Here is a 144,179-nt window from a genome sequence, read left to right on the forward strand (position 1 = left end):
CCCAACTTAGGAATTTTGCCTCATCTCTCTAGTAGTATCAAGGAGGGAACATGTGCGAAGATGAATTATTGCACAAAGGGTAAGGTTTCATAATTTGCTAGCCAAGAAAAAGGTCAAAAGGCTCAAACAGGGAAACTGGGGATATTTTAATTTTTGGTAAGGCTTATTTAGGCAAAGTGACTATTTACACAAAGAAAGCCTAAGATCATCTCACAACCAACTATCCTTCGGATTTAAACACGACCAACCGGGCAAGTTCTAGATTATACATGCATAAATAGAACAAACTAATAATCTCACACACATTGGCATAAGGACAATTATTTATACTTGTGTCTTCCTAAGTAGTCATTTATCACACAAAATACCCTAATAATAACAATAATGTCATACAAAGATTCAAATCATGTCAATCGATAGCTGTTTCAAAGTATGCTTTTTTTTTTCAAATTTCGAGGGTCCAAATTTTTCACCAAACCACAACATCATGCCAAGAGTTACATAACAAAACCAAGAAAGTCAAGACTACTCTATTCAACCTAAGCAAAAAAAAGCCTAAACATGCCAGTTTCAAGAAAATGACACCCCTCGGGAAAAGAACTCTGGCAAAGAAAAAACTGAAAAGGTTCCTAAACAAATATCTACACTATAAGAATGCTAGAAATCCCTACCCCCAACTGAAAAGGTTCCTAAACAAATATCTACACTATAAGAATGCTAGAAATCCCTACCCCCAACTGAAAATCATGCAATGTCCCCAATGCATCAACTGTAACTACTCTAAAGGTAAGGAATACCTGGCAGCACTAGGTGTTATACTTAGTCGGAAGCATTTGTCCCCCTGATGTCTGGACTGGGGCTACTTCCGACACATCCCTCGTAGTTCGACTAGAGGATGCGCCAGTAATGTTGCTCGTCGGTGCTGGAGGGCGATTGTCAAACATCGATCTCTCCGTGGAAATCTGAATATACTCCTCCTCCTCCTCTGGTGTCTGCGCCAACATCTCAAATTCGTTCGCCCGAGGAACTGCATCTTCCACTATCTGTCTCTCTCTATCAGCAGGTGGTGCAGTATCCTCCTCGGGCATCAAATTCACAACATTTATTAACGATGAGAGATCCACCTTGCTCGGCTGAGGTGGCTCCTCAGCCACACTCTGGTCACATTTCTTTAAGGACAGCATATCGGACTTTAGCTGGTCTAGCTCAGCTCTCATACCCATCACATCACCACCCGGATCTGCATGATCCAAAGCAGCCAACCGTGCCTCAAACTTGTCAAGTCTCGCCTGATATAACTCCTGGGCCTGGTTAGCAGCGGTTGTCACTGGTGCTAAGGCAATGTCTATCTGCTTCTTCACATACTTCTCTATCTGCCTAGCTAAAATCCTCGACTACTCGTCAGCTTGTGCAGCCTAAATTACCACTCATCGAAAATTCTCCTTGTTGAATGCGACTGGATTTTGGGGAGACTAATCGGTGGTTGAAGGACTAGTATGGGCTCTCTGCCCTTCCGACGGATGCAAGGGCACTGTGCTAGTGACCTGATGCTGTGGAAGGCGCCTCCATGGCAGGTGCCTCAGTGGTATCAGCTCCTGTTGCCCCAAAATCTGCCTGAGTGTAATCCCCAACTTGCCCCTCGGGTACTGCTGCCGCTGGACCCTCAAGTAATACTCTTGATTTCTTTTCTTTGTTCTCCTCCACTTTCGATTTGTGGATGTCATACATGTAACTGGCTTTTACAAAATAGTCTATCAGAGGTAGTGGTTCCACATTTTCCTATCGACATAAAGTAGTAATAAGACATGGGTATATCATCGAAGTGGCTTCATGCAGTGCCCTATCTCGAATCTCCCGTGCAATCATCAACCCTATGTTAAGTCGGTAGCGGGTCATGAGAGCAGCCACTGCCACAGCTCGGTCGAGGGGGAGGAAATTGTCGTTTATTGTAGGAATTATATGATACCGCACTACACTCCACCAAAACTTTGCCTCTAGCGACAGTGTGTTCTTGAATATCTTCGACTATGTACTCAACCACCGTGGGCTACCCTTGGCTATAACTGAAGCCATCCACTCTATGACCGATTCGTTCATCCTCCTCTGAACCTTATCATCGTACTCAACTGTGCTAAGAGGTGGGACAAAATCATCCCCAAAATAGTACATGTTGATGGCAGCAGGTGATATATCTACGCTCACTTTTCGAACAACAACCTCGTCGGCCAGTGGGACATCCTGCTTCAGCATTCTTGACTTCACAATGGTGCTCAAGTGTGCCCTATAATTGGCATAGAATTCCCGCATGAGCATTGGGCAATATTCGCCCGGTTCATCATTGAAGACCTTTGCTTGTAGTGAGTCAGCAGTGCCCAGATTTGTGGGTGATCTTTCAAGTCCCGGAATCCTATTCGCCTTTCTTCCCAAATACTTCGCCTAGGACTACCCCTTTTGTTAACCAAGATTTCCAGGCCCCTGTCAAACCGCTCACGGGAGCCTTTTATCAAAAATCGAAGAGCCTCTTCTCCAACAGCCTTTCTCCGGAGCTCCTCCTCTCTTCGATAGCCTTCCCCTTCCTGGGGGTGACAGGGGTTACCTCTGGAATCCAAGCTATTTATGATCCTAGAGATTGTTCCGGCTCGAACCCTTTCTCACTTAAGCTATAGGAGTCCTCTTCTTCAGACTGGGAGGACACCTGAACTGGTTAGCTCGCCCTTTCATTGAAGTCATGATTTGTTTCAAGGGCCTGGTGTTCTCATCAGACAATTCATGGTCCGAGGGAAGATCCTTAAGCCGCGTGGTAACCCTGCCCCTCTTTCTTTGTGTAACACCTCCACCTCTGTTTTTAGGCGGCATATCTGTGAAGGAAAACATTACGTGTGTCAGATAATTGATACAGAAACCACGAAAGAAGTGGCAAGCTCTTTGCTTGCAAATTAAGTGTTTCAGCCATGTAAGTCGTGCATTCCAAAGTATAGCTCGTATTTTGAAGTATGGGCACAAGGTACGCGACGTACATTGAAGTACGGGACGTACTTTGTGCATGTACTTAGGAATGTGCAGTTTTTAGTAGGTTCTGTGACATTCAATTGAAGTACATGACCAAGATACATGACGTACAATAAAGTACGAGACACATTTTGATCACGTACTTTCAAGTAGATAATGTTGCCTTTTCTGTAAACTTCTACCGAGGTACGTGATTAATGTACGCGACGTACATTAAAGTATGGCCCGTACATGTATCACGTACTCTTAAGAACTGCCATGGCCCCTTCTTTTGATTGTTTTCGATGACTTACACAACATCACCAACACATAATTTACTTCTTTCGTGCTTCAATTACGGGGTTTTGGGGTGCGGGTTACTCAGACTTCCCCCGTTTTACAATATTTCTCTTTGAGGCTATTTACCGAGCAGTTGGCGGGCATAACAACTTTGGGCTTGAAAACCAAAACCAATCTTTGGAATGCCCTCCAACCCAGTGTGGATATGAAATATTTGTCCCCATGAGTTCTATAAATGACAGCATACCAATCCCCGCCCCGAATTACACCCACAAATGCTCCCACAATCAGATTCTACTTATGTGTACTACCTTACAATCCACAAAGTGAATACTCAATGAAAGAACCAAATCACATACCTATGAGAAATATTATGTGTAGAATAATACACGCAACGCAAAAGATCCCTACAAGTTCCTTTCCTCCACTACTTTTTCGGGCACAAAATGTGAAATTGGGTGTTTTAGTGGTTGGGGGGACTATGGTGAGATTATATGGTGGATTGTGACTAATGGATTGTAGTAATGGTGGGTTTTGATGGGGTGGTAATGGGGTGGAATCGTAGGTGAGGAATGAGGAATCGTGGGCGAGTTGGAAAGGAGAAGAAAATGTTCGTTTTTGTGCTTCAACTTCCCGTTTTTTTATTTTATTGTATTTTTTTATTTTTATTTTTTATTTGAAAACAAACTTGTTATATCCGAAAAAGGTACGTCCCATATAATGAAGTACGGGACGTACATATAGCACGTACCTTTCCTCCCTGTTCCAGTGAGTGTGTTCGACGTACCTGATAAAGTACGCGGAGAAAGTACGGGACGTTCAATGAAGTATGGCCCGTTCTTTCATCACGTACTTCCCACAAAATTCTAGTGAATTTTCACTCTTCGCTCTACAAGTACAGGCATGAAGTACGGCCCGTACAATAAAGTACGGGACATTCTTCTCAGCCCGTACTTCGATCGTCGAACTCCACCTCCTTTTCTCGTGCTTCTTACAAAATGAACAAACGTTACACTATTCTAAGAAAGCTGTAAAACATGGGTTGCCTCCCATGAAGCGCTTGATTTAACGTCGCGGCACGACGGTGTTGATAATTTACTCTTGGTCAGGACTTGCCGAGTCCTCCTTCATTCCCAGGTGCTTCAACCGATATCGGTCAACAATTCTATCCCCCGAAATCATTCCATGGTAGTGCTTCACCTTCTGTCCATTCACCTTAAATGTCCGAGTTGCATCGTCGGACTTCAATTCAATAGCTCTATGAGGTGAGACACTTACCACTTCAAAGGGACCTGACCACTGTGATTTTAATTTGCCTGGAAGAAGCTTCAATCTAGAATTAAACAGCAAGACGGGGTCACCCTTGTAGAAGTCCCGCTTTAGGATTTTCTTGTCATGATACTGCTTCATCCTCTCTTTGTATAGCGTTGCACTTTCATATGCCTGATAGCGGAACTCATCCATCTCGTTGAGCTGAAACAACCTGAGTTTGGTCGCCTCTTCCCAATTTATGTTCAATTTCTTCAAGGCCCACATGGCCTTATGTTCAAGTTCAACTAGCAAGTGGCATGCTTTACCAAAAACTAGCTTGAAATGCGAAGTCCCAATCGGAGTTTTGAAGGCAGTCCGGTAGGCCATAGAGCATCATCGAGCTTGCGGGCCCAATCAGTTCTGTTTGCATTCACCGTTTTTGCTAAAATACTCTTTATCTCCCGATTAGAGACTTCAACTTACCCACTTGTCTGAGAATGATACGGGGTTGCCGCCCTATGCTTGACTCCATACTTCTCCATCAATCCCGCAAAGGCTTTATTGCAAAAGTGAGAACCACCATCACTGATTATCGCCCTTGGGGTACCAAAACGAGTAAATATGTTCTTTTTCAAGAATCCCATAACACTTTTGGCTTCATTATTCGGTAAAGCCACCGCTTCTACCCATTTGGAGACATAATCAACAGCCACCAAGATGTATTTCATACCAAAAGAGCTTACAAAGGGACCTATAAAATCAATTCCCCAAACATCGAACACTTCAACTTCCATTACAAAGTTCATAGGCATCTCTTGCCTCCTACCAATATTCCCTTACCGTTGGCACTGGTCACAAGAGCACACCATCAGGTTAGCATCATGAAATAGAGTAGGCCAATAATAACCACATTCGAGAACCTTGGCAGCAGTCCTCGTACCACTATGATGTCCCTCAATTGGAGAGTCGTGACAAGCCCTTAAATCTCCAATACCTCACACTCTGGGACACAACACCGAATAATATTATCAGCACAAGTTCTAAATAAATAAGGTTCATCCTAATAGTACTGACGAACATCCCACAAAAACTTCTTTTTCTAATACGATTTTATCTCGTCGGGAATGATACCAGACACCAAGATGATACCAGTAACCAAGTAGTTAGCAAAATTGGCAAACCAAGGTACTACCTGCATAGACACCACAAAACTTGCTCATCCGGAAATGCATCTTCAATATCTAGTTCATCTGCTGGCACCCCAGTTTCCTCAAGCCTAGAGAGATGATCTGCGACTTGATTTTCGGACCCCTTTCGATCTTTTACCTCAAAATCAAATTCTTGTAACAAACGGACCCAACTAATCAGTCGCGACTTAGCTTCCTTCTTTGCCATCAAATAACTTAACGCAGCATGGTTAGTGTACACCACAACCTTGGACCCCAGCAAATAGGATCGAAACTTCTCAAAAGCATATACCATTGCGAGCAACTCTTGCTCAGTCACCGTGTAGTTCATCTGTGCCGCATTAAGTGTCCTACTGGCATAATAAATCAGGGTGCATAATTTTATTGTGCCTCTGGCCAAGCGCAACACCTATCGCGAAACCACTAGCATCACACACCAACTCAAAGGGTAAGGACCAATCCGGAGTAACAATCACAGGAGCAGTAGTGAGACACTTCTTTAATTCATCAAACGCCTTTCGGCGCTTGTTATCAAACATAAACTTATCCTTTTTTTCAAGAAGCTTGCACATCGAGTTAGCAATCTTGGAGAAATCCTTGATGAAGCGTCTGTCGAACCCAGCATGTCCTAAGAAACTTCGGACACCTTTGACTGATATTGGTGGAGGAAGTTTTGCAATCACATCTATTTTCTCTTGATCGACCTCAATTCCCTTTTTAGAGATTTTGTGACCGAGGACGACCCCTTCTTTCACCATAAAGTGGCACTTCTCCCAATTTAGCATGAGATTTGTCTCATCGCATCTTTTCAGCACTTGACCCAGATGGTCAAGACAATCACCAAGAATAGAGAAATCATCCATAAATACCTCCAAGAAGTCCTCTACCATATCAGAAAAGATCGATATCATGCAACTCTGAAAAGTGGGTGGTGCATTACACAACCCAAAGGGCATTCGGCTAAACGCAAACGTCCCATAGGAACAAGTAAAAGTCATCTTCGCTTAGTCTTTTAGGGCGATATTGATCTGATTATAGCCCGAGTATCCATCTAAAAAGCAATAGTAAGACCTCCCAGCCAGCCTATCCAGCATCTGATCAATGAAAGGCATGGGAAAATGGTCTTTACAAGTGGAAGTATTCAACTTCCTATAGTCCATGCAGACACGCCATCTAGTGACTGTACGAGTGGAAATTAGCTCATTCTTTACATTAGGCACCACAGTGGTGCCTCATTTCTTTGGTACACATTGAACAGGACTTACCCACTTGCTGTCTGCAGTCGGATACACTACTCCAGCGTCTAACCACTTTATGATCTCCTTTTTCACGACCTCTTGCATGTTCTGCTTCAATCTCCGCTGATGCTCAACACTCGGCTTGCTGTCCTCCTCTAGTTGAATTTTATGCTCACAGATACCAGAAGGAATACCCAGAATGTCTGCTATGGTCCATCCAATAGCATGTCTGTACTCGCGCAAAATCTCCACTAAACACTCAATCTATTCCTCAGTCAATAATGCTGAAATGATCACTGGCAATGTCTTGTTCGGACCAAGGAACTCATATCTCAAGTGTGCTGGGAGCTGCTTAAGCTCAAGTTTTGGAGGCTCAACAATAGAAGGCTTAGCTGGTGGAGTAGTTCTATTTGCAAGATCAAGATCAAGCTTTCTTGGGTGATAATTGTAGGAACCTAGACCCTCAAGCGCGTTTATAGTTTCCACGTAGCCCCCCATATCATAAGCAACCAAGACCCTCAAGCGCGTTTATAGTTTCCACGTAACCCTCCATATCACAAGCATCAAAATTTATTAGAACTACAGCAAGGGCTTCTCCCGGACTTTCTTCTTCCATTTTATGTTCGACAGCATCGTCAATCCCATCAAACAAATCAATAACCAAGATACTCTCATAAGCGTTTGGCAATTTCATCCCCCTTCTTGCTTGGAAAGTCATTTTTTCATCATTCACTCGGAACTTAATTTCATTCTTTTCAGATTCCATAAGCGCTCTTCCCGTAGCAAGGAACGGTCTTCCCAAGATGATGGGAATATCTCTATCCACCGCACAATCCAGAATCACGAAATCAGCGGGCAACATGAACTTACCCACTTGCACCAACACGTCTTCTATAACCCCAATTGGCTTTTTGATAGATCTGTCTGCCATCTGTAATCGCATAGAAGTCGTTCTAGGAGTCCCCAATCCAGATTGTTTGAAAATTGTAAGGGGCCTCAAGTTGATACTCACCCCATTATCACATAGAGCACAGGCGAATGCATGAAGTCCAATATTGCATGGAATGGTAAACGCCCCTGGATCTCCCTTCTTTTGAATTGTGGTGGACGCAATAATTGAACTCACACGATGAGTTAAATTCACTGTCTCATGTTGAACAGACCTTTTCTTCGTAAGCAGGTCTTTCACAAACTTAGCAAATCCGGGAATCTCTTTGACAGCATCTAAGAATGGAAAATTCACTGTTAACTGCTTCAACGGATCATAGAACATTTGACACTTAGCATTATCATTCTTTTGTGCCAACCTCTGAGGAAAGGGAGGCTTTGCTTTGTACATCTAAGTCAAAGGGCGAAGAGCACCTTTTATCGAGTGTTTCCCTGTATCAGTAGCAACTTCTGGAATATCAGCAACTTTTCCTTCACGATGGACTTCCTCATCAATAATAGTCGGGCAGTTTATATATATGATATGATATGCATACATGAGATGATGATAAGCTTAAAAGTAAGTCAGCATGCATTACTTTTCATATAAGTCCCAGCCAGGTACAGTTGCTCCATACTTGATGCCTCCCTTACTTCCTTGATATATTATTATTGTTCATGCCTCTCATACTCAGTACAATATTCGTATTGACGTCCGTTTTCTTTGGACGATGTGTTCATGCCCACAGGTAGACAGGGAGGTGAGCTCGATCCATATTCTTAGTAGCTGCCAGCCAATTGCGAGCACTTCATTGTCCGGAGGTGCTCATGATTATTCTCTTGGTATATGTATATTTTGGGCATGGTGGAGTCTTGTTCCACCTATATGTATAGTATGTCAGTAGAGGCTCGTAGATGTGTAGTGTGGGTTAGATGGTCTCACAAGATTACTACAGTATATTTGTATATTATTTTGATAGCCTAAAGAGGCGTATGCATAAAAAAAACAATTGTACTTTCAAACAGAAAATGATTGTTCTACGATTATGAATGATAAGGAAACGTAAAATGGTTATGACGAGTGAGGAAATAAGTGGTGCTCGGTGGTTAGCCCCGGGTACCCGTCGCGGCCCCTAGACGGGTCGTGACACATGTACCATGTTTGAAATATATATTCGTTATTGTAGTCCTAATCTTCCATTTTGGTTATTTGGAATCCGTCCGTAATCCATGAAAACCCATGCAAGATATTAAATAATATGCTTACTTTCATGAATATCCTACATGTCTACACGTTTTCATGCAAATAAATTATATAATCTTTATCCATGTTATGATACAAGATATCCATGTTATAATACAAGTCACGTTTTTATAAAATTCATGGGCTTCTCAGCCAACTATATCATGTTCATATTTTTTTGGAGTTGTACAGAGTACCGAGAAGGTTTTATGCCTGAAACTACATATGCCAACGTAGGATAAGGATCGTTCTGCTCAGTAGGCTGATTCCTTCCTATATTCCACATTCAGGGATTTGGATCCATTCATGTCATGTTCATGTCTTGTACCCTGGCAAGGTATAAGATGGCTTAGCTGATCGGGCAGAGATCAGACGCCACGTACTAACGTGGTGGTTTCATATCGGTTACACTAATGCTCTCCCACAGATATTTTTACTCATGTTATATATATATATATATATATATATATATATATATATATATATATATATATATATAAATGTATTTATGTTTGTCACGACCCAACCAGAGGGCCATGACGGACACCCGGAGCTAACCCACCGGGCACCTCTCATAGTACATTCAAATTCACATTCATATTTCGGTGAGCCACATGGCCTATAAACAATCCTACACCTCAATAATGCCATTTCCAACAACTAAAACACTTTTGTATATATCAACGTCAACAACTATGCCCATATACATATACACAAGCCGACGAGGCTAACAAAATAAAATGCCAAAATATGAGCCGACAAGGCAAAAGACATCTACTCTACAAGACTGTTTAAGAGCCTCTAGGAAGAGTATGAAACATCATCATAAGGACGGGACAGGACCCCGCCATGCCCATATATATGCACACAAGAATAGAGTTATACTATCATTAGAAAATCAATAACTTAGCATACATGACTAAAGCTAGAGAAAATTGGACAACATCTCCTTTATTTATTCGACTTTCTCCGTATCATACATCAACTCCCAAACATCAATAATAACATTCACAACATCATAACAATAGTCTTTATTTACCTACATTATCCTCACTTTTCAATTCACTTCCAATCATCCATATCCATGGTCATAGCACACTATTGCCTTTGCTCATATACAATGTTTGTCCCATGTTCTCAATATCATTTATAACATGATTATAATCATAACATATCAAGAATCATTACTCACCCCAAACTATTACACAAAAATGACACTATTCCCACATTCATGACCCATTTCCTATCTCTTTCTACAATCCAAGTGTTTCAACTTCTCAATACCTTAAATAACATGGAAAGATCATAAAATTTACCTTAGATGTTGTAGGAATAAGCTTTGGGTGGAAATACTTCACTTGAACCAAACCCTAGTACATCTCCAATGGAATTTCTTGTAGTCCTCTAACCCTTGGAAGCTTTCTAACACATAAACACTTGATTCTAGTCTTTGATCTTTGTGTTCTTTTGAACTTGAGTGGAATATGATTAGAGAAGGTTTTTTAGCTCTCAACACTTGTGGAAGATGAAAAATGAAGTAAAAGAACCCAAGGCATCTATTTATGCAAACACTAAAAATCAGCCCGTCGGGACTTCCACGGACACTTATACGGTCCGTATCACATTGTACGGCCCGTATAAGTGGTCGTGGTTCACCAACCAGAAAATCATCTCCCTGCTGGGAGTTATACGGACCCTTTATATGGACCGTATAAAGTTATACGAACCGTATAAGTGGTCGTATAACTCCACTTCTCTGAAATGGATTCCGTCGTTTCGTTCGATCTCCAATCCTTATGGAACCAAGTCTGGCCCTATCAATTTAGTCTCTCCTAGCTCGAACCACCCAATTGGGGATCTACACTTTTGCCTATATAAAGCCTCATACGGTGCCATTTGAATGTTAGAATGATAACTATTGTTATAAGCAAATTCAATGAGTGGTAAGTGATCATCCCAATTACCTCCAAAATCTATCATACATGCCCGTAACATATCCTCAAGAGTCTGAATGGTACGTTTAGCTTGTCCATCAGTCTGCGAGTGAAATGCCGTGCTAAGGCTCACTTGAGTCCCCAAACTCTCTTGGAAGGACTTCCAAAAATTAGCTGTAAACTGAGTCCCTCTATCGGAGATAATAGATACCAGAACACCGTGAAGCCGCACTATCTCTTTAACGTAAAGTTTTGCATAATCTTCTACCACATATGTCGTTCTGACTGGTAAGAAATGAGCTGACTTCGTGAGTCTATCCACAATCACCCATATAGAGTCATACTTACGTCGAGAGCGGGGTAAGCCTGTAATGAAGTCCATGTTAATTACTTCCCACTTTCAAGTTGGAATTTCTATAGCTTGCAACAATCCGCCCGGCTTTTGGTGCTTGATTTTCACTTGTTGACAATTGGGACATTGAGCTACGAATTCCGTTATATCTTTCTTCATCCCATTCCACCAATATATAGATTTAAGATCATGGTACATTTTCGTTGCTCCGGGGTAGACAGAATAACGGGAACAATGAGCTTCTCTCAATATTTGGTGGCATAAACCTGCCACATCAGGAACACATAATCTGCTTTGGCATCGAAGAACTTCGTCTCCTGCAATATCATTGTCTCTCTTTCACTTCCACTACTAGCGACGAGACTGTTGAATTCTGAATGGTAGTTCCCCTGCTACCTGAGTCCACTACTCGAACTCCTAGGCTAGCTAACTGCTGGAGCTCACGAGCCATTTCTCTTTTCTCTGGTCGTACATCACACAAACTTCCCATGGATCTACGGCTAAGAGCATCAGCCTTGCCTTTCCGGGATGATATAGGATATCGACATCATAATCTTTTAGCAATTCCAACCACCGTCGTTGCCGCAGATTCAACTCTTTTTGCTTGAAGATATATTGAAGGCTCTTATGATCTGTATAAATATCCACATGGACACCATATAAATAATGTCTCCACATCTTTAATGCATGAATCACTACAGCCAATTCTAAATCATGGGTTGGATAATTTTTCTCATGTTTCCGTAATTGCCTTGAAGCATACGCAATCACCTTACCATGTTGCATCAACACACAGCCTAGCCCAATGCCTGAAGCATCGCAATAAATAACTAACCTTCCAATCCCTCTGGAAGTGTCAGGACTGGGGCAGAAGTCAATCTTTCTTTTAGCTCTTGGAAACTACGTTCATAAGCATCTGTCCATTGAAACTTAGCTGATTTCTGGGTCAGCTTTGTGAGTGGTGCAGAAATAGAAGAAAAATCTTCAACAAATCTCCTGTAATAACCTGCTAAGCCCAGAAAGCTACGAACCTCCGTAGGAGTTGTGGACCTTGGCCAAGTCTTCATGGCCTCAATCTTTTGGCTATCTACCCGAATACAATCGGCTGAAACAATGTGCCCCAAAAATGTCACTGAGTTCAACCAAAACTCACACTTAGAAAATTTGGCAAACAGCTCTCGAGTTTGAAGAACTCTAAGGACAGTACGCAAATGATCCGCGTGTTCTGCCTCAGATCTAGAATACACCAAGATATCGTCGATGAATACAATCACAAATAAATCTAGGAAGGTCCTGAACACATTGTTCATCAAATCCATAAATACTACCAGTGCATTAGTTAGCCCAAATGACATTACGCGGAACTCAAAATGGCCATATCTTGTTCTGAAGGCTGTCTTAGGGATATCTTTCTCCCTAACTCTCACTTGATGATACCCGGACCTCAAATCTATCTTTGAAAACCATTTGGCACCTTGTAATTGATTGAACAAGTCATTTATCCTTGGAAGAGGATATTTATTCTTAATCATCACCTTATTCAATTGTCGATAGTCAATGCACATTCGCAAGGATCCATCTTTCTTTCGGACAAACAATACGGGCGCTCCCCACGGGGATGAACTAGGCCTAATAAAGACTTTCTCAAGTAAGTCTTTCAATTGCTCATTCAACTCTTTCAATTCTTCGGGAGCCATTCTATAAGGAGGAATAGATATAGGCTTGGTGTCTGGCAACACATCAATAGCAAAATCAATCTCCCGCTCTGGAGGGAGGCCTGGAAGCTCTTCCGGGAATACATTCGGAAACTCATTCACTATGGGAACTGATTGAAGAGTCGACGGTTCAGCTTCTACATCTTGAACCCGAACTAGATGATAAATGCAACCTTTTGTGATCATTTTCCTTGCCTTTAGATAGGAAATAAACCTACCTTTTGGTGACGCAGTATTCCTTTCCATTCTAAAACTAGTTCTCCCGGGAATTGGAAGCGAACCATTTTCATTCTACAATCAACATTGGCATAGCAAGAACCCAACCAATCCATGCCTATAATAACATCAAAATCTACCATTTTTAACTCATGCAAGTCAATCATAGTACGACGGTCACAAATCACAACTAGGCAGTTTCTATATACTCGGCTAGCTATTACCGATTCACCAACGGGTGTAAACACCTCAAAAGGTCTGATCGGCTCCGGTTTGACTCTAAACCGACCCGCAATAGACGAAGTAACATATGACAATGTGGAGCTCGGATCTATCAAAGCATATACATCATGAGAAAATACCGATAATATACCTGTGACAACATTAACTCAAGATCTTGGCGTCCAACCAAAGCATAAATACGGTGCTGAGGACCGCTAGAACTGGGGACTCTCCCTTTGCCTCTACCATGGCCAAATGGCGCATGTGAACTTGGCCCCATAGGGCGTATAGATAATGAAGATCCGGCTACCGACCCTGAAGGCTTGTCCTACCTCTACCACCAACTGAGGGGCAATCACGCATAATATGGCCTGGCCGACCACAAGAATAGCAAGCCTCTGAACCCAATCGACACTGACCCTAATGTAACTTCCCACACTGGGAACATCGTGGCACGGGTGGCCTCGCCTGACCCGAATCACCTCTGAACTGAGATCCCAAAAAACTCTGACTCGGCCCGGAATGAGTAGATCTATCAAATCTCTGGCCTGAAAACCGTGGAGGCGCACTTCATAGAATGGCCTGAATGCCTCGAAAATGGTTGTTTGTACCCGCCTCTAAACTCACTCATCGGACCCGAAGATCTAGCCCTCTTGCTATGTCCCCTATCATGCTCACGCTCACTCATTTGTTGTTATAGGCTTTCTTCTAAATTTTGAGTGTGGGCCTGAATGCGTGAAATATCCATATTGTCCTGAAGGGACGCAGTCAAGCACCTATCCATCAAATGTGGCCCTAGGCCTTTCACAAATCGGTGCACTCGGTCACCCATATCTGCTACCACGGCCGAAGCATACCTAGCCAAAGAATTGAAGCGGAGACTATACTCTAAAGCACTCATGCTTCCTTGCCTCAAATTCAAGAACTTATCGGCTCTAGCTCGCCGAACTTCTGGAGGCAAATAATGTCGAAGAAAAGCATCTACAAATTCTTGCCATACCGGGGGAGGCGCATTGGCTCCCCGTGAAGCCATCCAAATAGTATACCAATGAACCGCAACATCCCTCAATCTATAGGATTCTAACTCCACCGATTCGGTGTCTGAAGCATGTATCAACCGAAACGTCCTCAACATTCCATCAATAAAATTATGAGGGTCCTCATCCGGCTTTGATCCAAAGAATTCCAGGGGGTTCAAGCTAATAAAATCACGGGCCCTTGCACTAACAGCCCTATCACCTTGCCCTGAACTTTGTCGCTGAGTTTGGGCAGCAACCAATTGAGTAAGAAAATGAATGGCCTCTTTTACATCTTGGCCTGAAGCATCCGGTGGAGGAGTCGAAGGTGCTGGAGCTGGGGCTAAGGCTCTCTCACGCTCCTCAGAAATAGGCACTGAATGGGGGGACTAAGATTGAGCCGCATTCTGGGACTCACTTTCCTCTACAACTGTTGGCGGTGCTCTTTCAGCCCGCTTTTCTGCCACTGTCATGCCCTTTTGGGCTGCTGTAGCCTTCCTCTTTACAGGCATTTCTGAAATACATAACACATGGTTAAGGAAAAAGAAGTTCTTATATCATAGCTCTATCGCACGATCTTATGAAGAAAGAAGGTCATTCATTCCTAAAATGCCAGCAGCCTCTTGTTTATAAGTGTGGCGCGCAACACACCTATAACCAAGACTCCGCTGGACACTGCTCGTAGACACACCCTAGGACAGAACTGCTCTGATATCACTTTTGTCACGACCCAACCGGAGGGCCGCGACGGGCACCCTGTGCTATCCCACCCGAACACCTCTTATCGTACTTTCACATTTATATCTAGGTGAGCCACATAGCTAAATCATACTTTCCATCCATCAATCATACTAATCCCATTGGACAACAATACATTTATATCATCATTAGCAACTATGCCCATATCAATGTAAATAAGCCGACGAGGCTAACAAAATGACATCCAAAATATAGGCCGACAAGGCCAAACACATCTAACCATATACACATGTCTACGAGCCTCTAAGGAGAGTATCTCATATCATATAGGTGGGACAGGACCCCGCTATGCCCATAAATATGTACACAACAGAATAAATACCAAAAGTTGTAGCTCCGAATGAAATGGAGATCCGCTATGTAGTCCCTGAGTAATAAAGCTATGAATCAAGCTTGTCTCCCTGGCCACCTGCGGGCATGACGCAGCGTCCACAACAAAAGGACGTCAGTACGAAGAATATACTGAGTATGTAAAGCATGATCAATATCATTATGAAAGCATAATAGACAACATAAGAGATAGCATCGAATGGGAGATAGTAGTATCATCGTCAAAAGCACTTACTTGCTTCTCATAGGGACTTTCCATTTCTAACGCGTGATTGTGTACATACATCCATATCCGTATTCGTATTCATATTCGTACTCATTTACATGTCGTATCCATAGTCATATTCATATACATATTCATATTTATATTCATACCTATATTCATATACATATCATTTACATAGCATGCCCGACCACGAAGGTTCGGTGCTTCGCGTACCCGACCATGGCTAAGCTCGGTGATCATACATACCTGGCCCTACCAAGGATCAGGGTTACACATACCTGGCCCTACCAAGGCTCAGGGTTGTCCGTACCCAACTGCAGTGGTGCGCGCGCATCATATATATATTCTACCCGGCCGTATAAGCTCGGGGTTTCATAATAGCCATACATAAGCACATATACATAAAAGCTCATAAGCATCTTTAGCATCATTACTATCGTCGTTCATTACATCTATCCTTATAGGATTACTCATCATATGAGGAATTTAGTACAATCGTAACATATCGAGAATTATGAGCTTAGTAGCTTTTGAAGATAGCATCATTTGGAGGACATCATAGGCTTATAGAAGATTAGATATTTGGCCAAAGAACCATGCCTTATGAAAGAAGGGTTAGCCTTACATACCTTTCCGTTCAACTATTCTATCACTTGCATGTTCTCCTTCAATGCTCACGTTTCTACCTTCATTAGAGTTATACTGTCTTTAGAAAATCGATAACTAAGCATACGTGACTAAAGCTAGAGAAAATTGGACAGCATCTCCTTTATTTATACGACTTCCTCCGTATCATACATCAACTCCCAAACATCAATAACAACATTCACAACATCATAACAATAGTCTTTATTTACCTACATTATCCTCACTTTTCAATTCACTTCCAATCATCCATATCCATGGTCATAGCACACTATTGCCTTTGCTCATATACAATGTTTGTCCCATGTTCTCAATATCATTTATAACATGATTATAATCATAACATATCAAGAATCATTACTCACCCCAAACTATTACTCAAAAATGACACTATTCCCACATTCATGACCCATTTCCTATCTCTTTCTACAATCCAAGTGTTTCAACTTCTCAATACCTTAAATAACATGGAAAGATCATAAAACTTACCTTAGATGTTGTAGGAATAATATTTGGGTGGAATACTTCACTTGAACCAAACCCTAGTTCATCTCCAATGGAATTTCTTGTAGTCCTCTAACCCTTGGAAGCTTTCTAACACATAAACACTTGATTCTATACTTTAATCTTTGTGTTCTCTTGAACTTGAGTGGAATATGCTTAGAGAAGGGTTTTGAGCTCTCAGCACTTGTGGAAGATGAAAAATGAAGTAAAAGAACCCAAGGCATCTATTTATGCAAACACTAAAAATCAGCCCGTCGGGACTTCCACGGACACTTATACGGTCCGTATAACATTGTACGGCCCGTATAAGTGGTCGAGGTTCACCAACCAGAAAATCATCTCCCTGCTGGGAGTTATATGGACCCTTTATACGAACCGTATAAAGTTATACGGACCATATAAGTGGTCGTATAACTCCACTTCTCTGAAATGGATTTCGTTGTTTCGTTCGATCTCCAATCCTTATGGAACCTTCTTGACACTTGTTTAGCACTTCATTAACAATCTAAGGGACGTTATAAATCTTCTCCAAAACATCATTAAGTCATCGTTAACTTGGTACTCGTAAATCCTTTTCGATACATAACGCATACATTGCCTTTTCTCGGCAACTTTCTTCTCTTACCTCGAATGTCTTTGAAATCTTAATTCGGGTCATCAAATGTCACTTCTCACTTATTGCAATGCCGTATACTTCGTGCCCTTCGTTAGTCTATTCACTGTGCATCAACGGGGAATTTTTCGAGGTGTAACCTAAGGTATGCTGGGGGCCTTTCCCAGCAAGTATGTTTTACAGTTCAGATTCATGATAGAGGTTTCATAGACTAGTCAGTCAGTTATGTCAGATACGCAGAGTTGTGTAGCCACATCTGGCTCAGTTTATGATATTTCCACATTCATGTTTTATACAAGTATTTTTATTAAATATTATGATATCCCATGCTTAGACTCATCACGTTTAAGTTATATTCCGCTCATGTTATGCCTCATAATGATTCAGCTAGCCATGTGGTTCACTCGGTCACATGCAGTAAGGCACCGAGTGCTGTGTTTTGCCCAGGCCATAGTTCGGGGCGTGACATCAAGCATGTACCATCCCACCTGCCTATCATTCGTTATGAAAGAAGGATGGGTTTTTCCCCAAGTGGGCAAAGCATTAATCATATAACTAATGCGCAAGTTGCTAGACTCACAATTTAATTCCCCGCTTTCCATTACGCTCGTAAGCAAGTCATTATATGTACCATTGCGACGCACGGCAATCGACAATGTCCCCTTGCTCACAGAATTCCAATTCCAACATTTTGGTGTCTCCTCCCATTCACCTATGTAATCAGCACCTACTATAATATATTCTGCAATCGATGCCATAATAAATCTATAATAGACTACGACTTTGCTCTATGGATGGTCGATGACTTTTTGATGACTGCGGTCTATGACTAGCCGATAACTGTACCATATGCAGAACCAAAAAGAGCAGGGATAACGCTCTTACCAGTTACGAACTGAGGTATTTCAATGGAGAATTGACTCCATAAGACAATTTGTATTCCCAAAACAAACTCCAATGTCGGAATTAGGCTGGAATTTTCGCCCGAAAAGTGAGCTTTATAACAATGGTTAAAGCTCCTTCTTCACGATTTCTACCGGCTTCTACTTACAATGGCTGAACTATGGAAGCTTTCCGTCGTTGGGGACCGATTTTCTAGTGAAAAGTCAGAATTTTCGTCGGAAAACGAGATCCCTAAACTGCAAAAATTAGGAGCTTTTGAAGGGAAATTTTTTTTTTTAATTTCTATTTCTGGTAATTAAAATGTTGGCGTTGTGGGGACCAAAGTGTAATTTTCAAAACTTTGGGGCTAGGGTTTGACATAAAGGACGTCTGACATGCTGACATCATAAATGGTGGCTATTCCACCAATTTTTTGAGACTTGTGAACTTTGGGAAAAATAAGTTTTCAATATGGCCTTTTGGCCAACTGCCCCAGCTTAGTGTACACAACGACGCATACATTATCATCATAACTTTCTTTATATTAGTGATACCAAATTTGGAGTCAATATCCCTTATGCCTTTACAGTCCTGAATCTTCAAGATCTTTAGGGATATATTGACTCTTGTAAAAGTTAAACCTTTCCAACGACACGTCAACTAATATGAACTCTCGAGGAATTTAGATCTATGCCGCAGAAATCCATCCATTAGATCATATCGTCACATATGATAAATTTTCTCCCTTAATCTATTAATGAACCATTTCCTTGTCATTGTTTCTGACTCATATATTCCCAATATATAAAGTGAATGCCTCTCCAATAGTTTCAAATAAATTAAATACGTGCAAAAGATACGAATATTATATGTCCACAACAATGCAACTAGAGAACATACGACAATATTAACCATCTAATAAGACCCTAACCAAGACTTCTATGGACAAGAAAGTCCTCAACTAAGTACATGTAGGAAATTAAACTAAAACTGAAAGAGAAAAAGCAGTAGTAACACTAGTTAATTAATTTTCATTCAACAACTTTGTGCCAATTCTATAAGCAAGAAAAGCTTCCAACGATCCAAATTTAACCTTCTCATCTGATATAAACCTGCCTTAATGGTTTTGTTCTCCATGATTCCACCACTCCATATTAGCAGGATTGTTGACATCCCATTCATCACCCAAAACCTTCTTAGCCAATTTCACCATACTACAATTGTTAGCTATTTCACCAAAAGTAGCCTTTTCCCTAGCCTTATCCCTCAAGTCCACCCACTTGTTAATCTTTATATTAAAATCATTCTCTAACTTCTTGGCCACATCCTCAATCCCTAATCCAACTACTATGGTGTTACACTCCATAATAACCCGTGCTACTGTATTAAAACAAGAAAGAATGAGTTAAGAAGGTTCAAGGAAAGTTAATCGAGTTAGTAAGAATATCGTTATATATATGGTTGTCTTAAGTATCTCGAGGTGACATGGTAACCTAAAGGATTTGAAATCGTGTTATGAGTATGTATATGAGGTGATGTGAGTGACCTTTTAAAGTATTTGAGATTATTAGTAATGATATAGAAGATGGACAAAAGATAGGAATATACTTTTGCGATTGGAGTTTCGTTGAAGCTTTGTGAGTTCTCTAGTTATGTTTAAGGTTATTGTGATTCTCCGAGCCCTTTGAGACGTGTATATGGATTTTTATTGATGTATATAAGTGTGTATATATATGTGTATAAGAGGTTATATGAGTTTGGAAGAGGATTAGAAGTTAAACGAAATGAATCGGAACAATTTCAGTAAAATCTCGGACCCGAATTTTAGCCTATATTGTAGGAGGCATATCTCCTAGTATATGAGGAGTTTTAAGATGTTTCAAAAGCCTAAAATGAAGTTCATCGAGTCTAGTTTTCAATGCAACAAACCGCTCGTCAAAATGATATCGGGGTAAGGAGATATGGACAATGCAAGTTGGGATGAGTACTAAGACTTAAATGTTCACAAATTTTTCACTAGTGGTCGTGTGGCACAAACACATGACAAAATCAGAATTTTGCCCATTCTTAGTTGGGGGAACGTGTAAGGCCTTCTTGGGCAGCAAAATGGGATTAAATTAACAATGGTTAAATTATTAAGTGGTATTGGGAACAAAAATCAGCCCACTATTATAAGCCATGTTTGGCCGTGTATTATAGTGAAATGGTCAATGGTTTTTGACCCAAAAATTTGAGTGGGACACATGTCCAAATCATGGGGTAAATACATATAGTAAAAATCTGATTCATACCTCATTACACAACTCATTTCAACATTACAAAGTCAAGAAACTATAGAGCTAGAGAGAGAAGCTCTCGGCCTAGAGCTAGCCGAGAGTGAGGGGTCAAAATTGCTCAAAAATTCTAGTTTTCTCCACCAATTTTACTCCTCATCTAGTGTATAATAAGGTGTAGTAGTTGTTGAAAAGAAACAAGAAAGTGTAGCACCTAAATAGAGTTGAAGTTTCGGCCAAGGTGAAGAACAAGATTGAAAGGTAAGAATGCTTATTGTTCTTGTGTTGTATGATGATTTGAATGTATAGTTCATGCATGTTGTTGTGGGATTGTTGTTGTAGTTGAAGTAGAGAGTGAGCCGTGAGTGAGGTGAATTCATGATTGATTTCATTTTGTATGTATTGTTGATGAATTGAATATGTATCAACATAGGTAAATGAACAAAGATTGTAGAAGTTTGGTTGTGATGTTGCATGTTGGATATTGGACTGTTTCTCTTGAAATGAAAATGAGCCGTGTGTTGAAGGTTCTAATGAAGTCATGTTTTATCTTCTTGAACATGTATTGGAAATGGATTGAATGTTTTGTAGTTGGATAAACGGATAAAAATCATGAAATTGTGGGAAGGGTGTTGTAGCCGTGAAAAGGGGCTGTTTTAGGGGAGATTTAGGGACTGTTTTGTGTCACATTTGGATTGTTATTGTTATGGACATTATGGTGTATTGTATGCTTGTTGAATATGTGAATTGAGGTGTTAAAGAAATGAATTATGATGAAGTGTATAGGCAGTCCAAAACCGTGGACAATTTTGATATTAGAAGTGAATTTGTGTGTGTTGAATGTTGATTCTTGTTGCAAACGTTTAGTGAAAGTAAAGTGCATTGATTCAAGTTGAAATTGAGATGAATTGTGGGCTGTTGTAAGAATGGAAATGATGCTAAAACAGTTCCAAAAATCATGAAATTAATGTCATTAAACATGTTGTTGTCGTTGTGAGGTTTTAGTGTCGACAATGTAGCTATTTGCGTACGAATTTGGTGATATGTTTATCGTGTGACTGCTGGTCGTATTTTACTGAAATTATATGAAATGAAGACATGAAATAAGGTGTAAGAATCATATGTGGTTTGCTTGGTATGTTCGTAATCGTTTGCGAGAATTCCGGGCACCTTTATGTTGTTGGTTAGGGACTGTTTTGGGCGTGTTGATTGGTTAGGGACTGTTTTGGGCGTGTTGATTGGTTAGGAACTGTTTTGGGCGTGTTGTTGTTAGGAACTGTTTTGGACATGTTGTCTTCTTTAAATTGGAAAGACTAATGAGTTAAGAATATATATATTGCATTTACGTTGTTTGGGTTGTTGTAAAGTTGTTACACGAAAACGTTAAGGCTACGGATTATTAGGAGTAACTTGAGAATGTAGTAGCCGTATGTGAATCGTTATGGAATGTTGTGAATGTGGGACATTTGGAATGTTATGTGGGCTGTCCGGATTGGTATTGAACATATGATTATTGATGTTGGATTGGTTGTATGTAGTTGGTTTGAATGCGAACGAAACGTGGTCTAAATGTTTGAAAGGGATTGTGAGCGTCAAAATACGTATTGAATTCCCTTGTAGACTAATTGTAGCTCTTGATATCTTGATATAGGATAAGTGTATTTGGGCAGCAAGTACAAGTTAGAATACAACTAAACGCTAAAGGTATGTAAAGCCTATTCTTTCTTTCTTTTGGCATGTCCTAGACGTAAGTATGGAACGATATGAACCTTGGGGTAAATTCTACTCTCTAGTTCCATGCATGACTTATGATTCTATATTTCCTTAATGCTATTGTCACAAGCCTACTATATGATTGACTAATGAATGATGTATAGAAGTTCCTACTCTTAAAGAATTGCACAAATAGAGGCATACTTGACTTTCAAAAGCTACACCATGTTAAGTTGGTACATGTACACGAAATCTGAAACGTTTCTTGTTATAGTTTGTTATGAGACTTAAAAAGAACTGAATATGAATATTATTTTGACACTTTAGAGCTGGTTAGTGCTTCTCCATTGAGTCTCAAAGAATTAATTGCATATATGTGGTTGCTATTTATTCTGCTCGTGCTTACCGCTATATCCTTCACTGAGTCCCGGGCCAGGACACGTTCTCGTGCGCATATTTACTATATTAATCACCGAGTCCCTCACTAGAGGGCCGGGACACGTTATATATATATATATGTATATGATGATATGATGACATGATGATATGGAGATGGTGGCCAGGAGGGCATATTCCCTATTACCGAGTCCCTTATTAAAGGGCCGGGACACGTTATATATGTTATATACAGAATGATTTTGCAACTTTGATTACAAAACTCTATAACGATATTGATATGAGAATGATACAGATGAAATATGTCCAAAGGCAAGTTTTATGAATTTCTGATTGTTGCATTGGGTCCTACATACTTTGTCTCCTTATGAGTCTATTACTACATTTCATGCTTTACATGCTCAGTACATATTCCGTACTGACCCCCTTTCTTCGGTGGGCTGCGTTCATGCCCGCAGGTACAGACGCTCATTTCGGAGATCCGCCAGCTTAGGACACTTATTCAGCTATTTTTGACTGCTCCTTTGTTCCGGAGCCTAGCTTGTGGTATAACTCCCTTATGTTGAATTCATATGTGTTTATTTGGGTACGGCGGGGCCCTGTCTCGCCATATGATACGGTCATTACTCTTAGAGGTCTGTGGACATCTGTGTGGGTCTGTATATAGTTGTTGTTGCATTGTATGAACATGACTTATGTTTGGGGCGTACCCATTCGTGATGGCAGCCTTGTCGGCTTGCATATGTATGTATGTTCGGAATGTTGCATGTAGTGGCAGCCTTGACGTCTTGCGTATATATATATAGGTGTTGTTGTTGAAAAGTTTTAACTCCTCAGAAGACATGTGCTTATGACATACAGAATTGTGACAGCTTTAGAATAACGTCCTGTCTTTTCTAAACAAATGAGTTCATGATAGGCTAGCTGTAAATGACTATAGTTAATAAGTGACATGAGTGTCCAATTCGGGCACTAGTCACGGCCTACGGGGTTGGGTCGTGACATACGGTCTTGTTATTAGACAAAAGTTGCAAGAGATCCGTTGGGGTTTATAGGAGTTATAAATTTCGGTTTGATGAAAAAGACAACGATTATCAACACAAACCTGTAATAACTCAAAGGGAGTTTTTGACATGTGGTCTGGCCTATTCCATATAAAGGAGCTATTCCTATAATGTTCACTACGATCTGCCACAAGAGTGATGATTAATTTCTTTTCTTTCTTCTTTTCTTGAAGCTTTTTTATCATGGATACCCAATTGACGACAGGAGAATCATGATCAGAAAAGCGTCTTCCGTGCCATAAAGTCTCCAATATGGTGACTTTATTGTTAACTTGTACGGTTGTTGTGTACATCTTCTCGTCCACTTCATCTCTTTGTATAGTGATCTCCATCGACAGCTTTCAATGTTTTCTATGAGAGTTCAAAATAAGTGTCCACTTAATCTTTTGTATATCACTTAAAAAAATATTAATTTCTAAAAAGAAATAGCTATTTTGACTAAACTATACTTAATTGAATATACTACCTAATATAGCTTCTTAATTACATAAAAATTTACTTATCTAAATAGAGGTAAGTTTTCCGAAGAAACTAATTAATTCTTTCTAGATTATGTAAGTAGACACTTATTTTGAATCAAAATAAAAAAGGCTAAATGAACACTTATTATAAATAAATCGGAGGGAGTAATATGCAATATATTTTAAGCTTTTGATCCTTCTGAAATCCTTGTTCCTTCCCAAAATAAATAAATAAAGAAATTAGTTCGCCTAGACCTATATGTAATCGTATATCAGTCCCTTTCTTCCTACAAGTAAATTTATTTTTGGTAGCCCTTTTAACCAAATTAAAATAGGAGTAGCATAAATTATACTACTATAAATACCCCCACAAAGCTTAAATTCTCCATACAAAATCTTTCCGTGCCCTCAAAATTCAAGTACTCTAAGAGGGTTTGTGCATATTTCTTAAGACAGAGAAAAAGATGTCTTCCATGGGTGAACTTGCTTGTACTTACGCTTGTTTAATCCTTCATGATGATGACATTCCTATCAATGTACTCCAATTTCTCCTTTCTCTCATGATAGTATTCCTCTATATTTTTGTTATTCCAATCTTTATAAATATCCTATATTTCTCATAATTTTGATTTTCTCATGCGTTTTGAATCTTATATTGTTCAACCAGATTCTGGTTTTCACAACCTTTACTCTTTTATTTTTTAAATTTTGTTTTCTCTAGAAAGAATTCTTTTCTCTTGTAAATAAAAAATGGTTCAACTTAACCATGATTTTTGACAAGTTGCATAAGTATATATATGTAAATAATCATTAAAATTTTAATGGATATTAATTTCTGACCCATAATTTAAATTGAACTCATCAAATTTAATCTTGAATCTGATTTTTATTTCAATGTTGAATGATCTTTTTGTGTAGGCGGAGAGAATTGACACACTTATAAAAGCATCAAATTTAAAGGTGGAATCATACTGGCCGAGCCTCTTTGCAAAACTTTGTCAGAAGATGAACGTGGATGAACTTGTCATGAACGTTGGCTCTAGCGGAATAGCAGCGTCTATCAACGCTGTTCCACCTACTACTAGTAACGATGCCGCCACTGCACCTTCCGCCAGTGACAAGAAGAAGGTATACTTTGATCTTATATTAGTTTCTTGTGATACGTTTTTTTTCTTTATTTAAACTGTCTCCATTGATCATTGATGAGTAAAAAGGTAAACTGTCAATATCTTGTTACTAATTCTCCTAACGGTTTTTTTTTTTTTTTTGAAGTGCCCTCAGAGGAGAATTAATGCATTACATGACACCTAATTATTTGATATAGAACATAGATATATATGTCAAATATTGAATTTTGGACCATCAATATTGACACATATATAAAATTAAATTCGGTTTAGGGGGTCCATTTTTATTCATGAATTGCGTTTGCTAATAATGATCTAGCTAGTTTCCCTTTTCTCAAGCTATAGTGAAAAATTAATGCTCCATGTTAATGAGTCAATATGGATTATAGGTCCTTTTTCTTTTTTGAATTTTCAAGAACAAATTAAAGTATATTTATTACATGGCTCGTGGAAAGTGGATTGTAAGTCATGCTCATTATTTTCTTCTTTGTTTCTTCAGGAGGAAATAAAAGAAGAGAGTGATGATGAGGCGATGTTTAGCTTGTTTGATTAGAGTTGCAGAACGTGTGAATCCCCAACTTCTTGAAGAATTTAATTTTTTTGGCTCTTTAATTCAAGTTTATTTAGCATTACAGTAGAATCTAAGTATTGACTCTTAATACTGCTACATTGTCATATGAAAAGACTTATTTAATTTTGTTATAGCTTATGCCTTTTTGTTTATAAATTTTAATTTACAAAGAGATTAATGTGTTAATAACGAACTTAAATATCATTCTTTTTCTATAAGAAAGAAGACACTTAGTTATAATAACATATATTTGGGCTAATTCCTATTAGTCCATAAAGATTGATTTATTTAAAGCAAATACTTCATAGTAATTTGTTATTAATTATCTATTAGCAAGAAAGCTTAATTTAAATTTCATCTAATTAAGAGCGGTTCAATAAAGAGTATTAAATTAATTTATTTTTTTTACAAAAAAAAAACTTAAACAAAAACTACATAAATTTCATTTAACTCCTACGAATTAGACAAATAAAAACACTTCAATTATTGTAGCTAGTATATTAAAAGATGAAAATCTACATTAATAAAATACAAACTTTTTAATTAGCAGTAAAAAAGCATTAGGAAAGACAGGAGGAAGGAGAAAAGGCAACTAATGGGATTGTTAAAACTACTTTACGGTTATTAAGTCTCTACTATCATAAGTACGGGGATTCAGTATCCAGATAAATTAAAGAATAAAAGGACCTAAAATATTGTTTTTAAACAATGAACTCGAGAACCCCAACAAGAATTTTGATTCGGAGAGCTTGGAATACAAATTGAAGCTATATTAACTACATGAACGTTAAATAAATAAAGAAATTCAGCACCAAAAGCGCAGAGAAGAAAAAATTGCACATTTATTGTCTTGTGATAACCGTGGATGATAGGTGGGAAATTGCTATTTCTACTACTTTGATATTCTTTTAGGGCAATTTGCACGATTGTCCTTATTCAGGGTGGTCTTTACTTTTTTCCCTTCGCCTAAAATACTTCGAAATTCTGGGTTCGAATCCCGGCTCAGTAAAAAGAAAAAAATCAAGGCAGAATTTTGTAGCAAAATTAGGCCTATTCGGGCAAAAATTAAGACACAACTTTTGTAGAATCCCAACAAAGTTAAAAAAAAAAAAAAAAAAAAAAATCAGCCTTGCAAAATTTTCGCAAGGCAAACTTTTGCCTTAAGGCAAAGTCTACCTTACAAGTTCTGTCTTATAAGGCAGAATTTACCCTTAAGGCATAACTAAATTCTGTCTTACAAAGCAGAATTTTCGCGAAGCCTTGCCTTGTGATTTTTTTTTCACTGAGCGGGGGTTTTAAACCCAAAACCTCGGGATATTTTTGGCTACTTTTTTAAGTAAAGGGCAAAAATTAAAGACATACATTGCAACCCGGAGGCCTACATATAATTTTGTAAAGTTGTAGCCCAAAAGCAATAGGACAAGATTCAACATCCAACTCCAAATAAGTTCTCCAAATTGCTATTCATTTTGAAAAAAAAAAATAAACACCCAATCTCCGAATGAATAACTGTGACTTAAACATTAGTTCAACAAACCAAATCCATTTGGATTGTGAAAAATAGATTTTCAAGATAATCCACCATTGTTGAGCAAGCCAATTAAATGAGTGGGTTTAAGTTTCGATTTTGAGTTTGTACGAAATTTAGAGTGGATATTGTTTAGACTTGTTAGAAATGGTCTAAGGAGGTTATTTACACAAAATTCATTTAATGGAGATTTGGACTGTTTTGAACAAGAATTGCACTTTATACAAGACATGTACATTATGTATAGGTGTATAATGGTATATAAAAGTTGTTTGTACAATCATGTACGCTATTATGCAATATTATACACTATCATACAAAAAGTGACTTTATTTTCTTCCTTGTGCCTCTTCCGAAATTTAACTCAAATCTAGCTCAAATGACTTCAAATTTAAGTTTTGGACTCCTCTGATATTTCCAATTGATTGGAACAATACCCAATTTAAATAACTAACAAACTCGTAAAACTCAATTTCCGAAATGGAAGCTTCGAGCGGCCGTCAATGGTGAACATTTTCAATCAGCTCCAACTTATCTACTTCTTCTTCTGATCGCTCAATCATTATAATCTCCTTCTTCATTTCTTTGTTTAGTTCATCCATCTAGTATTTAGCATATATAGGCAAGTGCATGAAGCTCCGAGTCGGATAGTCACAAGAAAGTGGGAATTTTACTATTCTTGGTTAAGATAAACAAGTTGACAATAGATTAATTTTATACGTTCTGGTTGGCTAATAACAAGTTGTTTTCAGGTGCCCTTGCTAGTATTAATATCGTCAGAAGTTACAGAGTAATAGAAACATTAATTAAAAAAAGAAAAAAAAAAGAGCTGAGAAATTAGAACTAGGTCTTTAATATTGGGCTAAAGGATGAACAAGAAATTTCTAAGTTATATACGGTATGAGCTAGTTTTTAGCATTTTAAAATGTGGGTCAAGTTTGATAACATTAGGGTTTCAATTGTATTATCCGTAATTATTTCTTCTTTTGTTCGTATCCTGGACAACATGACTTGCTTCTGTTCACACTGGACTCTGGAGCAAAAAACAATCGAAAAATGCTACTCTTTTGTTCCAGAAATATCATATTTACAAAAAATACTACTCTTTCATTCTAAAAATACATAGGTTAAAGAGACCCTAAAATTTCATGGAAATGGGTGATAAAACAACGAGTTCCATTTTTTTCTTTGATTTTTCTCAGAAAGAGGGAAGAGTGAGTGTCGCGTGATTATTTATAACAACAAGGGATAAAATGAAATTATCTTATTTCATATTTTTTTAAAAGAGATTATTCCAATATAAGCAATCTCGAAATTACTTACCTCACAAAGTCACAATTGTGGGAGTTCGGAACCAAAATGCCCCAAAAAAAATCATTTTGAACCAAAATATCCCAACAAAAAAAATGTTACAAAAGTACCTTTAGCGCAGTAAAATACTGCGTATAGCACTTCACGGAGACGGAGTCGTTAAGTGCTATAGCGCAGTATTTTACTGCGCTATACAAATGTTTCTCTCACCTATAGCGCAGTAAAATACTGCGCTATAGGACCCAACTAAAACCCTGTCGGGTTCCACCACTGGTCCCTCCAGTGGCAAAAAAAAAAATGAAAAACGCCATTGGAGGCGATACCAAGGTGGTCCCCACATCCAAAAACGTCGTTTTCTATTAAATTTCGTCCGGAAATTTTAGATTCTCGGTATATTCAAGTCAAGGAGCAAGATTCTAAGTTTGAATTTTGGGAAAAAGCGGCGTACAACTCGATTAAAATAACTCTACAAAAAATCTTCGATTAAGGTTTTCTACTATGAACTTTTGTTATTATTTTGTTATATACATTATATTCTAAGCATGCTTAACATTTAATCCTTACTATTTTCCAAAAAAAAAAAAACAATTTTTTTTGTTCTTGTTCGGACTAGGCAGTGGCTTTTGCCACTGTTCCGATTTTTTTTTTTTTTGTTTAATTCATTATTTGTTAAATGTTTATGAATTGTTAATTTGTTAAATGTTTATGAATTGTTAATTTGTTATATGTTTATGAGTTGTTAATTTGTTAATTATTTATGAATTGTTAATGAATTATTACTTTGTTAATTGATTATTTGTTAAATATTGATTATGAATTTATTAGTTGTTAAATATTGTTTATGAATTGAAAGAAGTTGATTGGTAATGAATTATTATGTTGTTAACACTTTGTTTGGATGATTGTTATGTATTGTTTTGACATTTATCGTATTGTGTTGCATTGTATAGGACCAAATCAGTGATTACATAAAATAGGACATTTCGTCGTTACATAACAATAAAATTAAAGTAACAATCAAAGCAAACATTTTATTTAAACTAACAACATAATGTAATACAATAGGTAACAACCATCCAAACAAGTTGTAAATGATTATGAAATGTTAATCTATATAATTTTAAAAGCATGAATATATATGTTAAATAAAAAAAGATTATCTTAAAAAGAATAGTTAAAGTTCTTATTTTCATAAATACATAAGCTAACGAAAAAAATGTAAAGTTTGTAAGAAAATATGTGGTCGACGAATATACTCTTTTAGTTTAATTTTATCATAGTTGTGTTGGCTATTTGGTCAACTAAAAATATATCACATATTCAAAATAGAGTTCCAAACAAATATTACTGCTGAATTTTGATTCTCAAACTAATTAACTTAACAAGTCTTTGCCATCACATTATTCAAAAGTAATTAACTTAAAAATCTTTGCCATCACATATGTGTCCTTACTATCACATATTAAATTTACTGCATATCCCATGTTAATTATTCACAAGATATAATACTACATAATTCACATATTCCCTAGAAATTATTAATTAGTTAATATAATTTATCTTTCATTTCAAGAATAATGACTAATTTAGTTTGTACAGACCGGACTCTTTCATGGATCCGAATGTTCCCCCTGGGCCCGATGTTCCCCCGGCGCCCGATGCTCACCCGGGGCCCGCTGATAGATCAGTATTGTCTTTGCAAGACAATCATAGGTCAGAGTTATTATGGGCCGGTACTATAGGGATATCTACTAGGCTCCGTCCCCGTAGGCTGCAGAGAGCGTGGGCTCTTTTACGCGAGCACCCCCCACACTCTCGCGTGTTGGAGATATTATTTCGGGGCGGCATCTACCGTTGTGTGTCCGTTGGTCAGGTACAGCATGATTGGGCGCTCATCACGACCATGGTTGAGCGGTGGAGGCCAGAGACACATACCTTCCATCTTCGCACTGGTGAGGCCACGATTACACTTCAGGATGTGGAGGTCCTCTTTGGATTGCGGGTAGATAGAGAACTACTACACACTCGGTACGAGCCTCCTCCTGGTCAGACGTGGGTGACAGAGTTGACTAGGCTCACCCACTTTGTGCCTGATGCCGAGGGCCAGATTTCGGGACAGAGTCGAGTTAAGACTAGTGCACTCTGCACTTATTTGGAGGGTTTGGATCCGGTTGACGACGGCACCCCGCAGGACGATGTTGATCGTCATGCCCGTTTGTACCTGTTTATTATATTCGGGGGCATCTTGTTCCCGAACTCATCGGGTGCTTTTGTCAGCTTACGTTATTTGGTTTTCTTGGAGCATCTGGACCGCCTGGGAGACTACAGCTGGGGTGGTGCTGTTTTGGCGTATCTTTACAGATGCCTGTGCCGAGCGTCTGTTGGTGTTGTCAGAGATGTGTGTGGATTTTTTGCTCTTCTCCAGGTAATATTTTAGGTGTGCCTTCCTTTAATGTAGACAAACCTCTTTAAATGACGACTTAAAAATCGTATTTTCTAATATCGCTTACAGTTATGGGCGTGGGAGAGGATACTGCCTTTTCAACCCGTACCTAGGCATCACCTCGAGATTGACATGCCTTATGCGAGGAGGTGGACAGCGGGTTTTGACCGGGATGTAGATACGCACCACAGTATTCTTCCATTCCAGGACCAGCTTGATCACATGACGGACGATGCGGTAAAATTATTTAAATTTACATTAATAATTTAATTAAACGTCTTTTCTACTTGGTGATCATTGATTTGTATTTATATGTTATGCAGCTATTTATATGGACGTCGTACGCTACTATATTAGATGGTTTGCCGCCCTTCTGTCGGGCAGGTCAGGGGGTTTGGAGGTCGCGGTGTCCATTGATACACCTGGACATCGTAGAAGATCACATGCCCGAGTGTGTCTTACAACAATTTGGGCATACACAGAATATACCCCCTGATGTCCGACATGAGCTCCGACACTATCAGCGAGACGATCGAGCTACCGTTGATGATGATTTTCTTGCTTTCATGGATGTCCAGCTCCATCGTTGGGAGAACAGGTTGGGCACTTTAGCGGTGGTCGGCCATTTGACTCCCATTGAGCATTACATGCGCTGGTATCATCAGATCACACGCCGATTGATCGGCAACCCAGCTTTGCGTCCCCCTAGGGATGTAGGATACTCAGCACTCGCGAGGCAGTACGAGGCATTGGTAAGTTTATCGTATTTAGATTTATTTAATTGCATTAATTGTTATGTTTTAAAAATAAACTTTTCTTTTGTTAAAGACAAATGCAGTTGGTGGCCGTATAGCGTTTACACATCTTAGGGTTAGAGCATATGTCTTACCCTGGGCTTGCGAGGCTTGCCGCAGAGATGGTACGGATATCCGAGAATGGTATCCGGCAGGCAGGCGAGATTAGGTGCAGGGAGGAGCTTGTTCCGGAGGTTGAGTATCAGGCAGCGCCAGGAGGAGGACCGGGTGCTCCCAGAGGAGGAGGCCGTGCTGGCAAAGGACGCCGTACTGGCAAAGGACGCCGTGCTGCCGGAGGACGCCGTGCGTGTAGAGGACGCGGCGCTGCTGCTAGAGGACCTGGTGGTGGAGGACACCATCTGGTAGATGAGGCGGATGAGGCCGATCCCATTCGAGAGGGCGTTCACGGTCTAGTCCATCCACAGCCGTTCCAGGCCGGTGGCAGCTCACCTGGGGACTCACCTACGTTTACGCCGGCGCTCTTACTTGCTGAGATACCCGGGTCTTCATCACAGCCGAGCCAGAATGCATACATGGAGGAGCGTGATAACGTTGATTGGGCGGCGTTACGCGCTTCATTAGCTGATGAGCGGCCTGTGAGGAATTTAGAGGGAGCCAGGATTCTTGACTTCGATGAGTTTTTGATCCCGGTTAGTATTTAAAATACTTATTTGTTCCTTTAAAATTATTTATTTTAAATATATATATGTGTGTGTGTGTGTGTGTGTGTGTGTGTGTGTGTTACTCATTATTTAGTAATATTTTATATTTTAGGATTCGGCGCCAGCGGGTCCACCAGAGCCACCCACTCAGGCGTTTTCTCATGGGTCTGCTGAGCCAGTGGTGTCTTCCCATATGACTACCGAGCCACAGGTAAGCTTTTTATTAAAATTTGTTTTATTCAATATAAGGTCAATATTTAATATACATATTTGATTATTTAAAGTACTTATTTTAAATATGTATGTTACTTATTATTTCGTTTTTTTCATATTTTAGGATTCGACGCCAGTGGGTCCACAGGAGCTACCCATTCAGGAGCATTCTCATCAGCCTGCCGAGGCAGAGGTGTCTTCTCATGAGACTACCGAGGCACATGTAAGTTTTTTACTTAAAACTAATTTTATTCAATATAAGGTAAATATTTATTTAATTTTTATAACTTTTACTTGGACTTCGAACAGTATCTCGTCCAGGAGACTACCTCATATTCACCACCACACCCATCTCAGGAGCCCACTCAGGCGCCCGTTGACACACAGGTTTGATTAAATAAATAACGTTAATGTATTCAATATAAATAAGAAATGGTACTAATTATTATATATTTTTTAGGTTCATCCTTCGGCGCCCGCGGTGGCAACTCCTGACGAGGAAGAGGTCGAGTTTCCAGACCTAGCTCAGCCTGAGGTTCTGAGCGTGCCAGCAAGATTAGATCCCAAGAAGAAACACGTTCTAGTTAAGGGCGCAAGGGCTAGGGGAAGAGGAGTTGATCATGACTTGGAGCGCCCGGTTATTAAGAGGAAAAAGAGCGATGGAGAGGGCAGTGGGGATGGTATGAGCCTTAGGCCTAGGGATAGTCTTCAGCATACTACATATGGGACCCATCCTCGATAGTGTATATACATTAGTGTTGTACAATTTATCGTAAACATCATATATTTTTTGCATATTTATAAATATTATATTAGTCTTTATTATTGTTTATAGTTTCACATCCTAAATTGATAATAAAAAAAAAAGTGACACATTCGAAATAAAGTTAAGCATTAATTTAAAAATAAGGCGAAACCCTAAAAGATAAATAACTTAAAGCTAATGACTACAAGTCTTCAAACAAAAAAGGACTTCGAGCACTTTTCAACCACTAAAACGACAATCCAAAGTATTGCGTATTCTTGATGTGTTGAGCCTATTTTATTAATTGTACAAATATAACTAGGGTTCTATATAAAATATTGAAGTTTCAGAATCTCAAAGCATGATTAATATACGGCTAAACTACGTAAAAAAGATAAACTACGTAAAAAGGAGTGAAAATGTAATGTTTTGGAAAATGGCGGAGTCCTATAGCGCAGTATTTTACTGCGCTATGGGTGAGAGAAACATTTGTGTAGCGCAGTAAAATACTGTGCTATAGCACTTAACGGCTCCGTCTCCGTGAAGTGCTATAGTGCAGTATTTTACTGCGCTAAAGGTACTTTTGTAACTTTTTTTCTGTTGGAGTATTTTGATTCAAAATAATTTTTTGGGGGGCATTTTGATTCCGGACCCCAATTGTGGCATCTGAATGACTTTAGTCCGGAAGTAGTTGCCAATGTTGAGTGGGCTCCTATGCACTAACAATGCATTCAAGCCTATAAGCACAAGCGAGCAAAATTTGAGGATAAAATATGAGAGCATTTTAGGGAAAATTATCCTCTATGTCTACTGAGAGAAAATATTTACATCATCTAGCCCATATTTTGAATTTGTTATCCGATTTAGTTTTTCCCCCAAGTATAATGCTGTATAATATTGTATATTGGGCTAACATGGCGTAATATTTTGTGTTGGGTTGTATATTTTTGAAAATTTTCCTTTATTTTATTTTGTATTTGTTTGAAATTTTTTATTTTGATATAAGAAATTTTAAAATTATTTATAGTATCATAATTGTGATATTATTCTATATTGCACGCAAGGTAGAATAACAATTTGTAATTACTTGTGGGTCATTTGCACTTTTGTCCCTATTTTGTGTTGGTCTTTAGTTTGTGTTCTTCAAATGGATTGGTCTTTAATTTTTGCCCTTCATAATCAAATTTATGCCTATCGAGGCATAGATTATGCATCATAATATCCACAAGTTATGTTAATTTTTTTAAAAAACTTATACCCTATAGGCATAATTCGATTTTGAAGGCAAAAATAAAGACCAGCTCATTCGAAGGGCAACAAGTAAAGACAAGTCCACTTGAAGAACAAGCTGTGCAATCCTCAATTGTGACCTGGGACTTTTTTTTGCGCGGAGTGCCCTTCTTTTGGGCTGGTCTTTCTATTTTCCCTTCATTTATGCCTTCTTTAATTTTTGCCCCTGCCGCCTGTTTAATGAATATTTTTTGACGAAATTACCCTTACCCTATTAAAACTCTTTCTATTTCGTCATTTGCCCTTTTCTTTTCTTTTTTGCTTCTTCGTTCCTCATCTGTTTTGTGTTTGTCTTATCTGTTCTAAAATTTAGGTACGAATTTGGATATTTTTCTCGTTTCAATATTTGTTTTTATGTTGAATTGATATCTTTGTCTTCGTCGTTTTTTATATTTAATTGATCCTTTTTTATTTCAAATTATAGTGTTTTTGTTACAGTGTCTGTATGATTTTTTGAACTTTAGTTTCGTTCCCCATGTATATATTCTGGTTTTTTGAATGTCGTAATATGTTTTAGTTGATTTTGATATGCGTTTTGGTTTTCTCTTTGTTGAATCTTTGAAGTTTTGTCTGTGAACAGCTGTTTTATGTTGTTGCTGTTGTTTTTGTTTAATAATCTAGGTTTTGTGAAGAATGTGTTTGTCTGAGGCAACATATGCCGGGTCCGGCAGAGTTGTTGCTTTTTGAAACTGACGTTATGCCGGTTCCGGCATAAAGTTATGCCTGTTCCGGCATAACTTCATGAATTAAGTTAATTTATGTATGTCTTGGCTTTTTGGTGTTGTCTTGTTAATAATTTTGGTTTTTATGCAATCTTTATGTGTTTTGGTGTTGTTTTGTTAATAATGTTGGCCTTTTATGCAATCTTATGTGTTTTGGTTCTTTCTTCTATTATGCAGGTATTTGTGTACCAGTGTAGGGGCTGATTTTTTATCATGGTATATGTTAATTATTTTCATTCTCATTTTTGGTTTATTCTTATGTAAACTCTTGGTTTCTGTTGACATTAATTTTTCTTTTATAGGAGGAACATCCATTGGTTAAGTTTGAACATTGGGTTGAAGGAGGTGGCATGTGGAGTGGTGATTTTCATTTTCGGAGTTTGATTTTGTCCTTTTTGAGTGTCTCTCAATTGGAGTTGTTGAAAAAGGGTGTGTTTGGACAGTTTATGGATTTGGTTGATGTCCGCCTGAGTGATAGTATTTTCCATTGCTTGATCTTATCGCAACTTTCATCTAGTAATGATAGTGCGTTAAAGTTTAAGATTTTTTATCGCGTGTGTGTATTTGATTCCGAGTCTTTCCGTCTTATTACTGGGTTGGATTCTTGTGTTGGCGATTTTAGTGTTGTGTCTAGCAGACCAAATAGATTGTTGAGACTTTATTTCCAAATCAGGATAGAATAAGGTTGTGTGATCTCCGGAGTTTTTTACAGATCAAGTCAAGTAATCGTACTGGTGGTTTTTGGGAAAGATCTAGTGATCCTGTTAGACTTGCTGAGGTCTATATATTGGAGAGGGTTTTGTTGGGTCGTATCGAGAAATGTGTTGTTAAAGGTCATCTAATGAAGATAATTGACGATGACAGTCTTCGGGTGTCTTATCCTTGGGGTTCTCTTAGTTTTAATTGGTTGGTACGGTCGATTCGTGGTTGTGTGAAGACTTTCAAGAGCACGCCATCTACACGTTATATGATTAGTGGTTTCCCTTACGCTTTAAATGTCTGGCTGTGGAGGTTTTCCCTATCTTTCGAGGGTTTTCAAGTTTTCATGGTCTGAAGTCTCCTCGTATGTTGTCTTGGGGTCCTTCAAAGCAAGTTGATTATAAAGTTATTACTGATAATTTCTTCCATGCTGAAAAAGTATGTGTTCCCCTTTTGTTGATGCTTCTTTTTCTTGGTTCTTTTTCCCTCTTGTTATTTTTTGTGTTTTTGTCTAAATTGATGTGTTTATATTGTGTTATAGAGATTCAAGAAATTTATTGTCCATGCTGTTGTTGTTGGTACGGAACAAGAGATGCTGGATTATCCAGTTGCACTTAAATTTCCTGATGATTCAGGCCCTTGTTCTTCCCGTGCGGTTTTGCCATCTGAAGTTACTTCTCAGATAGTTGATGTAAGTTGTATTTTGCTTTTTGTGTTTTTGGTTGTTTAACTGAATTCTGAGTTAGAGGCCTTGTGGTATAGTATTTTAGTAGGAGACATTTTTGTAGTCTTTTCTGTTTTGGTTATGGAAATTAAAGTTTATGCCCCTTGAGCCACACTTTTTGGTTTTGCAAACGTAGAATCTGCCCCTTCCGGCATACATTTCTCCTTTCATATTTTCAATTCTGCCCCTACCGGCATACTGTTCTCATTTTGAGACTAATTTTTGTAGGTAACACATTTTGCAGTCTTCTCTGTTTTGGTTTTGGAAATGAAAGTTTATGCCTCTTGAGGCATATTTTTTGGTTTTGCAAACTTAAAATCTGCCCCTTCCGGCATACAGTTCTCCTTTCATATTTAAATTCTGGCCCTACCGGCAAACTGTTTTCATTTTCAGACTTCAGTTCTGCCGGTTCCGGCATACTTGTTCAACATTAATTTAGTGACATCAAAAGTAATGTGTTGTTTTATTGATCTGTTATACAGGGTGTTTCGTCTAGTGTGAAGAAGCAACTTGATGATGAACGATCTACAATTGTCAATCAAGTAAAGGTATGGCCTTTTATTTTTTATTTTTGAGTTTGTTAATATGATATGTATACTTTGCATGTTGCATTCGTTGTTTTTGTTTATTCTCATTTTCTTTTCTTCTTTGTTTAATTTTTTTTTTCGTTTTTTTGTAGTCTTTGGATAGCCGTTTCGAAGAATTGGATAAAAATTTTGTTGGCGCGATTAATGCTGTGGATAGCTTAGTTCGTGTACATGATGAAACAAAGTCAGGTGTAGCAGCTTCTGAAAGTGCTAAAAGAACTTGTTTAGAAAGTAGACTTGACAGTTTGAAAAGTAAATTTGATTATGTGATGCATTGTGTTGAAAGTTTAGTTCGACTGCATAGCGAAAAGAAATCTTGTAAAGCTTGTAAAGCAAGGTCTACAAAAAATGAGACGTCTCCCATGCTCGATATGCTCTGTGATGCTATTGTTTCTTCATCAAGTCAACTGTCTGATAAAACTCAAACTATTTCTCAGTTTGAAAAGGAATATGTGAAAGAAAATAAAGACCGCGCAAAAAAAAAAGCACTTAAAGAAATTGCTGCAATTAATGATGCTTTTCAACGCGGAGATATTTTGTTTTCTTCTAATGAAGCAGCACAAAATGTAAATGAAGTAGCAGCTGCTGTTGAAGATAGTAGAAAACGTCCGAGATGCGAAGATGGAAACAAAGAAGAAGATGGTAGTAGAAAACATCCGAGATGCGAAGATGGAAACAAAGAACATGATGGTTATCCTAATTGGAATTTGCTTACACCAAGCAGTACTCCAGTTGAGAAACGATTGAGTTCTGTTGCTGAAGATATATACTGTATTGCAGAAGAGTTAGGAAAGTGAATTGATTTTTTTGTTGTTATTTACGGCAAGTGTTATGTTATTGTGTTTCTCCCTTTTTCGAATGATGTATATGTAAATTGGTCTTTCATTTCTGTACATATAATGAAGTTTCACTTTTTCAAATTGTGTTCTGTAGTCTGCCTTAACGGGCATACTTTTGCCATTTTCTCAATAGATGTTCTGCCCCTTCCGGCATACTTCTAAGATGGAAGTAACTGTTTTTCCTAAAAATAAAAAAGATAATTAAAAAGTGACTCTTGTTCTAAAACATCTCCAATAAGTGCGACAATTACTTCCAATTAATGTATTAATTATTTTGTTTTTTAAAAAAAAATGGAAAGAAAAACTGAAAAATTCTTTGTATTTTTGTCAATAGTTGCGACAGTTACTTCAATTTAAATTTTAGTAACTGTTTTTGCTTTAAAAAAAAAATCAATAATTTTAATCTTGCCGCCTCCAGCATAAGTTTACCCGTTGGGAACAGAAATTATGCCCCTTCCGGCATACTTCTAAATTTGTAGTAACAGTTTTTTTTTTTCGCTAGAAATAAAAAAAAGATAATGAAAAAGTGACTCTTATTCCCAATATCTCTAATAGGTATTTCTACATTTACTTCCAATTGAAAATGTATTAATTTTTTTCTTTTAAAAAAAAAAAAAAAAAAAAACTGAAAACTCTTTGTATTTTTGTCAATAATTGCAACAGTTACCTCAATTCAAATTTCACTAACTGTTTTGGTTTTTTTTTTTTTTTTTTAGAAAAAACTGCAAAACTCCCTGTATCCTCATTCAATTGAAATCCAATCGTTTCACCAGTTATTCCAATTTAAAATGCACTAATTTGAACTTCTATATAAAGCCACACAATTATGCCTACAACGACAAACTTTTATTCCTAACACACTTATATTATGCCGCTTTCGGCATAAGTTTTGTCACGTGGTTAGCACGTGTGCAGTTTTAAAAAAAATTGTTCAATATATATTGCCCGCTCTTCCTGTATTTTACTTTTTATTTTCGTTTGTTCACTTTAAAGTTGAAAAAGGCAGTTGCTTTGTCACGTTTCCTATATCATCTTTATCATTCATTGATTTCTCTTGGTGGGGTTTCAATTTCATCTGTAAGTTATTAGTTACTATTTCATTATTTGTTGATAAGTTATTTCCTTCAATTGTTTGTGTCTGTATTTTATTTGAATAGGGTTTTTTGTTTTTTGTTTTTGTTTTTTTTCCTTTTTACGTTTTTGGTAATGTATTTTTGTTGGTAATGTTTTTTATGTGTTTTTTTTCCTTTTTTTTTCCTGATTGAATTTTATGTTTTGCTCATGTCAGTGTGCTAAATCATGAGACGACAATTTGGACAAGTTGCTGACTATTATATTCCTCCGGAAGAGTGGACGAACACACACATCAGTGCTGTATGGCGAGGGGATGAAAAGTTTGTTAAATTTGTTGAGAAATTTCTTACAAAAGAACAGTTGGTAATTTTGAAGAATCGTCCTTTTGGGAAATTTGTGGAATTACATAATATAAAAATGTCGGGTATCTTGGTGAATTTTATGTTGTTGTCGGAAGTTCAGTGTTCTGAAACCAATGAAATGCATTTTAATATACAAGATAAACTTGTGACATTTACAAAGCAATCATTTAAGAGAGTCACTGGGTTATCAATTACTGAACCTCCTAGATCTTTCTATGCTAAATATAATAAAACCAATGGCAGTCGTCTTTTGAGAAGATATTTTGGTGTTGGAGATGGTAAAAGGAATTTGGAAGTGAGGGATTTGAAGAATGTGATGAGTGCTGAAAATGTAGATTTTGAAGATGACCTTGATGCGATGATGCTAGCAGAGGTATACATTCTTGATCGTGTTTTATTGGGCGGTAGAATTGATAAAACGGTGTTGTGGCAGCATATTGTATACATAGAGGACACTGAATTGTTTGAGCAGTTTAATTGGGGGTCTTTGTGTTTTGCCGAACTCCTGAGGTGTTTCAAATCAATATATAAGCAAGGGACAAACAGACATACCATTGATTATGGTGTTGTTGGTTTTGTTTTTGGCTTTAGTGTTTGGGTTTGGTCTTGGTTCAATGACTATCGCAAACAATATGTTGATATTATTGGCAATTGTCGTGAACCTCTGATGTTGTCGTATGTCAGCAAGAAATCTCCACATTTCAATGAGGTGAAGAAATTGCTTGTATCCGAAGAGTACACGAGTGGAAAGGTAATGGTGTTTATTGCCCTTTACTTTTCGTTTAACTTTTAATGTGGTTTTTCTTTTTCTATTTTGATGTCATTATTTATTATTATTGTTGTATAGATTTTATTTCAATAGCGAGGTAAAGGGGTGGTTGATGAATCTCCGGACAATTCAAGTGCTGATGAAAGTGAATCTGAAGATGCCAATATTGCTGGCAAATCCAGTGAAAGCTCTTCTCTAGAGCGTCGCATTGAGGTATTTCTCACGGGTCCTCTCTGTTTTTCCTGTAAAAAGTTTTGTTCCTTTTTTTTTCTCTTGAGTTTAACACTTTGTTGTATTTGTTTATATTCACAGTTCCTGGAAAATGTTTGTGATGTTAAATTGGACAGGATTTTGAATAATCAACAGAAGGAGAAGGCCCGGATAGATCAGCTGATTTCTGCTTTGCAAAAAGCAGGGTTAAATTTTGAATCCCAAACTGCTTCTCATGCTGAAAATGTTCGTCGACATGTTGATTCTCCTCGTCATGTTGAAAAGGGTAGGCGCAAGAGCACAAGATCTGTTCGTAAAAGTGCTGCTGCTAAAAGGAAAACTAAACAAGTCATGCCTCGTAAAAATGTTGAGCTATCTTCCGTTGGGCAACGAAGAAGATCGGTGCAGTATGATGTTGAGGAAGATGTTGCTGATCTTGAACAGGCATTTTGGGAATCTGAAACTGCCACCGGAGACGAGGGGGGCAACGGTGTTGATTTGTCTAATGTTGAGGGTGAAAGTAATCAAGAAATTCAGATGGAAGATGTGCAAGCCGGTTCTAGTGAAAGAACCGTTGATGAGACAGAGTTGGGAGGCAAAATCCTGTTTTACAAGAAAAGAAAATTACGCAAAACATTACAAGATGCAAATGCTTCTCTAAATGTGGCATTTGAAGATGTTTTTGGAGAAAGCTAAGCAAATGTGACATGTCCCATGGAGACAGATGTTGAACAAGTTGAATCTCTAAATGCAACCGAAAATGTTGAGGCTGAATTGCCTTCGGTAATTTTACATTTATACTTTGTTGTTTTCTAAATCTAAGTTGCCTGGCACACTTTTCTGGTAGTTGACACTTTGTGTGCTCTTTTTTGTTTCCCCATATGCAAATGATAGTTTTGCCTGTCCTGGCATAATCCCCTTTTTTATTGCAACTCATGTTCTGCCTACTCCGGCATACTACCTTTTTCACAAAGTTATATTTCTGCCTACACTGGCATACTTTCACATTTTATATGCAAACTCATGTTCTGCCTCCTCCAGCATACTCATCTTTTTTGGAAAGTTATTTTCTGCCCACTCCGGCATACTTTTACTTTTTGAAACTTAAATCTTGCCCCTTCCGGCATACTTTTCCCTTTTTCAAGCATAAGGTTTGCCCCTTCCGGCATATTTTTTCAAAACTTGTTCATAAATCTTTTACCACTTTCAGAATTTGTTAATTTTTTATTTTAATATTTTTGTTTCGATGATGGATGTTGTGTTTCTTAATTTGTTACTTTATGTAGGTTGTTGTGGAGGAACAATTTGCCAGTGAACAGTTTGGTGACGCCAATCGTGAAGAATCCAACGTTTCTCCACCGAAAGAACATATGCTTGAAAATCTTGAGCAAATTCAAGATGAAGATGTGGTGGTTTCTGATCATCTCGAACGAGATTTATCTCCTGCCAGAGATGATAGGATAGAAGAGGGTGATACGTTGGTGTCGCCTCATCATGATGAATCCATTGTATCTCAAGCTGAAGGAAATGCAACTGGAAATGCAACTGGAAATGTTGAGGCTGAATTGCCTTTGGTAAATTTACATTCTATACTTTGTTGTTTTTAACACTTTGTTTGCTCTTTTCTGTTTTGCTTATGCAAATGATAGTGTTGCCCCTCCTGGCATAATCAACCCTTTTATTGCAAACTCGTTTTCTCTCTACTCCGGCATACTATCTTTTTTCGCAAAGTTATATTTCTGCCTACACTGGCATACTTTTAGTTTTTGAACTTAGCTCTTGCCCCTTCCGGCATACTTTCACATTTTATATGGAAGCTCATGTTCTGCCTTCTCCGGCATACTCATCTCTTTTGGAAAGTTATTTTCTGCCGTCTCCGGCATACTTTTACTTTTTGAAACTTAAATCTTGCCCCTTCCGGCATACTTTTTTCTTTTTCAAGCATAAGGTTTGCCCCTTCCGGCATATTTTTCGAAATTTGTTCATAAATTTTCCTTTTTGTGAACCTAATTTCTGCTTGTTTCGACATAATTTTCAATCTTTTACCACTTGCAGAATTTGTTTATTTTTTATTTTAATATTTTTGCTTTGATGACGGATGTTGTGTTTCTTAATTTGTTACTTTATGTAGGTTGTTGAGGAGGAACAATTGAGCGTTGAACAGTTTGGTGACGCCAATTGCGAAGAATCCATTGTATCTCCACCAAAAGGAGATATGGCTCAAAATCTTGAGCAAACAACACTTGAAAATCTTGAGCATATAAGACGTGAAACACCTGAAGCTCAAGTTTCTAACGAGGGTGATGAACACGATGTTGTTCCTCATATTGGGGTTATGCCCGAGCCTATTAATGCAGTTGAGCCATTGAGGAGCGAACCAGCCAATGCAGACCTGCCCGAGCCTATTAATACGGTTGAGCCATTGAGGAGCGAACCAGCCAATGCAGACCCGGTTCAAGTCAATACTCCAAGGGAGTCCGCTGTTGTTGATGGAAAGGGTGAGAACTCTCAAGGAATGGAGGACAATTTTCGATATGTGTCCTTTGAAGATATTGTAAATGTCGCTTCTTCCGCTGTCAAAGAGAGTACTGTTAGTCAAACCCCTCCTATTGCTGAAGAAGAACCTGTTGTTGAAGTGGCGGAAGTGCTATCTTCCTTGAAGACAAGGCGCCAGAGGAAAAGGAAAGTAGTGGGTGATACCCCGGCACCCGGATGGATGCTATATTCTGGACGAAACGATCTTCCTTTTGGGTCACGGAAGGACGAAAGTGACTGGGATGAACAGTACATAAGGATGTGCCCATTCCATTACTTCAAAAGCAAAATTGCCGTGACCTTTTGGAAAAAATTTATCAATCCTCAAAATCTTCCAGCAAGTAGATTTCGACCTACTGGGTAAGTTTTTAGTTATTGTGTGCTTTCTTAAAAGTTATTTTCTGCCGACTCCGGCATACTTTTACTTTTTGAAACCCAAATCTTGCCCCTTCCGGCATACTTTTCCCTTTTTCAAGCATAAGGTTTGCCTCTTCCGGCAAACCTTATTCATAAAATTTCCTTTCTGTGAACCAAACTTCTGTTTGTATTTTTGTAATTTTTGTTCCCTTTTCTTTAATTAGGGAAGAAGATGAGGTAATGTATCCTGGAAAGTTGAACCAACTGAGTGAAGTTTATAAGTTGGGTGATGTTGAGCCAAAATATAGGATGTTTTTTTTGGAGCTGTACCATGATGTCTATGCGCTTAATGATGAGGTTCGTGATTGTCTTTTACTTTTTCTTTTCTTATTTTTCTATTAGTTATTGCTTCTTGCTTTTTTTTTTCTTTATTGCTGAATCGCTAATTTTTTTTCCTTAACACAGCATATTGATGTGATGCTATATTATTTGAGAAAGAAAATGATGTATCATCCTCCAGCTGCCAATGTTGTTAAGTACACAACCGTAGATATGATGTTTGATAAGCTTGTGCAATTTGACATCAATAGATACTACCAAGACCCGGTTAATTACCACTGGTATGCTGGCGGCAGTGATGATGCATTTTTGCTGAGTAATATTGTGTATGGGCAAAGAGGAAAATGTGGTATATCGTGGGAGAATGTCGACAGGGTATTAATTCCTATTTGCCCAGGATATGATGATCCTAAAGCAATTTCTCACTATGTACTTGCTGTTTTTATGATTGATGAGCGTAAATTGGTAGTTTATAACTCACTCAATCATAATGATGATCGTTTGGTTCGCATTCTCGAGGCCTACTGTGGTATGATCCCTAAGTTGTTGGAGGTCAATGGTTTTCAATTATTCAGGCCATCATACAATAACTTCAGTAATCTGACATATACCTGGGCTGCCTGTCCAAAGCAAGGATCGTACGTTTCATTCTTATTTTTTTTTAGCTTTTTCCATTGTTTTTTGTTGATTTTTATTTTTGTTTATTGTTTTTGGTTTTCTGTTGTTCTAAAACATCTCTCTTTTATGACTTTCAGAGATTATAATTGTGGTCGTTTTTTGATCAAGTTTGCTGATATGCTGATTAGTGGTGAAAATCCTGCTGATTGGGATGGTTCTGGTTTGATGGACTACATGAAAGAGTGGTCAATCAATTTGGTTTGTCATGGGAAAGATAAGCTGAAAAAGGGTTATGACACGCCACCAGATACAGCTGGAAGTGATTATCATGAGCATAACAATATGGAGTGTGATTATGAGATGAAAAAGAGAGCAAGATCTGTGAAGAAAGCAAAAATATAGTTTGTTTTAGTTGAGCTAGATCTGTGAAGAAAGGAAAAAAATAGTTTGTTTTAGTTATTTTTGCACCATGTATTTTTTTTTCGTGCGCCCTTAGTGTTTTTTGTAAATGTTATAAGATTGTATAGTTTGTTTGTGTTATAAATTTCAACTTTAAGCCCCTTTGTAATTTGATGGTGTTCATTTTTAATCTCAACTTCTCTGTTCATAAAAGCTGTTATTTTGTTGAAAATTCCAAGTTATGCCCCTTCCATCACAACTTCATGGTGGTTGTGTAACAGAATTTTGCCGGGGTCGGCATAGTTTCTCATTTTGTAAATAGAAGTTCTGCCGATTACGGCATAATTTAAGTTAAGAAAAGTTGCCAAAACCAGCAACAAAGACAAACCCTTTGAAGTTATTAACCAGCCAAAAATGCATTTATTGGGGATTATTTGTCACGTAATGCTGTTATTTTGTTGAAAACCAAAGTTATGCCCTTTGCATCACAACTTTATGATGGTTATGTAATAGGAGTTTGCCGGGGTCGGCATACTTTGTCATTTTATGAATAGAAGTTCCGCCCATTCCGGCAGAAATTAAGTTTGTATAGTTTGTTTGTGTTATAAATTTCAACTTTAAGCCCCTTTGTAATTTGATGGTGTTCATTTTTAATCTCAACTTATTTGTTCATAAAAGCTGTTATTTTGTTGAAAATCCAAGTTATGCCCTTTCCATCACAACTTCATGGTGGTTGTGTAATAGAATTTTGCCAGGGTCGGCATAGTTTCTCATTTTGTAAATAGAAGTTCTGTCCATTACGACATAATTTAAGTTCAGAAAAGTTGCCAAAACCACCAACAAAGACAAACCCTTTAAAGTTATTGACCAGCCAAAATGCATTTATTGGGGATTATTTGTCACGTAATGCTGTTATTTTGTTGAAAACCAAAGTTATGCCCTTTGCATCACAACTTTATGATGGTTATGTAATACGAGTTTGCCGGGGTCGGCATACTTTGTCATTTTATGAATAGAAGTTCTGCCCTTTCAGGTAGAAATTAAGTTCAGAGAACTTGCCACAATCAGCTACAAAGACAAAACCTTTTAACTTTTTTGACCAGTCAGAATGCATTTTATTGGGATTAGTTGAGACGCCAACTATTTGGGCAGTCAAACGCATTTATTAACTTTAATTAAATGTATTTTGACTATACTTATGAATTTACACTATAAATTAGACCATTTTTATATTCACTCACATTTTATCTCTTTCTTATACAACTTTTGCCACATAACAATGGATGTGAATTTCGAGAAAAGGTTAAGCAGGTCCTATGTCCTTAACGATGACTTTGTATGTGTAAATGTTATCACGAAACTTTTTTGTTTTCATCTGGGTTTTTATTCCATTCATCCTTATTTTTAGTAATAATTTTGTGTGTTTATTTCGTTGCAGATCCTTCCAAATGACATCTCAGACAGTCTTCCGAACTCTGAATGCGAAGCCTATGTGCTTTATGGTCGGCATTACTACAAGATGACTTACAAAGTTGGTGCATATCGGCGCCTTTGCCAGGGGTGGAAAGAATTTGTTGATACCAATGGGCTGCAGGAAGGAGATACTCTATGCTTTTGGCTTGTTGAGTGCAATGCTGGCATAGGGATTATTGTTAAGAAGAAGGAGGAGATTGTAGTTATAGACTAGATATGCTCATTATTTTTGTTTTAGTATGAATGAATTTTTATTTTTAGTCTATGTTTTTTTTTTTTTGTTGCAAAATTTGTATGAATGAAATTTTACTATGAATGAATGAAATATTTTACTTAATGTTAATTGTGTTGTGCTGAATGTTTTTTCCAATTTTTCAGCATTTTAAAATATTTTATAAACAACAAAGCACATAAGTATGCCCCTAACAGCATACTTATTTATTTTGTAAGCGGAAGACATGCCAGTTCCGGCATAAATGTAAAACTTGAAAATAACAGAGAGAAGGAATATTGTTATGTCCCAAGGCACACATATATTAAACTTACCAGGATGTAGTCTTTGAGATACCAATTTTGTTTTGCCATTTTCCCCGGCAAAAACTATTATACCTGTCAGAGGAGGCATAAATTATAAAACTGGATAATTAAAGTTGATGATATTTTTTCTTTTTCCTCAATGTTTTATGGTAGAGAATTGTAGATTTCATGTAGGGACATTTATCTGTTGCTATTATATAGTCTTTTATTATCAGCAACAAGAAGATAACAACTTAATAAAAGAAAACAATAAAAGAAAGAATGGACAGAAGAATAAATGAGTGATAAGATGCTTGAAGTCTCAGTCTTAGTAATACCAAAGTTTTGCCATTTCTTTCAGGCAGAGTGTGCATTATGCGTCAAGAATCATAAGATAAATTCATATAAACCATGTATAAGAGTGTGATGTTAGGATGACAATTTCCTCTTCCTGTATCTTCTTGAATATGGATTGAGAGCTGGACTGTGGTTACAGGTTTCCCTAGTGTGTCCAAAGAACTTGCATCTACCACATCTGTATGTGTACTTTGTTGATTCTCTTCTTGGGCGATATCTTTTTGTTTGTTTTCTTCCAGGTCTTATTTTAACATCAGGCGACGTTATTTTAATATCCATAATGTTTTGTGGAATAATCCATGAGTCTTGATTTCCAACTGATAGTATTTCACCTTTGTATGTCTCTTGGCAGGCTTGTTTCTTGAACCAGTCCGCACAGTATGTAGATTTTGGCAAACTTCTTTTGTCTATAACTGCCATGGCATGTGTGCACGGTAACTCGTCAGTTTGGAACTCCAAGCACTCACAAGTCATATTCTTCAGGTCTACATTGTATTGATATCCTTCATCTTTCACAACAAATTTGACGGGAGTTATGTTTTCTACCTGTGGAAATTGACAATATAAATGAGTGATATTTTTTGTGGCAATTTTCAGATTATATGAGAGTTATGCCCTTTCCGGCATACTTCCTGTACATTGAAAATAAGATTCTGCCCCTTCCGGCAGAACTAAGTATAAAATAGGGTCATAGTTGTTCCTTTGTCCAGCATAACTTTTGTGTTTGGTTAATTTTAAACTATACATTGCTCATAAAACTAAGATTGAAGTGTGTTGGTAAAATCTACTTACTTTCATTGTGAGCATAAAAACAGTGTAATAGTTATGCCCTCACCGGCATAATTCCATGCTAGTTAATACAAGTGTCTGCCCCTTCCGGCAGAATGAAGTATAAAAATAGGGTGATAGTTTTTCCTTTATCCAGCATAACTTTTGTGTTTGGTTAAAATTAAACTATGAATTTCTCACCAAACTAATATTGAAGTGTGTGTTGGTAAAATGTACTTACTTTCATTGTGAAGCCTCTACTTATCTTTTCAAGCAGAATCTTTTCAGCCCAACATGTCAGGTCATGGGACGGTCCTGTTGCGTCCAATTTTCTCTGGTAAAACCAATTTTGCAGCTTGTTCTGGATGTAATCAATACATGCCATTATTGGCAACTCCCTTGCTTTCCTCAATACAGAATTCATTGTCTCGACATTGTTTGTTGTGAGCATGTTGTAACACCTGTTGGTGTGGAATGAACGTGCCCATCTTTCCGGTGGTTCTTCTTCTATGTATTCTGCAGCTTTTGAGTCGATTTGTTGTATCTGTGACATAGAGGTACGAAACTCTGCCTGTTTGTAGGTAGTTGCTGCATTGTAGAACAGTGATAGGGTCGCTTCGGATGGGAAATATTTTTGCAAGTTCTTCTCCATGTGGTAGATGCATATTCCATGCTGGGTATTTGGATACAGTTCTTTGATTGCAGTTGCAATTGACGAGTGGCGATCGGAAAGAATTGATAGGTCTTTGCGCGTGCCAAACACCTTTTTCACATGTCTGAAGAACCACCTGTAGGATTCATTATTCTCAGAGTCAGCAATACCAAATGCGAGAGGAAATATGCTGTTGTTTCCATCTTTTGCTACTGCTATCATGAGCACACCGCAGTATTTTGATTTCAAGAAGGTTGCATCCACCATCATTACTGGTCTGCAGTGTTTCCAACCCTCAATTGATGCTCCATACGCGAAAAAAGCATATTTAAACTTATTGTCAGCGGTCCATTTGATGTTAGCAACTGTTCCAGGATTTCTTAATTTCATCATGTGAAGATATTGCGGTAGAAGTGTGTAGTTATTTTCTGGGCTTCCTCTTATGACATTATAAGCGTGTTGGAGGGAACGCCATGCTTTGTGGTAACCAATGTGCAAGCCATATCTGCTTCTCATTTCTTCAATGACAAATTTGGGTGTTATCTCTTGTAGTGTATGGCGTACTAGGTCTGTAATGTATTCCGCTATGACTTTTGAAGTTGCATTCCTCATGTCAGAGGTGATGAAATTTATTGAACAACTATGTCTCTTTTCAAAGTTAACTACTTTGAAAAGTTCTGATCCTCTGAACCTTGAACTGTGGAAACGCCAAATGCAGGTTGGATCAACACATCTGATGTAATACCGTTGCGTGCATGACTTTTCTACCTTGTACTGTTGATGATGAGTAATTGCAACGTTATTCATGCACTTTTTCACGGTATCTTTGTCTTTGAATAGAATGCCAACTTCTATTTGATCAATCGATGCACTAGGTGTCAAAATTTGTGTATCATTTTGTATCCTCTTCCTTTTTAGTGTCTTTGTTTTGTTGCATGGCTGTGTTTGTGTCTCTTCAACTGTCATGCTCTGAGTAAGTGATACAACATTCATTGAAGTTGGATGCTGAGAAAGGTCATTGTTTACAACTTGCTCAATGTTTGGCAGTTGCCATTGTAGCTGCTGAGGTGTCTAGTTAGGAGTTACTATCTCGCTCTGCTCAAGTGGAATCCCAAGGTTATGTCCAATAGGGCTGTGTTGTTCGTCATCCAATCCAACTTCAGACATGTCTTCTTCATAAGCAATGCAGAGTTGTCTGCCAATTTCCTCTATGGTTTGTCCTTCTGTCATTAGGATAGATTCATTATGATGTTCTTGTAATGGGTTGTCCTCCGCATCAGCTGAATCGAACTCTAATATGAAACGGGAATTCCTGAAGTTGTCATTGTTGTTGAGCAGGTACAAGCAAGTGTGAAGATCAATGTCGTTTGTTACACGCATCCCTTTGGATGTTTTCTCACTGGTGTCAAACCATATGTTGGCCTCTTTTTGCTGAGTATCTTGTGTATGCCCCGCAAATATCTGTTGAGTGAATTGTTGAAAATTTACACCATCATTGACAAGTATTAGCTTGGTTTCATGATTAACATAATTGTAGGCGGCGTCCTATTTGCCGTTGAAGGCTACGTGGATGCATCTTGGTGTCATTTTTTTTTGTTAAACTTCCTGCATAAAGAGAGATTCACTTGAGAAAAAAACAAAATGAAATGTATTTAAGTTGTTAGTTTTGAAAATTTAAGTTCTGCCCTTCCCAGCAGGCTTTGTATGTAAAGTCATGAAGTATGCCTGAAACGGCATACTCTACCATTTTGTAAACAGAAGTTCTGCCGCTACCAGCATTCTTCAAAAACGGAGTAATTGTTTCTGCAACAGTTATTCCAATGAAATTGCAACAGTTATTTTCATGAAACTGAAAAACCTCCTCTGTCTTTATCCAATTTAAATCAAATCCATGCAACAGATATTCCAATTTAAAATGGACTAATTTATACTTCTATATAAACCAACACAACTTTGAAGAAGGAAAAAAAAACACTTTACTTCTGAAAACCAGATATAATCACATACAAAATGAACCAAAATCAACATATTGTACATGTTAATGGTGGCCACGGGCAAGCACATGAACATGCCCATCCTCATAACCAAATCCATCCTAATATTGCAAATTTGCAAATTACTCATGAAATTGCTGATATCAAAAGAGATATAGATTTTCTGAGGGCTCTTTATGGTGCTCTAAGTAGAGAAAATGATGATCTGCGAAGAGAATTACGATTTGTAAGGCAGAGGTTATTCCAGCACACTGGCCAAGTTGACGATGGGGCAATTTGGAATGGGTACACGTGAAATTAGAACTAATGATGGTAGTTTGGTACTTATGAAGTTAGGATTTTATGTTTTGTGGATATATATATATATATTTAAATGTATGTTAATGAAGTGTAAGTTTATTTAGGTTTGTAGAATTTTACTTTAATGGCTTCTAAAGAGAAGTATTGCCTTCTACGGCATACTTGTTCAGGAGTTTGTTCAGAACTTTGCCAGTAACGACATACTCTACTACTTTGTAAATTGTACTTTTGCCTTCTCCGGCATACTTGTTATTAAATTGGTTCAGAACATTGCCGTTAACGGCATACTCTACTCCTGTAAATTGAACTTTTGCCTCCTCCGACATAAGCACTTTTTGTTTTGCTGATGATAATGCAGTAATTGTTTTTGGTTAAAAAAAAAATAAAAAAATGAAAACCTCCTCTACCTTCATCCAATTTAAATCAAATGCCTGCAACAGTTATTCCAATTTAGAGGATTGACGCAATTGGACTAATTTATACTTCTACATAAACCATAACTTTTGCCTTCTCCGGCATACTTGTTATGAAATTGGTTCAAAACATTGCCGTTAACGGCATACTCTACTCTTTTGTAAATTGAACTTTTGTCTCCTCCGGCATAATCAATTTTTGTTTTGCTGATGATAATGCAGTAACTGTTTTTGGTTTAAAAAAAATAAAATGAAAACCTCCTCTACCTTCATCCAATTTAAATCAAATGCCTGCAACAGTTATTCCAATTAGAGGATTGACGCAACTGGACTAATTTATACTTCTACATAAACCAGAACTTTTGCCTTCTCCGGCATACTTGTTATGAAATTGGTTCAAAACATTGCCGTTAACGGCATACTCTACTTTTTTGTAAATTGAACTTTTGCCTCCTCCGGCATACTTGTTCTAAATTTGCACACAGTTTACCTTAATTCAAGTTTAAATCGATAAGCATTGCCTGATTTAAATTGAATTTACTATAATTACAATTTCAAGTAAATAAGCATTGTATACTAATTTAATTAAGGTATAAAGTAATTAAAATCAGAACAAAGCATTAAATCCAATTGATTCTATTTTGCTGAATAATTTTATCATGCGTAATGTCATCTGTTTCTTAATAATCAGGTCGTAGAAGATGATCTTTTTCAAATATTAACAATCTAAACTCAATAAAATCGTTAAATTGAGTTGAATTAAGATTTGTACCTTTTACTGATGTTGTAGCAGCAAAATCAATGGAGAAATCTGGCTTGAAACAACGATTTGAATAATTGAGAAATCTGGTTTGGGAACGAAGTTGGGCTGAGTTAACGATAGAAGGATTTGAGAATAACGATTTTTGTTATGTTTTATATGTAACGGTTAGGGGTAGTAATGTCTTTTTACTATGTTAATTTTGCTCGGAAGGGCAATAATTAAAGACCACCATTTTGAGGGGCAAAATCTAAAGACCAGCCCAAAAGAGGGGCATTCGCGCCAATTGCCCACCTGGGACGGCTCAAGCATAAGGCAACCGAAGTCTTTGCCATAATTAGGCCCCAAAGTTATGAAGGCCCCATTTTTTACTAATAAATAATTAATTATTCTTAAAAATTGAGTATTTTAAATGGAAAAGTACAATATTAGTATTTTCTTTTTCTAAATATCTATATTGCTTATATAAAATTGTAGAAGGAAAAATTTCAAATTGCAAAAACTAGTTTGAACCAGTTTTTGGGTGAATTTTTCTTCCACTTATAAAATTTGAACTATTTTTCAAGTAAAATGCATGTTCAAACATAACTTCAATTTTTAAAATCTATTTTTAATACAACTTCAAAAGCTTTCTTTTCAATTTCAACCAAATCTATATCCAAACGCTAGCTTAGTAATTTTTTGTTTCTCCTAAAGGCCTACATTACATATATAATAATGTTAGTAGTTTCTGTTAGAATGTCTTTGTGGAAATAATAAAAGCTTACCAAAAGATTAACATGTCTCTAGAGAGACAATTTTTCTTAGAAAGTTTTTCAAGCCTCTCATTGAAATTTGACTTTAGGCCACAAATATTATTGAGCCGCCTATGATTGTGAGTGAAATAACAATCCCGAAATTATTAATTCTGGAATAAAACAACAATGTCAATGATGTTTTTCTTCAAAGCTCTTCTTTCAAAGTCTTTAAGAAGATCAATATTAAAATTGAAAATATAAATTTATTCAATTTTTTCTAATGTAAAACCAAACACATATATATGTTATATCCTATTTTATTTTATTTTATTTATAGTTTAATAAATAATTACTTACTGGTAAAATATTATTTCCTCTGTCTTAATTTATGTGACACTTTTTGCATTTCGAGATTCAAACATTTTTTTTTAACGTAATTTTTTCATATATTCTTTTTTAAAAATATTTTAAATTGTTACTCATAATACCTTTTACATAGTTTCCAAATCTATAAGTTTTAATTTAAAGAAGTTGAAGAATTTATAATCAAAATTAAACTGTTGAACTCTCGAAATTCGAAGGCCGACACATAAATTAGACCAAAGGGAGTTATTAAATAAAATAACCCCATTATGCAAAAAATATAAAAGAGAGAAAACAAAACTGGCTACTAGTATAAAATTGGAAACACCAAAATCATTATTATTACTTTAAAATAAGACTGGGTATTGAAATCCAGAAACTCGTGTAGCTGGAAAACGTTGAACATCAGGTCAGCTTTTTATTGATGTAATTATTCTTTGATTGACCAGTATTCGAATGCATACCGGATCAATATTGATCTTTTGTTGTTGATCAATTATGTTTTCATTACCCAACACAACTCCAACTTATTCTGATCTGATTTCAACCTCTAAATTACATTTGGATCTTTGCTTGCTTCAATCTTTGAATATTTTGTGAGTATAAATTGATTGATTTCCTTTTACTTTCTTATTTTTAAAGTGATCCGTCAACTCTTACAGGGTTTTCTTCATTAATTTTTGTTTTCTTTGATTCACAATATATCAATTAATTAGTTGCTGAAATGATTTCTTTTCAAGTTTCAAATATTCCGCTTTTCTTCTTCCAAATTATAATATTGGTAATGAGTTACATGGTAAAGTCTGTTGTTTTGGGAGGTTAAGTCGTAAAACTTTACCAAATTAATGAATGCAAGGCATGTATCTTTCATACACAATTTATCAGTTAATCATGATACTTTAAATTGTACTCCCTCCGTCCCAATTCATGTGAAGGTGTTTGACCGGGCACAAAGTTTAAGAATGAAAGGAAGAATTTTGGTAGTCTAAAATAGGCCATACATACTGTAAATCATCTCATTAAGGGTAAAATGGGAAGTTTAAAGGCAAATTGTTACTAAATATAGAAATGTGTAGTTCTTTTGGAACTGACTAAAAAGGAAAGAGTGTCACATAAATTGGGACAGGTAATTGCTAGATTAAGTTCCTTTGATAGGTATAGACACCCGATGTAGATTAAGTGTTTATTGATTAGGTTCCTGTTTTGGTTAGTGAAGCTTAATTTGGACTTAGTTGTTTGGTAGGTTTTTATGACGTTTTAAAAGATCCATAAAATATACTCCATTTGTTTCAATTTGTTTGTCTGGTTTTGAGTTGTCACGAAATTTAAGAAAGTAGCTAAGACTTTTGAATCTTGTGGTCTTAAATATGCTATGTGGAAAGTTAGAATTATGGAGTTGCCAAAAAAGGAAAGAGGCATTCTTTTTGAAACAGACTAAAAAGGAAAGTAAGGCAAACAAAATGAAACAGAGGGATATTAAAGATCTTGATAAGATTAGGATTTCTGGTGGTATTGTTTGTGAATAAGCCATGTTGTTTCTGTAGTTCAATTTCATTACTGCTTTTGGGAACATATGGAATAGAACTGTCAGACTTGGGATATTTATTTTGCAGAGTTGAAAGCCGTAAGCTTATTCAGAATTTGTGCCAGAAAGGTGCATTTTTTGAGGATGTTGATGAAGTGAAGATATTGTAAATTTGGGTGAGTTAGATGAACTCTGCCTTTTATATAGCAAAGAGAATTTTTTCCTATAGGAAAGAAATGAGGCAAACATTTCTTTTTCCTCTTTGGTAATCTTCTGACATTTTTCGTTCCATGCATGTTTTCAGATTTGGAATTATAATTCTCAAAGGTCTCATGAGTACCTAAACTATTTAGTTATCACGACATGGATTCACCTGGTAAGATTTGTAAGTTATAATTCTTAAAGAAGATTCTTGTTTTTGCTTTTACTGTTGTTTTCTCTCTACATGCACATATTTTAAGTTACAGTGATGGTTAGTCTTTTCCTGGATGCAAAATTTGGTTCTGGACATTAAACTATTACTACCTGTTTCTCAGTCAGTTGCTTGGAAATTCTTTGCTAAAAAATGGTAACTCTTAAGAATTTAGCCACAGTGCGATTTTTCTAGTTATTTGTTGTGGTAAATATCGGAAATTGCATTCTTGTGTGCATTTTATGTGAGAATCCTGAATGATTGAGGAAAAGGCTACATTACTTAGTTCTGGTACGATGAATGGTGTTGTCTACTAGGAAGATATTTCTAGATCACAGCTCCTTTTTTGTATAAGATATGCTTCGTGAGTTTCCACCTGTCCCAAAAAAGCCCCTTTTCTCTTGGGAACTCACTCTTGGGAAATTAGCCAATTTTAAAAGAACACCTTTTCTGATTAGATTTGGTCCGTTTCCGGTGAGTCTCTCCTCCACGATGGAGGGGAGAACCTATTTCTCAGCCGGAGATAAGTCTTTCAAATCTTGTATCATGTACTTTTTGCATCTCCTTGATGCCTTTTATTGAGATTACTTCACTAAGAAAAGTACTTGGTTCTATTTGAGCATGCAACTTGTCTTTGTTTACCAAGCTATATGTTCATGTGAACTTTTGATTGGGATATTCAATTCCATTCATCTTGATTTTTCAATCTCATTTGCTACATAGAAGTGCCTGTTGGAGGTTAAATCCAATGGGAGCACTGAATCTGCAGGAACAAATTGTGGGGGTCCGTGTTCTTGGTTGGGTCTGTTTGTTGGACACAGCTAGTATGAGTTACCATGCTAGTGGCGCTAAAACTATTACCATGCTAGTGGCGCTAAAACTATTACCATGCTAGTGGCGCTAAAACTATCTTTTTTTTCATCTTCGCTTGCTAGAAAAGAGTTAACCTGTACTGGCTGTATAACTTATTCTCTTCGTTAAAGTTTTTTTTTTTTTAGTAGAATTGAATTTAGTGCCTTAGCCTACTTTTCTGGCATGTTCACTCATTTTGTTTTTTACTCACTTCAGCTGGACGTTTGCGGGATACATCTGTTGTTGTTGTTACTCTGGAATCTAGTGAAGTATACATTATTGTTAGTCTGTCTTCAAGGACGGATACACAGGTGATCTATGTTGATCCCACAACTGGGAATCTTCGCTATAATGCAAAGACAGGATATGATATTTTCAATTCTCAAAATGAAGCCTTAGATTACGTGACAAATGGTTCAAAATGGCTGTGCAAGAGTGTAATCTATGCCAGAGCTGTGTTAGGCTATGCTTCTCTTGGGAGCTATGGTTTACTTCTTGTTGCGACAAAGTTGTCGGCCAGTATTCCAAATTTGCCTGGGGGCGGATGTGTATATACTGTAACTGAGACCCAATGGATCAAGATTTCACTTCAAAACCCTCAGCCATTGGGCAAAGGTGAAACAAAGAATGTTCAAGAAGTGACGGAGCTTGATATTGATGGCAAGCATTATTTTTGTGAATCGCGGGACATTACTAGACCTTTTCCAAGTCGTATGCCCTTGCAGAATCCTGATGATGAATTTGTGTGGAATAAATGGTTTTCAATGCCCTTCAAAAAGATTGGACTTCCAGAGCATTGTGTTGTTCTTCTGCAGGTTTTACTTCATACTTGGTACCTTAGATATTGTACTTTTTTGTGTGGCATTTGATACTTGCAATGAGTTCCACTGGTATGTGTATGATGCAAGGAAAAAGAAGAAAGAAAAACAAAGCAAAGCCTTATGATCTGTGAAACAATAAGAACCTCATGTTTTCACTTTTTGTACTTGGTGTAAACCTTGTGATGTAAAAATTGTAGTTAACTTGGTAGATTCTCTCATCTCCTTCCACCTATGAAGGAAGCTTTTTGTTATGCACTTCTTACGTAATGTTTGCACACTTTTTTTCTTCTTCTTTTGAACTGGTAAGTAGTAGTTGTTGAAAACAGAAATCTGGCACTAAGTTGGTGCCAAGGCAAAAAAAATATTTTAGGATCATTCCGTACAGAACAAGAAAGGGTATATTCCACCTGTACAAAAGCCTACTTCTGTAGTGAGTCTATAAAGTCAAGCATACTATTTTCATCTTTAACATCCCACAGGCTACACCAAAATGCCAAAAACCATAAGCAAGTGTACTTAATCTTCTGTACAGCCTCTATTTTCCCCACAAAGCATCTTTACATATTACCCAACACATGCTGACATAGTGTTCCAAATTTTCCTCACTGATTTTCTCATCCCCCCTAATGCCCAGCTGGCTAGAAGATCCTTTACTGCATAGGGCATGGCAAAAGAGACTCTAAAAAGATTAAAAAACAGCGACCAGATCTGTCTTGCTACTGTGCAGTGCAAAAATAGATGGCTGACACATACCTGTTCTCTTAAGGTTGCCTTGAGTAAGGCATGCATCATGCGAAGCTGTCCACAAAAAACAACTGACTTCGTAAGGAGCTTTCAACTTCCATAATCGCCAGAATTTTATGGCAAGAGTTCACTGAGAAAACTCCATCTACCTTCGTAATCCATATGGAAGTATCTGGTACCCGTTCTTCTAGGAGCACCTTCTCAGGATCATCTAAAAGCAAGGCCATCCTAGGAATTTCCCAATCAAAACAGTTTCTATGAAATCAAGATACTGGTTGTGACTATTCCAGCAATCTGAAACCAAAGCACCAGGATTCGAAGTGAAATCATAATGTTTGCACTCTCGGTTCTATTATTAAGGAAAAAGGTTTTCCTCCTCCAGATCCACCTGAGCTTTAAAAAATAGGATATGCTGCAGTTGGCTCATCAGTAAGTTATAAGTTATATGCTCTGTGCCAGCCTTTCAGAAGTTGAAGACATAAAATTATGAAAATATGTGTCAAATTCATTCTTTTATGCTTGAATAGAAATATCATCTGATCCTTTCATGGATAGACTCCTCATGGCTATGATGTTGGTCCTTTGTACAATGGTCACTGTTACAAATAGAATCTGATGACTTTTTGTTTTTTGATCTTTTGTCCTGGTTGTTTTGAGTGTTTATGTGAGAAGTCTTATCAACCGCCTTCCCTCTTCTTCTGCATTTTAACTTAAAATGCTAGTAAGATGGAGACATGATCATTCCACATAATATTTTAACAAATGGTCTTCTTTTAGGACTTCCAAAACTTTCTGATAACTCTCAAAAACATAAAGAAAGAACCATTAGATTGTTGGTTAAATTGGAGGTTGAACTGCATTACTACTCTGGTTTGATAATTTTATTGGTAACTGTCTGGGATGTTTTCTAGCTCCAGTGTATTCCATGCCTTTGTTCTTCTATTCCTACCTATGCTGGCTGTATCTGAATCAGAAACTGAAGTTGTAACTATCTGTCATCTCCCGTCTGTACAACCGCCCCCCCCCCCCCCCCCCCCCCCAAAAAAAAAAAAAAAAAAAAAAAACTTGTACCTCAGGTGTAATATTCCTTTTTTTTTTTTTGATAAATAGGGTCAGAACTCTTACTGTTATGAACCATTATGTTGAATGTGATATATGAATTCTCATTGGGACGATGATAATCCATAGGGCTTTGCAGAATGCCGAAGTTTTGGAAGCTTAGGTCAGAAAGAAGGGGTTGTTGCCCTCACTGCTCGACGTAGTAGGCTCCACCCTGGGACTCGGTATCTAGCAAGGGGCTTGAATTCCTGCTATAGTACAGGTAGCATAAAATTACCCTGTACATCTTGAATTTGATTTTTTCTTTTCCTTTTGTTGGCCTTTGGGAACAGACCAAGTTATGTCACTTGTCGAAAAAGGAGGCCAGGTTATCATTGTTCTTTGTGAATTTTGTTCTTATGGATATGGTTAAGAATATTCCTTTATAATAGCTCTGCATTTGTTCATTTATTCTTCCATTACTGTTTGTTTGACATAGTTCTGCAGGATCTGCATGCTTTGGTTAGCGATAATACATATGTTTCAAACCTTATCTCTGAGGCAAAGTAGTTGTCTCTTTTCTTTCTCGAGCATTGATTGAATGGGCCAGGGATCCACTATATGCCTTTAGTGTATACTTTCTGTTCTCTGCATAGAATGGTGGTATCCGTTCTATACCTAATTTAATTTCAATTTTCCAGCACGGTATGTTCTGATATCTGTCCTGACATGTATATTTGTGTGTGTTTATATATATTCCATTGATAATTTAAATATTTTATAAAACCTAATAATGTTTAGATAGTTTAATTTTGTGTGATATGCTGGACATATGCTTTTGCAAGAAAAAGAATCTGTGAGATGTTTACTAAACGATATCTGTCAATTTGTAATCTATTGCGACTCTGTAAATGAGGCACGTTATTGTAATTATGATCCCTATATATTAATTTCGCTACTGATTGATGCACAGGCAATGAAGTTGAATGTGAACAACTTGTTTGGGTTCCCAAAAGGGCTGTTCAAAGTGTTCCTTTCAATACTTACATCTGGAGAAGAGGCACTATTCCTATGTGGTGGGGTGCGGAGTTGAAGTTAACTGCTGCAGAAGCGGAAATCTATGTCTCGAATCGTGACCCTTATAAAGGAAGTGCTCAATATTATCAAAGGTTAACTAAAAGATATGATGCACGAAACCTAGATATAGCTGCTAGTGGGAATCAGCGAAAGAGTGCTTTTGTTCCAATTATATGTGTCAACTTGCTTAGGAATGGTGAAGGCAAATCAGAATCGATTTTGGTTCAGCATTTTGAGGAATCTTTGAATTATATTAGATCAGTTGGAAAACTACCTTATACTCGGGTTCATTTAATAAACTATGATTGGCACGCCAGTGTGAAGTTGAAAGGAGAACAACAAACAATTGAAGGACTTTGGTACCTTCTAAAAGCACCCACAGTTGCTATTAGCATCACTGAAGGGGATTATCTGCCTTCTCTTCAGCGCATCAAAGATTGCAAAGGTGAAGTAATTTACAGTGATGACATTGATGGAGCATTCTGCTTAAGATCGCATCAAAATGGAGTGATACGTTTCAATTGCGCTGATTCTTTAGACAGGACCAATGCTGCTAGTTTCTTTGGTGCCCTACAGGTTTTTATGGAGCAGTGCAGACGGTTAGGTATATCACTTGACAGTGATTTGGCATATGGGTATCAGTCATATAACAACAATGGGGGATACACAGCTCCATTACCCCCTGGCTGGGAGAAACGGACTGATGCTGTAACTGGGAAAACATATTTTATTGATCACAACACAAGGACAACCACTTGGAATCATCCCTGTCCAGATAAACCCTGGAAGAGATTTGATATGACATTTGATGAGTTTAAGAGATCGACAATCTTATCACCTGTCTCTCAATTAGCAGATTTATTTTTGCTTGCTGGTGATATCCACGCAACATTGTATACTGGCTCCAAAGCTATGCACAGCCAAATTCTTAGCATATTTAATGAAGAAGCCGGCAAATTTAAACAGTTTTCTGCTGCGCAGAATATGAAAATTACCCTTCAGAGAAGATATAAGAATGCTGTTGTAGATAGTTCTCGTCAGAAGCAATTAGAGATTTTTCTTGGATTAAGGCTTTTCAAGCATTTCCCGTCAATTCCAATCCAGCCATTACATGTATGTTTTATATTTTTCTCCTACACTCTTGTTACATGTGACTCTAGTTTCTTTCATTTTCTTTTCTTTTGCTTTAACTATTGTTTTCTTGAATTATCAATTTTAGCTTCTGACTGGCATTCTTCTAAGCTTATTTATTTACACCCAGTGAGCACATCCTAGTTGACCTGATCACCATATAAGCGAGGAAGTGGCCTTTTTATTCAAATCTTTGATAATTGTTAGCAACCTGGGTCTTTCTCTATGTATACATCACAATAATGGTTTTCCTTTCCCACATTCTTCTTGATCCATAAGCATGAACCACAACTTGTTCAAATCACGTTGAACTTCTATAATTTCCTCAAAAGTGTGCTTTATTTGGATATTGTTGGGAATGGGAAATGAAGAGGAGAAGGTGAAAAGGAAGACAACTTACTCCACCTATTGCTTTGGAGAAATCTGTCTGGTTCAGTGGGAGGAGATGATCCCGTTTGATGAAACATTTATAATCCCCTGCAGTTTTTAATGGGTGAATGGAGATGAAGGAAACTTATTTCTAGTGTCAGAGGGTTTGAAATGCTGACTTGGGAAGCTGCATATCTCTTCACTTTTTTCTGCCTTTCCCATTTACTTCCGGACAGCACCCAAAAAAAAAAAAAAAAAGATCCTAACTGTTTGTAATCGATGTTGCTTCTTCACACCTTTCATCTTTTCATCCAACCTTTAGTGGAGAACGAGGTTCTAGCTACTATATTGGATATTTGGTGTTTTTAGCTTGATAAAGTGCAATCCTGGACAAGTACATGACCGAAGAGCGTTTTATTGGGTAAAATCTATGTTGCTCGGATACGAGTGCAGGTATTAGATCTGGATGCGGATCTAGAGGTCGGATTCTTCATCATATAAATTTTAGGATTCGGGGGTATGGATCCGAGTGCGGATACAGGTGCTGGGATACAGCCAAGTAATGTATATTACGACATATAGAGTGTATATTTTGATTAGTTAAAGTTATTGAACTAAAACTAATAAAACTTCATTCTTTATAAACACCAATATTTTATTCTTATCTCGTTAATAGAAAAGCATTCTCTTACTTTTTATAACTTTCTCTATATATGACATAAACCCAAAAATCAAACCAAATTCCCTATCAATTTGTAGTTCTCGGTCATAGAATGTGGTCAAAGTACCAAGGTAAATCGACCAAATCTGGTATGGATTCCACACCCATGTCATGTCAACACGGGTGCAGCAGGGATTCTGAAGAGTCTGCACAACAGAGAGTAGAATCCTTTTGTTTTGGTTTCTTATTGGTTCATAACAATTAGGATCTTTCATGGTTTGTTACTATGTTTTTTTGCGGGCAGATTATGCAGGCTTCTTTTGTTGCTTTTTTTTTTTTTTCCTTTTACTGCTCTTGATTCAATTTTTCCACTCATGCCAGGCTCTTATTCTTCATCTTGCAATGCCTTTTGTCCATGAATCATCTTTCTGGCACTATCTTGTATATAAAACTGTTTTTTCAATAATTAAAAAGATTTAATATAGATGTGGTAAGAAAGGCTTAATATTGAAACAGGCAACGGAAAGGATAACTCCCAAAATTATTGAACGATAGGTTGCATCAATCGACTCCGAAGGGATTCAAGATATTAAGTCACTATTTTCCAGATTCCTAACTTACGAGGTGTATATATGTGTGGACTCATTGCTTATGATTTGACAAAGACAAACAGGACACCACATATGGAAATGTAATAATTTACAAACTAAAATGACGTTATTATATAATAATATACTGGACTATCTAGACTTTCTGGTTTCCATACTGCCTGGATTCAAAAACATCCTGAAGGTTTTGCTGAAGTTTTTTCCTTGTAAAGAGGAAATTATTTTCCAGTTGAATTATCTTTAAGCTGAATGATAAAAGTGGCATAAGCCTAAAAATCCCCATATCCCCAAACCCCACTTGTGGGATTACGCTGGCGGTGTTGTTTTTGTAATCAGAGAAATTTTCGTCAAATTTTTTGTAGTTGAGGTTATATCTTTGGTTGAGGCTAACCTTTTATTGTGAAAGCTATTTGAAACTTATTCTGTCACCATTTCTTATCACTACATAGCGGCTATATCACAGTTTATGCTGATTTTGACAGGTCGCTTCCCGTCCCACTGGATGCTTTCTAAAGCCAATTGTGAACATGTTTCCAATTTCTGATGGTGGAGCAAGTCTTCTTAGTTTTAAAAGAAAAGCAATGACATGGGTACCTACCTTTCGGCATTTTATACTGCAAATTATTTGATAAAAAGAATTATCTACAGTATAAAATCCCCTGCTGTTTCATCTACAGTAGGTTCATCTATATCCTGCAGCATTGTGCACCTTGTCTCAGTTGTGTACACATCTTCATACAGGTTACCCCACAGGCTGCTGATGTAGTTGAACTTTTTATTCACCTTGCCGAGCCTTGTCATGTTTGTCAGCTACTTCTCACTGTTGCACATGGTCCTGATGATTCAACGTTCCCATCAACAGTTGATGTCAGGACAGGGCGTTATCTGGATGGACTTAAACTTGTTCTGGAGGTCTGTTACATTTCTATTGTGAAATTATTATGCCTGTACCTGGTTGTTACTTGCTTCTTTGTTATTCATAAAATTCAAATCTACGCGGTGCTTATGCAATTTGCTGAATAGGCATTTTCTCTCTCAACTGTGATGAGTGTTTTGTGCCTTGCCTTTTAGATTCTGATAATAGCTAAAGGTGTGTCTGTAGGATAGGCCGATATTTGCGCTTTCCATCTGTTACTGGGAAAACAACATGCATCTATATCTCCTTTTCCCTGTTGGAGGATTTTTTTTTTTTTTTTTTTTTGTATTCCTATAGGCTACGACGTATCCTACCAAATGTCCGAAAACGGAAACCTTTCACAGAAAAATAAAATAGTTAAAAAAGTTTTCACGTGCCTATATGTCGGGTTACTGTCAAAAGTTCACAATTTTTACATGAATTTATTCACAGGGAGCTTCTATACCACAGTGTGCAAACGGGACAAATATTTTGATACCATTGTCGGGACCGATTAGCGCAGAGGACATGGCTATCACCGGTGCAGGTGCACGCCTTCATGCTCAAGATACATCCACCCGTCCATTGTTATATGATTTTGAGGAACTTGAAGGAGAAGTGGATTTTCTTACTCGTGTTGTTGCACTCACATTTTATCCTGCTGCGGATGGTGGAGGCCCTATAACTCTCGGTGAGGTACAAAGAAACAAGATAATTCTACTTTTTAGGCACCCTTTCTTTGTTTTATAGACTTTTACACCCTTTAACAGTCTTGTGTGAAAGTGTTGACTACATCTCTCTGCATATGAAAAAGAAGACATGGTCCAAGTCTGATGACTAACATAAGTTTTGACAGCGGTGCATGACTAATTGAAGCCCACCAAGTGTCGTTGGATGTGTAATGTTGTTATATAGATTAAAAAAAGTTTGCGTAGTAGTGAATAGAGTGGAGTATATTAGAAACAAAGTCGTAGACACAAACCAATAAAAGAAAATGAACCACTTGATAGAAGGTATGTACGCTGCATACGAGATGCATGAAAAACAATACATAAATTTTCTGGACCGCATTCTTTTGATGCCTGTTACTTTTGTCTTTAATTTCCTAAATATAGTCAAGGGGTTGTTGATTTGCTTTTGTCTCTGTCAGTTTGATTGATTTTTGTTTGGAAAGCATCTCTAAGATCTAAAGAAGCTGCTTTTGAACGTATTCATTTTTTCTTTGGGAAGTCTAAGGTCTCTGTGACTTAAAGGGCAATCAACTAGTAATTTGATTTGATCTTATGGAGGTATTCTAGACTTACCAATAGCTGTATAAGGTGAAACTTTTCTTCACTACTTTGATCCACTATGAGCTACTCGTTGGAATTACTTAAGTACCTCTTTGGATAAGGTAGAATTACGTAAGTACCTTATAATTGCTTCTAAATAAAGGACAACATTTGTATGCTGTCCTTTCATTTTTATTGATGTACATATATATATTTGCCTTGTGGTGTGAATATTCATTTATCATCTACTATCATAAGTTTATTTCTACTTTTCCCATGTTTTATACATGTTGAAGGCAATCATGTACGGTGTGCTGTTTTACTTATTCATTGATATGGGTTCTTTTTCAATGAGAAATGCTTAAAAGGGAACTGGATATTCGTCGAAGAAAATTGGGACTTAACTCAATTCCTAAAAGCAGAATGATAACAACCAAATTCAAGGAAGCAAGGAATTCAAGTAAACATACAAGAACGACGTAGAAAATTAGGGAGAAGTGTTGGTTTTCTAAAAGACGGTGCAGCAAAAAGGTTGAAAATATTGATTGAAAGTCTCTCAATTAATTTTATTAAGCATAGGAGGACTTTACATAGCCAACTTAACAACAGAATATCTGCAGAATAAAGTAGACTCATCCTACAACTAAGCTACTTATTATTCTAGTAAATCAGCAGTAACAAAAGCAATTTTCAACAAGAAGAAATAGAATAGGGATAAATTGAAGAATGAAACGATAATCTAATAATTAAATTACATTCAATTACTAGATTAAATTAATGGGAGAAGAGAATTGAACTCATAAATGGAAATCCTTACTTCGGAGAATCCAAGACAGGTTCGAAGAAGAGATACAAGGGTTCTTCCCCAATGCTCCAAGGAGTAATCATCCAAATTCAACAATAGCTCGTGTACTAAAACCCTAATAACAACTATTTATCCTAAGGGTTACATGAGACATTAGTAATTACCACAAAAACCCTTAAACTACATCTTAATTAAAATAAGCTAAATGGGCTAAGTCTTGGGTCTTTTCCTTGTAAATAACCACTTAAGCATATTGTGGACCTTCGTCAAATCGTCTTGGATGACTCTCTTAAGATCGCTCTAGCGCGTGAAAGGTGTCGGAAAGTCTCCAAGCTCACGAGTGCTAGTGCGGGAGTTATCAGTGTACATTGTGCTATCAGTGTACATTGTGCTGTTTTACTTATTCATTGATATGTTTTCTTTTACAATGATAAATGTTTAAAAGGGAACTGGACATGCGTAGAAGAAACTTGTGTTATACCTAAATTCCTAAAAGCAGAATGATAGGCAAGTAACATTTCACCATCCCTTTATTTCAATATGAAAAACTCTGCATATCTTCTTTTGGGAAGAACTTCTGTACAAACTTTTGTTACTCACTAGTTTCTCGGCACGTGTCGAGACGTGTTGTACATGGTTTTGTGAAATAATATCAATGTTATTAGATCAAAGCTTTGAGTAAATAATCAATGTGGCATGGTAACTTATTTGTCAGGGTTAAGATGATTAGATATAGTCTAAACCTACGAAGATAAACAATCAATATTTCATTAGATACACCTGATTTTCTTGTTTCAATTTTATGAGGTACAAATATGTTATGAAGCGTATCTCACCTCACTTTTCCCTCCTTTTCTTTTTACTGTTAATATTAATATATATTACCTTTAATGTCTCTTTTTAGTTGATGTTAATTCAATGTAATATTCTTCATTTTCTCGCAAATTTGGTTGGTCTATGTGAACTTAAAATGTAGTAATTGTTCAAGTGCTAGAGTACTGATTAAAGAACGTTCAAGACCCTCTTGATACTTTCTTATAAATAACTAATGATCATAAAGACTACATTTCAAAAAGAAAATGTTTCTTTTGCAATTTTAGTTTGAATATGTACGTCTTTTGCAATTAAACTTGACTTGATAGTTTTTTTTTTGAAAACTGGTAAATTGTACTCCTCAGCATTAAGGATATGCTGGAGACCTCCAAAAAGTTATCCACAAAGAGCAGTAAGATAAATATTTACATGCTTCCTAAAAAGTCTACCAACTGTTCTGCTCCCTCTACATTTGCTTCTTTACACCAAAAAATGAAAATTTGCAATACAGTTCCACTTAATTTTCTGCAGAGTATTAAATTTATCCTCAAAACACCTCCCATTCCTCTCCTTGCAAATTGTCCACCAGATGCATGATGGAACTGCTCTCCACCATTTCTTTTGAGATTTGCTTCCTCCTCTTCTAATCCAGCAACTTAGTAAATCAGCTGTGTGTTCTGGCATGGTCCAACTGTTTCCAGTGAGACTGAAGAACTGTGACCAAGGATGGGCTGTCACTCTACAGTGCAGAAACAAATGACTGTTTGTTTCTGCAGTCTCATTGCAGAAATAGCATCTAGAGACCCATTGCATTCCCCTCTTCTGTAAGACTTCATGGGTGAGACAGGCTTTTCTGGTCACAAGCCAAGTGAAGCACTTGATTTTGGATGGTACCAAACTTTTCCACACCTTTGTCCATGGACCTGTTCTTCCTCCTGGTTGCTCCAGCACTTCCAACTTGTGTATTCTTCTGTCTGAGAAACTCCCATCACTGATGTTTCCAGTTGATTACATCTGGAGTTGGAGAAATCCCTCTAAACTTATCAACTTCCTTCAAGAGCTCAGCCACCCTGCCAATTTCCCAATCATTCAAATTTCTTCTGAAACAAATATTCCACCCTTGTGGAGTCCAGGACTCTGCCACAGTAGTATCAGGGATGCTGCAAATAGATCAGGAAAAGTGTTCATCAAAGGAGCTTGGCCAATCCAGAGTTCCTTTCAAAATAGTACCTTAGTGCCATCACCCACCTTACAAACTATATGTTCATTTAGACTTGGCCACAAGTTTCTTATAGTCCTTCAAACTGAAACACTATAAGTACTGACCACCTCATCAGTGCGCCACTGATTTGTCTGACCATACTTATTTCTGATTACATCCTTCCACAAAGCTTGATCTTCATTCACATATCTCCATAACCACTTCATCAATAAGCTATTATTGTGAAGTTTCAGATTTCTAACACCAAGACCCCCTACTTTCTTATCAAGCTGAACCTCATCCCAATTCACCAAATGAATACCCTTACTTTCCTTATTCCCATTCCAAAGAAAGTCCCTCCTGAGCTTATCTAGTTTGTCCACCACCCCCGCTGGAATAGGGAACAAAGACATCACATAAGTGGGTAATGAATCTAACACTGCATTTATCAAGGTCAGTCTACCTCCAAGGGAAAGGTATTGAGACTTCCATTTTGAGAGCTTCGTTTCTGTTTTCTCTATAATCCCATCCCAGATGCCCACCTCTTTGTGCTTGTAACCCAAGGGCATGCCTAAGTATTGTCACACCCCGAACCATGGCCTGGGAGTAACACGGCACTCGGGCCTTGCTTGCATGTGTCCGAGCGAACCTCATGGCTTGCTTGTCAACATGGGCATCCAAAACAACATAATCTATATGATGCAATTTAAATGAATCAAGAAAATGTAATTTGCGGAATAAAGTCTTGAAATTTTCTCATAGCATGAAATATCATGAAAACATAATAGTCTGCAAACATGAAAGCACAACTGACTCTGTGAACTAACATCTGTCTATGAAACCTCTAAAACATGTCTGAATACTAACTATCAGGACATGGCCCTGGACTACCATAAACTGAATACTAATGCAGACTCCATGTTGAATCCCGAGAGGAGTGGGGCTCACCAATAAGCTGATAACTGAAGTGATCCTATTGCGCAGGTGTATGCTCCTGAAAACCGGTATCTGCACCGTGAAGTGCAGGCCCCGGGCAAAGGGACATTAGTACATGGTGAATAGTACTAGTATGTAAAACCTGCTGAAACGAAGAACATGGCACAACATAGATATAGGACATGAATTGAAACTGAATGTAACTTGAACATGAGCATGAAACGTGAGTAAAATCTTAAAATAGTAAATCAATAGAAATACTTGTATGTAAAACTACTTGTAACGTGGGGAATGCTATAGTATAACCGACAACATGATTCTGGTACTTGCGTCCTACCAGCAGAACACTCACACCTTGCCAGGGGTATGAGATTTAAGTAATAATAAGCATGTAAGGATCCAAACTGCATAATGAAGGTGTTGCCTCCTTGCTGACAACCCTTATCCTACGGTGGCAACGTAGTTTCAGGCTATCTGAGCCTTCTCGGTTAACTAAGCAATTCCCAAAAACATGAACATGATATAGTTGGCTAAGAAGCCCATGATTTTCGTGAAATAACTTGTAAATAACTTGTAATCATGATTTCATGAAATAACTTGTAAACATGGTTTCATGAAATATCTTGTAATATGGTTTCATGAGATAACTTGTCATAGTTTTGCAAACATGTTCTTGATTCATGAGTAATAACAATAGTTCATAATTATATATATATAATTGACTTGAAAACATGCTTGTAACTTGCTACATAAAATCATAAAGTTTCATATAAACATAATGAGAATACATGAGGAAGAATTCATGATTCATGGATTAAGCTAGGGTTCCTAATAACCGTAATGGAAGATTAGGAATACAATAACGAATATAGATACAAAATTCATGTACATAAATACATAAATACGGGCTACCAATATGTTGGGTTTAATGCCCTAGGGTTTGAACTTCATGGATATCAAGAAACGGAGCATGGGGAAGAACGTAGAGATTCCCACATGTGGATGGAAGTTCTACATACCTTAATTGCTCCAAAACTTGAATTAAAGACTTGAGCTTTGAAGAAGATTTCCAAAATCTTGAATTCTTGAACCTTGAGATAGGTTTTCTTGAAAACCCTAGTCTTGGAATGATGATTTCTTGTTTAGATTACAAGGATAGGTATTAGAATTGATTTGGAATAATTAGAGTAGGCTTACCTTGGTGTTCTTGATGATGGAAGAGGGTAGGAAGTCGTTCTAGGGCTTGAAGGAATGAAAAATAATGATTTGAACTGATATGGATGAATATATACTGTTCTGGAAAAATTAGATTTTCGGCCCAGTTAAATACTGGCCGTATTTTGAAATACGGGCCGTATTTTGAAATACGGTCCGTGTTTTGACATATGGACTGCACTGCGTCTCTTTAGTAAAATGGCTATAACTCTTTGCACAGATGTCCGTTTGACGCCCATAATATACCGTTGGAAAGGTATTTCAAAGCTCTACAACTTTCATGAATGAAGTTTTCCCAAATTCCAAATACATTTTGAAATACGGGCCGTATTTTGAAATACGGTCCGTATTTAACCATTTGACATCAAATTGTCAAATTCCAGAATGCTCAGAAATCCTTGGTTTCAGTTTACGATTTGAAATACGGGCCGTATTGTGAAATACGGTCCGTATTTAACCATATGACATTCAACTACCAGTTTACGATTTGATTTACGGCCCGTAAACTGAAATACGGTCACTGTTCATGGGCGTAAACCACCATCTTACAGCTGAAGAGGAAATTTCCAATTCCCACATTCTTTATCTGGTTTTCTAAGTCTAGGATCATGGTCAAAACTTAGGTTAAAGGTACGGGGTGTTACAAGTATGTTGTTGGTAATTGGTCAATCTTGCAACCCAGAATCCCAGCTATTCCTTCTATTTGAGTCACTTCTTGAATAGGAAAAATGCTGCTCTTCCTCCAGTTGACCTTCAGCCCAGAAGTAGCTTCAAAAATTATAAGTATCATTCTTATAAAGCAAATTTGAGCTGCTTCTGGATCACAAAAGATGATAGTGTCATCTGCATAGAGGAGATGACAAATTTCCACATTTTCCTCCTGCCTGTTGCTTACTTGAAAACCCTTCAACCATCTCTTTTGCATAGCTAATCTTACCATACTGTTGAGTCCTTCCATGGCAATGATGAATAGGAAAGGTGAAAGAGGATCACCTTGCCTGAGTCCTCTTTCAGAAGGAAAAAAACCCACAGGTTCTCCATTCACAAGTATAGAGAACCTGACAGTTTTGATACAGAAACCCATCCACTTCAACCATCTTGCTCCAAACCCCATTTGCCTCAATATACTCAGAAGATAATCCCAATTAACATGGTCATAAGCCTTTTCAATGTCTAGCTTACACATTATGCCAGGTTCTACACTTCTCATTCTTGAGTCCACACATTCACTTGCTATGAGTGCTGCATCCATAATTTGGCTCCCTTTAATAAATGCCATCTGGTTTACTTATTGACTTGATAGTACTTATTGACTATTTCATTCATTTCTTGTCACCCACTTGTTCTACGTAATATGACATGAAAAATTAGACGTTTTAATTTTAATTTCTTTCTCCCTTTATGCTTAATCATTTTATATTCTGTACAATTGGCGGAAAAAATTGAATCATTCCTTCATAAATCAATGCTAATTCATTAGTTCATGACACCAACCGTAAAAGCTGGATTGAATAACTCTCTCTCTTATTTAATAATATTATTATAAAATAAACAAAGAGTTGCGTCCTTTCAATAAACCAACTAATCCTTTGAAAAGTTCTTTACGAACAGCCAAATAGTTTCTTTAAAAATTAGTTATTAATGAACGAACTCAATTATTTACACAATATAAATCAATATTTTGCAGGTTTTTTTATATTATATCATTATTAATACAAACATATTTTTAAAATTGTATTTTTGTCAATCAACTTTTTGGTTTTAGGGCTTCCCACATTTATAATAGTATAGATTACCGGTATAAAAAAGGAATCTTTGTTACCTGATTGAAAAAATAGCAGTGTTCATCCAATTCTCAAAAAGAAATTTGGAAACGCATTACAGAAAGAAAGCATCATTTTTTTATTATCATGCAATTACATGGTCTAAGTAAGATGGCTTTACTCAATTATGGAGCCATGCTGTTGCATGACATTATCTTCAACTCTTCAGTATCTTTTTCTCTGTTGTAAAAAAAATGCAGATTGAGATACTTGGAGTGTGTCTTCCATGGAGGTTCATACTGAAACATGAAGGCTCGGGCACTGGATTTTCTGAACAAGCAGAAACCCATCATGATGTTACTAACCCTTTTGTGACTGAGCCCAGGGAAAATCCTTTCGCTTCTGCTTTAACCACTGGTACACAAGCAAACTCGTCTGCTGACTTATGGGTAGACCTTTTAATGGGTGAAAGCAGAATTTCAGATTCTAACAGGCAGCCAGAGACTGAAACTGTCTTCCATGGCGGAGATGACTTGCTTGACTTCTTGGATGATGCTTTTGTCCAACAACCAAAAGAAACTAACGTTTTTTCCAACAGCACGTCTAAAGGGCCTACTGACAATAACACTCAACGCTATTTAGATTGTTACAAACTCCTTGTGGGACCCCAAATGGTACGTGTCTTTTTGGATTTTTATATTACTTTCTGAATTGTTACTTTTATGCTTCTGAATCTCTTCTTTAACTTTAGAAGAAGTAAATGATTTAGCTTGTAAAGAGTATAAAAGTTTAATCTGATTTTGAATTTACACATGAGAAATGCTTTATTGCAAAGGTGAAAACCTAAAACTATGAAATAAAGAAAGAACAATGATGAGATTGAAGGAGCCTGATATTTCAGGAATTAGTTAGTTAATATGAGCTCAATGCAATTACATGCTACTAATTACAAATTACAATGACTAAAGCTCCGAATTTTGTAATGTCAGTACTCATTATATAGTTAAGATAAATTAACTATTTCAAGATTGAAAGTTACAAGAGAATCAAATTATTGGGTTGAAGGTTGGATAGTGATGGGTTGAGTTTGAGCTGCTTCATGGGTAGACTTTGGCTAGCTTTTGTCATGAATTAAGATGGGTTGTGCCTAAACTTAGCCCATTTGTAATATAGCCCATGCCTAACTCATTAAAACTTGGGTGGGTTGGGCTGGTCAAATGGGTTTGGGCTGAATTTTCCACCCCTATTTAAAATGTTAGGCAGAGTACGTAGTATTACTTAGTATAGTACTCATAAGGGATTTGTTATATACTTCTCCACTTAACTGTTGCAGGGATTTGTAGTGTAGTACACCTAAGGGATTTGTGGTTGTACAAGTAGATAAATTTTTTAAAACTATATGATATTTAGTGTTTATGAAGACTTGTTTGTGGATATTTTGTTAAGAAGTTTATTGATAATCTCTAAAAGGAAATAATAAAAGTTGAGTCAAATTGGGCGGGTTGGGTTATGACCCATCATTTAGCCCATCTTAGCCCAAACAAGCTTTGCGCAGGGTTGGGCATCAACCCATCTTGACTCGCCCAACTTCAGCCCAAACGACCCATTTGCCACCCCTACTTATGATAGGCTACTGAGCTATATGTTTCTACACTCGTAATTGCTAAGAGTGCAAGAAGAAGAAATGTTTAGATGACCTAACTGCTCTAGGAATTGGCTATAAATGCAAAAACTGTGATCTTAGCCAATCTAAATCATGAAAACACCTTGTCATAGTTATAAATGCTTATTGTCACTTAGCACTTTGAATTGTGATGATATCCTTTACCTATATCGAAAAGAATGTGAAGGGAGGTGGTAGGTATCCCGTGGAATTAGTCGAGGTGCGCGCAAGCCGGACCGGACACCACAGTTAACAAAAAAAAAAAAAAAAAGTCCAAACTAACTTTCTTTCTAGCGGATAAATCATTACTTAATTGTATAGAAAAATTAATAAAATATATGAGCCAATTCTCCAAATTAAAATCTCTGAAGTTTAGGTTTCCCTTCTCCCAAATTTTCTTTTAAATGTGAGTTTTTGATGCATTTTGTCAAAAGGGTGTAACAAAAGGTTGTTTTTTATATTAGGAAGTGTGTTTTAAAGAATTGAGCTTCTAATGTGGAGTTTAGTGTACTTGAATATGTCAAAGATGTAGAGCTTAGAAGTTTCTTTGAGGAGTTGATCAAGTTGTCACGTGGAAAAGGGAAAAGGAGGGATTTCATGTTTAGTTAAATTATGATTTATTTAGTATTAGCACTTTGGACTAACAAATATATGGACAACAAAATTGAAAAGAAATACGATAAAGTGAAATATCAATTCAGGAAACACTCATTGGCAACATAAATAAATGCTTTCTTTGTTTCAATTTACATGACATAGTTTGAACGACATGTAGTTTAAGGAAGAAATGAAGACTACTGAAACTTGTGGTCTTAAATATGCCATAACATTTGAGTGGTCTTAAACATAGCATAATATTTTTGTAAAAGATGCTTGTTAACAATAATAGGGAAGTTTAATGTTAAATTGTTTCCAAATATAGAAATGTGTTAGGGTTTCAGGGTTTTGGGTTTAGGGTTTAGGGAATTCTTTTCGAAATGGACTTATAAGGATATACTAGCATATAAAATAAAACAGAGGGTGTATAAAAGAGAGCATTTAAGTGACTATTTTAATGTGAACTACTCCCTAGGCCCAAAAATGGACTTTTACCAATAATTTCGAAAATTATGAAACTCGACCCGTTTACATACACTAATTTAAATAACAACAACAAATTTTCATAACAGGACTGAAAAGAAAAACCCATAAGAAGATTAAAGTTTAACTACAGAACTTTAAATAACTAAAAGAAAATAGAAGGCCCAGACAATTCGAGAAGGGGTTGGAAGGTGGCTGCTCATATATGCTATCAAGATTATAGATTTGCATGACGAGTGTTTGATTGTCCCGCAACTACAATGTGATGAAAAGTAATAGCCATGAAGCTCTAAACAACAAAATCATTGGATTTCTAAACGTCCCAACTGGCTGTAACTCAACCTCAAAAGCTAGCTCATGAGGGGAGGATTTCCCAAGACCATATAAGGAGACCAAATACCCATCCCACAACCAATGTGGGAACTCAATATCTTTCATCATTTCCCTATCAGTGCTTCTTAAAAGATGATTCTCATGACCATCCATTTTTTGTTATTAATAATTTGTGTATGAAACTCCATTTTGTTATTAATAGTCCTTTGGGGCTGTTACACTTGTAAAAGTTTCACTTATTTTATGTGCATGTTTATTTGTAGTACTCCGACTCTGATCCAGTTGGAGAAGATTTGTGATCTATTTACACCCGTATTGTGACCATTTAACTATGCAGGAGAGAAAGATAAGTTACATGGCAGCTATGAAACTTGAAATTGAACGCTTTCGCCTGAACCTCTCTGCTGCTGAAAGGGATAGGGCGTTGTTGTCAATTGGTGTTGACCCTGCGAGTATAAGTCCAAATCTACTGCTTGACAATTCTCGTATGGGAGGATTCTGCAGGATAGCAAATGTCCTTGCTTTTCTTGGACAGGCTTCTCTTGAGGATAAAATTACTGCATCCATTGGTCTTGAGATTGCCGATGATAGCGCTATAGATTTCTGGAATATAGCAGGAATCGGCGAAAGATGTTTGGGTGGGGCATGTCAAGTTCATTATGAAAATGGGCCTGTATTGAATGTGCCTTCTGTATCATCAACTTCAGCTGCTGCAGAGACCTCTTTTGTGTGTTCTGAATGTGAGAGAAAGGTTTGTAAAGTTTGTTGTGCAGGGAAAGGAGCTCTTTTACTTGCTATGTTTAACTCTAAGGAGGTTCCTATCTACAATGGTGTGAGCAGCCAGGGGGGAGCAATCTATGCAAACGCAGTTGATTTATCCTCAAATCATTCCATGACACTTGACGGTGTCATTTGCAAAGCCTGCTGCATTGATGTTGTGCTTGAGGCTTTAATCTTGGACTACATCAGGGTTTTGGTTGGCCAGAGGAGAAAAGCACGTGCAGATAGTGCTGCTCAAAAAGCTGTAGACCATGTGATCAGATTTACTTCGAGGAATTGTCAATCCACTCCAAATGCGCATGCGGAATTATTTAATGGAGAGGAATCACTTGCTGAGTTTCCTTTTGCAAGTTTTTTGCACCCGGTAATATTTTGGATCTATCCTAATCCCAATTATACAGCATTTTTCTTCTTAGAAAACCGTTTCTTGTTTTAGTTTTTCTAAAACTTTATGCAAGAGGAGTGATTTAATCTTTTCCATGTTTTCATGAATCTGTGGAAATCAAATGCGAGTGACACAGCATCTCATGGTTGATGTAAAACTGGATTGAACGCAAAAGGCTTCTACTTAATTTGCCTAATTACTAAATGCCGTTGAAAGAATTATTTTCTCCATCTAGCATCATCTGCAGTGACGATGCAGTGACTAAGGTGAACCTTGATTTGATGGAAGCCTAGGTTTTAGCTCAAACATTGTGCCATTCTTGTCGACCGTACTTCCTAAAGTTTAAGAAGTCAGTTCTCTATCTTTGTCCTGATGAGAAAACCAGATTCTCTTGCCTGAAATTTGGTATAGGAAGAATGGAGGTCTCTAAGCTATTTTGGGCTTGTTCTGAGATGGCAACAAGAGTTGATAGTATTAGATGGATGAACGGAATTTAGGTAGCCAGTAACGGGGCTTAAGACTGCCAGGCGGATCTGGATAGGTGATAACAAGCAAAAGTGGAAGGGAGGGAAGAGACTGTTTTTGAATTCCAAATAGAAGTCTATTGGATAAGCTCCTTAATGTTAACAACTAAATCTTCAGTAGAAACTGTACAAATCACATCACGTTCTTCACGTGACTTTATAAAATGTATTGTATGCTAATAACTATGTTGTTCCTACTGGGGTCAGTGCTAAATGATATGAAAGAATAAGATTGGTCTTTAGATTTCAAAATCTAGCTTATATTTATTTAGAGATTTGTATGATGAAGGGGTTCCCTGAGAAACCATCTAGGCGGCTTTCAAGTTGGCAAAGATCAACTTAACTAACAATTTTCTGTTGATTTAGGCTGTATTTTTGTTGCAAACAATGCCAGTAAAATCCCTGATTGGACAATATTTAGCTGAAGTTGAAAAAAAGTACTTGAAAGTTGAAATCATGAGCTATAACTATTATTTCACTTGACATACTTACCAATCAAGTTTTTCTACTTCAAATTCTCCATTTCAAGTTGAAGTTGAAAAAATAGTCAAAATTATAAAACAGTGTTTTGCAAATAATGTTTTTCCAAACGTCTGCCTATCGTTTGTTTTTTAAACAATAGTATTTCATTCTTTAAACTTCAACTTGAAATATTATTTGCAAATCAATATTTGTTCTAGTATTTGATCCAGTATTTCAACTTGAATAAAAAATTTGAAGTTGAAAAACTGGTTTGAGGAATATTTCAAGTGAAATAATGATTTTCATCCACAAAACCTTAATTTCTTTCCACGGGAATGTCATGCCTAGACACAACTTCAACTTCCAGATACTCTTTTCAACTTAAATTTCAAATACTTTTTCCTTAACTTTAATCAAATATTGTCCAAATGCCGAGTTACATAATTATCATTTTTTGGCTGGTGCTTAAAGAGTAGAATATGTTTTTGTTTCCTGAGAATTAACCTCTAGAAATACAATCCTATTATGGTCCGGTTCGAGCCCCTCCGTTGATCCTTTGCCTTCCAGAGCTTTTCGTCGAAATGAGAAAGAAGATAGAATTTTAAGAGGTTAGCCACTTCGGTGCTCCATTTAAAATTTTCTTTTGAGGGCTCAAGTAGAAAGATCGTGGAAAAAGTACGCAAGTGACAAAAAAAATACTGGAATATGAAATGCTAAGGCCACAGATGACAGGTTGTGTTTTCAATAAATATTTTGATTAATTCTCTCCTGATTCTATGTTCAACTGAGCTCTCTCTTTTACTCCCTATCCTTGATCTAGTGAAATATTTTCTTTGGCATATGTTTTTTGTTTTTAAATGATAAAGAACTTGAAACATAGATCTTTACCAAATTCGACTTTAGACCTTTATCAAGCTGTTGACGAAAAACATTTGGTTCCTAAAATAAGTTTGATCTATTACAAGCAAATATAAGTTTGATCCGTCATAATTTTAAATAAGTATGATCACAATTACAAGTTCAGGAACCAAATGTGATTCATTTATGCTTAAATGAAGTATGAAGTTGAGTTTTGGGACATATCCTTCTCTTTGGTCTTAGCATATGATACTGAAAAATTTGAAGGGCTTAAAAAAAGTAGATTTGATCCTTCTCCTTGTTGTGTAGGTTGAAACAGCAGCAGGATCTGCACCATTCATGTCGTTGCTTGCTCCATTGAATTCTGGAGCACAAGATTCATTTTGGAGAGCTCCCCCAAGTGCTTCCTCTGTTGACTTTGTCATTGTCCTTGGCGATTTATCTGATGTTTGTGGTGTTGTTCTTCTAGTTAGTCCTTGTGGCTACTCGATGGCTGACGCTCCTGTTGTAAGTTCACTCCTCGCTTAACAAGATTTTTAGCTCTAGCAAGTTTTGTGTCATATTCAAATATGGAGAAGCCAAAACAGTTTGGACCTGATGAAAATGTCATGCTATTGTGCAATTTGTTAAAGTTTATTATCTTAAGTTATCTCATAGATTGACTTCCAAAAGCAATTATAATTTGTCTAACAAAAATTGCATGTGATATTTTATGACCCATTTGGTTATTCATTACATGATTTGCCTATCTTTATCATCAGAGAATGCTTTTTTCTTATGGTGAGACATAAGAATCAAACTGTTTATCCAGTCTCACCTTGCACCTCAAAGACGGAAGTGTAAAATGTTGAAATGAGAAAAAAGGCCTCAAATGTGCCGTCTTCTAGGACTATATAAATTGAACTGGAAATAATGGAAAAAAGGTTTCCTTTCTTTCGGGTGGAGAGGGACGTTCTATGGAATTTAAAGTTCTCTCTTCCAGCTTACTCCGCCCGCCCAAGGTGGCAATTACCTTTTCTCTCTGGAGGTTCCATAGATGAGGGATTACAGTAGTATGTTAGTTTGCCCTATGTTCCCATTATATTATTTGGGAGAACTGAGTTTCAGATGTGGAAATTTTGGAGTTCTCTATGAAGGACGGATTGTAATAAGATGTTTCTCATTCTGTTTTCTGTGACTTTTTTTATCCCCCCTGAAAAAAGCAATCTTAAATGTTTTGTTAAGTAGTCTACAAATTTATGCAATATGTTTAATCAATTACTCCTACTCTTAAGCTCATTGTTTAAATAACTTATAACATACCTATAAGTTTAAACGGCCCTAGATTGACCATAAAGATGAAACTTGCATATGACAGATTCCTAGCGACTTGCTTCTTGTTCATGTGATTTCTCATGTAATTGATGTGGTTTGACATTCCTCTTGTGCTGCTGAATTCATGCTTTAAATAACTTGTTATTTACCTGCAGGTTTACCAACTTGCTTATGACAGAGATTCCTAGCAATTTGTTTCTTGTTCATGCAATTTCTCTTCCATTGTATAATTGATGTGGTTTCTCATTCCTTACACCACTGTATTAATGCTTTAATAATGGAAACTTATGCTGTCTGTGCAGGTTCAGATTTGGGCAAGCAGTAAAATACACAAGGAAGAAAGATCATGTGTGGGGAAATGGGATATGAAATCTCTGATCACCTCTTCATCTGAGCTTTGTGGACAAGAAAAATCTTCTGAAGTGCCTAGACATGTAAAATTTTCTTTCCGTAATCCTGTTCGATGCCGCATTATTTGGATAACGTTGCGTCTACAAAAAGTTGGCTCGAGTTCTGTAAATTTTGGAAAAGACTTTAGTCTTTTGTCCTTAGAGGAGAACCCATTTGCGGAGCCTGTGAGGTGTGCTTCCTTTGGAGGATCAGTTGAAAGTGACCCATATCTTCATGCTAAAAGAATCTTGGTGGTTGGAAGCCCATTGAGGAAAGATGTTGGGGCACCAAGTCAAGGCTCTGACCAGATAAATACAAGCAATTTGTTGGATAAAGCTCCTCCACTAAACAGATTTAAGGTGCAGCAACAACTCTCTCTAGCAATTGTTACCATTTAAAGTTTTGTCAAACTCCTGCAATAAAAAAGAAAAATATAATTCTAACCCATTCCACATCCAGGTTCCCACTGAGGTTGAGAGGCTAACTGACAACGACCTTGTTTTAGAACAGTTTCTACCCCCAGTTTCACCGATGCTGGCAGGTTTTCGTCTTGACGGTTTTAGTGCAATAAAACCTCGAGTCACCCATTCACCACCTTCACAGGTGAATCCATGGGATGTTTCTTCTTGTATATTGGAGGACAGATTCATATGTCCAGCTGTATTGTATATTCAAGTGTCTGCTTTCCAGGTATGAGGATACTATTGATGCGATTTACATTTTATCGACTGATATATTTCTTTGTCAACAAACTGTTAGACATCCTTCTTGCGAACTGATTCCTTTTTTGATCTTTTAAAGCTACTGCTCTTCCCTGTTTCAGTACTAGACACATGCATTTTAGATGAATCTCATCACTAATGCAAAATGTCACTTTGCTAATGACCTGCAGGGGGTGATTAAATTTGATATGATTAGCATAACCTAAGAATTATTTCAAGTACCATCTTAAGTAAACTAAAACTACTCTAGTATCTCTTGCCAGCATGTAACATATATGTCAGTTTCTCCCTCAAATGGCTATTGTTCTTCCATGCCTATTTATTGTACTTACATGCTGACAAATGTGTGCACTGATGCGAAATGTTCTATATTCAAGTTAATCTTGCTCACAGATACATGCATGAATTGTATTATTAGAAAGACTCCTGTAATCACCTGACAGCCATGTTTCAAATGGTTCAGTCAGTGGCGGACCTAGGACCTAGAATTTTGCACAAGCGGGTTCAAATAAATACCACAGTAGCCAAGAATAGAAGCAGCATCAGACATAGCAAGCGAGAATTGCTTGCAACTCTGTTTTTCTTCTTTCTTATCGCGCTCTCATGATGCAATCATCATCTCTAAATCACGTTCGTTATTTTTTGACGGATATTCAAATTTATCTTTAGAATAATTTATCTATTTACTTTAACAAGACTTTCAAAAAATTTGAAGATAATTTTTTTCTTTTACCAAAGTTCTATCTAAATAGTTTTTTTTTTTTTATTATTATTCTATCTAAATAGTTTAGAGAGCTTATATGCTAAGCCAAAAAAATCAATATAGAATAAATAAACAATTTCGATATAAACCAAATCAAATTAAGCTAAAATATAATAACTAAATCCAACAAATATGCTTGCATGTTTTTCAAAAAGTTATGAAAGAGAAAATTTGAAGATTTTTTAAATTATGACCAAAGTTCTATCTAAATAGCTTAGAGAGCTTATATGCTAAGCCAAAAAATTCAATATAGAACAAATAAACAGTTTCCATATAAACCAAATCAAATTAAGCTAAAATATGGAATAATAAATAAATCCAACAATTATACTTGCATGTTGTACTAAAAGTTATGAAAAGGAAACAAAATTCACTTTGTATAAAGTGAGGCAAATTCCTAACACTTGCTTCTTGTTCATGTGATTTCTCTTTCATCATGTAATTGATGTGGTTTGCCATTCCTCTTGATTGCCATTCAATTTGTGGGTCCATCCCTGTGTTCAGTAGGCTAGTAGTGTTGGACCTTGATGAAGTAGGTAGATATATAGTGTTTGATATGCCACGCCAGCAATAAATCCTTACCATTGTGGTGTCTCCCTCTGCTTGCATAGGGATAAACAGAACGCCGTTAGAATTCATCTGCTAGTGATGGATGGTTAAGGTTGACCAGAATTTTACATCCTCTAGATCAAAGTGAGAATTTTGTGACAATGCTTCAAACAGACATGAGGATCTAATCATATATTGACATTTTTATGTTAGTCTCTTAGTTACTGAAGATCTATTACATTGAGTATAATATGTTTGTCTTCGAGTTCAACTAGAATTTGCTTCATGGAGAAGAAAAGCATCTAGACATCCTTGGTGAACATGCCAAAAAATAGAAATTCAAGCTAATGTTGTGTTGGTTTATGACCACTAAAATCACATCTTTAGCTGAGCGATAAGGACTTTCTTTCCTTCTATGTGTAGTAAGAGTTCTTGGGCTAAGTAATTCATGATAATACTAGATAGGTCACCCCAAGACAGGACGGAGACCCAAATCCCTCCTGTTTTCTTCCTTCACAAAGGGAAATGTTTTCCAATTGGCACACGAGATTGATATGGTTTTTAATGTATGAACAAGTTTGTTGAGCTGTAAAAAAACACTTGTCTGGTTATTTCTACAAACTGTTATCTGGTTTCTGTTATACCCATATGATGTGATTTTCAGCAGTTACAGTAGACAATTCACATGACAATTATCTACAGGAACCACACAATATGGTCACTGTTGCTGAATACAGGCTGCCAGAAGTGAAGGCGGGGACAGCAATGTACTTTGATTTTCCTAGACAAATTAGTACTCGTCGAATCTCATTTCGGCTTCTTGGAGATGTTGGTGCATTCACTGATGATCCATCAGAGCAGGATGATTCGGATGCTAGGGTCCGGATTGTGGCAGCAGGACTCTCTTTGGCTAATAGAATCAAGTTGTATTATTATGCTGATCCTTATGAGCTCGGAAAATGGGCTAGTCTTTCAGCTGTTTGATTATATTAGGATAATCAAACCAATTAAGTTACCGGTTACATGATTAATTTTGTATTTTAGGAGTCTTTATTCTTGTTGCTTTCAGGTGCTTCATTAAAACATTATTGATTCATTTCATGTTAATTTGTATAGGAGAGAGTTTGAGTTTCCATTGTTAAATCCTGTATAATTTGCTGTGGCGGAAGAGAACATTTTGCAAGTGTTGGATGTATAATTTCGAGCTTGTATGAAGAAGATATAACGGAGTTTGCGATACTAACGAAATTCATCTATATTACTATAGACTGTAGAAGTGTGAATGCCACAGTTGAAAAGCTAAAAGACCTAAATACCCTTCCAAATATCCTAAATACCTTATAAAACAATAACTAAAAACACCAAATTTGTTTGGAGGGATGTAATTCTTACCTTATCAGATTAGAACGGGGAAAAACATCCTCTGAAGGCTGGCATTTTAATATGAGAATGAAGCCTTGATCACTATTAATGTGGAGGATTGGATATGGGTGTGTCTTCCACAAATGGAGAACAGTTCTTGCACTGCCTAATTAACTGGTAGAAAGAAGCTTAGGTAAGAATTGATAGACTAGTATGTATAGTAATCCTCTCTTCCTTTTTGGTGGATTGTTGTTCCGGAAGGGCAATAAAAGTTACCTTTCTAAATATGCTTTTCAAGTGCTTAGCTTCTGCTAGTGGCGAGGCGGCAAGGCAATTAAGTTCAGTTGGAAGTAGGGGTGGGTGTGGTATTGTATGGTGTTGGGTACTTCGATTTTATGTTTTTAAAAATATTATACCGTTACCATACCCAATTAATTCGGTATGGTTTGGTATTTTAAGTTCGGTTTCAGTATTTTGTGGTATAGTAAATCGGTAACCATGATTTGTTCGACTTCGACTTACATATGATTATATGAGAGAGAATTATGTTTTTGGTTTTTCAAGAAACATTTCAATTATATTATACAAACACCTTACATATGTAAAAATATTCAAAAGAAAGTACAAACAATTCCCTTCGTTAATCAATTACACAAAAAGTGAACTTTAGTCATATAGAGTAGTCAAAGTTCCAACGTCTAAACATGTGATCGAATCAATCAGGTTTAGCAGCTAGTAAAACTTAAAAGGAGCTTCAAGAAACCATTTCGAGCCAACTTTGTTAAATGGTACATACCATATTGGGGATTTCTTTATTACAGATCCATGTTACAACATCAGCAACTTATAGCAGCGTATTTCTAACCTTTTAAAAAAAAAATTGTATACCAGATACATGTGATTAAACTAACTAATTTTAGCAGTCTGCAATGAAAGAGCTTCAAGAACAAGTAATTATAATTATTGGACCTACCAATGTTTGCCTCATTAGGAGGTAGAAGTACAATTTAGTGAAGGGTTCCTTAGGCCTATAATAGACCCAAAAGTTTTGCCATAACTTTGAGCAGATTTGTGTATTGTAGGACAAAGAAATATGTGACCCTTTCTTTCTAATTTTGGAAGTTGTATCGATGTTCTTTTGGATGAGCAATTCGGACAAATAGTCTTTAATGTGGTTACTAAGAAAATTTATGCTCGGTCTTTCTGCCTTTGGTCTTCCGAGCAAATTTATGATTGTAGGACAAAAATTAACCTAAGTATGCCATTCTGGTCCAAAAATTAATTAACAAAGGATGAGCTGACTTACTAATTAGTTTTATTGAGGACATTATTCTTAGAATTGTGTATCGTTATGTCATTTTAACTGTGAATCAGATGTGGTCAACAATTACAAAAAGTGACTACTATATCTCTGTTTATTGACTGATAAATCCTCCTCCTTTTTTCTGTTATGCCTTAATTCTCTGCATAGTTGCTTTTGCATTGTCCTAACCTGGGATAGTTGAGTGATGACTTGAAATGCAGTATGTTTTAACTGGAAATAATTTTCATGTTGTAGGAGGTTTATGTACTTTAGCTTTATTGAGCAGGTGCTGGAAATAACTGGAAATGTAGTATCACTAAAGTGCATTCTGTACTTTAGCTTCATTAAGCAGGTGCTGATCTAACTGTTAAAGGTTTTTTTTTTTTTTTTTTTTTTTTGCATCAAACGAGTCTAAATGAAAGGGCTAATGCACTAGGATATTGGATTTGCAAGTATCCAAAGCCAATTCTTGATCTTGATGCTCCTAGACACTGTTACTAGAAACTGTTAAGCTGAACAAGAAAGAAAGTGTTAGAAAAATATTATTTTCTATTTAATATCTCAAAAATAAAAGAACTATTTCTATAACAGTTTTTATTGGCTTTAATACAAAGACTTGATTCTATTTTATTAGCCTTAATTGTAGAATTCATTTAACATTTTCAAAGGGTATTATTATATTCAATTTGTTAATTAATGGTCTTAATGGTCAAATATTATCTTTATGGTTATTTACCACTCTTAATATTTTGGACGTTGGCAAATGATTAATACATTGGACGTTGGCATATATCCTTCCTGTGCTCATGTTGTTGGATATGGGAATATCAAGAGACAACTTCTACTATATATATTTCTATGTCCTTTCTTTTGTGGATGAGACTGAGATATAGAATACGATAGAACAAAACATACTTCCTCTCGTATATTTTAGTATAACACTTTATCATATATTTTATTGTTGGGTTGTATAAGATAAATCTTTGTTAGATTCTGACTCCTAGTTTTGTACTAGAAGAGCTTGTTGAATCCTGGGGGATACACCCATACCGGGTGAAATATTCTTAAGGACAGTGCCATTGGCATGCCTCAAGCCACGAAGAATTCTCTACAATTGTTCGTGATGAAGAGAAGTCCTTACAAGTGTTCGTGATGAAGAGAAGGTCCTTACAAGTGTTCGTGATGAAGAGAAGTCCCTACAAGTGCTCGTGATGAAGAATTTTTCGTAAGATTTCCAATAATCTTAAGGATATTTCGTACTCTATTCTTACAGAAAATTGAAAGAGAATAATTTAGTACAATCTGTCTAAGTTCCAGGTATGTTTTTGCTTGTACTAGGATGCGCCTAAGATTATGTTTAAAGATTTTGTGTAGTTATATAATTCAGCATATGGGGCATAAAATTTTATTTATTTAAGAAATTTACTTTGATGTTTGAATATGGGAGATACCAAAAGAGTTTAGCATGGGGGTTTAAAATAATGAGATTTTATGGTGAAAATTTGTTGTTGGATCACTAGTGTGTGATATCTCAAAAGGACACTAAAATGAAATATGGAGTATTGTGATAGGCCCTTGAGACTTGATATTATGTCATCCGCAGAATATATTTTTTGATTGGTCATCTACTCATGCCTATATTTTTTATTTCACTGGATTCTCTTGATTTAATTGGATGATTCTTCAACTATTCTTTTTCGTGTACATCTTATGAGTTAAATGTGTTGCTCAAGGAATATTGATGATGTGAGACTTTCGACTATTATTGATGGTGATTTCATTGATTATACAAAGCTATAATTATCGGATCTTCGATGAAATAAAAATTATTTTGTTTGTGGCAAACTAAGTCATCATGCCCATCATTATAGCAAAAAGATTCCGAGAAATAATGTCGCTAAGTAAAAAATAAGTTTGATTAAGCGGATGATATAATTGTTGTGGTCATTCTCAAGCGAATTTTGTGGCTAATGTGAGAAATTGGGTGTTAGACTTTGATGGTACTAAGCATATTTGTGCTAACATAATTTTGTGTTTTACACCCAAGTTGAAGAAGAAGAATGATTTCTTTATATTAGTGATTCTAGGACTACTCAAGATCTTGGAATGAAAAAGCTCTTCTTACTAAAAACATTAGCGTTCATTGAGGTGGTACATGTTCCTAATATTTGAACTAATTTGATTTCCATGGGATTATTAGGAAAAGTGGGGTAAAAGTTTCATTCGAATTTGATGAAAATGTAGTATATTTACTTGTTTGATTGTTTTGATTTATGACGTGATAAAAGAAGATTTTTCAAAGTCACATTTACTGAAGTAACGGCTACATTCATTTCTTAAAATTTTGTTAATGAGGCTTTAATGGAATATCCATTTTCCTTGAATTACAATTGTTAACAAACAATGTGATAATTAGCTTTGACTTTTCGTGTTCTTTTCCTGTTATCTCTTTAATCTCTCTCTAGCTTTTCTGATGACTAGATTATTTGCTTAAACAATCATTGTAAATTATAGGGAAAATACATAAAAAAAAAAACCCCAACGTATAGCCAGATTAATTATGACACACCCAACCTTTGCGGACGATCTATTACCCTCCAGTCTTAATTTTTCAGTATTTTAGTACCATTTTCAACTGACGTGGCAAAAAAAAAAAAATATGGCGAGTGAAAGCAGTAAAAATATTTTTTATATTTTAATAAAAATTAATTTTTAAAAATTTATTTACATTTTATCCTCTCACCCACCACCACCCTCCCTTTCTTCCACATTTCAATTGTTAAATGCAATTTATTTTTCTCTTTCTTCTTTTTCTCTTTCTTTCTTCTTTCTCCTCAACCACGGCCGCCACCGCCGCCACACCGCCGCAGCAGCAGCAGCAACACCGGAGTAACAGCAGCAACACCGCAACAACTGCAGCAACACCGCAGCAGTAGCAACAACATCACCAATATGAAAATGGGTCTGACCCATTAAAACATAATGCCATTTCGGTGGAGGAGATATTTTGGTGTTTGATTTGCCTTCAAATGAATGTGTGTGTTAATGGAGGAAGAAAATGGGTTGAATGTGTGTGTGTTAATGGAGGAAGAAAATGGGTTGAAGAAAATGGGCTTTAATGGAGGAATAAAATGGGTTGAATGTTTCTTGAAAATAAGCTCTTTATGATTGATGATTAAATTGAATGTGTGTGTTAATGGAGGAAGAAAATGGGTTGAATGTGTGTGTGTTAATGGAGGAAGAAAATGGGTTGAAGAAAATGGGTTGAATGTGTGTTTTGAAAGGAGGAAGAAAATGGATTGAATGTGTGTGTGTGTGTTAATGGAGGAAGAAAATGGGTTGAATGTGTGTGTGCTAATGGAGGAAGAAAATGGGTGATGGATTTCTTGAAATGAAGAAGAAGAAGAAGGGTTTAGTGATGAAGAAGACAAAATTAATGGTTTAATGGTTAATTAAAGGTTAATTAGTGTAAATATAATTAATAAAAGAAAAATTAAATGAACAAAAAAAAAGGAAAAGTGTCAGTGACGTGGCAGCAGCGTGGCACCAATGTGGTGGAGAGTGTGCAACACTCTCCACTGTGCAACCGGGCTTCAATTTTTTTTTGCTACATCAGTAAAAAAATGATACTAAAATACTGAAAAATTAAGACTGGGGGGTAATAGATCGTCCGCAAAGGTTGGGTGCGTCATAATTAATCTGCCTATACGTTGGGGGGTTATGTATTTTCCCTAAATTATAGCATACTACTTACTTTGATGAAGTTGCAATGTATGTGTTTTAGTAGTCTGGATAAGAAGCTATATTTTTTAGGACAATATTTCTAAACCAAACGCATTTGAATGGATTTAATAAAGCTATAATATTGGACAGAGAATTACTATCAGAACGTTGCTATGAGAACGTTAGCTTGTGACCATTTCTTCTCTACTTTATCTTTGATATGTTTTGGAGTATAAATTTATATGTCACTCATATACAAATTCGGATACCTCATAAGAAAAATCTTTTATGAATTGTGAAAGATTATTCATTGGATTAAAATATTTGGAAATGTGGGGGTGTCTTGTTAGTTTTTATGCTAAAGTGGATCTCAAAATCCATTAGTGGTTATGTGTTTACCCTTTGTGAGGGGGTAATAATATGAAAATCAGCCAAATAGATCATAATGAAATTTAAGTTTGTGGTTTGAAGTTGGCTGGTAATGAGGCTAAGATACTTCTTAGTGAGTATTGAGGTTGAGATAAAATCAACATGTCTATATATTGTGGTTGCCAAGCAACATTAGTTGTAGTTGAAAAATAATTTTTTCAATGGAAATAAGATGCATTCATTTGAGACATAATATGATAAAGCAATTGCTAGGAGATGAAATCATTTATATATAATTGTGTGAAGTCTGAGGTGAATTTAGCCGATTCACAAGACTAAGAGAAACATCGAGGGGAATGAGACTTTTGTCATTTGAGAAGATTAACAATGATGGTAACCCAACCTATGTGATTGGAGATCCCATGAATTAGGTTCATATGGGTAATAACAAGTCATTAGTTAATCAAAAGTGCACTATTAAATTATGTTTCTTCCTATGATGTGTGAATATAGTGCAATTACTGCAAGGCAAAGTGAGGTTGAGTTATAAACTCTTAATCCATTACCATATCCTTTATAGGTGGTGTATTGCTCTATAGAATATACTTGATGGGTGAACCTATATGAGTGTGGAGTGGTGCTGCTCCTATGAAATTGTGACAGATTTCTAGAGCACTCATGAATACCAGGACACGCGCATGGCCTCTTAGCGTAAAACCGCGATAACGACAAAGATTGTGCAAGTATAATGTGATAGAATAAGACTCTAAGCTTACGAAGAATTTTTGGTTCATAGAAGTTCTAAACTTCACCAATTGTTCTGTAAGTTTAATATTGTTTTATTTAGGTCTGGTTCATAGTCTACGAGACAGATTCGATGCATTGTACTCATATATATATAAACCCAGCAAAACTTCTTGTTTTTATTTATTTTATTATTTTTGAGATATATGGGGGATTGTTAGAAAAATATTATTTTCTATTTAATATCTCAAAAATAAAAGAACTATTTCTATAACTGTTTTTATTGGCTTTAATACAAAGACTTGATTCTATTTTATTAGCCTTAATTGTAGAATTCATTTGACATTTTCAAACGGTATTATTATATTCAATTTGTTAATTAATGGTCTTAATGGTCAAATATTGTCTTTATGGTTATTTACCACTCTTAGTATTTTGGACGTTGGCAAAATGATTAATACATTGGACGTTGGCATATATCCTTCCTGTGCTCATGTTGTTGGATATGGGAACATCAAGACACAACTTCTTCTATATATATTTCTATGTCCTTTCTTTTGTGGATGAGACAGAGATAGAGAATACGATAGAACCAAACATACTTCCTCTCGTATATTTTAGTATAACACTTTATCATATATTTTATTGTTGGGTTGTATAAGATAAATCTTTGTTAGATTCTGACTCCTAGTTTTGTACTAGAAGAGCTTGTTGAATCCTGAGCGATACACCCATACCGGGTGAAATATCCGTAAGGACAATGCCATTGGCATTCCTCAAGCTACGAAGAATTCTCTATAATTGTTCGTGATGAAGAGAAGTCCTTACAAGTGTTCGTGACGAAGTGAAGATCCTTACAAATGTTCGTGATGAATAGAAGTCCCTACAAGTGCTCGTGATGAAGAATTTTCCATAAGATTTCCAACAGAAAGTAAGCATTACGCCATAATTCTGCAAGTAGGAGTTGAGTGACTTTTACAAAGCAGTGTGCAAAGAAATCATACAACAAGTAAGAGTAACAACACCCTTCACAAGCATTAAGACAACCAATACCTAAAATGTACATGATCTTTTTAGATTTTTAAAAAATAAATAGATAGACAACTTAATGTGAGGATTACTATCCTAATGGGAGCAAGATTCTCCCAAAACAAAGCCATGACTCAGGATCATATTCATATGTTCTTATCATTGAATCCATTTGTACTTTAGAATTATTATTAAAAAGTGAAGGTCTATTTAAAAGATAATAATTTTTCACAAATGTCTAAGTTCAATGTAGAAAATGCGGAGTTTTATTCAACGCATAGAATCTCTATTGCATTAGCCTTTGCTATAAACGACGCCATAGATACTTTTTTCCGTGAGTGGCCATCCATTAAGGGGATGTTTACCACTCATTGCTAAAGGCTGTTAATCATCATCAACTACGCATTGTTCTTGATTGTACACAGAGTATGAACTCTTGCTAGAGGAAAATACGCCATTATTACCCATTCAAATAAGAAAAAGTTAGATATTATCATGTTACTTGAAGTTTGACGAACAATCTTCAGCAATTACATGAGTAGTATCTAAGATACTAGATGGTCCCAACTATTCAAATCTTGTGATACATGATTAAAACTTCATTTTTTTTTTAAAGAAACGATACATTGGTTGAAATAAATAGCTTTGATTTCAAATCCCTCAAATGGGAAGGTTCAAGTATTCAAATGTACACACTTAAACCCAAATTTATTGCATAAAAGGTACCAGTTGACAAATTTTTAAAATCATCAAAATCAAAATGACAAAAGGATCTGTTTTGTTATCATTCTAGATGACAAATTTTGTGAATCAACTTAGCAAGTCGACCAAGCGCAGTCAACTTTTCCCTCTTCGTCTGCCAACATTTGCTCCATGTCTTATGAGAAACAATGCTACTTGTCAAGTAAAGAACAAATAAAAAGGTAAATTAAATTTTGTTTACATAATATCGTTACAACTTTTTCTTACACGAAGGTGAAGGGAATTCTTGCAATCTCAAGTACAGAATAGCAGCGGAATATAAAATTTATTGCTTAATCCCTATACAAGATCTATGTGTTTCAATCAATTCGACAAAAGGATCAGATTACTTACCTTTTGATGCGTGATTCCTCGATATACTTTCTGCCAAAAATGAACCGTAGGTGCTGCTCGAAAACAAACGACCACCCTCTACCAGTATTCACACAAGAATGATCACAAATAGACACGAAGTGCTAGCTTCAAGTTTTGGGGTATAATTTCGGGTTGCAGAGCTTAAGTCGGCTATCAGAATTTAGGTCATAGTTATTTCGAAAATAACTATGCAAAAGGTTTTTCTGTATACTAAAATATTAATGTCTCTCACTATTAATAGTGATACATTCATCCTAATAATACGAACCATAGCTCATGTAGAGTCCTAACTGATTAGGATATCTAATTAATTAAGATCCTAACTAATTAGGGATCCTTACTTGATTAAATATTTCAGCCTTTAGATAACTGTTATCTATATTTATAGTTATCGAATAATATAAGTATAAATCTGAATTACATTTTAACCATAAAATAAATTCGGATTACATTATCTAGATAATGCAATAACAAAAATATGAATTTATATATTCATAATATATAAATACAAATTAACTAAAATAACCCCAGTCCGTTCATCACATTCTTGATGTGCGACCCAATAGGTTTATATTACGTTGGCAGTAGAATTAATACTATATTAATTTTACAAATCATAATTGGTCTCTAGCAAGACATTATGACTAACCCAAGTCATAATAATTTAAAGTTCGTAATAAGCTAATTAAATAGTATATGTCATAGTCCTTTTGTCACACGATATTTAATTCTAACATAAGGCATGTATAGTGTCATCCTTATATTGTTCAAATATAATTTCCCGATCCCTTAGTAAACTGATAAGTCAAATAATACTGATAACTCTTTCAGTTCATCTAAGCACGACCATTCATTTCTCAGTCTTACTAATCGAGAGGCCCAAAAGATATCTCTCTCAAAGAGAGGGACAAATTCCATCTTTAATAATCACTATCCTCCACATAATTCACATTATCTTCAATCATACACTTTATGATTATCTGGTTAAAGATAACGTTTTTGAATGTCAAAAAAAAAGTTCCTTATGTAGGATTTTGTGATAATCTCAGGTGTGAGGATTAATTGACATAACTATTATGAGAATCACTTATGACACTGATTCATGTAGTGATCCCATAACGGGTCTATCCAGTATGTTATTCTCTAACAAATACCTATGAGTTTAATTTGTACCGTACACATAATTATTTCATAATTATCGATTAAGCTCGTACTAGTGTTATATCATTATAATCAAATTATAAATGATTAACTAGGGATATATATTATTATATGAAACGTGAAAATAATATAATAATAAGAAATATAAAATAAAACTTCTTTTATTAATCTAAAACATAACTAACAAATAAGGTCCATACAATGGCCTAGAGCATAACCACCAACAGAAGGTTCTCGACAACAACAAAAATCATACCAAAATTTGTTCTAGGTAAATCCATCAACTCAAGAAGGTATACATAACTATATCTGGGCTAATATTTGAGCAATGGATAAAATTACACCAATAGAATTGAATTACTGAAATGCCGCCAAAAGGGAGGCTCCAAGCCTACTTATGGAAAACCTTTTGTCGCTCAAGAAATCTCCGATTAGAACAAGTTTTTGTGATCAACACTAATTTGAGGGAAGCATATATAGGAACACTTCTATGAAATGCATCTTGAATACTATGGAAATCCAGAGAATAATAAAACAACAATAGATATTATTCCATTAATAATAGCTTCATGAATTTCTTAACAAACTTTAAAAGGTTGTAGTGGTGCAAACAAAAAGCTTTAATTATAAATCGTTTAAAATATCCCGCTTTCATTATCATTTCTAACAATGACTATAGAGATGTGGCTATGTGTTATTTACAGGAGAATCTGCCAACACCAACTTTCTGGTAATAATTTTAGCAAAGAGTAAGGGGAAAAAAGTACTAAAAAGAAGACTATGGATTTATTGATGGCCAGAACCGTGTGAAGATGCCCAAACCGTTAGCTTGAGCTTGTCAAAGCCATATATGCAAAACGGTAGAGGTAATTGAATTAAAGACACAAGTATGCCGAAGAAAATCCTCTGAAGCAACAACGAAGCTATCTAGACTCGGTAGATTACTCAAATCGCAATACAAAAAGAAATGTATTACTTCTATGACGTAAGCAAGAATCAATTGTCTTTGTTATAAACTCATCAGACCCCAACATTTGATTACTTTTAAACTAATCTGAAACCTACGAATCATATAAATGCAAGAATTTTCTTAGTCATATATGTTGGATAAATGCACAAACCGAAAGGTGACAGAAGTATGACATTGATTTAAAATAAATCATTTGCAGTTACCTCAAACACAGAATATATGTACTCATGAAATGTTATAAGTTATAAACATCTAACAAAAAGATATGTAACTCAATATTCTACTGAAGTGACTGAAGCACAACGGTTACTGACCTGCGCTGGCCCTTTGTCCAATCAATATGTCCCAATATTGCGGTGCTCCTGATATGGCCTTGTAAATTCACCTCCATTATTTGAATCACTATTAGAGTTGTTTGAATTCACTCCAACACTCTGACAAGCATCCCACATGTTCAATACACCCAAATGATATTAGTTTCGAAAGCAATATGGTGATGTACCTAATAACGACTTGTACCATGAGTAATGCAATAAACTAGGCACAAGCATCACCATCTAAGTATCTATGAGACGACATGCCCACTTTCTTCTTCCATTTATTATTTTTCCTTTCCACTTCTATGGCACAAGATTTGTCAATCTTCACTTTTTAAGGTCCCCTAAAAGTAAAGTGAACTCTCACAATTTTAATGGAGATCTTCTTCCTACATACGCATTATTGCATCACTAGATATTCCAAACTTCACCATCCAATAAAAGTTTTATAAAACAATGTTCGCCGTGTCAATTGAAGATTCAAAGACAAAATATTTTCACGAAAAACTTGCGCAATTAGTTCTAAAAATTGCAAGGAATCCAAAATTTAACAACTGTTGTGCAATCATTAGTGGTTGCACATTTTCACCTCTAATTAAAAACTTAAAAATTTAAACATGATTGCTCTTCTGTTCTTATCAGAAAGTCAATTCTTGCCTTCAGGAATTGTGCAATTATTATTATGTACAGGGGATTGTAACCCCATTGATGGCTAGCCATATTCTTATCCCTATCTTCACGAAGGCATAAGGGAAAAATTAAGGAAATGAAATAGGCATTTGTCAAGAACCAATAAAGAAAACTATAAGTTCAATTCAAAAGAGTAGATCATGTTTCATGACGTTCAATTCAAAAGAGTAGATCATGTTTCATGAAGTGGTAAGAAATCGTAGTTGCATAGAGATTGTCAATAACAAAGAACTTAGAGTACCTTATAGACAAAAACACTTGGACGACATTGCTTTTCCTTTCCCTCTAAACTTTCAGTATTTTGCGTTTTCCCTATCAAATTTTTCCTTCTTATTAGTACATTTGTAGCCAATTATTTGATTCCTCTTTCATAAGATATCACATCTAGTAGTTCAATATTTAATCATCTAAGTCATTAAATTCTTCTCCATTTATAGCTTTCCTTTTGGTTTGCGAAATAATAACTTCTCAATAGCATGTGACACTACTTTGAAGAGAGCGTTGTAGTGACAGAAGTTCTCGAGTGACTTTTATGCATGCTATATTACAAATTTATACAGATAGATTAAATAAAATTATGTGAATGAGGGAGAAGATTCATTACCCGATGGGTATAGCAACTAAAGTTAACAGGAAAAAGGTCCAATAACCAAAATTTCGGCAATGTTCAGGACAACTCAATATATAATGCATAATATATATTGTTCAATAATTTTTTTCTAGTAAATGTCAATAATGTATCCTTTTTTTGATAACCCGAATGTCAATAATGTATCTTTAAAATGCTTAAATGACGAATGTTCAAGTAATAGAACCTTTAAGGAGAAAAATGATATAGAAAACTGCTTAGTTATTTTGGACATTTCAAAAGATACCTTGGTGGAAAAAATACGGAAGAGCCATAAACAAAAAACCAAAGTTGATTTTTTTAAGTAAAATTAATAAGTGAAGCCAGACAGAGTATCCATGAAATAAAATACTGAGTGAGAAAAAGAGACTAATTTGGGCTCTAAAATCGGTAGAATGTACGAATCTCAAGGGAAAAATGAAGCAAACTCTGGGAATCGAATTGAAAAGGATGAATCATAGTTAAAGAATGCAATTTGTTTTTCAATAATTGAGACTGCTGACCGACAAACTGTGAACTTGTCCTATGAGGAATATAGTCTTAGAATCTCTACCTAAACCATGCGATGAAAAATCTTGTCTAATTTGCTGGATTTTGAATGATACCCAAAATAGAAATACAATTTCCATATCGAAATATAATTAAGATGAATCTGTTTTATCGATGCGCAACAAAGAATCTCTTTCTAGGTTTTACATAAAAATAAATACCTAAATTTGATAACGAAATATAAACATGAGACCAATTCAACATATACTCATAAGAGTTTTTTTTTTAGAGAAAAAAATTAAAAGATACACATAAATTCAATTCAACAATTATCTCACAAGAAACAAAAAGAAAAAAAAAACACAGATACACGTAGATGGAGAAACAGAACAAAAAGCTAATCTTTTGGGAACAGGGTGGATACATATTGAAGAAATAGGGGAGACGAATGTGAATCGAACACTGAAAACCAATAATTCCCAAGACCACGCGACTGTAGAGAAAAACAACACGAAGGAAGTCCACCTATTTCATCTTTTGTCTTCACTCTTCAGAAAGGACTGATCCACCTACTGCGCATACCAATTTAGGGCAAACAATTGCAGCGGAAGTCTCTTTCGTTCTATTGACAAATTCAAAGACAAAAATTAGTAACATATCAGAAAAACATGGAAACGAAGAGACAAGGCCAAAGAAATTTGATATCTACAGTACAGAAGAACAGAGAATAGAAAGAAAGTGGGGATAATGAGCTTAGAAGGACACTGAAGTTTTCAATTAAAAAAAGGGGACAAGTGGGTCCCGTTTTATTTTTCTTTTTTCTTTCCCCCACTTAAACAATAATTAGGGAGAATGGGGTCATATTATAATATCCAAAACTTTGAGGAAGGGAGTCAAATTATATTATCACAACTTTGAGAAAAAACCCAAAATTATAAGCGTTCTTCCTCTCTCACCTGTATCGATTCAACACTCCAAAAAAAACAAAAATCTCTTTCATTTTTCTACTCTCTGTTCTTTTTTTTGGGATTTTAGCTAAAGATTCACTTCAAGATTATCATCTTGCCAAAATATCAAGTAAATTTCCTTTATCTTGTTTACTTCAAACTATTAGAACTAGGATTTAATGAAGAAGATAAAGATTATGAATTTTGATTTTGCTCTTGTTGGTTACGATTTTGTTATTATCATGCAAAATTTTCCATCTCTCAATACTTCTTTTATTGTAATTAGCTACGATTTGGTTGTATTAAAAAGAAAATTGTTCTGGGTTGAACTTTAGCACCAACTATATTATTTTGGGTTGAAATTTAGCACCAATATATTGGTTGTATTAAAAAGAAAATTTAATTGGTTCAAATTTGATACAACATGTCCCTAACCACTTTTTCAGTTGCTGGAACAACTTCTGTAGTTGTTCTAGCAACTGCAACAATCATTGGAACAGATGCAAAAGTTGTTAACAAACTTTGTCGCTTCTAATAGAGACCTTTTAACAACCGATTCTGTGAGTTCTCTTCCGATCAGCTGCTTAGGCATAGGGCAACTTTGTTTATTACTGGCACAACTTTAGAAGTTGTGTTACAAATACAGTTGTTGTTCAACTTTTTTTTTTTGGTATTATTAAATTGTATCATTTACTAATTTTAACTATTTTTTTGTGTAGATAAGATAAAATGGGCCAACATAAGAGGAAGAAAACCATGTCACCTTGTCCTGATGCTAGTAAAAAATCTAGAAGCTTAGCTGCTGCTAGAAAACAACTTATTGCACATAATAAAAGAGATATCACATTAGTACATAAGCTGACTTATGAAGCAGCCCGAGCAAGTGAGACTCTTGCTTATGCCCCTTTGGAGATGGTGATACCTTTAAACAATGAGCAATTGATTGGTGAAAAATAAACTCTTAAGAGTAGCGGTGAAAAGTCAGGTGAAGAGGAAAAATGTGGTGAGAGTGCAACTGAGCAATCAGGTGAAGAGGAAAAAACAGGTGAGAGTGCAACTGAGCATTTGGGTGAAGAAGAAGAAGATACAACTATGGTTGGTGACATGGGTGGTAATCAAGTTAGAGAAAAAATAAATGAGAATAGCACATCAGCTAAGAAATTCGATGAGGATTCGACGACAACTACATTAGAAAGGATAGAAAATAGAAAAAAAAACAATGACAAGATCAAGAGGATGCTAAATCAGTAGCCGTTGCTGGATCAAGTAATGATACTAGTGGTGGTGATAATTCAAAGGGTACTGGATCATTAGATAATAATAGTGATCCCAATGCTCTTTTGGTTCCAGAATGCATGAAGACCATTTCCATTGAAAAGTATGGATTTAAGACCCACTTGAATATGTCTGGGCCTATGATTAAAGGATCAATGTGAGAGTCGGCTTTGGAACTCAATTTGTTGAGTTTAGAAAGTTTTTGATCGATCAACGTATTTAGTATGGTTTCAGAAAAACTTGTAAAGATGTAGCAGTACATCTCCCAATGAAGTTGGTGCACGACCTTCTTCTTCGCCGAATTTTTTGTGAAAAGAAAAAGGAAATTTGGTGTGATTACAATGGCTTGTCTATTTGTTTCGGCATCAATGAACACTATCATGACTGGACTTCGATCCCATTCTCTCCCCCTTCTTAGTCAGCAGTTAGCAAAGTTGAAGAAAAGGGTACAAGTTTGGTAGATATAGTGGGGAAGTCTGTTGATGGTGATGGTCTCATTGAGAATATGAAGGATTCAAACTTGACAAAAAAATAGAAGGTGGCTGTGAGTGTGGTTTGGTTCTTACATAGCATATTATGTGCAAAAGTTACAAAAAAAAAAAAAAAAAGGTAGACACCAATTGGTTAAAAATGGCGTCGAACCAAAATGTATTTGATTCATATCCATGGGGTCGAATAAGCTTCAATCTTACTATTGAATATATTTTAAAAGAATTGAATCCAACCAAAAACCAATATAACCTTTGATGGTTTTGACTTAAATTATTATTTTGATTTTATGTACACTAAACTGCATTTTACTTATTACATAGGCTTGGGTATTTGAAGCTATTCCGGCAGTTCAACGGCTAGCTTAGGATGCTTCACTTGAGAGTTCAAGACCAAGAATGATTAAATGGTTGTCCGCCAAACCATCAAGAAAGACTAACTCTAACTCGGCAAATGTTGATCCTCTTGATCAGGCAAGAAAAGAGGTAAGAGTTTACATCTAAATAATTTCAATTGTGTTTTGCAATAGTGGGGACATCAACTACAGTTGTTGGGCAACTGAACTTGTTGTTCCCACAACTGCTTCGATTTTATGTTGGTAATTATTGTTCTTTAGTAAAAACAAAGGCATTATTAAGTTTACAGATACCCCATAATTAAACGGGAGATTTGATACATGATACAACTTAAAATATTTAAGTTTCTTCCCTTGCTTCAGAACTATGTGCATATTCAAGTTTATCGTTGATGTAACCAGTTGGTCAATCCGTTTGATCTGCTAATGTAATGTTTCTTTCAGTCACTTATACTCTCAGTTGAAGTTTTAAGGACTCACTTTTGCACACTTGCCTGACTTTAAATGTTCAAACTTGATTGGTTATACCTCTTATTTCTTTATTTTTCTTTACTTTAGTCAAAATTGAATGCAAATGGAAGTAGAAGTAGAAACTAATCCTTCGTTTTTCCAGTACTCCAAATAAGTATTCTCTCTTTCCTGAACAATAGAAAGTTATCTTGTTTAGGATCTTTCAACCTTGTGCACCTTTTGCTGTTGGGTTTTGCTTGATCTTATTCCATGATTTTTTTTTTATATAACGTTAGATAAGTGCTTACCTACCCTATTTAGAAACTTGCAATTACTTCTGTTTTCTCCTTCTTCTTGGACTCATTGGTGTTATAGTGCTTATACACTAGGGAGTTTAAGAAAGCTTCATGCATTACATAATTCCTTCTCCCAAATGATGCAACTTTGAATAATCATAACCTACTTTCAATGGAACTGTAACCTTAACCTTAGACCCAACTTTCCCAATTGCCACAACATCCTTTTCATCAACTCCTTCATCTAAGGGGTTATCAACAGTAATGGGCCTAGAAATGAAATTTAGCTGATTTTTATTATTTTTTTGTCCTTTCTTGATGGGTTTTTGTGTTTACTGAATATTCATACTCATTTTCTTCATTGCAGATTCAAAATCAGATTGTGCACCCTTTTCTTTTTCCAACAAACATAGAGAAAAGGATGGATTATATTTAAGATATTACGCCCTTTGAAGATAGTTTGGATCAAAACATTGATATTTTAAAAAGCTGAGTTGGCACATGTAACAACTTTATAAATAGATAAAATTGGTGGTGATGAGAGTCTTGAGAGAGCTGGTGGTGAGAAGAGTGTTGTGAGAGATTATGGTGTTGAGTAGATGGTGATAAATATTGGTGCGCAGAGAGCTACTATCCAAACCATTAAACCACGAGTGGACTTTAATATTTGTAGATCCTTTGGTGGGGCAGGAGAAGACACGTATGTAGCTGATCTTGGTAGGGAAGTAGATACTCCTGGAGTGACAAAAACAACAAGTGTGAGTATCTCCAAGGTCCCTTGTTGTTGTGAATGCAAAAAATATTGTGATAAGCATAATGCCCTTTTGGAGGCAATAAATTCATTTTCCGTGAAGTTAGAAAAGCAGTAGCCAAAGAGGAATAGACTTCCGAGCTACACAATGCGATCTCTTTTTACTCCCGAAATAAGGAGAAGGTTGGCCATAAATACCAAGGCCAAAAATGCAAGGACAGAGAACAAATTGAAGGTGAATCTGCACAAACCTCTTGCCATGGAGAAGATAGAGGACTTTAAAGACTTCCTTAGTAAGAAGGAAGAGGAAAGAAGAATGTATTTGAGTGATGAATTCAATTACCAAGACTTGGAGAACATGACTGATCCAAATTTCTCATTTGAGTGCAAGATAATATCACTAATCTTTTTATTATATTTTACAATTTAGGATAGCTTCAATTGTTCAACAGCTACTACAGTTGTCCATCAACTGCAGCAGTTGTTGGACAGTTACAAAAGTTGTTGGTTACTAACATTGAACTGTCTATTGATTTTATCTTTTGCAGCATGTTAATGAGATTTTTTCCCTGATGCACAAGAGACAGATTTGGTTCACCAGGCATTACAACCAAACAGATCTAATTTTTTATTTGAACTTTTATGACAACTTACATGATAGCAAGTTGTCATAAAACCTTGTAGCCATCAATCAAAACCTTGTATCCAATGAGCAGTGAGGCTCTTGCTTATGTACCTTTGGAGATGGTGATACCTTTAAACAATGAGCAATTGATTATTGAAAAATAAACACTTAAGAGTAGTGGTGAAAAGTCAAGTAAAGAAGAAAAAAGTGTTGAGAGTGCAACTGAGTAATCAGGCGAAGAGGAAAAAAGTGGTGAGAGTGCAACTAAGCATTCGGGTGAAAAAGAAGAAGATAGAACTATGGTTGGTGACATGGGTGGTAATCAGGTTAGAGAAAAAAGAAATGAGAATAGCGCATCAGCTAAGAAATTGGATGAGGATTCGACGACGGCTACATTAGAAAGGACAGAAAATAGAAAAGAACAACGACATGATCAAGAGGATGCTAAATCAGTAGCCATTGCTGGATCAAGTAATGATACTGGTGGTGGTGATAATTCACAGGGTACTGGATCATCAGATAATAATAGTGATCCCAATGCTCTTTCGGTTCCAGAATGCGTGAAGACCATTTCCATTGAAAAGTATGGATTTAAGACCCACTTGAATATGTCTGGGCCTTATGATTCAAGGATCAATGTGAGAGTCGGCTTTGGAACTCAATTTGTTGAGTTTAGAAAGATTTTGATCGATCAGCGTATTGAGAATGGTTTTAGAAAAACTTGTTTTGGTCACTTTATAAACTTGAAGAAAGATGTAGCAGTACATCTCCCAATGAAGTTGGTGCACGGCCTTCTTCTTCGCCGAATTTTTTGTGAAGAGAAAAAGGAAATTTGGGTTGATTACAATGGCTTGCCTATTTGTTTCGACATCAATAAAATCGCTATCATGACTGGACTTCGATGCCATTCTCTCCCCCTTCTTAGTCAACAGTTAGCAAAGGTTGAAGAAAAGGGTACAAGTTTGGTAGGTATAGTATGGAAGTCTGTTGATGGTAATGGTCTCATTGAGAAGTTGAAGGATTCAAACTTGACAAAAAAATAAAAGGTGACTGTGAGCGTGGTTTGGTTCTTGCATAGCATATTATGTGCAAAAGGTATAAAATAAAGGTAGACACCAATTGGTTAAAAATGACGTCGAATCAAAATGTATTCGATTCATATCCATAAGGTCGAATAAGCTTCAATCTTACTATAGAATATCTTTTCAAAGAATTGAATCCAACCAAAAACCAATATAACCTTTATGGCTTTCCATGGGCGTTCGTGGTAAGTAATTAAAATGTTCATTTTATGATTTTGAGTTAAATTATTATTTTGATTTTATGTACACTAAACTGCACTTTACTTATTACATAGGTTTGGGAATTTGAAGTTGTTCGGTAGTTCAACGGCTAGCTAAGGATCCTTCACTTGAGAGTTCAACGCCAAGAATGATTAAATGGCTGTCCGCAAAACCAGCAAGAAAGACTAACTCTAACTCGGCAAATGTTGATCCTCTTGATCAGACAAGAAAAGAGGTAAGAGTTTACATCTAAATAATTTCAATTGTGTTTTGCAATAGTGGGGACATCAACTAAAGTTGTTGGGCAACTGAACTTGTTGTTCCCACAACTGCTTCGATTGTCTAACAACAATTGAAGTTGTTCCATAACCACAGACAACTGAAATAACTGTTGGTGTTGTTTCTAGATCTTTGAATCTATGTGTATTTTCTTAGAAGTATTTGAAAGATGAAAAGTTCATCATGACATATAAAATTAGGTTGGAACATAGTCCATGCCATTTGAGATTCCCATTTTAAGTGGTAATCTCAAATGGCATAGACTATGTTCCAACCTAATTTTATATGTCATGATGAACTTTTCATCTTTCAAATACTTCTTAAGAAAATACACATAGATATAAAGATCTAGAAACAACACCAACAGTTATCTCAGTTGTCTGTGGTTATGGAACAACTTCAATTGTTGTTTGACAATCGAAGCAGTTGTGGGAACAACAAGTTCAGTTGCCCAACAACTGAAATTAGGTTGGAACATAGTCCATGCCATTTGAGATTCCCATTTTAAGTTACCAACTTAAAATGGGAATATCAAATGGCATGGACTATGTTCCAACCTAATTTTATATGTCATGATGAACTTTTCATCTTTCAAATACTTCTTAAGAAAATACACATAGATATAAAGAGCTAGAAACAACACCAACAGTTATTTCAGTTGTCTGTGGTTGTGGAACAACTTCAATTGTTGTTGGACAATCGAAGAAGTTATGGGAACAACAAGTTTAGTTTCCCAAAAACTATAGTTGATGTCCCCACTATTGCAAAACACAATTGAAATTATTTAGATGTAGAATCTTACCTCTTTTCTTGTCTGATCAAGAGGATCAACATTTGCCAAGTTAGAGTTAGTCTTTCTCGCTGGTTTTGTGGACAACCATTTATTCATTCTTGGCATTGACCTCTCAAGTGAAGGATCCTTAGCTAGCTGTTGAACTACCAGAATAGCTTCAAATGCTCAGTCCTATGTAATAAGTAAAGTGCAGTTTAGTGTATATAAAATCAAAATAATAATTTAACTCAAAACCATAAAATGAACATTTTAGTTACTTACCGTGAACGCCCGTGGAAAGCCATAAAGGTTATATTGATTTTTGGTTGGAATCAATTCTTTAAAAAGATATTCAATAGTAAGATTGAAGCTTATTCTACCCCATGGATATGAATCGAATACATTTTGGTTCGATGCCATTTTTAACCAATTGGTGTCTACCTTTTTTTTGTATCTTTTGCACATAATATGCTATGCAAGAACCAAACCACGCTCACAACCACCTTTTTTTTTGTTTGTCAAGTTTGAATCCTTCATCTTCTCAATGAGACCATCACTATCAACAGACTTCCCCACTATATCTACCAAACCTGTACCCTTTTCTTCAACATTCGCTAACTGCTGACTAAGAGGAGGAGAGAATGGCATCGAAGTCTGGTCATGATAGAGAATTCATTTATGTCGAAACAAATAGGCAAGCCATTATAATCACACCAAATTTCCTTTTTCTTTTTACAAAATATTCGGCGAAGAAAAAGGTCTTCATTGGGAGATGTACTGCTACATCTTTCTTCAAGTTTAAAAAGTGACCAAAACAAGTTTTTCTGAAACCATTGTCAATATGTTGATCGATCAAAACCTTTCTAAACTAAAAAAATTGAGTTCCAAAGCCGACTCTCACATTGATCCTTGAATCATAAGGCCTAGACGTATTTAAGTGGGTCTTAAATCCATACTTTTCAATGGAAATGGTCTTCACGCATTATGGAACCAAAAGAGCATTGGGATCACTATTATTATCTGATGATCCAGTACCCTTTGAATTATCACCACCACCAGTATCATTACTTGATCTAGCAACGACTATTGATTGAGCATCCTCTTGATCATGTCGTTGTTCTTTTCTATTTTATGTTCTTTCTAATGTAACTGTCGTCGAATCCTCATCCAATTTCTTAGCTGATATACTATTCTCATTTCTTTTCTCTACCCTCCTCAGACCCCACGTTGTGGGATTAACTGGGTATGTTGTTGTTGTTGTATTTCTTTTCTCTCTAACCTAATTATCACCCATGTCACCAGCCATAGTTCTATCTTCTTCTTCTTCTTCACCCGAATGCTCAATCTTCTTCTTCTTCTTCACCCGAATGCTCAATTGCACTCTCACCACTTTTTTCCCTTCACCTGATTGCTCAGTTGCACTCTCGCCACTTTTTTCTTCTTCACCTGAATTTTCACCACTATTCTCATGTGCTTCTTTTTCACCAATAAATTGCTCATTTTTTAAAGGTATAACCATCTCCAAAGTTGCATAAACAAGAGCCTCACTATCTCGGGCTGCTTCATCAGTTAGCTTTTGTACTGTTGTGGTAGCTCTTTTATTATGTGCAGCATCTTGTTTTCTAGCAGCAGCTAAGCTCCTAGATTTTTTACTAGAATCAGAACAAGGTGACCTAGTTCTCTTCCTCTTATGTTGGCCCATTTTATCTTATTTACGCAAAAAAAATAGTTAAAATTAGTAATTGATACAATTTAATAATACCAAAAAAAAAAAAAAAGTTGAACAACAACTGTATTTGTAGCACAACTTTTAAAGTTGTCCAACGCCTAAGCACCTGATCGGAAGAGGACTCACTGAATTTGTTGTTAAAAAGTCTCTATTAGAACCGACAAAGTTGTTAACTACTTTTGCATTTGTACCAACGACTAAAGTTCAACCAAAAACAATATAGTTGGTGCTAAAGTTTAACCCAGAACAATTTTCATTTTAATACGACCAAATCGCAACTAATAACAATAAAAGAAGTATTGGGAGATAGAAGTTTTTGCCTGATAATAGCCAAATCATAACCTACAAGAGCACAATCTTTATCTTCTTCTTCTTCATTAAACCCTAGTTCTAATAGTTTGAAGTTAACAAGATAAAGGAAATTTACCTGATATTGCCGCAAGATGATAATCTCCAAGTGAAACTTTAGCCAAAATCCCAAAAAAGAACAGAGAGTAGAAAATTGAGAGAGGGTTTTTTTTTCTTTTGGAGTGTTGAATCGATACAGGTGAGAGGGGAAGAAAGCTTATAATTTTGGGGTTTTTTCTCAAAGTTGTGATAATATAATTTGACTCCCTTCCTCAATGTTTTGGATATTATAATATGACCCCATTCTCCCTAATTATTGTTTAAGTGGGGAAAAGAAAAAAGAAAAATAAAACGGGGCCCACATGTCCCCTTTTTTTAATTGACAACTTCAGTGTCTCTCGGAGCTCATTATCCCCTGTTATTGAAGGAGGAAATTAGAAGTGCTGCAATAGGACTGCAATACACGTGTTTAAAGGAGAAGAGCAAATATATGGAATCACCAATGATAAGCCCATGGAATCACCAATGAGATAAGCCCATGTGTGATTGGAAAACAAAAGATGGGCCATGTGAGCAATACAATTTATATGGCTTTCGGTACAACTGTTCAATGCAGTGTTCGTCCTCAAGCTTGTTCCCATAGAAGAACGCAAAGCATGCTAACTATTACATATACAATTTAATGGAGGGTTCTTTATATAGGTCCTATAATTAATAGACCCCGAAGTTGTTATGAGACAACAAGAATTCGAGCCATAATAACAAAAAAGAAGAACAAACGATTTTAACGTGGAAACCCTCAAGAGAAAGAAAACCACGATCGTCACCACTCTTATTATTCAATGAAAGATGTTTTTCAAGGATACATAATTATGAAGGAAACTCATGTATATATACCTTGCGAAAGACCCTAAACCTAGTAGTAATTGGACCACTTTTCCATGTAGGAAACAAACGATGTTTCAGAAAATTCGGCGCAAACTGGTCCTTATATCAGCCCCCTGCAACCCCCTGCAGTCGATCCTAGGAACTGGTCCTTACATCGTCCTACAAACATAACAAAAGTTAAGAAGCCTTCGGTCTTCCGAGCAGATTTATGATTGTATGACAAAAATTAACCTAAGTATGTCCAAAAATTAATTAACAAAGGATGAGTTGACTTACTAATTAGTGTTACTGAGGACATTATTCTTAGAATTGTGTATCACAGACTGTTCAAAATAAAGATTGATTAAGAAATAGTTTTTTCTTAAACAAGCAAAATGTTGTTAACTGAAATTGTGACTGCCATCTGGGGATTTACCTAACGATGGAGTAGTTTGATTGGTCCTGTAACAAAAGATTCTCTGATCAAATCTGTTAACAGTGATATTTTGTGAAGCTATATTATCAAATTTGCAGAATACGAGATAGGGAATATGGATTCTTTCGCATCTTGATTCAGTTTTTGAAAAAAAAAAAACGATTCAATCAAGAAAAATGATCATAAACCAAGTTCGAGTTGAGCTTCCATGGACATTCTCCAAGAATGTTCAGTTTGAGAGAGAAATCATAGAGAAGGAGAAGATATTTTGTTGAAAGGAAACTGATCTTCGATTGATTGTATTGAATGTAAAATGTTGTATTTAATTACATAAGTGCTGATTAGCTATCTAGGAACTAATCCCAACCAACTAGTGACAATTAACTAACAGCTAATAACAAACTAAGCGACACTGAGCCTACCTAACCATAACCAAATTAGTAAATAAATATTACAATTCACTTTCAATTCTTAATACCCCCTCAAGTTGGAAGTGTGGGAGCACAACCAACTTGTCTACTATAGTGGAATGTTTGATTCCAGTGAGAGCTTTCGGGAGTGTGTCTACAAGTTGACTTGTGGTAGCAATATGATGTAGAGAAATGAGGCCTTCTTGCTATTTTTCCTAACAAAGTGACAGTCCACCGGTATGTGCTTGGTCCTCTTATTAAAAACTGAATTCTTACTCTGTGTAGGGCTGAATGACTGTCATAATAGACCACAGTAGGACTAGCGAATAGTACTTCCAATTCTTCCAATAGCATACTAAGACAAACTAACTCTCCAAAACCTTTCTCAAGGATATGTATTATGTTTCTTCAGAGGACATTGAGATTGTTTCCTACTTTTTAGATTTTCAACTTATTGGACTGTTTCCTAGTAGGACAATATAGCCACCGATTGATTTCCTTGAATCCAGGCATGCAACTCAATCTGAGTCACAGTAGGCCCTCATTGTGCAATCCTCATCCTCGAACAAGAAAATCCCAGTATAGGGTCCTTTATTAGGTATCTCAATAACTGAAATGTTGCCTTTAGATGAGGTTCTCTGGGGTCTTGCATAAACTAGTTAAGGAATTGCGCACTAGAAGTTTATATCTAATCTGGTATTAGTCAGAAAGTTCAATTTGCCAATCAGTTTCCTGTAATATGTGGGATCTGCTAAGGCAGTCCCCTCCTTAGCTCTAAGTTTTGTGTTCGGGTCATGAGGTGAGGAGAAATAACTGTGATTCATACATGTAATCTTTCAGCAGGTCAAAAACAAATTTCCCTGCAAATGGGGCATGTTTGGCTGGGTTTGGGCGGGTTGAACACGGGTTGAACAAAAACGGGTTGGTTTTCAACCCACCCATATTTCATGTGGGTAAAATATGGGTTGGGTGATAAATGGGTGGGTTGGTTATGGCTTATCCTATATTCTATAAGAGTACTATTATTTCAAGTGTAATATTTACAATTTTTTCGTTTCTCAAATTAAATTAATTTTTTCATATATTTATAATTAATTATATGAAACTGAAAATACGGGTAAGGAAAAATTTCTCATCTATTATACAAATTCTATAAAAGTAAATTTATGAAATAGACAATTCGCGGGGGGGGGGGGGGGGGGGGGGGTAGGAGCTAGTAGTGGGGTGGGGGTTAGGGTAGGTGTGGTGGGGTGGGTAGGTGGGGGAAAGGTGTAGGTGGTGGGGTGGGTGGTTGAGGGTGGGGTTGTGCGTTGGTGTGTTCTTATTGATCTGGAAAATATTTTCCCTCAAATTTAAAAAAAAAATCTCATATTTTGAAGAAAATGATTTGTTATTGGGTCTAGTGTCTTTATATATGGATACACATATTTTACCCATATTTGTCCATATTATTATGAGTTAACAATAGACTGAAGTCATAATATTTACCCAACTGAAATATAAGTGATCCAACTCATTAAAATGTGAGTTAAATGGACTGATTTTCTAAATATGGTTTGAAATTGTCAGCTCTACTTGAGATATAATTTCTCCGGTCTTTGTATAATATCTCTTATTTCAAGAAGAAATGCAAGTTTTCATGTCTTTAATCCTGAAACACATATTTGAGTATAAAATGAACGAAATTAACTTAAATACAAGTAAACCAATAAAAAAAAAAGGCAAATATACCTAAAATATGCATTTCTATCCTTGTATCAACCTTTTGTATATTTTAGAAAAGTAATTATTATTTTATTAAATAAATCGACAACGTCTATGGAGGACAATAGTGAATAACAATAAAAAAGACCCAGGGAAGCAATATTACACTCATAGTCGGATTCTCTAAAAATATTTCCAACAAACTCAGTCAGTCAGGTTTGCCAACAAGGATTTTTCCGATAGATTCTTTGCGCGTGAGTGACTTCGATAAACATCTATTACCGACAAATTCTTATGTCGAAAAATGAAGAGATGTTTATAGTGTCAACTATGTCGATGATAACTCAAAACATTCATTAATACTCGTGTATTGGCGTGTTATCTAACTTTCAGTTCACATCAGTAAGGTGAAGTCTTGATTCACCTGTCCCATTCTATACATTTAAGGGGTTATTAACATCATTAAGGTTACCATATTGCACAATTCACAACATCCAACTACTATTCGTCTTCTTAACTTTCCTAACATTCACCATTAACAATCAAGCTAGATCTAATCTCCACTTTTCAATCACCAATTCAAGCATAATTACTATCCTACTACTATAATTTATATACATCATAAATGAAGTGGGAGTAGTGGAATTAACTCAATCTGTCTAAATCTTGAAATCTCAACTTTGAATATATTTTTGGGTGTTGCTGAGATTTTGAGGGGATATATGAATTGTATAGATTAAACGATGTTAGTAGTAGGCTTTAAGGAGTGTTACTAGGTAGTAACCCAAAACATCCTTGGAGCGAGCTTTGGTACAGCTTTGGTACTTGGTTCTAACTTCTAATTCATCCCAAACCCCAAAGGGAAAATGACATACGGTACCTACTTAAGACTCTTTAAGTACAAAATATATAGATAATTTTCCTTATTTACAAAACATAACGATATTTTACGAAACATGACGGATTTTCATATATTTTTCGTTTTTTTATTTTTTTTTTCAGAAAATATTTTTTTTAAAAATATTTTTTTTAAAAGAATGTTTTACACTTTTTTTTAATTTTTTTTTCTCAAAGGCTTAAAAAATTACCTCAAATTTTTGTGTATGAAAGCTGTATGAAATGTGTATGTGTGAGCGAAATTTTTAATATAGTTTTCATACACAAAATTGTGAGCGAAAACTTTAAGCCTTGAATATTGTATGAAAGTTGTTACAATGTGGTTGTAGTTGTATTAATTTTCCAGAAACTTTATATTCGAACAATGTGAATGAAATTCTAAGTCTTGAGCGAGATCTACACATTTCATACCATTCTCACACATAAAATTTTAAGCGTAATGTTTAAGCCTTGATCGAGATATACACATTTCATACGTTTTTCATACACAAAATTTGACCGAACTTTTTAAGCCCTGAGCAAGTTAACACATTTCATACACAAAAATTTGAGCGATTATTTTAAGAGCCTGTTTGGATGGGCTTAAAAAAAGCAGCTTATAAGCTGTTTTTAGCTTATAAACTGCTTTAGATAAGCTAAGCCAAACGGGCCCAATTATTTTTTTGGGCTTATTTTAAGCACAAAATGGCTTATAAGCTGGTCAGCCAAACACTCAAAAAAGCTAAAAACAGCTTATAAGTAGTTTTTAGCAACTTATAAGCCAATCCAAACAGGCTCTAAGTCTTGAATGTTGTATCAAAGTTGTATACAATGTTGTTGTAGTTGTATTAATTTTACAGAAATCTAACATGAACTTTATACACCAAAATGTGAGCGAAATTCTAAGCCTTGAGCGAGATACAAATTTCATACCGTTTTCATACACACAAATTTGAGAGGATTTTTTAAGCCTTGAACGAGATATACACATTTCATACATTTTTCATACTATTTTCATACACTAAATTTTGAGCGATCTTTTTAAGCCTCGAGCGAGATATACACATTTCATACATAAATTTTTGAGCGAAAAAAATAATTTTAAAAAAATAAAATAATTTTTTTTAAAAAAGTATATTTTATATAGGATTTGTAATGTTATGTATTGTAAATTGAAAACTATCGTCACGTTTCGTAAACATTTCTCATTAATATGTATATATACGTACTTTACCCAAACCCAAACCATATTGTACACACTACACAAACACTTTCTTGAGAATATCAAAATTGGGATGGTTGGACTCGGTCTCTAGCACATGTTTATGGTTTTAATCACGTGATTAAGCTAATGTTTAACGCAATTAAGCTTAAATATCGGGAAAAGGGTCAAAAATATCCCTGTACTTTGGAAAAAGGGCTAAAAATATCCTCCGAACTTATTTTGGGTCAAAAATACTCCTCTCATCCTTAAAGTTTTCAAATATACCCTTGTCTTGTCGGAAATTATCCCCCAAAATAACCCGAAATCATTTTTTAAACCTGTTCCATCATTTAAACCGGACCCAACTAAATAAAAACCCATAAGATCCCGTTATTCCCCCAATTTCAAACCTACGTATTGGGGGAATAAGGGAATCTTATGGGTTATTACTTAGTTGGGTCGGGTTTAAATGATGAAACAGGTTTAAAAAATGATTTAAAGTTATTTTGAAGGATAATTTCCGTCAAGATAGGGGTATATTTGAAAACTTTAAGGATGAGAGGGATATTTTTGACCCAAAATAAGTTCGGAGGATATTTTTAGCCCCTTTTCCAAAGTAGAAGAGTAGTTTTGACCCTTTTCCCTTAAATATCTATGAGCTTTACATTAAAAAATAAAAGTCTATATTTCAAATTTCTAGAATTATTTACCCAATTTGGTTGTTTCATTTTTTCGTTTTCTTTAATCAAAGCTGAATGTGCTAAACTGCAATTCTTTGTAATGGGCAATTATAAGGGTCCAAGCTTTAATATATATGTATATATAGGATTCTTAAATTAGAAAAGAACAAATCACAAGATGTAAATGATAAAAATGGTGATGAAAAATGTACAGGTGCAAATAGGGATGCGCATTGTTTGAATTAAACTGAAAAAAAAGTAAATTGATTTTTTTGTTATTATGTTTGATTTTTGGTTTGATTTCGGATAAATTTTTTAAAAGTTTGATTTCTTGGTTTCGTTTCGCATTTTAAATATTAAATATATACACACGCGCGCCTATATATTATTATTTTTACATAAAGCGCGTTTGATTGTTGATATATGGTTACTAAAGGCATCAACTAGTATTAAATATTATATTTACATTTTGTTTTGATTATCACACTATGTATGAAAATATACTCTTATTACGGGCTTACTAGTGATATCCATTTTAATTATTTGAATTGAAATTTAGAGAAAAACATTATTTAAGATATTTGATATTACTATTTTTCATTCTTTATAATAGTTTTCGTCATTTAAATATCTTATTCAATATTAGATCCATATTATATTATATGAGACAAACGAAAAATCGTAAAATCAAGTTGAAAAACAAAATAGAAATGAAATTTATTATAATGCATATTGGATAGTATTTCTTCGATAGTGAAAACAAAATCAAATAACTGAAAAGAGTCATATTTACCCCTTTACTAGCGAAAATAAGCTATATTTGTCCTCAATTATATTCTTTTTAATAAATATATCTTACGATCATACTTTAGACCTTATATTGACCCCTTCCCCATTAAAACTTCATTTTCAACCTAAAAACACCACGTGAAAACCAACTCATTATCTTAGTCAATTATATTAGATTTCATATTATATTATGACACAAACCAAAAATCGTAAAATGAATCCAGGTAGTACAGATAAGATAAGTTTTTAAATATTGAAACCAAAATAAAATAATGTTAAATCAAACAGGAAATCCGAAAAATGCAAATAAAAAAAGTGGTATTCAAAATGCAAGGGAGATGATAAATTGGAATTTACTTTATATAGTTTTGAGCACGCAGCACATCCCTTCCGTCCCCGCACCTTGTATCGGATAAGGAAATCCCAAAAGAACACAGACAGCGTTTGCCATAGCCATGTCTCTCTCTTGTTTCTCCACCACCAAACTCCACCTCAAACCCCTACACCCAAACACGCCCTTAACCCTCAACTCAGCCTTTCTCCCCAAATTCCAACTCCCCAAACTGAAGAAAACCAACAAACCCGTTGTTTCATTAACATCATCATCATCACCCCCAACAATCTCAGCTTCACTTGAAGCTGGTGTTGGTATAATGGCAACTAAACTTGGTATGATGAGTTTCTTTGAGGAAACAGGTACAGTTGTCCCTGTAACTGTTGTTGGTTTTCGGGAAGGTAATATTGTTACTCAGATTAAAACTGAAGCTACTGATGGTTATAATGCTGTACAAGTTGGGTATAGAAGAGTGAGAGATAGAAAACTTACTAAACCTGAAATGGGACATCTTGAAAAGTCTGGGATTATTCCTTTGAGACATTTGCAAGAGTTTAGACTTCAGGATGTTGATGGGTTTGAGGTTACTCAGAAACTTGATTTTAATGAGTTGTTTAATGAGGGTGATTTGGTTGATGTTTCTGGTACAACTATTGGAAAAGGATTTCAAGGTTAATACTGTCTCAATATTGTTTGTCTACAATCTTGAATTGTGTTTTTAACGCTTTTATTTTAAATTTTGGGGTTCATTATCTGATTTTAGAAAAATTTAGTATGAAGGAAAATGTTTTCCAAGAAAATAAGATGGTTTCTTATTTATTTTCTTGTGTTCAGTACGTAAGCAAAAATATTATCCTAAAGACAGTTGTATATAATCTAGACAAATACTATGGGAGGTGGGGGTATGGGTGGTGGCGACGGGGGATATGAGGGAAATATTGTTACTCAGATTAAAACTGAGGCTACTGATGGATATAATGCCGCCATCCAAATGACCCCTTATTGTTCATTTTGGGGTACATTATCTGAATTTAGAAAAAAAAATTCCTTGTTTGTTTGGATGTATTAGCATTTAGATGACTTCACTTGTGAAAGTTGAAGTTATTGAAGAACTTACTGATAAACCGATTATCCATGCCTGTGTAAAGTCCATATGAAGTACTAGGTTTCGCTGTATTTTGGATAAGCCAGACTAAGAGTTCTTCCCAATTGGATTAGTGAAGTGTGCAGGTGACCTTGATTTTATGTTTTGTGAATAGTTTCTTATTATTAGTGAGCTATTGGTCCTGACAGAATATATTGTCTTTCAAGTGAACTTTCAATAGAGAACTTGTACTGTTGGAGAATCTAAATTATTCAATATTGAGATAAAACGTGTTCAAATGGAGGAAAATGGATATTATAGCCAGATCCAACTAGCTTAGAATTGAGGTGTGGTTGTTGTTCAAAAGAGGAAGTATCTTTGATTTTAGTAGTGTGGTACATCTAAACTGCCAGGTCTTTGGTTTTTTATTCGGAAAATTGCGCTCTGTTATGTCATTGCATGAAAAGAAATAAATTGGTAGAAGTTCTCATAGGTGAAGCAATTCATGTATGCAAGCCTCAAACCAGAATAGTATTTGTTTGTATTATTAAGATGCAATATACAGATGCAAATATGCTGTTTTACTTATTTATATAACTACTTGATATGCCTATTACATGAGCTACATTATATCATTAATATTCGGGCCCAATGGTTTCTCAAAACATAGTATTGGTTTGCACTTTCTCAAAAAATTGTAGTATTTGTTTGTATTATTAAGATGCATATATCACTATAGATGCAAATATGATGTTTTACTTATCTATAATACTACTTGGTATTCCTGTTACATGAGCTACATTATATGATTAAGGCCAAATGGTTTATATTAATGCTTTTATTGATTTTTCCCAATAACCGATTCTGTTGTCTATAAATGTGGCATGCTTGATTTGATCTGCAAATCACATCGTAATTGAACATCATGGTATCTCCTCTCTGCATGTGGCATGGCTCCAGCACCTAAATAAGCTTCGTTGATGAATATCTTGATATTCTGTGCAACTTGGCTTGCTGTCATAGTAGATACTACTCATCTGGTGCTGATCATAGTGTTTTTTATGCTGGTTGGTTCCACGGTGTACATTTCAGATGTTTAAATGAGTAGGTAGGATTTATAAGTTTTTCAAGTCTTAAAGTTTTCCAAATAACAGGCTTTATTATTTTAACCTTCTTGTGAAAACCTGAATAGTTGTTTTAAATATCACGTTAAAGAGACTTCCATACAAGTGCATGTATTGACGTATTTTAATTACGAAGTCAAGATACAGGAACAGTCTACATATAGCACTTACTTGGGAAGGAACTTTATTTCAAATTTGGATTACCTTTAAAGAAAGCAAGTTCTATTTATCATATCTTTTTTTCTCTGTTTCATTGTTGACACTGGTGAAATACTTTGGACTTGCAGGTGGTATCAAGAGGCATAATTTCAAGAGGGGTCTAATGACTCACGGATCAAAGAGTCATAGACAACTAGGATCAATTGGTGCTGGAACAACCCCAGGGCGTGTATATAAGGGCAAGAAAATGCCTGGAAGGATGGGAGGCACCAAGACCAAGATTAGAAAGCTGAAGATTGTCAAGATTGATGATGAACTCAACATTCTAATGATCAAAGGAGCTCTTCCTGGTAAGCCTGGAAATCTTTTGCGAATAGCTCCAGCCAAGATTGTGGGCAAAAACATCCCCAAGAACTAATCCCTCTTCTCAACTCTGTCAACTGATGTAATTTATTCTTTTCAAATATGTAGCTTTAAAATTTTGATATTGCCTTCTCTCTCTTTTGTCACGATATCGTTATTTCAGAGGCTGGGTAACATTCTTCAAGTTCTAATTTTCAGATTTCTATCTAAAACTCAGTCTTCATATCTTTACATTTTCATTAAGTCTATGAAAATGTCTGGTTTTATATCTGGTTTTGGACCTGAAAGAAAGGAATTTTACTCCCTCTAATTCAGTATGTGACACACTTTTCTTGTTAGTCTGTTTTATCAAGTAAAAAAAGGCAGAATAGCTCGGGACCCCCCCTAAACTTGTTGGTTTTTATTCGGTGTACACCTAAACTATGAGTTGGCTTAATTACCCCCCTGAACTTGGTAATATAATAGTCTCGACCCCCCTATACGCTGACAACCTCTTGATGTGTGACACACGCGCTGCCACATGGATTTTTTTGTCCATGTGGCATTTTTAAGGATAAAATATATATTTTTTACCTTTTTAAGTTCACCAATTATTTAGATCATCTTTTTCGGGCCAAATCTGTAAAAAAAAGAACTTGAAACAACAATATTTTGACCATACTTTTTTTTTATTTGGCTAAAGATAATGATATTCTAATCAAGTTATTTTTATATATTTGGCCAGGAAAAGAAGAAATACACAGTTAAAGCAAATAATCATTGTATCTGAAAAGAAATAAGTAAAATATCAACCAAATATTTTAAGAATTTGACCCCAAAAAAATAATGCAGAGTTGAAATAAATAGTAATTGCATGAAAAGAAAAATACACAATTTTTTTTTTTTTTTTGTAGAAAATGCACCGTCTAAACTTCATTACTTTTGCTAAACCTTCTTTTTATTTGGCTAAAATAAATAGAGTTTCAACTAAGTTATTTAGGTTTGGATCCAAAAAAAGAAAAAAAATACATAATCATTATATCTAAAAAGAAAAAAATACAATTGGGATAAAATATGTAATGAATATTAAGAAAAACCAAAAAGAAACACAATTGGAAAAAATAAATCATTATACTGATTATATGACGATTAATAGTTGAAAAATACTCCACTTGGAAGCTGATTTTTCTATTTTTGACCCATCCACGCGCCTAAAAGAGAGTGTGTTCACGCTCTTTGCCACATTAGCGTCTAGGGGGGTCGAGACTATCATATTACCAAGTTCATGGGGGTAATTAAGCCAACGCATAGTTTAGGTGTACACCGAATAAAAATCGACAAGTTTAGGGGGGTCCCGAGCTATTCTGCCTAAAAAAAAAAACGTCCCCTTTCTATATTTGGAAACTCTTAAATTTTACACTTCTTGTTTTACCTGACAGCATGCTCTTACAGCCATCTATGTCATATTGTCATGTTATGCTTATGACCAAAAATGAACTGTTAGCAGAGCACTAAGTGTAAATCGACTGACCTTGAAAACTCGCAGCTTCACCCTACATTATCAATCAAGACAGATAGGTCCAAATGTGACTAAGTCGATTTTATTCTTTAAGTTAGCTACAGAGGTGGTAAGGATGTCTAGAAGGGAAGCCTAAAAGCTCTTTCCCTCCCACTGAGCTTGTGGCATCATCTCCCATACTGCAACCCTCCTCCTTTATCCCAACTTGGAATTCCCACAGGCGGAGTAACATTAATGTGATGATTTGAGATAATTGAGCATGCTAGTAGTGAGAAATCTTCTAATGCAATCATCAAATGGAAAATAGGTTTGTGAGTTGAGTTATGGTCAGATGATGGTTGGTTGCTATAGCTAACTCGGACACATCCTTGTGATGGAGAAATTTTCTGACCTCTCATGACTAGTTTCTCATCCGGGTTCTTCAATATCCCATGACAGGATTTGTTATAAATACCAACACCACTGGAAAATACAGTATAAAAGAACTTTAATAACTGAGGTGAAGGAGTAAAGTCAATTTTTTACGTAATTGTATGTTTTTCAGATCCTAACGAATTGATATGGGAAACGAGAGATGTAATTCACTAGTAGTTCGTAACTTGGGAATGAGTATAACGACTTTGACGGGATGAGCTCGTTAGATGTCCGTTAATGGTCCCTGACTTTGGATCATGACGGCTTTATAACAGCTTGTGTTTCTTTCTTTCTTCTTTTTTTTTTTTTAAATCAAGGTCACTGGGTGGGTCCCAGTGACTAATTTTATTAATTTATTAAATCATCCAACAGCAAATAAAGAGTCTGAATTAAAAAAACAAAAACCAAAACTCAAAATTGGAAAAGTGACTGACAAAGATGGCATTTGAGCTCCATCTTAGGTATGTTCGCCGGTTCAGGTTCATTTCTTTGTCAACAAATGTCCGATATATGGATTCTTGTACTTGTAAGCTCGAATCTTTCCTTTGTGAACTCCGATTTTGTGGCTGCTGCTGTTGTGGATGGTGTTCAATGTTGCTTTTCTCCTGGTCTCCTCTGTTGCAGCTAGGATTTCGTCTATTAGGTTCGTTGCTAGATCTTTGTCTCTTGCTTGTCCGCTTATCTCCTGCTAGTCGTCTCCAAGATCTGTGCTGTTGTTGTTGATGTTGGTTGTTGTTGTCTCCACGATTTGTTGGATTGCTATTGTTGTTGCTGTTGGTCGATGTTTTCTGCTCTCTGTATCGTTGTGTTGCCATTCTTTCCATTGAATTTCATCCATCTTCCATTTCGATTCTACCCAATATAGAGTTGATATTCGCAACCCTCACTGAATAAAATTGATCTGTGTACATTTCCTTTTACAATTGTTTCCATCTCGCCCTTGTTGTTGCTGTTTGACCTTGCTGTACTTGTGTCTGATATCCTGAATGGTTTGCTCATTTGTATCCTAGATCCTACTGGTTTTTGCACCAGGGATTGAGTACCAAAGGGTACTAATACCACCCAGTATACAATAGCCAATTGGATTAGGATAAAGCTTAAAATAAAAACATTAAGCCTACACTGTGTTGCCTCCACGTTTGCCCAGTCCTTCTGCTTATTCTTCCTTCTTGTTGCCCAGCATACTGTACTTGCATCCAAGAAAAAACTGTTAGAAAAAACCTGATCCCCCGTAGTCTCCTCCCAAAGGATTTGAGTATGGGGATCTCCTTCCTTTCTCCCCTTTCCTTATTCTCAAATATGATGCCGATAATTTGTCACTGTTCACCAGTTTCCTGCCATGTCTATCCAACTCCATGAAATTATTGGCCACAAAATTTCCTTTGTTCACAAAATTATTGTACAACTTGCTTTTCTAATATATGTATCTTAGTAATAATTTTCGTGTAATTATCATGTTCAAGATCCACAAATATAAGGAGCAACGATCTGCTGGGAAATACATTCGATGATTAGGGGCATGGCTGCTCAAGTTTTGCACTTTGCAGCCATACTTCGGATTCCAGAATGTAAATGCATTATTTACTCTAGCGAAAAACAATGACCAAATGTAAGATTATACATTTGGGTCAACAGATAGCTGAGGCAAGCATTTGCTAATATTCTGATGTGGAACAGTGAAGACAAAGTAAGGCGTCTGTTTGAAGCCCAAAATGCATAACTTAAACTGATAATCCTTTCGTATCATTTTATGTGACGTTGTTTCCTTAATCGCCTATGATACTTTTACTTTTTATGGCATGCTTTTGTAGCTATAAATAGTTATATCGAAGTTCACAAGCTCCAAAAGTCTTTTCTCGTTCTTATAATTTGTCTAATCAAACTAAACCAGTTAAGTAATTTTTAACTTTATTGTCCATTTCACCTGTTAAATGTGCTTTCAATACCTACAGGTTCATGCACCAAAAGGCCATATCCCTCAATTCCCACACTTCTTCCCATTGTTATCCTATGTGTCTCACAGACAACAAACTGTTACAGTCAAGACAGACTCCTAGACCAGCTAACCCTTAACAATTAATAAAGACCAGACATCAAACCTCCATACAACCAATACTAAATGGAACCACTAATGCTTACCTTTTTCCTTCATAAGCTGGAAAACTCGTAAATTGACAAATAGACACACAACACAGCAGCCCACATCAGACATTAGTCAATAATTCCTTATCAATTACCAGTAAAAGCAATACAACCCACAACCGTATCTCAACTATACTTTCAAACTCGGACCATGCTAAATGAAATCACTCCAACATCACCTTTGTCATTAGTCAATGGACCTTGAAGTTACCCGTAAACACCACCACTCGTAACCCAAAATAACATCATCAACAGGATCAACCACCAACCAGTCACAGGGATATGATAAGTCAAATAGTCTGCAAAACACAGGAATAATATGAGTCCAATGCAATGCAATGAAATAAAAATAGTATCACACCCCTGTACACACATGCTAAATGGTAATATTTGCACAATTAGCCATGACCTGTAGGGGCCCCATGGTGTCTATGTACCACTCACTCCGGAAACCGACCTCGGATCACGAGGCCGTAACTAGGAGCCCGTTTGGATTGGCTTATAAGTTGCTTATAAGCTGTTTTCAGCTTTTTTGAGTGTTTGACTGGCTAGCTTAAAGTCATTTTGTGCTTAAAATAAGCTCAAAAAAATAATTGGGTCCATTTAACTTAGCTTATCTAAAGCAGCTTATAAGCTGAAAACAACTTATAAGCCAAAAAAAAATAAGTTAGACTACCCCAACTTATTTTTTTTAGCTTATAAGCTGTTTTCAGCTTATAGACATAAGCCCATCCAAACAGGCTCTAGGCCACATCCTCATCCCCTGTCAAATGTGCCTTTGTGTGTGTGTGTGTGTATATATATATATATATATATATATGTGTGTGTGTGTGTGTGTGTGTGCGCGCGCGCGCGCGTGTGTGTCTGTATCTGGTTACAATATGAATCTCAACGTATTTCCAGTTTAACAGTCAATATGGAACATAAACAGTCAAAAATGTCAACGTCATGAAATAAAGGCACTATGCCATAAGTCATAACAAGATTCAGATAATGCAACTCAACAACAGCAAGAATATACAACCATCTCAAGCAACAAGAAGAGTACCATTGCTAAGAATGCAAACCCCAATTTCAAAGTTTCATGATAGACTCACGGACTCAACTCAACAACAACATGGATACACAATGAAGTCAATTTCTTTCATTCAAAGTACGAGTCACTCTAACATACGATGTAGCAAGAGTCTATATTAGCCCATTAATTAGTAAAACAACTCCCATTCTTCAATTAAATCAACCCCAAGAGGATATACACACTCAACCTCCTTCCCTCAAATATAACAACTACACACTTGGTTCGACTACTTCTTTTAATGGCAGCAAGCCCACATAATTCTACTCTTAATTTCAACCTAACTAATATTCAACCGAACGCCGTGTCTGAAGAGCTAATCATGCTTTCTCCGTCAATTCTACACATATATACGACCCACTAATCAGAGTCTGACTAAAGTAAATCATAACCTACTTTGAGGCCAACCAGGTGACACGAACCATCATGGAGTCTTCATCATTTGCTTCCAAATCCGGAGACCACGACGGGGTAGTCTTGCTCAGGTCTCTATCGATTTTGTCCAGAAATTCTCCCAAGTAACGGCTTAGAGAAGGTTTGGTGGAAAAGTGGGATTTAATCCCCTAATAAGGTTTTTAACTGGGTCTGGTATGCTCGGACCACTGCAGCGGTCCGCTTGTCTACTATGGCAGACTTGCTATGGCAGTTCCTGGACCGTTGCGGCGAAGCGGTCGTATCCGGGCCCATAACATTTTAACTCCTATCAATTTGATCATGCTAATAAATAAAATAAAAAAAATCATGAAAAACTTCCCTATGGACTGATTTTATAACAAGAAACTTTGTTTTCATACATGGGCTGCAGAAGGTCCAATAATAACCAACCGGGTAGTTACAAAATTACTAGACTAAACTAAGTATGAATAAATCCTTAAAGTATCTGGTAAGGGAATAATATGGAACTAAATGTAGTGAATAAACACTTTGAATCCGAAGGTGTTGCAATGACCTTTCCGCTTCTCCAAGGGACTTTTGAGTTTCTTGACGAGCAAAGTCAATGAAGATTAAAATCTAATGGGATTTTCAACAGATAACAACCAGATTAGATTTTTCAATAATTTATAGCCACCAAATCACAAGATAAAGCATTGAAAGAACCAAGAACAGGTAAAAATAATAAGAAGTTACTGTTCACTTAAGAAGATTTTCATTTTTTTTTTTTGAATTTTTTTACTATTCACGCTACAATAACATTTTTTTGCCAGATTATTTATTTATTTATTTCTAGTGTTCAAATCAATAGATCGAGTGAGTATAAGAATACCCAACCATCCAAAGCTTTGATACCACTTGATAACCGCACGGATAACGGAAGACTTTAAAATTAGAAGTTAGAAAGGGGGAAGGATTGATTCTTGGGAGAGAAGAAAACAAGTTCAAGTATTTGATACTTAAGCCTTGTTTTAATAGCAAAAGAAATAGTGAATCAATTAAGAAGAAGAAGAAGAAGAAGAAGAAGAAGAAGAAGAAGAAGAAGAATAGGAGAGAAGGAACTCAAACAAGGAATCTTACCATTGAAGAACCCGAGCTGCGGTTCAAAGTAGAACAAAAAAGGCGAACCCTAAAGAGAAACTCAAAAGGTCTCCACAAGACACAAGGCTAATAATATTAATATTATTTAAAACTTAGTTACAATGAAAAAGAAACTTTATATAGGAGAAATGGTGGTTGCCACCCTAAAGAAAATAGTGAACATTCTAGACTTCAAAGTTGGTCAAACTAAATTAATTAAGGTGCAATTTCCAAGCTGCATAGAAGACCACCAATTCTTTGTTCTAAGGTGCTTAGAGGAGCACCAACATTTGTTCCAAGCTGCATAGAAGACCACCAACATTTTTCCTATGTGCATAGAAGACCACCAACACTTCGTTCAATAAAAAACTTTGAATGTAGTCAAGATAGCATTAAATGATCTTCTAGAAACACAAGTATGGGTTGTTGAACTTGTTCCTTCTTTGGGCATATTTTGGGCCATAATCCAACTCATCTTGGTCTTCAATTTGGGCGTGTAAATAGTATTAAGGCTTTCCCAAAAGATCGACTTTGGGTTTGAGCTATTCTTCCATTACAAGACATGTTTTCATTACCAATTGAAGCCTATTAAAGCATCTTGATATTTTTTTAGTCTTCAATGAAATTAAGCTTTCTTGGGTGCTATCAAACAAGAGATACGAGTGTTAGAGATTTTCTTATACTCTTTTAAGTGTGTCATACATTACATCTTATCAGAAGCGGACCCAGAATATGAAGATGACGAAACTTTATTAACTAGGTAGAGTCATTGAAGAGGCATAGTGGCTGTTTGGAACCGTTCATTAGGTGTATATAGAGTTGTAACCTAAAACTGTTCATGTTTAGTGGAGTTTCGAAAAATCATACAAGAGGTAGGTCGTGGTGTTTTCCTCCCTTAAGCAAGCAGTTTTCCACATGAAAATTCTTATGTTGATTTACTTATTTTGCACTTTACCTTCTTGCATAGTTGCTCAAAGAACCAGGTTCTTTGAGCGCATAGGTCATAGCCAAACTAACACTCATGCCTTGAGGATTCGACAATATTGTACAACAATATACACACTAAAAATTAAAAATAAGAAGTTAACTAAAAACTATACAACTACGAGGCATGGTATGTCAAGTAGCTATATCATAAACTTAGTCTATTGATGTATGAACTGTGAACCAATTTCAACTATAGATTTCTCAATTTCAAGCATGTATTTGAATTTTGATCACCCCAACACTTTAACTTTTTAAATACAAAGCAACAAGCTACAAGACTTAACTCAATTTCAAGAAAATAGCATCATAAAGTATACTTAGATTATTCACAAACACCTTTTGTGCATATATTAGAAAGCGTGTATTCTTGTAATTGGGGAAGAAGAACTAACCCAAAAACTCAAACAAGAAAGATGTATACTACATATTAATCTAATTCAAAAATCATTTTGCACACTTTAATCACAAGATAATAAGTCAAAAAGAGGGAACAAGCATGTTTGGGGCAAGAAAATCTCAAAAGAAAATAAAAACTAAAAGAAAATTAAGAACTAGAAAATTTACCTCAACTTTATAGTGGATGATTTGATGAATTTGTGGATGAAGTGGTGAAATATTTGTGGGAAAAAGGGAAAGTGAGGTTATTTATATAGAAAATGGAGAGAAAAGAAGAGGTTTAAGTAACAGGGAAGACTATTTTGGTGGGGAAATTTTGGATACCTCCTATTTTCCCGCGATGTATATGCTTTGATCGATCCGGGTTCTACTTTCTCTTACGTTACTCCGTATGTCGCGGATTGTATTGGGGTGAAACCCGAGCCCATTAAACCTATTGAGGTAATCACTCTGGTTGGTGATCCGGTAATAGCAAGGAAAGTGTACAAAGATTGTGTCATTGTGATATGTGATCGCCAGACTAAAGCCGATTTGATTGAGCTTGAAATGATAGATTTCGATGTAATTATGGGTATGGATTGGTTGGCCTTATGTTATGCTAATGTTGATTGCCGAGCAAGTACTTGAATGGAAGGGTAATATGGCATCCCCAAAGGGTAGGTTTATTTCCTACCTTAAGGCAAGAAAGATGATAGCTAAAGGCTATATTTATCATCTAGTTCGGGTTCATGACACCGAGGCAAGGTCGCCAACTTTTCAATCTGTTCCGGTAGTGAATGAATTCCCAGATGTATTTCCAGACGAACTACTAGGTCTTCCTCCTGAGAGGGAAATTGATTTCACTATTGATGTATTGCCGGACACTGAGCCCATTTCTATTCCTCCTTATCGAATGGCTCCGGCAGAATTGAAGGAGCTGAAGGCACAGTTGAAGGATTTGCTTGAAAAGGGGTTTATAAGGCCCAGTTCATCGCCGTGGGGAGCACCAGTCTTGTTCGTGAGAAAGAAGGACGGATCTCAACGGATGTGTATCAATTACAGACAGTTAAACAAGGTAACAATAAAGAACAAGTATCCCCTCCCCAGAATTGACGATTTGTTTAACCAATTACAGGGTGCCAAGTGGTTCTCTAAGATAGATCTGAGATCTGGTTATCATCAAGTGAGAATTAGGGAAGAAGATATTCCCAAAACCGCTTTCAGAACGAGGTATGGCCACTATGAGTTTCGAGTGATGTCGTTTGGGTTGACGAATGCTCCGGCAGTGTTTATGAATCTAATGAATAATGTGTTCAGGCCATTTCTGGATCTCTTCGTGATAGTATTTATTGACGATATTCTAGTGTATTCTTGCACAAAATCAGAACATGCAGATCACTTGCGAATTATCCTTGGAGTTCTTCGAGCCCGAAAATTATATGCAAAATTTTCAAAGTGAGAGTTTTGGCTAAATTCTGTGACATTCCTAGGTCATATTATTTCAGATGATGGCATCCGAGTTGACACTCAGAAAATAGAAGCTGTGAAGACTTGGCCAAGGCCTACAACGCCTACAGAAGTTCGTAGTTTTCTTGGTTTGGCAGGTTATTATAGAAGGTTTGTGGAGGGTTTTTCATCTATTTCAGCTCCATTGACGAAGCTAACCCAGAAGTCAGCAAAATTTCAGTGGGACGATGTATGTGAGCGTAGTTTCTAAGAGTTGAAGGACAGGTTGACCTCAGCTCCAGTACTAACACTTCCAGAAGGGCCAGATGTCTATGTTGTGTATTGTGATGCTTCTGGTGTGGGACTAGAATGTGTATTAATGCAGCATGGGAAAGTTATTGCATACGCTTCAAGACAGTTGCGGAAACATGAGAAGAATTATCCAACCCATGATCTCGAATTGGCCGTTGTTATTCACGCCTTAAAGATATGGAGGCATTATTTGTATGGTGTGCACGTCGATATCTATACAGATCACAAGAGTCTCCAGCATATTTTCAAACAGAAGGAGTTGAACCTGCAGCAGAGGCGGTGGTTAGAATTGTTGAAAGACTATGATGTGGACATTTTGTACCACCCTGGAAAAGCTAATGTAGTAGCCGATGCGCTTAGCCGTCGATCAATGGGTAGCTTATGTGAAGTTCCTCCAGAAAAAAAGAAGATGGTTCGCGAGCTCCATCGATTAACAAGTCTTAGAATACGTGCAATTGATTTGGGTAATACAGGCATCAGCATTAATGACCCCACAGTTTCATCCTTGAATATAGAAGTGAAGGAACGACAATATGAAGATTCTCAATTAAGCCGATACCGAGACCTTTCTCTTAAAAAGGAAAAGTCTCTATTTGAAGTTTCCGTAGATGGGATCCTTAGATATCGAGGCAGGCTATGTGTACCAGATGTGGCAAAATTGCGCCAACGAATTTTAGAGGAAGCACACTATTCTCGGTATTCTATTCATCCCGGTGCAACTAAAATGTATCATGACCTCAAATTGATATACTGGTGGGATGGCATGAAGAGGGACATAGCATATTTTGTGGCACAATGTCCGAATTGCAAACAGGTAAAAGCCGAACATTAGAAGCCAGGGGGCTTGTTGCAAGCAATGGAAATTCCTACTTGGAAATGGGAAGTGATCAACATGGATTTCATCGTGGGATTACCCCGTTCCCGTGGCAGGTATGATTCAATATGGGTGATCATGGACAGACTCACAAAAGCAGCTCATTTCCTCCCAGTCAGAACCACGTATTCGGCAGAAGACTATGCCAGGTTGTATCTAAAAGAAATTGTGCAACTTCATGGTATTCCTTTGGCCATCATTACAGACAGAGGGGCACAGTTTATAGCCAAGTTCTGGAAGTCCTTTCAAGAAGGTCTAGGTACTCAAGTTAAGCTCAGCACGACGTTTCATCCACAGACCGACGGGCAAGCCGAGCGCACTATTCAGACCTTGGAAGATATGCTACGAGCATGTGTGCTGGACTTTGGTGGTAGTTGGGATGAGCATTTGCCCCTTATTGAATTTGCCTATAACAACAGCTATCATTTCGGTATTCAAATGACTCCGTACGAAGCTTTGTACGGAAGGAAATGTAGATCTCCAATTGGATGGTTTGTAACCGAAGAAGCACAATTGATAGGCCCCGACTTGATCCAACAAGCAGTCGAAAAGGTTAAAGCGATTCGAGACCGACTGTTAACAACCCAAAGTCGTCAAAAGTCTTATGCGGACAACCGCCGACGAGACTTGGAATTTCAAGCTAATGATTGGGTATTTTTGAAAGTCTCACCTATGAAAGGAGTAATGAGATTTCGTAAAAAGGGGAAGTTGAGTCCAAGATACATTGGACCTTATTGAATCATCCGTAAGGTGGGTCGAGTAGCCTATGAACTGGACTTTCCCTCAGAGCTCGAGTTCGTATACCCAGTTTTTCATGTTTCAATGCTCCGCAAGTGTATCGGAGACCCCACAAGAATAGTTCCGGTGGATGATGTCCAGGAGACAGAAAAATTGACATACGAAGGAGTGCCGGTTGCTATCCTAGATAGACAGGTGCGAAGGCTTCGAAATAAAGAGGTCGCTTCAGTCAAGGTTCTATGGCGAAACAACAACAAGGAAGAAATGACTTGTGAAGCGGAAGATAAGGTGAAGGCTAAATATCCGCATCTATTCTAATCTCCAGAAGAGGTTCGTGATGACACGCCTAGATCGCAAGGTATGTATACTTACCTTTATGCTTTTGGTCGTGTGTGGCCATAGATATGTTGATATTGTGATGTAGCCCTGTGAGGCGATGATATTATGGGTTGTTGTGACAGGTTGGTAGTGTCAAATTACAGGGGAAACTCTGGCAAAATTTTTGTAGAATCCCGAGTGTTTAACATTCGAGGACGAATGTTCCAAAAGGGGGGAAGAATGTTACACCTTGGGAAATTCCCCGTACATGTACTGTGAACAGGACAACGAAGGTCATGGCGTATACGACATGTCGATGAGTGAGGAATATTATTTGATAACCCCAAACGAGATTTCAAAACCATCTGAGATGAGGGAAGGAAGTTGTTAAGGAAAGCGAGTCGTATGTTGTATATCGGATAAGAATAACGAGCAACGATGTGGTGAGGTCATAATGGTGTCTTAGAGACATGCAATGACGTCCCTTAGATTGGTATTGAAGTGTTAAACAAGTGTTAAGAAGGTTCCATAAGGATCGGGGATCAAACGAGTCGACGAGAACAAAAATGGAACCACTAGGCATTATACGGTCCAATCTACGGACTGTATAAATTATACCAGCCGTAGATTTGGCCGTATAGTTGGCCAAAGGAGGGACCAGCCACTGGACCAAATGTACGCCCATACATACGGTCCGTATAAATAGTACGGACCATATGTTGGTCCGTATAAGTTGGCTCGGCCAGCTTTTAAGTTTAAGTGTAAGGGTCCATTTTATTTCATCCATTTCATTTCCTCCACTCTCCAACTCAAGAAATCTCTAGAAAAGTCTCAAAACACTTCCACCACAAAAATACCAAGGAAATCAATGATCAACAACATCAAATTCATGAATCAAAGTGTATGAAACCTAAGTAGAGTTCATCTTCCTCAAAGAAAATCAAAGGAGGTGAGATAGGGTTTTGGTGCTAGAGGAGTATTATCATTCAAGGCTTGTTCAACTATCATCTAAGGTAAGTTTCATGACTTTATCATGTTGTCTAAGGTATTAGAAGGCTAAGAAGCTTGAATTGTAGAAGGACATGGAAAGTGGGTCTTGAATGAGTGAATAGAGTCACCATTGAATGATAATGGAATGGAATCATGAAAGTTGGTACGTTATGATTATGAATATGCTATAAATGATGTTTAGACCATGAGATAAGTATTATACATGAGAAAATGCGATAGCGAGCTAAAACCAGTAAATGTGGAAAAAAATAGAGAAAAATGGTGGATTTCTCTTAATGTGTATGAGCGAGGAATGTTGATACTATAGTGTGAGTGTTGTTGTAAATGTTTGGGAGATGAAATAGAACATGGAAAAGTAGTAGAAACAAAGGAGATGCTGCCCAATTTTCTCTAGAAATAATGATGCGTTCTTATGGTCGATTGACTAATTTTAATGCGCATTCTCTCGTGAAGGTAGCGACATGATACTGAAGGGAGAACGAGTGAATGATAGCGAAACTAAGCGACAAAGGTATGTGAGGCTAGTCCTTTCTTTCTAATGGCATGAATCCTATATCATGAATTCCTTTCCTCTTCAGGAGTTCCTATATTCCAGAAAGCTAAAAGCCTATATCCATAAGTGCTCATACAAGATAAAGAGATATGATATGATGATGTCATGTTGGTAATGATGTTATGTCTTACTCACACTCACCTTATGTATTACTTCCTTCAAGGTGAGGCAGAATGTTCATATATGTCCATAATGGAATCGAGGGTTCACGACCTTACGTCACCTTGATAAAGTGCAGTTGTCTAGAGTCTTTAAGCATATTATTATAAGCATTTTATGATGAGCATGTCATGATTGCATCACACCGAGCCTAGTTGGACGGGCATTCACCGCCAAGGCGGGAAGCTATACGGAGATACCATGACCTTTTGGCATGAGCAGACACCACTAGTGGGCGGCATGAGATGGTACCCCGGACGCGGGAGGCCTGAATGCGGGCTAATGTTATTGATTATCACACTGTTCTGATACGGACGGGCATCTTACATATTATGCATGCATGACATGATGATGAGTATGAGTAAGACAGCATGCGTTACTTCTGTTATGATTGTCATTCGGATCCAGATGTTTCATATTGATGTCTTCATTATATTATTGTTGTCTTTCTTCATTGTTTATGCCTCTCATACTCAGTACAATATTCGTACTGACGTCCGTTTTCTTTGGACGCTGTGTTCATGCCCACAGGTAGACACGGAAGCGAGCTTGATCCAGATTCTTAGGAGCTGTCAGTTGATTGGAAGCACTCCATTGTCCGGAGGTGCTTATGATTATTCTTTTGGTATATATATATATATATATATATATATATATATATATATATATATATATGCATATTTTGGGCCCGATGGAGTCTTGTTCCGTCTATGTATACAGTATGTCAGTAGAGGCTCGTAGATACGCAGTGTGGGTTAGATGGTCTCACAAGATGTTATCACATGTATATATATTATTTTGATGGTCGAGAGGCAAATGTATATAAAGTATTTATGTTTCTATATAAAATATGTTATCCTATAACTTCATGTACAAAGTTGACAAAAAGGGCTTTAAATGAGTAAGATGAGTAGTAGACCTAGCGGTGCTCGGTGGCTAGCCCCGGGTACCCGTCGCGGTCCCTAGCTGGGTCGTGACAGGAACACTTGCACGCCTTAGCCTTTGATAAATAAATGCTGACCCGGAGCAAAAGAATAATATAATTACGTAAATTATTAGGACTGAATTGTATAACTAAGAGTAAGAAAGTGTCTTTTGATGATCTATAAAGTGAGCTATTAGGCTCTTTTATAGTTACTAATCACCAGCTTTGAGCTGTAAATCTAGCCTAATAATTACCATAATAGACAATAAATGTTGTTTTAATTCTAAATTGTAACATTTGTTTTGAATCTGAACCGTTCACATCACGTTAATCTTCAATTAATGACCCGAGACAATTCCCTCGGAAGATTCGCTCCGGGTTTATCCAGGAATTCTCATTCCGACCAAATGAAATGACTAAGAAACATTTCACTTCCAACTGCCACGTGTTCCATTCCCATTGTGCCACGTGTCGAGATATATCTTGTCATGTATACAGATAGTCCCCCACTTCCTGGTGGAGGAAAGTTACACCGGGGAGTGGATTTGAAACGCCACCGAGACAATCCTTATCTTATAGTGGCAAAACATTTCCTTTGACCCCAGATATGACGTACGTCCCTTCAATTTTGACACTACTGTCCATGTGCCTTCCTTGAGTTTGCTAAGTTGGACGGTTTGAATTTCGAATCGATTCATAATAATGGAAGCCTGCATGATAAAACCTCAAAATCCTTCATAATTTCGTTTTACACTTCTCGAATTCCTCCCTTCATCTTTCATTTTCTGAAATTCACCTTGCCTTTCAACCAATTTCTTGTCTTCCAATATTCTTAATCGCCATCATAAACAGTATGGCCAAGACCAGACCTTCATCCACTTCTGTTCCATCTTTTTCATTAGCCTTTTTGCCGCCGTCCGCCGGCGATGGTACTGCTGGCGGAAATCCCCAAGTTCCATTCAAAGAAACCGTTTATTCGTACATCCCTAGCTCGTTCAACTTTAATGATGACTTTACCCCCAAAAAGGTGCTCGCTCAAAGTGACAGAGATAATATGGCCAAAAACTACCCTTCCTCCATTACTGCTACTACTGTTAAAACCGTCCGTGAGGACTGCAATAGGAGAACCCTTTCCACAATCATCGTTCCTGACCCTAATGACGATGTCACCAAACTCAGGCCGGGTTTTTCAAATGTATGTACATATTCATTTATATTTGGCCTAGTACAGGTAATTTATTCGGTGATCATAGAAATGTGTAAAAGCTGTAACGTTTGTGTTGCCCAAATTGGCCTATCTGTTTGGAGAGCAGTAGCCTGCATCCGATTCCTGGCCAATAAAATGGATCGGCCCTTTACCTTGGATGATTTCATAAGGTTTTATACCACCAGAACATTTTGGGATAGGATTATCACCGTATCAAAACGTGGTAAATCTTCTCTTATCACCAGCCTGGATGATGACAATGATCGTGGCTGGATGGAAATATTTGTTGTCGTTCCTACGGCAAAAATTGTTGAAGAAAAAGACAATGCCCATACCGGAAGCATGGAACCCAACACGTAATTTTTTACCTTTTAAAAAAAAATTCATTTCAACTTCATGCTCACTTATCTTCTTTTATGCTCCTGAAGCTAACAAAGTCAGAACCTCTACTGATTTGCATTTCCCCGAGTGGGTGCAAGCACTTTTATATGTTTCAAGTCGAGAATCTCGGACGTGTAAAGAGATTTCCCATAACCGGTGGAAACCCAAGAATCACGGTAACTTGAGTTGACTTTAACTCCTTTCCCTTAACTGCTGTTAATTTTATTTTTTTTCCTTCTATAAAGCCTCTTCTTGCTTCCTTTAGGTCTACCCAAAGGATCCGTTCAACCATAGGTTGTCTTGATGGACCCTGTTTTAGACCTGGCGGATTCTGCCCGAAGAATCGCCCAAGCTACTGTCAAGAAGGTGAAGAAGAAGAAATCGAGAACCAGAAGAAGAAACCAGTGACTGATGCTTATACACCGATTATGTCCACCCCTCTCAAAAGAAAGAGGAACTCCGGAGAGGAACCTTCTTCCGGAGCCAATGTTGTCCATGAAGCCAGAAATGCTTCGTCTTCGCTAATCCCCTTCACTCCTGACATCGTCATTGTTGATGATGATGAGGAAACTGAAGAGGATGACATACCAGCCAAGAGAGTCAGGTCGGGGCCTACTCCGCAGAGTCACTCTGCCAGTTTAATGTCCCCTTCCCATTTTGAAGCGGAAAATCTTGACCATCTCTTCTCCGAGGCTGATACTTCCATTGGTGCAAATTCTTTTGCCAGAAGTCCCCAAGTAGAACCTCTAAGGCCCTCAGAACCTAGCGTCCTGACAAGGCTTTTATCTCATAGGACTGATACTCATGCGCCAAGGGATCACGCCTCTTCTCGGTCTCGATTGATCGATGTCTTTCCTGCTCCGAGTGTCTACCCGAATCAAGTTAAGACCGTCACCATAACAGTTCTCAAGGATACAAACCTTCTTTCAAGACCCGTTGGTGTTGCTAATTATTTGAAAGCCTTTGTCTCGGAATCTGACAAGGATAATATGGATGGCATTTCTTGGAGGTGCCTTTTAATGAAGGCATGTATGCTACTTCTGGGGTAAACTTTTACTCCGCCATAATTTTATTTTCATTACCTTCATTCATATCCTTGATCCTTCATTTCCCTTTTTATTTTTTTTATTTTAGGCCAGGGTTCTTATTAGTGAAGGCCTGAAGCACTGTATCGAAGACTTTGGCAAGCTAACTGCCAATTTAGAGGACAAGAATCGTGAGACTGAGTTTTACAAGTCTGAGCTCAACAGAAAGGATTCTGAACTGGCCGGTGACATCCCGGCCTTAAAAGCTGAGGTCGAACAAGTTAAAGGTTTTATTCAAAAAGCTAACCAAGATCTTGAGCAAGTAAATGAAGAAAGAGAAGCTTTCAACCAACAAGTCGATGGACTTCAAGATCATCTTTCTAGGCTTCAATTTGAATTTGATGCTCAAGACAATGTTTTGCACTCAAGTGTTCAGAGGGAATCTTTTTTGGATGCTGAAGTCCGAAGATTGTACTCTGAGATTTCTAGCATCGATGATCCCAGGTTATTCTTCATGCCGAGTATACCACTTGGAAAGTTTGAAGGTATACGCTTGAACAAGCTAAACAGGGAATTGATAACCTTGAGGACAAAATAGAAGAAGCCCGTAGACTTGAGCTTAAAGCCTCTGAAGCATTACCCCCAACTTCTCACCTTGATTCTGACAACTACGATGGAAAAGATGAAGATGAAGGGAGCGATGAAGAAGGAATTAGATGTCACGACCCAACTAGAGGGCCACGATAGGTACCCGGAGCTAGCCCACCGAGCACCACCTTTCAGACTTATCATCAAACTCAAACTGAACATACACCATTTCCAACATAAGCTTATCATGTAATGAACTTGAATTACTCCTCAAATAAACATATATGCACAAGCCCATGAGGCTACAAGGTGATATACATGATATACTCTAAGAAGATCATGAGACATCTATTACCCACACATATGTATCTACCAGCCTCTAACTGGAGTACTGAAATCATAAGGACGGGACAGGACCCGCTGTCACGACCCAACCCCGTGGACCGCGACTGGTGCCCTAGTTGGACACTCATACACATTCACATACCCAAATCGACATATCAAAAACTTATTCATATTTTAGCATACGTTGATTTACACAGATACTAAGAACAGACGTCGTCTTAAGCGGTCACGTGGATCAGAAGTATCATACCAAAGCCCGTAGGATGGCGGGATACACATCGCCTGAATATACATACATATGCAAACATATGAGCCATTTCGGCCATAATAGCAAACAGGGCCGCTTAAGGCACAGATCACAGACAAAACCAAACAAACACGACCCATGACCCACAAATATGTCTACAGGCCTCTAACGAACATAAAAAAGTCATATGACGGGACAGGGCCCCGCCGTACCCCTGAATATATACACAACGGAAAAGTCTGTACCAAAATACGGGCTCCGGACAAGGGAGCACTCCAAGACAGCTGAGTAGATGTCCTAAGCGGGTGGATCAGCAAAACGAGCGTCTGTACCTGCGGGCATGAAACGCAGCCCCCGAAGAAGAGGGGGTCAGTACGAAATATGTACTGAGCATGTAAAGCATGGAATAATAGGAACAGAATCACAAACAGAATAAATAGTGCAGAGAATGAGTACAGAAACTAAGCACGAAATACAAAGTAATCAAAATAACTTACTGGAAACACAGACCATGCATGCCAAGAACGGTATCCGGTCCCTTACGGAACCTGGGGAAAACGTGGCATCGCCCTGCCCTCGGCGCCACACACATCTAACTCTAGAAGTTTTGCTCCGTAATCTCCGACACACATCATAATATCATATCATAGTATCACATCATATGTGGTTCGGCGAACCATAAACACACCATAACGCCATAACACATCTAACTTCGGAATATATATATATATATATGGCACCCAGCCCTCAAGCGGGGAACCCGGCGAGCCATACGCACGAGACATACCGGCCCGGGACTCGGCGAAGGAAAACATAACATATGCACGAGCAGAGTAGTGAGAAACTAAATGCACACAAATCAAGACTCGATGGAATAATCGAACGATAGGTCATTTAGGAAAGAAATCATACGGTAATCGTAGTACGTACCTTTCGGTTGTTCCCATGGATTATGTCAAAGAAAAACCTTTTGAGCTTGTTTGTATATGTCAAAATATATCGTAGGACTCAATTGAATAGTTAAAACATCTATCGTTTAGTAGTCGGAACAATAACCAAAGATTTCCTTTAATTGTCGCACGAAAATAAGTCAAATAGAACAATACAAGAAAGTCTCGGAAGTTGTGGGCCCACCTCGGGTCAAGTCGAGAGGGCATACATAAATTACGAATATTAGATCTTATGAAGTCATCCACAAAAGTTGCAGGACAACCCGGTTCCATTTGTGAAAGTTACGGACATTTAAACTATTTTCCTATCAAAGCATAAAGTATTTAATTCAATTCCATTGAATGAATAGGGACCAAAATTAGGCTCAGATTTCTAGGAAAAGAGTTTTCCCCGAGACTCGTATCATAACCTAAAATGTCTAAGACATGCCAAAGAAGGAAAGGTAAAGCTTTACATACCTTTTCCGCTTCTTACGCTACTCCAAAGTCAAGTTCCAAACTCTTCCAAAATCTACAATTGGTCACATTTACCAAACATTAATTAGAGCCTTTAGAAGTTCAATCTTGAATTAACATTTGCCTACAGAAATTTCGGCAGCATTTCCCCTGTAAATGCACCATCCCCGAGAATCCAACTCGGCCAAAAATATCAACAACAACACCCACAGCAATACCAACAACATCAACAATCACTACAAAACACATTCTAACATAAATAGTCTTCCTTTCTACATAATGCAACAACTTCTACTCCAACTTCACACTGTCAAACTAATGTCAACGTTTTCATATTCATTTACTAATTCAAGATCATTCAAATACAATTCGAAAGCATTTCACATTATTCTACAAAATATACAAAAGTTCCATCAAAACCATCATCCACCCAAAACCTCCAATCTTCGACATAAACATTCACAACACATTTTTACCTTCCAATTTCATTTACAACAATCACAATTTGCACCCTAACAATTTCATTTCCAAAATTACATAAATCTACAATAAAATCACAAACTTCCTACAACAACTTAACCACAATTACAACTTCACTAGAATCATCATATTCACATTTGCATCATAGAATACATGTCAACAACAACTAGATTGGCACATAAAACTTAGTTCATATCTCACACACACACACATAATATTCGGCCACCTTCCAACTCCCACAACTTCAACTAAACTCATTAAACTTTCATTTCCAATGTAGAGTCCACAATAACCACAACTAGAATACTACACAAAATGAATTCATCTTGCCTACACCATACCTACATACACACGGCCATGTCATGCAAACCCCCATATTTTTCATGAATTCTATCCATTCCTACATGCTACAATGTAAATGAACCCTTCATAACATATAAAAAGGGATAAAATCTTACCTTTCCTCTTCAACTTCTTCACTTGACCAAGATGCGGAATCGATGAAACGAGCGACCTATCTTCCGAAACAATTACACCACGTTGTAGAGGACCCTTGAATTAGTAGGAATACCACAAGAAAATAATTTTTTGGATCAAGATTGAAGAGCTTGATTTTCCATGGACATGGCTGAATAGGCCTCTTTGTTCTCCAAGTTTTTGGTTTTCTTGAATGTTCTTGAATTTATGATGAATAAAAGGCCCTTTTGTCTATTTATTACTTGATCAATTTAAATCCACATGGGCCTTGGGCCATGGAGCATGGCCGGCCACACACACACACTTGGGCATCTTTTTTTTTTTTTTAATTTTCCAAGCCCACTTACTTGTGGCAATTTTTTTTTGTAATTCATGAAACCATTTTCCAAATTTCCAATTTTGCCCTTAACCTTCCTCACTATTTCCGCATCTATAACTCTCACAACCAACTTGTGTGCTTAACAAGATCAAAAATATAACCTTGCTCTTAACTTCCCGCAATCGTCTTGAATTATCCGCATGTACAAAATGCGGGATATAACACCCGCCATGCCCCAAATATGTACACAAAAGAATATACCAATAAATAGAAACTCTGGAGTAGTGGAGCGCTCCTGTATATCTGCTGATAAAACTCCTAAGCATCTGTGCCATCTCCCTGTCTACCTGCGGGCATGAACGCAGCGTCCATAAAAGAAAGGATGTCAGTACGAACAATGTACTGAGTATGTAAGACATGTATAACAATATAATCAAGAAATAAGAGAGCATAAGATGAAGAGATAACCTATAACTGATTGCCTCTTAAGGCGGAGTCATACATGCTAGCTTTTATAATAAACAACATCATATCATGTATACATATATAAACTGCCCGACCATATAGGTACGGTGTGATCATCATTAGCCCGCGTCCGGGCCTCCCGCGTCCGAGGTAACTATCTCATGCCGCCCACTAGTGGTGTCTTCCTGACCAACTAGGCACGATGTAATAATCATCGTAGCCGCCCACTACGCCTATCGTAGTGGTGTCTGCCCGGCCAAATAGGCGCGGTGTAAAGTCACATATACATAACATAAAGCATGCATGAGAGCTCAAGTAAAAGCTGTAACTCTATCAGAGTGACGTAAGGTCAGTAACATCCGATTACACTGTGGATCAAACATCATCGATAGGTCTCACCTTGAAGGAACTAGTGTCATGAGGTGAGATGGCCAACAATGAATAACATCAATAAAATTATGAAATAAGATCATTAAAATCATAATAGCATCAATTCATAAGCTTGAAATCTCTAGAAGTAAAATCATCATCATCATCTTTATCATAGAACACATCTTATCTCTTTCTCATAAGAAACTCTTAAGAATCTTTAACTTTCATCTTTTGGGATGTAAGAAGGTCATGGAAACATAGAGAGGAAATAATAATATAGAAGTCATGCCTTTGAAAGAAAGGGGACTAGCCTTAACATACCTTTGCGTCTTCTTAACAGCTAAACATTCTCCTTTCAAGCTCACAACTCTAAATCATTAAAAACATGCTTAAGTTTAATTTAAAGAGACTACGAGCTAACGAAAATTGGGAAGCATTTCCTTTGTTTCGACAACTTTCTCCATATAATAAACAACTCCCAAATAGGAATAGCAACACCCATAATATCATAATCAATAGATTTCTCAAGTTAAACATTGTTCACTTCTCAAATTCACTTTCAAAGTCATCCATAACCATGACTACAATACAACACCATACTCATTCTTCACATAATACTTCCTCAACGACATTAGCATCATTCATAACAAGATTATACTCATCTCATACTAAGAATCATGAATCAAATTAACTTACCACTCAAAATATCATTATTTCCATATTTGAGCTCATATTCTACTTTCTTCTCTAATCCAAGTCTTTCAACCACTCAATGATTTTAATAACATGAAATAGATGTAAAAATCACCTTTGATTATATAGGAATGATCGTTGGATGAAGATACTTCTCCTGAGAAAACCCCAACTTCAATTCCAAAGGAAACCTTGACTTTCACAACCCTAGTGTGCATCCATACACTTGATTCTACTAATTCTTGGTGTTTAATCTTTGATTTATCTTGGATATGTGTTAATATGGTGTATGGAATATTTTAGAGGTTTCAAGAGTGATGGAGAAGATGAGAAATGAGAAATTAGAACTTGGGTCTTCTTTTTATAAAAAAATAAAAGCTGCCCGACATGGTTTATACGGACGCTTATACGGTCCGTATAAGTGACCGTATAATGCCACTAGTGAGTGACCCTTCTCTGGACAGGTTATACGGACCCTTATACAGACCGTACAAGTTATACGGACCGTATAAGTGGTCGTATAACTCACATTTTTCTGAAATTTTTCCCGCTGCTTCGTTTGAGTTCCAAACCTTGTGGAACCTTCTTGGCACTTGTATAATACTTCATTAACCATCTATGGATACTTATAGCTCCTCCTCATGACGTTACTAAATCAACATTAGCTCGGTTGTTACAAAACCTTCCCGAACACAACTTATACTTCACTTTCTTCAACAAACTTAGATTCACCGATTCATATAGCTTCAAAACCTTGTAGTACGCACTCTAAGACTATCAAGTACTCTCCTTTAGGTCATATGTACTCCATGTTCTCCTTGATCTTGCATTAATCCATTCACAGCACATCAGCACGAAATGTCCAAAGTGTAACATTGGAACAGAAGAAGATGCTTCCCTAAGCCCGACTCTTTCTCCGCCCCCGAGGAACCTGGCCAATTCCAACCAAGATGACCTTTATAAGGGGAGTGTATCCCCAACAATTTGAATATGTAACTTTATAACTTTTTTGGGTTTGGCCTGACCGGCCTTTAAAATAATGGTATTTTTCTAAACTTTGTTTTGTTTTTATCAAATCCAGTATGCTGGTGTTTTGATGTTGATTTGATTTTCACTTAACTATTAGGGATTTCAAATTCACCCTTTATTTTGCGAGTGATGTCGGGTATTCTTTGTCCGACTTTTATTTTATTCGGGCAATAATTCTTCTGAATACAATTTTGCTAACAATGACCTTGCATTTATGCTTATGAATAGGACGTCTCCTATTCACTTCAGGCATACAAACTTCCATTGTTGCAGTGAAAGTCTTAGCCTTTTATTGACTTTTGAACTTTTTTCTTTGCAACTTACAATTACAACCAAACTAAAAACAAAAAGAGAGCGGGCTGCCAAAGCTTCGCTGGGAGTTTTGAATTCTCTCTATAAAGTTGATTCCTGGCAACAGTACCCAGTATCTTATGCTAAATTTTCACATTCTCTTCTGAGGTTTCAATGGTGTGGTATCCCCCCCAGTGTTTGAGAGCGAAAGATGAGGACTCGAGCAGCGTTAATCCTTCATTCGGCAATTCCCAATGCATCGCATGAATAACCTTCAATGAATCATTGCTTCCTGATCTAAAGTAACCTTTCCATTTTAAAAAGAGTAACACGTTTTACACTGCTGCCTCATTAAAAACCTCGCCAGAAAAACCTTTTTTGGGACAAAAACCGATATAAAGAAAAAAAAGTGTAGCATATGTTTTCAACATTTACTAAATGGGCTTCTTAATTGGATTTCTTCATTCTTCTGTATTAGTATGACTTTTACCTGAAAATTTCATTAGTATTAAGATAAGAATGTTAACTAACACGTACCTGTTAACAGTAGTACCGCTTTAAATGGCTGACGTTCCAATTGTTCGGCAATCTTATTCCATCTTCCGTTTCTAATTGGTACGAGCCTTTTCCACTGATGCTCACTAAATGGTAAGGTCCCTCCCAATTTGGACCCAGCTTTCCAACATTCAAATCTTTGGTGTTAAGGGTAACCTTCCGTAGGACCACATCTCCTACTTGGAAATATCAGAGTTTGGTCCGATGATTATAATACTTACCCATTCTTTCCTTTTGCGCAACGATTCTGAGCAAATCCATCTCTCTGTGTTCTTCCAATAGATCCAAATTGACTAACAATGATTCATTATTTTCTTCTTCATTTGAGTGGTTATACCTTAAAGATGGCTCCCCTATTTCCACTGGAATCAAGGCCTCGACCCTGTACACCAATGAAAATAGAGTTTCCCCCATGCTAAGCTTCGTAGTTGTCTGGTGTTCCCATAATATGTTACATCTTGAAAATTTCGTGACGTTTGCCTTATGAGTGAACCAATGCAAGCCTAAAGTGGACATGAAGCCCTCATAAGGTTAGAAAGGTTATTTGATAATGTTAAGTGTATATCTTAAAGTTTCGAAGTTATATGAAACGGTGGAAGTAAGTTTGTTGGAGAAATTAGAGTTGGAGTCACGTTTGGGAAGATTATGTAGCATTTGAGTTATTCATTGCTTATAATTACCTTAAAGGGAACCTATAGGGCCCCTAAGATTGTTAATGAAGTTTTATACAAGTGAAAAGAAGGTTCCATAAGGATTGGAGGTCAAACGAATCGAAAAGAACGCGATTTCGCGAAACTGGAGATGTTGGGGCAGTATGCGGTCGCATACTGAGTATGATGGGCCGCATACTGGCTTCAAACTCCCCATTTTGGGTGAGATTTCTTCCCAACATCACCCCCAAGTGGTGGAGGGAGTATACGGCCGCATACTCAGTATGCTAGGCCACATACTCACCGCAAATTGGAGCGGGGTGCGATTTTTGCCACCCTTTTAAATCCCCAAAGACCTCATTTTCATTCCAACTTCCCACACTTATTTCCCCACACTTCTATAGATTTATGGAGGTTCCCTATCACTCCACACCTTTCCATATCATCAAAAGAGAAGATCAACATCAAAACCTAAAGATAATCCATGGAAGGTGATTGTTCTTGCTTCTCTTCAAAGTTGTGATAAACTTAGTCTTGAAAGGAGTTGGGGAAGGTGAAGTTCTTCTATAATAAGGTATGATATTCCTATTATTTACATTATTGAGGTGATATAAATGTTTAGTAACTCTTGGAAAGGAAAAGACTTAAAGTGGAGAAGTCATAAATGTTGAAGTGAAGAAGATGACTATGAGATGAACTTGAAAAATGGATTTTGGATAAATTTAAGACTAAATTGAATATAACTTCTTGAATATGGTATTGTGAATGTTATTATTGTTGTTTGGGAGTTGATTTGTAATTTGGTGGAAGTTGACAAAATAGGGGAAATGCTGCCCAAATTTCGTTAGCTCGTCAATTGCACTAGTTTGAACTTAAGAGTGTCTTTAAGACCTAACCTTAGCACGAATCCTCTTGAATGTAGATTTTGCGGACTTTGGAGGATAGAGTTAAGTAATTAAGAATACGTAAAGGTATGTAAGGCTAAACCTTCTTTCTAAAGGCATGACTTCCTCGTCGTGATTCCATCTATGATGTTCATAATGTCCTACTTCCTAGAGAATGTTAGAAGCTCATGACTACCAAGATTCTTAAGATATTATTGATAAAAGCTCTTCATACTGATGATGATAATGATGATGATGACTATAGCAATTCCAAAATAGAAATCGGGGGCTTACCGACTCAATGTCACCTCGATAGAGTTACAATGTTCCTTTTGGATACTCAAGCATGTCATATGTCTAATAGCTATTTTATGATAACGAGCTTATATAGCCGGGTATGATATCTATCGCGCGCGCACCACTGCAGTTGGGTACGTACAACACCGAGCCTTGTTGTGGCCGGGTATGGGCGACACCGAACCTACATGGTCGGGTATGGTATCATTGTATGTATATGTATATGCATGGAATGTTTTCTTGAGAGAAAGGTTAGGAAAGTATGATGAATGTCTCAAGAGGTATGAATGGCCCTTCTATCTTATGTTATTCTTCATGCTTTTATCATGTTACTATTCATGCCTTACATGCTCAGTACGTTGTTTGTACTGACGTTCTTTTATTTGTGGACGTTGTGTTCATGCCCATAGGGAGACAGACCAGACCTTTAGGCTGCTTCGTCGATGATTGCATAGCAGTGCTCCTTTTGATCCGGAGCTGTATTAGTTGGTATTATTCCTTTTGTGTACAAATATGGGCATGGCGGGGTCCTATCCCGTCTTATGATATTATAAACTCTTCATAGAGGCTCGTAGACAGATGTACATAGCTAGACATCTTATAGCTTGTGGGCTCATATTTTGTATATCCTTTTGATAGCCTTGTCGGCTCTTGTATATATGGGCATAGATAATGATGTTTATATAAAGGTGCCTACATCCAATGAAATTTGTGTCATTTAGTTCATGGTAATTATGAGATAGCCATGTGGCTCACCTGGATGTGATTATGAAAATACGTTAGGAGGTACTCGGTAGGTTAGCTCTGGGTGCCCGTCATGGCCCTCCGGTTGGGGCGCGACATAATATTTCTGGTAGCAACTCCCTCCATCTTCCTTTTGCTAATTCTAACTGTTTCATTAAACTTTGCATGATTGTCTTATTGGTTGACTCAGCCTGACCATTTGCATTTGGATGATAAAGAGTCGAAGTGATCCGCTTGATTTTCAACCCATCCAGGAATTCTGTTATTTTCTTACCCATGAACTGCGGCCCGTAGTCATAGGTTATCTCTTCCGGGATCCCAAATGACAGATGACATGATCGTAAATGAAATCAATAACTTCATTTTCTCGTATCTTCTTATAAACTCCTACTTCCACCCATTTGGAAAAATAATCAATCATAATAAGTAAAAACTTGACTTGACCGGGTGCTGCGGGTAATGACCCCACTTTATGACTGGCCAAGGTGACACCACCGGATGCAAAAGTTCCGTCGGCTGATTAATCATCGAAGTGTAGAGTTGGTATTTATCGCACTTCTGGATAAATGTTTTTGCATCTTCCTTCAACTGGGACCAATAATATTCTGCCCTAATTAACTTTCTCACCAGTAAGTCCGCGCCGGAGTGATTCCCGCAGACTCCTTCATGTACCTCTCTCATTACATAATCTGTCTCTCCTGATCCCAAGCACCTGGCCAGTGGACCGTAAAAATACCTTCTATACAATTGTCCGTCTACCATGCAATATCGAGTTGTTTTTGTACGTAATGCCCGGGATTCTTTTGCGTCGTCTGGTAGATTGCCATCGCACAGATAATCTATGTATTTATTGCGCCAATCCCAAGTCAAGCTGGTAGAATTTACTTCATCATGGATGGAATCCAACGCTGAGTTCAACAACTGCACCACTTTTCCCGACCTAATCCTTTCGGCGTCAGTCAATGACCCTAAATTTGCAAGGGCACCAGCTTCTATATTTTTCTCTCGTGACACATGCTCCATTGTCCATTCCTTGAAACGGCATAACAATATTTGAACCTTATCCAAATACTTCTGCATCCTATCATCTTTCACATCAAAAATACCATGGACTTGATTGACCACTAAGAAGGAATCGCTTTTGGCCTCAGTGACTTCAGCTCCCAAGCTTCGAGCTAATTTCAAACCTGCAATCATTGCCTCATACTCCGCTCCATTGTTAGTTAACTGAACAGTTCTAATCATCTGTCTAATTATATCCCCGAAGGGAGTTTTTAGAACTATACCTAATCCGGACCCCTTTTGTTACATCTCCCATTTCGATTCATCTTTAGTTTATGGTACATTAATCATTTTGGCCTCGAGTTTTGAGGTTCGTCTTCTAAGTTATGGGATGTCGGACATGTTTAACCCTTGTATATGAGTTGCTAAATTTAAGTATTATAGGTATTGAAAGGATTAGAAGTTAAATGAATCGGATAAAATAAGTTTCATCGAGGTTCAACATTTATTTGAATGAAATACGGTCCAAGCTATAATACCCCATATTTTTGGACTAGAAAATTGGACCATCCAACATGAGCAAAAATTGGACCATCCAACATGAGAAAATTTACTCGATCCTGGAGGATTTGATCATATTCAAGCATGCCAACCAAGCACTCGGTGTATAAAAGGATGAGGTCCCATGATTTAAGACAGAAAAGTATGACGACGATGATTGGAGATAATATTTGGTGTGTGCATTAAGTGGCTATGGACTAATGTTACACCACATGATTATGATAATGAGTATAAAAAGTATATTAAGGTGCTTATAATTTAAGCGATTGTGGACAAGGAATTAATTAATAAAATAGTGGGAGACAAGTCACTTAGTCAAAGAAGTAATTGACAAGTGCCATGACTAACATTACCACATGTAACTATAAAAGTGAGTCATGGATGTTATTAATTAAAAATCAGTTTCTGGAACATTTGGATAAAGATGTATTGTAAATACATTTAATAAACAAATGGGATAGGTGGAGGGAACCCACCATACAAGATGATCTATTTGAGATCCCTCTAATTTGCTTCACACAAAAGGAACAACATATGAATTATGAAGAAACCTCTTTCATGTTTGAATATATGCATTTAGCAAGTATATTTGGAGCAGTAACGTGAGCTCAAAATCATGAGGGAGT

At 36.6% G+C, this 144,179-nt stretch overlaps 3 protein-coding genes and 2 long non-coding RNA genes across 8 annotated transcripts; 4 read left to right on the top strand and 1 right to left on the bottom strand.

Annotated features, from left to right (window-relative positions):
* The first annotated feature begins 24,864 nt into the window (after positions 1-24,864).
* On the top strand, positions 24,865-26,222 carry LOC132611197 (large ribosomal subunit protein P1-like). The gene is made up of 3 exons (XM_060325608.1): positions 24,865-24,991; positions 25,374-25,583; positions 26,082-26,222. Exons 1-3 carry the CDS (start codon positions 24,920-24,922, stop codon positions 26,133-26,135), a joined length of 336 nt encoding a protein of 111 aa, XP_060181591.1. The 5' UTR covers positions 24,865-24,919; the 3' UTR covers positions 26,136-26,222.
* Positions 26,223-53,979: 27,757 nt separating this feature from the next.
* Positions 53,980-82,914, top strand: LOC132611525 (probable phosphoinositide phosphatase SAC9). 4 transcript variants are annotated; one of them, XM_060325947.1, is made up of 15 exons: positions 53,980-54,115; positions 55,320-55,407; positions 55,536-55,616; positions 56,712-57,310; positions 59,249-59,381; positions 60,072-61,288; positions 63,427-63,534; positions 63,686-63,856; positions 64,293-64,535; positions 72,104-72,517; positions 75,257-76,063; positions 78,238-78,435; positions 79,545-79,991; positions 80,092-80,322; positions 82,369-82,914. In XM_060325947.1, exons 3-15 carry the CDS (start codon positions 55,595-55,597, stop codon positions 82,648-82,650), a joined length of 4,872 nt encoding a protein of 1,623 aa, XP_060181930.1. In that variant the 5' UTR covers positions 53,980-54,115; positions 55,320-55,407; positions 55,536-55,594; the 3' UTR covers positions 82,651-82,914. The 4 variants fall into 4 exon arrangements, with proteins under 4 accessions (XP_060181930.1, XP_060181932.1, XP_060181931.1 ...); XM_060325949.1 differs by having other exon boundaries at positions 55,536-55,607; XM_060325948.1 differs by lacking the exon at positions 53,980-54,115 and adding an exon at positions 54,158-54,302.
* Positions 82,915-95,832: 12,918 nt separating this feature from the next.
* On the bottom strand, positions 95,833-105,630 carry LOC132611526 (uncharacterized). The gene is made up of 3 exons (XR_009571705.1): positions 105,246-105,630; positions 103,120-103,281; positions 95,833-100,114 (listed from the first exon to the last, which is right to left on the bottom strand). It is a non-coding gene; the product is annotated as an uncharacterized LOC132611526 (long non-coding RNA).
* On the top strand, positions 96,494-99,879 carry LOC132611527 (uncharacterized). Its single transcript, XR_009571706.1, has 3 exons — positions 96,494-96,644; positions 97,234-98,763; positions 99,747-99,879. It is a non-coding gene; the product is annotated as an uncharacterized LOC132611527 (long non-coding RNA).
* Positions 105,631-112,486: 6,856 nt separating the features above from the next.
* On the top strand, positions 112,487-115,408 carry LOC132611528 (large ribosomal subunit protein uL3c). The gene is made up of 2 exons (XM_060325951.1): positions 112,487-113,137; positions 114,962-115,408. The coding sequence occupies exons 1-2, from the start codon at positions 112,588-112,590 to the stop codon at positions 115,249-115,251; spliced, it is 840 nt and encodes a 279-aa protein (XP_060181934.1). The 5' UTR covers positions 112,487-112,587; the 3' UTR covers positions 115,252-115,408.
* The last annotated feature ends 28,771 nt before the right edge of the window (positions 115,409-144,179 follow it).

Source organism: Lycium barbarum, chromosome 9 (assembly GCF_019175385.1).
Source record: "Lycium barbarum isolate Lr01 chromosome 9, ASM1917538v2, whole genome shotgun sequence".
NCBI classification, from domain to species: domain Eukaryota; kingdom Viridiplantae; phylum Streptophyta; class Magnoliopsida; order Solanales; family Solanaceae; genus Lycium; species Lycium barbarum.

Coding starts and splice junctions, on each gene's coding strand:
- LOC132611197 (XM_060325608.1), top strand. CDS start 24,920: ATGTCTTCCATGGGTGAACTTGCTTGTACTTACGCTTGTTTAATCCTT. Junction 24,992..25,373: donor ATGATGACATTCCTATCAAT/GTACTCCAATTT, acceptor CTTTTTGTGTAG/GCGGAGAGAATTGACACACT. Junction 25,584..26,081: donor CCGCCAGTGACAAGAAGAAG/GTATACTTTGAT, acceptor TTGTTTCTTCAG/GAGGAAATAAAAGAAGAGAG.
- LOC132611525 (XM_060325947.1), top strand. CDS start 55,595: ATGGATTCACCTGGTAAGATTT. Junction 76,064..78,237: donor TTGCAAGTTTTTTGCACCCG/GTAATATTTTGG, acceptor CTTGTTGTGTAG/GTTGAAACAGCAGCAGGATC. Junction 78,436..79,544: donor CGATGGCTGACGCTCCTGTT/GTAAGTTCACTC, acceptor CTGTCTGTGCAG/GTTCAGATTTGGGCAAGCAG.
- LOC132611528 (XM_060325951.1), top strand. CDS start 112,588: ATGTCTCTCTCTTGTTTCTCCACCACCAAACTCCACCTCAAACCCCTA. Junction 113,138..114,961: donor TATTGGAAAAGGATTTCAAG/GTTAATACTGTC, acceptor TTGGACTTGCAG/GTGGTATCAAGAGGCATAAT.